A 144,179-nucleotide genomic window follows, 5' to 3' on the forward strand; every position below is an offset into this window, starting at 1 on the left:
CATATTATTATTCCCTTAAAATGATATGTTCTCTCAGTTTAAACTTTTGATCTGTGATTTGTGTTCTTTTTGTGTACTATGTTGTAAAGTAATTTGATTTGTCATTATGTATGACAAGTGTTCTATAAATTGACTTTGGTTCACTTTGAATTGTCAGACCACAGGACACATTTTTTTTGCATTTTGCTAAGCTGCATCATTTCTGAGTCCTTTTTATGCATGGTTTCTTCTTTGCATTTTTAGGTTTTAACTTGAGTTTGTGGATGAATCACAGACAGTGGTTTAGGGAAGTGTTTCTAAACCCATGCACTGATTTCCAATTCAGAAACCTGTGTGATTATAATTCAGTGTTTTCTGAATTATAGATATGTGCTGTATATGATGACATCCCCAAGTTTTTTACTAATTTAAGTTGATACATTATCTTATCTTTTTAAACCCCATCATGTCATTGGCCTTTTGACAATTAATCTTGTTCATTTTTTTTAGTATTACACTATTTTCCCAGTCTTTTGTTCCTCATGCCAATATTTTTTGGAATTACATTACATTACTACAGGACATAACAGTAAAAAAAAAAAAAAAGCCAGTACATTTGTATTACAGTAATCCCTCGCTACTTCGTGGGTTTTTTCAAGGGGCTTTTTTATTTTTTACATGTATTAGACTAGGCCTGTAGGTGACAAAATATATCATTTACAAGTATTTCTTGCGTACAGCACATGCATTGTTCATGTCCACGTCCGAGTGAAATTTACTTATGCTAAATCACAGCTTAGGAATTACTCTATTAAAGAAACTAGTAGGATATCACATGTAGTTCCAGCTGAAAAACATTATAGAATGACTGTTTAATGCAAAGGGGGGATTGTTAACAGTACATGGAGGGTTTTAAAAGTCCAAATACTTGTTAAATACATAAAAAAAAAACTTTCCTCTACTTTGCGGGGATTACTGTAATATTACTGGTCATAAATATTATGTTAATGTATGGTAAATGCCATGATAATTATATAATGGTACATGCATAAAATGACAATAGTGAGAATAAAGAACATTTGCATCATTGGCAGTGGTTAGACTTTTCCACTGAAAGAAAGTTTGAAAAAATATGGATTCCTCTTCAGATGAAAATACAATTTTTTTCAGAAAAATTTTGATTTTGTGTAAAATGCAATTAAAATAAGCATCTGTGATTTAATCTCTGTTACATCTTTAATTGCCAATTGTACTTTGTAAACTGAATTATATATATATATATATATATAAAATTAATGCCTGCAGCATCCTCCAAAATCTAGGAAAAGCAAAATTACCACTGTGTTATATAACATTTTCTTGTAATTAGGCCTAAACCTCTTAATCATTTTAAGTGTTAGGATACATGCCATGGGAGACAGACCTGGACTGCAGAATGACCAGTCATTCATAGACACTGTCTACAAAGCCATGTTATTGTGGCATGTGAAGAATGACGCCTTGCATTTTCTTCCATAAATAATTAACTTCTCAGGAAAAGGCATTGCCTTTTTGCCTTTAGGGCATACATCTCTCTAAAACATCAAAATTTGCCTTCATATAAATAAAATTCACATAAATAAAAAATCACTCATGCTGGGCAAACAACAAGAAAACACATGATGTAGCAGGTCACTAGGCTCACGTTTAGAGAATATTAGCAATTGTTAGTGAATATTTATGTGGGAACTTTGACGACTAACAGTGATTAAAGCCAAAAATATCATTATGTGTCTAATAGGACATCAATTTCAAAGCATACAGCTAACATATATATTTCTGGGGGAACTTCAAATCATTAATAGGCCCGATCACAGGCCTCTGCTGATGACAACCATGGAGCTTCCAATTGATTGGCCGTAAATGTGGAGGCAGGACGTTTTCTTCAGATTTCATTGGTTGCCTCGTGTCCTGTGAAGCGCCATTGGTTTACGTCAAGCACATAGGGGTCTCGCGATAAATTTGCTAGGTTTGCGTCAGGCTTGGGAGCGCTTTCACGCCTAATTTTTAAACCGACTGTGTGACTTTGTGAATACTTTTTGAAATTGGTTATTTTACTGCCACTTTTGAACACGGAAGCGCATCGGTCGCAGTCATGATGCGAAGTAAAGCCGACGTAGAGCGCTACATTTCTACAATGCAAAGTCTCTCTCCTTCTCAAACAGAGGTATGGCTACCGGTTCAAGTTAGTGTGATCAGTGCAATGTTAGCTAGCGATAGCGTTAGCGGAGCTATCTGGCTAGTAATGTTACATATACACATCAAAACGTTAGTAGCTGGCTGTTGACCCAATGTATCCGTACTTTCCAATATCTTAAGTTGTTTTCGCATTCTGTTCCTCATTTCAGTTTTAATGGCGTAGAATGATTAAAGCTAATGATAATTTTAGTTGGTATCACAGTGAATCGCAGCTCATGGAAAAAACGACAAAATACACAAATCTAGCGGTGAATGTTTGCTTGTCTTGCGATTCCAAATTTTGATTCACTCTTGCACTTAAATTTTTGGCCCTGTCAACTTTTGGCTGTGTTAACCGACTGGCCACAGTCGCTAGCGTTAGCGCTTCGTTCTGGAAAACGCGGCAAACAGAACATGATATTTTTACGCTAAAATTATAGCTTAATTTTGATGCTTCACTGTGTGTTAGTAGTGGTAATAGAACCTCTGTCGTTGCTATTCTGGTCTCAACACTGAATAAACTGAGCTATGTAGCTTTAAGAAGTGTAGTAAACTATTCACCCTCAAACTGATATCAGTATAAGGTAAAAATGAATTATACTAAGGGAAGCACCAGGAGCAAGAGTCCTAAATCTTCTGTAATATTAATTTTTTGTTATTCAGCTTTTAAAGGGGGGGGGGGTGGTAATAAAAAGAGAATATAAATTTGATTTTACACTGATTATTTGTTATACATTTAAATATCCTGCATTTAAACATATTCCGCATCATTGGGACATGTCCTGCTAGGTGATTTCACAACCCTTTCATACGTTCGTGGTAACCCAGATATATTCCGGTCTGGAGCCCAATCGTACATCCCCATCCTAATCATCCTTCCCCATTTTCCAGTGTGATCAGATGATGTAACTTGACGAGGACCCTCAAAGTTATTAGATGGTTAAATACGTGCCTGGGTTATTGCATATTAATATTTGTAATTAAACGCAGCAAAATTAGTAACGTTTTTTAAAAAAATAAGTGATATCTTTTAGTTAACTATAATCTCTTCTATAATGAGATTTATTGAAAACTCATCATTCCAGAACCATAAAGGAAACCTGCAACTTAAGCCTGTGGAATGATAAATGAAATTGTGTAAATGTATCATTTATAGAAAAATAAACTTAAAAGTCATTGATTATATGAAACCCAATTCAGATTATATTATTAGATGGAATTATTGTTTATCTCTTTACTAATACTTTTGTTTATATTGAATGCTGGTTTTGCAGTTAATTACATTAATGTGTACATTTTAGAAATTATTTCAATTTTCATTAACATTATTCACGATTACAGTAGCACTTAAATTACTGAATCATAATAATTCTAACATGTCTTTTATACACGAGGAAAATATTTAAGGATTCCACAAATATGCAGTGATAATTCATAAATCCTGAAACTTACAAAAATCTTTGTATGGTAAAACTGAATAGAATTAAATGTATTTTTGTTAAATATTATGTGCCTCACGTTACGTTCACAGGTTACTTACAGGTGCTTGAAATCCTTGAAAATGCTTGAATATTTCCAGGTTTGAAAAGTGCTGAACTTTTGGAGAAAGTGCTTGAAAATGCTTGAAATTGTAACTTTTTTCACAACAAAAGGCTGAATAGTTAACTTGTTAGATGGAAAAATAAAAGAAGTCGCAGGGCCTATAACGAAAACTGCTTCACAACGAAAACTGCTGGACTCGCTATCGCCAATGCATGTGGTAAAGATCATTTGACTCGGCTCACCCAGAAGTTCCTACTGTTTGGGTTCCTAAGGCTCTTTATTATACCACAGAAGATAAAATCACCATAATATTCTGGCTCACAGGGCAAAATACACACGTAGACTCATTTTTGATAGCAATGAAAGTCAACGTATAAACTGGTGACACATTATGAAACTTTGGTTTCTTTATAAATCCTTATCTTTCTGCTGTTACCAAATACTGTTAATTTTTATTATCCCTTTTATTAAAATATATAAAAGGTAAAGTTATTGAGTGTGTATTTATGTATTTGAATAAATCTGCAATTCACTACAACTGTAAGGTGCTTAAAAATGGACCTATAAATTCCATGAAAAGTGCTTGAATTTTGGCTGTGGATAAACTGTACGGACTCTGAGTTCAACTTAAAGGAATACTATGTAGTATTTCTACCTTAAAATTACAGCTTCTAAATGATTGTAATGTTCCATGGAACTGTATTAGTATTGGCTATGCTGGGTCCTCCTCTTGGTTTACTGCAATAAGCAACTTCTGAATCACGGGACGGAGAACTCTCCCAAGAAATGGGTAATGCTTAATGGCATATAGCTCACAGGTGGATGGTTGCCTGCAAGAAAAATGGAAGGTATGGACATTTTATGTCAGAGAGAGCAAGAAGGGGGAAACGAGAAAGAGAATGAGCTACTGTACAAGAGTTAAAACTGGACTGAATTTACAGAGTAGAGTGAGCTGAAACAGACACAAGTGCACAAGGACACAAGTTGGACCAGTAAGTATGTGTTGTGGTGCTAGTTTGTGATAGTTTTGTTGTCAAAAGTGTTATGAGTTTTTGAGTTACTGAGCAGTGAGACAGTGTTTGCAGCTGCTAACTTTACCTGGATTAGCTCACGTTTTTGTGTTAGACAATGATTTTAGTAAAAAGTGCTTTTCACTGGTTGTGGATTAAAGGACTGAAGTGACACTTGTGTCGGTGAAATCCAAGCTTTGAGGACAGAGTTATAGTCCAGTTTTGAGTTACTGATGAACGAGGGCGAGTGTTGGCATCTGCTTGCTTTTTCCTGATTAGTTCATTTTGTAGTATTGGAAATCGATTCTGGTAATAAGTGCTTTACTGTTGGTTGCTGTGGTATACTTTATGGTTGTAATCACATGGTCCAGTGTGTATTATGTGCGATATATGGGTTTTATCATGTAGTCAACATTATTTTATTTGATTACACACAATCTCTCAGTTTCAAAATCAACTGGAGCCCCAGAGCTGATTGCTAATTTTGTAAACATCACTTGAGAGAGGGGTGAGCCTTTGTCTGTGTGAGAGAGACAAGAAGACTGTGCGAGTCGTCTTTGAGTGAGCAAGGGAGAGAGGTGTGTGTGTGTGTATGTGAGACTTGATTTAAATTCAGCAACATGTAGGGGATGCTCAGGAGACAAAGTCAATTCTTACATTGTGTTCTTTTAACATTGTATAATTTACTGTTGCACTGATACTGACAGTTGAACACAGTATCCATAGATGTGTTGGAAATGGCCCGCTACTAACTATTTCCTACATATTGTACACACAGTACTTATCAGGGCACACTCCATGAAGCAGATGTTTACACGCATACTAGGTGCGGCTCATATTTAAAGTTAGGGCAGTTTATAAACAGACTAGATATTTCACACTGCACAAGACTACAGAGACTGGAAAAATATCACACACACTACTTGACAAGATAAGATGTAAAATATCATATGCCAATCCATTAGAGCTTCACATAGGGCCCACCACACTCTCTTCGTATCTGCAGCCACCAAAATTCCACTTGAATCCTACACCTCAAGATAAAGGTTGCTGTGGCCTTTTATGATCGTATCAGCACCCGGCTATCCTTAATGACTACGGTTACTCAATGAGCCCATCACATGAGTACCAGAATCAACCAGTGTATCACTAGCTCTTCACAGGGGTCATCAGGCAGGCACCTCCTCTCACTGGTGTTTCGCTGAATTAAGCCCACGACACCTCCAGAAGGCTCAATGCTGAAGTCTGGTGTCCCAGACCCACCCCCCTCCAAGCTAGTTTTACAGTCCTACCTTAACCATTATCAACAACCGTAAATCCACACTGGCCTCCCTGGTGACTAAGGCTGCACCTAGCCTCACTGGCACCATTAATGCATGCTCAGTGCATCTCAGTTCCATGTGAACATGCTACATCACCAACAGTCCCAATAGTATCTCTACAGTAAATTTCCCCAAGTAATCTGTGCTCTCCTTATCCACAGCCACTGACTATACCTTTGAGCTGTTTCTGATTCTCCTTCACAGCTGTCCTTAGTTTCCGGCCCCTAATGATGAACTGCACAAGCAGGGATGTGACCGATTTGACTACAAATTCTCTAACACCTATCTCCACCTTTCTTACATGTGCCAGCCACCTGCATTCTCTCACCTCAGCTGCCAAGTCTGCATATTTTTGTACCTTCTAAATAAGCATGGTGCTTGTATACAATTGTATAATTATAATAATTATACAATCTATTATCAATTATACCTTTCGAATGCTTTATTTTCTGCATCCTCAGATGGAACCATTAATTATATGAAATAGACTATCAGTTTACTTTCAGCTTAGAGCACCACGTCTGGCCTCAGTGTAGTTAATACGATGCACTCTGAGACCTGCAGCTTCTTTTCCTATGTCAACCAGCAATTTCCAGTTTTGTGCTTCACCCCATCTACCAATATCTGTAGCCTGCCCACTTTTTCGAAAACATTTCCCCTCGCGCGCAAATATAACTATTTTATTACTACAGCTACTCGTCAATGTGTTAACCTCTAGCCGTTTGCTGTCCAACAAACATGCTAAAACCCTTAGCACCTCATTATGTCTCAATGTATACTGACCCTGTTACAAGCTAATTTTACAAGCTGATGGGAAATGCTTTAAACCCTGTACATAATTCACAACTAGGGTCTTCACCTACCCACTGTCCAAAATTTGGTGACGTTGGAAGGACGTCATAAGTTGCTTCTAGCAATAACTTTAATACTACTTGCCTCCATTGCCCACAACTCTTGCCAGGAAATATTCCACTTCTCTAGATTCTCCCATAAAAGCCACTGTTCTTGTTTTGCCTATGACAATGCTGTTGTACGTCGTGCCTCCTGCTTGCGAATAAAACAAGTCATTTTGCTTCTCTCTGGTGACCTGGCCTTACTAAAAGCTTTCCATGAATCACCTGACCCAAGGCCTGCTCTTTTGTACTTTTGTACGCATTCCTTAGTTCTAATGAGCTCCTGGCTACCTGCACAGCCACTTTTGGATTCCTTTGCACATTTGAATTCCTCCATTAAACTTGAGCGGTAACTCCAGTACCCCTCTCCCATACCATGCCACACTACTTAAACACCGTGGCACCCCTAGCTATGTTCTTATGGCCTTGTTAATAACCTTTTCCATCCTCTGTGATTCAAACATCATAAACTGTCAATGGCCACTTAATACAAGGCAGTAAGCCAAACTGCAGACACCACAATTTCAACTTCCCTGGCAAACATGATCTACCAATGCTATTAACAGCCTTCACCAGTTCAGCTTTTAGTCCCACAACTTGTTCTGTATCATTTAGCACTGCACTATACCATCTAGTGATCGGCCGATTAATTGGCATTTTATTATCTAATCGGCATTGGCTGATAAATTAGCGCAAGAGGCCGATATTTACACAATGCACACAGACATTGCTGTGGGCAGCTCCGTCATTCTGGCTGTTAGAGCACCCCTTGCATCCGTGTCTTACAGACAGACATCATTAAGCCCAAGTACAGGAGTACAAGCCTCCAACCTGTAGGTGCATGCCGTCTCATCAGAGAAAACGGTATGAACTATTTTCTTTTCATCTTCACTATTTGTTACTGGCTGCTCTTTGTAACTTACACTCAATAATCTGCTTTCATAAATGACTGAGTTGATAGTTGTAACCTAGAAACCCAGTGTTATTTAGCCTCTTATTTCGCTCATTGGTCAGTGGTGCCTATTTAAAAAAAAAAAAAAAAATAAATTTCACACATTATATCCATCAGTATATCTCAAGTACTACAGGTCCAAAGTCAACAGTTAATGTACCAAATTAAAAAAAATAGTCACTGATTTTCAAGCAAAGCGCATGTGTGTTCAGCGCCTAACAGACCCAGACACTCGAGAGAGACTCAAATGGTTCTTTTTGGCAGTCACAAGCACCACAAACAATCAAGTCAATAAACATGTTTCAAAGCTTAGATGTCTTATACTAGTTACATTTCCCCCACTGAGGACATTTAAATGCAGCAGGGGTGTGGGGGAAGTTGCCTTGCTCTACAGCTAATCAGAGTGCAGCTCTGCTGCACGTCAGTCAGTTAACACGTCAGTCATTTAAAGGAACACTGTAGTCTGTGAGAAACAAGTGTAAACATCAGAAATAAACGCAGTATATCAGTACACACCATACCTAAGGGTTTTTACTGTTTGGTGAGGGGTAAATGGCCACTTGGTGAGGGACAGGAGATGTTTCTCATAGAAAGTAAAGAAAAACACTAAGATGTTGACATTAGGTCTAAACAAGATATATACACCGTATTTTTGCAGTAAAAGTAATAATATTCTTTATGGAGAGCTTGAGGTCTACAGAGACACTTGGAGAGGCCATCTGTCCACTGTCTGCTCCAGCTTGAATAATTTCAAATCAGTAGGAGGTATCAACTCCAAATTTTACCTGATGAAAGTAGACCCCTGGAGAGAGAATTTTAAAAAGAAAAAAGTAATGGGACTCATGAACTCTTCAGTTTATAGTCACATTTTTTTTTTCTTTTTCTAATATAACACAAGCGCCTACTTTTTTTTTTTCATAAGCTTTTGCCCATCACACACAAATTTCAGGACCTCTAAGTGGTTTCTTTTACAAATTTGAAGGGTTTTCTGTAAAAATAAATCATGAAACCCCTGCCTTTTAAAATTATAAATACAAAATAGGATATTCTTTTCGAAAAGTATTTGTTTGTGCAAGTATGAAGAAAAAAAGTTTGTTGCCAGATGTTCTCCTTGTTAATATGGATCAACAGCACACTGTTTAGCGTAGAGTATGGAAACCTCAAATAAAACCTAAAGGTTAAACCAATTCATTAACACACAAAATAACACATTAAACAAGTCACAATGTACTTTGGAACTGTGAAGGAGCGCTCATTATTGAGTGTTTTCTACAGTGGATTGATTGATCATGGATCACTGGAAATATCCTGACCTGATAGAGGAACACTTTGTAGTTCTATAGTTATAGACTGGAATCCAGGTAGAAAATGAAGTATTCAGAACAACAAATGGTCTGTATTCTTTAATTATAAAACTAAAAAGTGCTCATCTATTGTCTTTAGAAATCAGAGAATAGGAAGTGATTGTAGAAACAAGGAGGTGGTCATCAAAGTATGGTGCACACACAAACACGACCCAGTAACACTGCAGTGGCATGTGAGGCTCATACTTACAAATGTAAGAAAAAAAAATCCACAATATATTCAAATGATAGTGTTTGTTTGAACAAATCCCATTTCCCTTCTATCTCTCTACTCTGTGCTGCTTCACCATAATGAATATCAGATGCCAAGAGAGTCCACACTCACCACAGCTCCCTTTCCATTCCATCTCTTTACATCTGCCCACACACAGACTCATAGGCCCACAGAGCTCACACTCACAATACACTCCATCTTATTGTGCTCCACTCTCTGCTTCTCACCAAACACTGACTGAGAGATCACACTAATAAATGCTGCATATATGAAAATAACTAACTGCAAGCCTGCTGCTTTCATATGACGGGCCCCTTTAACAACGGCATCATACATTGTGAAGGATGTAAAGTTGGGTAGAGACTGAATGGACATATCTCTATACCAATACAGCGACTACTAAATTATCCCTCACAATCAGTTTGGATGAAAATTACAATAGAATGATTTGTTAGTGTCTAGTCTATGTGGTACAAACAGTTAAGATCTCATTCTCTACTCTGAGTCCCTCATCCAGAACCCACATCATTTCTCTAACGTCTGATAGGCTGTGACTGTATGGAGACAAACACTGTAAACGTGGCTGTGTGAGAGACGTCCATCTCATCTCATTTCGATTAAGGGATTAATGCCACCTGCTAAAATCATGTTTTAGGGCCACTTCAATCCAGCTCTTTTAGAGGTCTGTGCTTTTCAGTGAGTTTTCCCGGTGCGCTCATACATGTGTACTGTACAATCTAGATACGCAGATGGATCATCCCATACTCCAGTGATTTAACATTATCAAAATGTTATGTTTATCTTAATTTTAACTTCAGATAAATTTTAACTTTATCTTAATTTTAACTTGTCAAGTAGTGTGTGTGAATTTTTTTTCTTGCCCCTAGATGATGTCTCTGGCTGCAGTCTGGCTCCCCAAAAGACTGAAAAATCGTTGGTCCTTTGATTAAAAAGCTTGAGGGTCCCTGTTCTAGTCCATCAGTGGACACAGGATGCTGCTCACTGTATGCTTTTGGTTTGATATTTTGGTGGACTATTCTAAGTTCAGCATTAATACTGAGGTCTTTAAAAACTCCAGCAGCACTGCTGTCTGATCCACTTGTAACAGCAGGTTATTTTTTGTATTTGTTGCTCACTTAGGGACATTAGACAGAATATGCAATTTAAAGCCTGAGTCCTATGATAATGTGCAAAATTTTCAACCCCTTAAATTTAATTTAAGGAGGCCTATCTGAGCAGTAAGAGTTTATTTGCTCAAAAAACCCTAATTGTAGAAGAAATAAGAATCCCATTATGCCAGTGAGTGTAAAACTCTGTGTATACGTGCTGGTTTAACCCTTTCCAAGTCGAGTGAATTTAGCTAAACACAGCCTGATAGTGCAATAAAAAGCTGGTTGAGCAAATTTCAGTAACTGGTGCTGAAGGAACAGAAATAAATGAAATAAGACAGTTCTACACTGTGTAGAAGCCCAGCTGGCACTAACAGGCGTTTGTGGTTTAGCACGCCACAGCAGATTTTTCAGCAAACTGAGACTCAACACACATTTACAGGATAAAGCCATATACCTGTGAGCACAAAGTCTAGTAAAGGATTTTCTGAGAATTTTCTGTTTACAGCTTTCTTCCTCTCTTTTAACCCAAACTCGGCGCTAAACTTAAAATTGCTGTGGGCTACTGGGCTTGTCCCCCCATTTTCAGACTGTGCCATTAGCAGTCACTGAGCTCCCACAGCACCTCCTCCCTGTGGCTCTCTTAAATGCACATGAACATTTTAGCCGACTTTTAAAGACACAGAACAGAAATTTGACACACCACATTAATTAATACCGCTCTCATTTTGAGATGCCGTCCACATTTTAAATACCATGGTATTATCGTTATACCACCCAGCACTACCTAAGATATTTGCACAGTACTGCATATTCACTGCAGTCTGTCTGGAGCGATTCTGGTAAGGCGTTTTCTTCTGAGTTTTGTGTCATTTGCCTGTCTCTGTAGTCTCTCATAGAGGGACAAACTGTGCATTTGTACCTGCTTTGCAAGGGCTCCTTCAAATCTTGCCCAAAGTGTAAAGAATAGTTAACAAAAACTAACTTAATGAGTGATCACTCTGCTAATATAAACCTGTATCGTCTCCAAAGACAAAGTATACTCTTCTGAACTTTCTGTTAAACCCAATAGCAGTGCAACATCAGACATTTACACAGATAGGTACAGAACGTAATCTGTTCATATTGAAATAATTTGCCTAAATTAAGTGATTGACCAGTAACACAAATTAACACAACAAACAATTGCTACGGGGAATAGCTCAGATTAACATGTAGTATTAGGAAAAAGGACTGTTTTGTGTAATTTGGACATTTTTATTTTTATTAGGCATTTTAATTCAGTTTTAACTATAAATGAAAGGTGAGAAATTCAGTTAGACATGTCACGATTATTTAAGCTAACTATGATGATTTGCGCTGACCAAGATCATGTATTTTATTTCAATCCCAACAAACAGAATATCAATTATGTGTTTTTCTTATGTGGTGGAAGTTTTACTCTGAAAATATCAGACAGGCAGTTCTTGTGTCAAGTAACAAAAAGATTTATTAAGAGTAAGAGAGAGCGTGCGTTGTTGGATGAAACCAGCGGGCACACACACACTGAGAGAAGGTTACACACAGTTTTATCTTTTCCTGACGATGACGTAAGGACAGTGAAACAGAGCTTGCTCAATGTTCTGTAGCCTTGTTCTCCTGTCTTATCAGCTTTAGCAACCTTGTAAGCTTGATTCTGTAGCCTTGGTTGTGAGTACGCGATGTTCGTCTTGCAAGGTGCAACTGTCTGTTTAATCTGATGAATGTGAGCACATGCTGGTCACTTCTTCACGTCAAACGCCAAGGTACATTTTGCTCAGTATCAATCATAAATGAGTTTGTCATTACAATCCCCCCTATGATACTATCAAAATTTACCTTAAAACAGTCCCACTAGACATGGCTATGATAATATGGTGTAAGCGTCCTAAGTCAGCTTGTCGCTGAATTTTACTAGGCAATCGCGTGCGCTGCATTGTATATGAGTAAGCGTATTTCTACAAATTCACTATGCACATGTGAACATAAGCGAGTGTTTTATTAAACAGAAACAGGTGGTCCATCGAACAGGTCTCCCAACTCCAAGGCATCCTCTTCTGGGAGGGGCAGTGTTGCGATGTAAGTCAGCTGATTCTGCTGGGATTGACTGCTTATACGTCTGGTTACGGGAGCATTTGGCGCGTCGCATGCTGCGATTGCCAGTGCAGGAACTGGTCAGCTGGGCTCGGCAGGACAGCTTTTACCTGTGGATAGATATCAGACAAGATTGTGTATAGTTTTTTAAATTTCTATCTCCCAATCTACATTGGAGCGGGCCAGAGACTGGTTCTTTGGTCATTCTCCCTCCAGCTCCAATGGTCGTTATTGATTTGTTTGTGAGTGGCACATTTATTTCATTCCCTTTAATAACTGAGCTGCCCCACTATCTACTAAAAATTTCAATGGCTTGTTTTTTACAATTAGGGTTACCATAGGCAAATCTAAAGCGTTCTTAGTCAATTGCGTTTGATAAAGAGTTTGAGCAGTAAGCTACCAAAGTGTCGGACAGTAGGACTTGGTCCTGTAGGGGTGGTCCCACCCCAATATTGGGAGGTCTTCCAAACACTATCTCAAAAGCGCTGAGGCCTGTTTTTGGTTGAGGTCTGGTTCTCATCTGCCACAACACTAATGGTAAGCATTTGACCCAGGATAACCCTGTATCCTGGTGCATTTTGGCTAATCCATTCTTTAATGTGCCATTCATTCGTTCCACCGCCCCTGCACTGGCAGGGTGGTAGCTGCAATGTTTTCTCATGTCTATACCTAGGTGCTTGGTCAGATCAATCAGACCTCGTTGTACGAATGGGGTGCCGTTATCGCTCGAGATGCGGGTTGGAAGACCCCACCTGGGGATTATTTCTCTCAACATTTTCGTAACAGCTTGTGCGTCCTGTTTACCTGTGGGAAAAGCTTCCGTCCACTTGCTGAACATACATACGCAAACCAACATGTATTTCTTTCCCTCTGCCTGAGTCAGTTCTACAAAATCAATTTGCCAGTGCTGGAATGGTTCTGTTGCGGGCGGGTGGCCCGCTGTGGAAGTTTGCGCATGTGCTGCTTTCGCAGAGTGTTGTGCGCATATCAGACACTGAGAACAAAATTTTTGGGTTAAGTTCGTGAGGCCTGGAGCGTACCACTGCTTTCTCAAAGTGTCCACTATCCCCCCCTTTGGACATGTGGCTACGCCCATGTACAATCTTAATCAGGCCTCTCGCGTATGCTTTGGGTAGGCAGGGTTTGTTTGTTGGCGCATGCATCCAACCTTGTGGGGTCAGTGAACACTTGTCTTGTTTCCACCTCCTTATTTCAGCTGCCGTGGCTGAAGACTGGATATCTGCAAGAGATATGGTAAGGTTAGTCACAGGAGTAGCGGAGGCTTGGATGTGGGGTTTGAGTGCTGCTGCTTTCGCAGCAAGGTCTGCCTTTGCATTACCCTTGGTGATGTAATCAGTTCCCTTTTGGTGAGCCGCACACTTAACTATAGCTAATTCTTTGGGTAGTAGGATAGACTCCAGGAGTTCGGCCACTAACTGGTGATGTTTAATGTGTGTACCATTGCTAGTCAGGAATTTACGGTGTTTCCAGATTGCAGCAAAATCTGAGGCCACGCCCCAAGCATATCTGGAATCCGTGAAAACCGTCGCTGACTTACCTTCTGCGAGTTTACATGCCTCGATTAGGGCTACCAGTTCGGCGGCTTGGGCCGAATATGTGGATGGCAAGGGTTTAGCCACTAAGAACTCTGAAGCAGTCACAACCGCACATCCAACCTTATTCACGCCGTGTCGGTCTCTGGAAGCTTATCCTTCTACAAACAAAACAAGATCAGGGTTAGTGAGAGGTTCGTCTTTCAGGTCTAGTCTGGGTGTGCATGTTTCAGTCAGTACTGCCACACAGTCATGTGGTTCCCCGTCCTCGGCCGTAGGGAGCAGGTTTGCTGGATTTAGGGAGGTGCAGCGTTTTACTGTGATGTTTGGCATGTCTAGCACTGTAGTGTGATACCTCAGCCATCGCTGCGCCGACAAGTGTGAGACCTTCTGGTCCTGCAATATTCTGTGAACTGCATGTGGTACTAGGAGTGTAAGTGGAGAGTAAGCAACAATGTCCCGTGATGCTAAGACTGCTTTTTCCGCAGCTGCCACTGCTCGGAGGCAAGCTGGCAGTCCCTGTGCAACTGCATCCAATTTTGCAGAAAAATAGGCAACCGGGCATTTGTGTGGTCCGTGCTGTTGGCACAGGACAGAAGTCATATAGCCCTCTTTTTCATCCACCATCTGGTGGTAGGGTTTGTCTGGGTCGGGGACTCCTAGTACTGGAAAAGTTTGCAGTGTTTGTTTAAGGTTAGTGAATGCCTTTTCTGCCTCTGCAGTCCAGACCAGTCTGGAAGAGCTAGTTCCCTTAGTGGGTATTAAGTTTCGCAAGGGGCCCTCAGCCTGATAAGATGGTGTGTGGGTTGGGTACCTCTGGGGCTCTAGCAGAGAACTGCAGCATTTACAGCCTGCAAATCTTGAACAAAATGCCAGTTATCTCCCCCTGGTTTCTTAACTGGGAAGATAGGTGTTCTGACTGGGGAAGATGGGCATGGGATAATTACTCCTGCCTCTTTTAGTGCCTCGAGTACTGGCCTAATACCTTCCAGTGCCTCCTTCCGTAAGGGGTACTGGTTCTGTTTGGGTCTGTATGTGCTCTTTGGGGTTATCACAACGGGTTCACAATTCCTAATGAGGCCCACATCGTTTTTACCTTTTGCCCAGAGGGTATCTGGGATATCTGCTAGGTCTGTTGGCAAAACTACCTCTGGCAGCAAATGATACACTGTCCATGGTAACAATGTGACCACTCTGTGCGCATGGAACAGGTAAGGTGTGACTATTTTATATATATTTGTGCAACGGCTGTGCATGATGGGCAGTGGTCCCTCCACAGGACGCCAGTCTGTAACCTTCAACACTACTGTGTTTAACCATGTACCCACGTCCTTCCATTCCTTATGCGGAGCCTTTCCCAGCGACACATGAGGAATGGAGTCGTACACTTCAAACAGCTCAATTTGCTCCCTGTTTAGGGTGACTGTTCCGCCTGCGAGGGTATCGCCCACGTACACTGTGTTAGTCCTAATAACTTCGTTCTGCACTTCCTTAAAGAACTTTAGTTCGAATTCTTTATCTGGCCCTTCACTTATTGTGGCTGTGACATGCAGCTGATCAGGCTGCATCCACTGCATTGCTGTCCCCATATTTAAGTCTTTAGCTTCGTTTAATAGCATCGCACCTAGATTTCAATGCCCGCTCTTCAACTCCCATTCATATACATACAGAGGTTCTCCCAATCCGTACCTCACGCCCTGAAAATCAGGGTGTTCTTCTGCAAAGTCCACCGACAATCCCGTCGGGGTACTTTCCAGCTTACACTTTAGTTTACACATGAGATCTCTGGCTAGTAAGTTTACTGGGCAACACATGGAAATCAGGAAACTGTGCTGAAAATTTCTATCTCCCAATCTACATTGGAGCGGGCCAGAGACTGGTTCTTTGGTCATTCTCCCTCCAGCTCCAATGGTCGTTATTGATTTGTTTGTGAGTGGCACATTTATTTCATTCCCTTTAATAACTGAGCTGCCCCACTATCTACTAAAAATTTCAATGGCTTGTTCTTTACAATTAGGGTTACCATAGGCAAATCTAAAGCGTTCTTAGTCAATTGCGTTTGATAAAGTAAATAAGGTGATTGCACTTCCCTGTCTGATGCGTCGGTGTGTTCCCTGGTGTTCCCGTTCCCCTCCTCCGCCCGTCATTCCTCCTCGCCATCCGCTGGTGTCCAGCTGGTTGGGTATTTTGGATTCTTTGGTGGTTGTGGGCAATCGCGCGCTAAATGTCCTGGCTTATCGCAGTTGTAGCATCGATTGTGTCGCTCCATGTCAGGTCCTCCAGGCGCGTCGCGTTCTTTCTTTTTCTGATCTCTTCCTCTGCCTCTCCCACGTCCTCTACGTGTGGTCTGGGCTTGGAACTGCTGCACCATGGTTAACATGGCTTGTTCTTGGACGTCCGCCTTTTTCTTGTTCCTCTTGTTTTCTTGCTCGCGGAGTAGTGTTTCGTGGTGTCTGGCATGCTCCTCGATGATCGTCAGTGGCTGCTTTGAGTAACCCACGCAAGTGGTCTTTACGCCTGCGAGAATCTGAGGCTTCAGACCCAGCAGGAGGCTTTGGACCAGGTAAGACTCCCATGTGGAGCGGTCTGTGGTTCCGATCGCCGATGTCACTGGTTTATCTAATCCACAGCTTTCAGTGTGGACCATGGTGAGCCGAGCAACGTAGTCTGACACTGTTTCGTCGTCCTTCTGGACAAACGAGGCGATGCGGGAGGAATTGACCATTGCAGGAAAAGCTTGTTTGAGTCTCCCTTGTGCTTGAATCCGCGGACGTGTAGGGAGGCGGCTGCTTCGTCTGGTTGTCAGGGGGATGCTCCATCAGTGCTCTGGCTTCCGAATACAGCCCCTCTGGTCGGTCAGGTGCTTGGACAGGGGGTGTCGGTGCTGGTGTTGGTGCTGGGGCTGGCGCTGGTGTCGGTGCTGGTGCTGGCGGGGGCGCTGGTGTCGGTGCTGGCGGGGGCGCTGGTGTCGGTGCTGGGGCTGGCGGGGGGTTCTGGTCGGGAAGTCGCGGTGGGGCAGAGTCGAGGTCAGGGTCCACCTTCCTGGATACACACTGAGGCAATTGATTAGTAGGGACATCATTACGTACATTTCGAGTGCGGTCTTTCTCCCGCTTCTCTGCTTCCTCTTCCCAAAAGGTTAGTGTGGTTAGCATTCCCTCTCTATGTTCCTCACAGTATTTCTTATCACTCTTTAAGTTTCCCGTTGGGCCTGTTTTTATTCTACTTCTTAACGTACTCAGTAATTTAATACTCATTGAACCATGAGGGGGAAACCCGAAAAACTGCGTCCAGTAGGGCATATACTTGGTCACCTCATTGCCGTAATGTTTTCTCATATCGTGGCACAAAGCTGATGTCCAGTCCCCCTCCCTATAAATATACTTACTCTGGTGGCCACCCATTTTGTTCTCTTGACACAGTTCTACTAGCCTGTTTATTGGTCCCTTTCACGGCTCCCACAACCAAGAGAAAATCACAAGGAGGTCTGGACCTGCTTACTGTTTTCCACTCCCTCTTAGAGCGGATGAACTATTCTACCGTCGTAAAATAGCGAGATTCTCTGATCTAACTCAGTATGATTGCCATTTTCCTTCCCCTTCTACAGGGGGCTTTAGCAGAGCATACACTTTTGTTAGATATTCTCTAATCTGTCTTGTGACTTCTCTGTGAGAACAGCGTAGGGTCACTCACCACTTCTAGTTCTTCAGATGACGCACGCGCTCAGTGGTCGGCGGTCGGGTCTCTCCACAGGGTCTTCCCTTGGTTTTGCAAGGTCCCGTAGTGGTTCACCTGCTCCAGGCGAAGAGCGTCCTCAGAGCCTCTCCCTCCGCTCACTGAGGCGACGTGGTCATCCTGTTCGTGACGCCAAGTTTGTGGTGGAAGTTTTAACCTGAAAATATCAGACAGGCAGTTCTTGTGTCAAGTAACAAAAAGATTTATTAAGAGTAAGAGAGAGCGTGCGTTGTTGGATGAAACCAGCGGGCACACACACACTGAGAGAAGGTTACACACAGTTTTATCTTTTCCTGACGATGACGTAAGGACAGTGAAACAGAGCTTGCTCAATGTTCTGTAGCCTTGTTCTCCTGTCTTATCAGCTTTAGCAACCTTGTAAGCTTGGTTCTGTAGCCTTGGTTGTGAGTACACGATGTTCGTGTTGCAAGGTGCAACTGTCTGTTTAATCTGATGAATGTGAGCACATGCTGGTCACTTCTTCACGTCAAACGCCAAGGTACATTTTGCTCAGTATCAATCATAAATGAGTTTGTCATTACACTTTAAAAAAAAAAAATAAATAAAAAAAATAAAAAAGTGAGACAAATGAGTCAGTAGATTTGGGCTGTGCACGTCTCCTGCTTATACTTCTGTCTGTAGCATTGACAATTTCCCTTACTCTCTCATCAAAGGAATAAGTGACTAAATGTAATTCATCACTTCACTGTTAGGGGAATACATGTTTTATTGGCAAAACACACAAGGAGAACGAAATAATATCCAAATCTATTGTTTGAAAACTAGTTAACAAGATTTATAACAATTTAAAAGAATCTTGGGGTGGAATAGTGTTATGGGATTAGAATTTAAAGTCCAAAAATCCACGTTTTTCAAAAGTCCTGGAATTGCCCAGTCCATCAAAGTCCAAAAAAATCCTTATGGCTTCAGCAATTCATTGCACAAAAATCATTTATGTATCTCACCGGTTTGCAGGCCTGCTTCCAGCTTACCTATAGAATCACTGAGGGAATCCTCTTGTATTGATCCACGTTCATCCTATGTTGGCCTGTTGTGGGGACCCCGGTATCCTTGACCGGACACCAGGTTGGAGCTTAGTCTTTTTTTCCATCAGCCTCATTCCCCTCCTCTCGACCCTCATGGTTCCTCAAAGTTACATCCAGCTCTACAAATGGGCAGTTTAGATGAGGACCTTGGCTTCACATCATATTCTCATCCACAAAATTACCCCACTTAACACAAACACAGTTTCTTAATCTTTCTAGATTTATCTGGCTTCATTCAACAAAAGAAAAAAAAATCACTAAACACCCCTCCCATGTGGCGTTGTCACAGCTTTATTTATTTTTTGATACGCTTTATCAGAGCATGTCTTATTTAAGCAACTGTAATTATAAAAGTACACTGTGGCACATTGCGACAAGGTAGCACAACTCGTCAGAACACTCGGATTTGCTATTAAACAGTGACTGTAAAAGGTGCCAATAAAACAAACCTGAGAAATCATCTGCGGATCCACCACAGCAGTTCACTGAACTTAGGAAGACAATGGCATCAACAGATTCTTCCTGGCAGCTGGCTCTTCCGGAGGCTCTCGGGCGACTATCTTGGGCTACGTTCACACAGCTGGTAAAAATATACCAAATCTGATTTCATGACCTAATTAGATTTTTTAAACTCAGCCACACGCACACAATGGTGCTTCAGGCACAGACCAGAAGGAAATGTCCATCTGTTTCATACAAAGCACTTTAGATTTTTAAATGAAGGAATGAGACCGGACTGGTGTTTTACTGCAGCACTGTCACAAATCCTCCCTTTTCTTTATTCCAAATGAGTTCTATGTTTAAAAACAGGGTATTAAAGACTCTCTATAGATAAAATATTGAAACATGAACTGATTTTTCCTCCACAAGTCTTAAAAGAGAAGACGACGAACACAGATATAATGAATTTAATATTTCCAGGAGCCACATGTATACAGCTTCATAACGACATGAACAATATCAAACTGATATAGAACTACTGAAAAAGAATGTCTTGTTTGTTTTATTTAAAAAAAACAACAAAAAACATCTTTTTATACAAATTTCCACGTGTTTTATTTTCTCATAAATGAGACAAGAACCTGGTTTCAGGATTTTCACAGGTTTTTTGTTTCCCAGTATTTTTTACAAAATGGAAATCCTTTGACCTGGCCACTTCCACCTCCTAAACACCTCAAATTAAAATGGAAAAAAAAATGCTTTGGACTGTAGTCCATTCTCAGATTCAGTGCGATTTCTGCTGTTCCCACAACGAAATGAACAGCACATCCATGTAGGGCTGCAACAACTAATCGATTAAAATAGTTAGCAACTAATTTAATAATCGATTAGTTGGGTCTAAGTTATTATACACACAGGTACAGTTGCTACACGTGACGAACTCTGGAAGAAGGGTTTGAAAAATGGCGGAGGCGGTCACAGCAGAGGATAATGTTAGCACAAGCAGAGAGAAAAATGTACGACCCAAATCATTAAAAGTATGGGAACACTTTACATTAACGCCTTCAAGGAACAGCGTTAGGTGCAAAATGCACAGCTGATCTCTCATGGCACGGCAGCACATCACTGCATGAGCATCTGAAAAGGAAGCCTGTTGGAGCTATGTGTGAAAGAGATTAAGTATAGTAAGTTAATTCTACTTTTTCTCTCACTCAATGTTACTAGAACCTGCTAGAGTAGTTAAACATTTGTTTTCTTAGTACATTGATATTACACTCGCGTTTAGCGAACAAGCCTTAGCTTCCCCCCGAGTTTTCTCTTCCACCCTAAATGTGTCAGCTCGACCAGCAGTTCCAAAACAAACCGTAGTTTTAGTCACGCTAACGTTAGCGCCGTTAGTTTTTCTCTCACTCAATGTCACTAGAGCCTGCTAGAGTAGTTAAACAAGATAATTTTTAGTAAATTTATATCACTCTTGTATTTAGCGAGTTTTCCGTTCCACCTTAAATGTGGCGGCAGTTACATTCAGAGTTAAAAAAAAATTCAATCCAAATTTTTTTTTAAATAATATATTTAAAGCCTTTTTCAAGGTCTTTTCTGACTGGCATTGCGTGTTAGTGTTTGAGTATCACAGCCAAGTGTATATTACATTACATACACTGTGTTAAATATTGATAAATATAAAATTAATGTAACGGTTGGGTTAATTCTTCATGTAAACGCTAATTTAATAATGGTAGGTTGTGTTCCTTATACAATTACAACATTAGTTCTCTAAAATCTTAAATATCTTAACAATATCTTATCATGTGTGTTTCCCTTTTATTCTCAGCACATGGCACCATCACCCAATATCCATTTATGTAATTTCAATTTGCCTTCATTGTTGTCTGCATTTTAGGTCAGTAGTTATTAACTTAAAAAAGGTGTATGTTCATATCTACATTTTCTCTCTCACCTCAGATAGAAACAGCCCAGCATTGCTGACTATGTTTTGAAGAAGATCTGCACACCACAGCAAGCAGCTGTTCTCACTGATTGTGTCCTGAATATGCTAGTAACAGACAGGAAACCAAATTTGGTTTGTCTTCCTTTTTATCTGATTAATGATCGATTAATCGAAAAAATAATCGACAGTTTAATCGATTATCAAAATAATCATTAGTTGCAGCCCTATAGCCATTTCACGTATGACTGGGTTTCTTTACCTGCTACCGTAGTATTTCTGGCCCAGAATATACCAAGCTAGTAAACAACGGATGTTGGGCCATAGTAAATTTGATTAGGTGGGTTTTTTTATTTTTATTATTATTTTGAGAATTTGCTAATCGTTTTCAAACGTACCGTTTTAATTTAAAGATAGGACAAGGGGCAAATATCTTTAGAATACCATAATAGTGTGTGTATATTATGCTATTATGGGTGTAAAAAGAAAAAAGTTAAATCATTAATCGCAATTACCCTACTTTTCAGTGTCTTTTGGAAGTTATACACATGCATTTTAAGGAACAGGTGTACACTTTGAAACTACGAACATATCAATGAATCAGGATGCATGGTTTCCTGCAGAAAATCGGTTAGTCAGCGTGGTACCTAGGTTGACCGGGGGGGAAGCGCAGTTGTGGGCGATGTGATTCACTGGTTCTTGTTTGTGACCGGAGGGTGGTGGACAACAGGGCAACAACCTTGTAACCGTCCCCATGCATGCTCCCATTGGAAATCAAATCTCAAGAGTCATCTTTAGGTGTTATATAAATCCACTGATATTTTGTGAATAGTGTTCGGTTTGGTGTTTGGACGCTTTGAACTTTCATGATGGGCTGCACATGCTGACCTCCTTTACACACAACAGCGGGGAAACTCAGATGACACACAGCTCGCCTTAAACACTGGATTATATTTCACAATGTGTTTGTGACTGAAAAACTGAAGAATAATGTATTAACCCTCTGGAGTCTGAGGGTTTTTCAGACTTTCTGGTGTAGTCTGACATGCCTGGACATTTTTACAAATTACACCCATCTCAAGTTATTTTTTCTCAGTGTTACACATGCTTTTCTGCAGAACAATCTCTGCAACAAAAATGTTGAATCAGTAAGAGTGTCATACGTCTATATTTTGATAATTTTCCATTCCATTTTCAGAAGTGCGAGTATATTGTGAAAAACATGTTCTAAACATTTCTCAACAAGACTTTTGAGGTCAGAAATTTGTAAACACAGGTGTTGGCAACACACTGCTGATTCTATTTTTTATTAGTTGTATGTGGTTTTATTCTTGGAGCATGACAAATGTGAGGTGACACTGTTTTTCTCAGTCACTGTTCCTACATTGAATATGCATGAGATGGGTACGAAAACTCAGGTGAGAGGTCCCCCTCCCCATTGTCAAGATAATGGCCCATTACCTGTCATCACCCCACAGCTGTCAAAAGAGAAGAGACCAGAGGCAGAAGTCTTATTACAGTTTATGGGGGAAATAAAAAACAAAAATCTAAACAAACAAAAACATCTGACATAAATAAAGATAAATAGAAACTAAACATGTAAAGATAATCATACTATATGTATATTTGTGTGTGTGTGTATATATGTGAATGTTTGTATATGTGTATGTATGTATGTGTGTGTGTGAGTCAATTCTGCAAAGGATACCAAGCTCTAAAATAGTTTGTTTGATTGCATGCAAAGGTACACCTCACATTTACTTCAGTTTTCTATGATGGTGGCTGAACACAGAAAAAATAAATTGAGTAGTTGCCCTGTGAGCAGTAACAACGATTTACATAGCAGTATATATTGCAGCAGCCAATGCAAATATTTACTAACAATTCAGGTACAGTATTTACACATGACTTATGTATAGCAAAACACTACACTTACAGCAGAGGTGGAGTAGCATCATGTGTTTCTGTCCGACATGACGGTGGTTGTACATTGGACCAACGTTGTGGTTATTTGGGTGTTGGTAGAATATTTTCCACATTTCTGAAAAACAATCAATGTGAGTAGATGCCAACTGAGCAGTAATAGGATTTACATAGCACTGTACATCTATACATGCCAAGGCCACTGTAACAGTTTACTTGTATTTCAAGTACAGTGTTGACATATGGCCCATGTATCGCAAAATTCTACACTTACAGCAGTGGTGGAGTAGCATTGTGTGTTTCTGTCCTGGCTGATGCTAGTGTAGCGTATGTTGGTCATACACCGTGATACCTCTGTGAATATATATTTTATATATATATTTGTGTTTATAGCGTTGACCTTATTCAAACTCTTATAATTCTCTGATATTTGACTTAATAATATTAATTAAAGTTTATAATTGGCTTAAGCAATTAAAACGTTAATAATTAGTTTGAGAATGGATAATAATCAAGCTAAGTGAGTTCTTCAGGATTTTCAGGAATTTTAATGAACAAACTGCATACACTGTGATTTCAAATAATGAAAGTTTTATTAACAAGAAGAAAGATATTTAATTAACATAGCATAACCTTGTAATCTCATGGCATCACCGCAGGGGAAACCGATTTGACCTTAAAGGTGAGCTAGGCACTTCTAGCTTGTGACTAAGATGTTGCTAATTGAGGTTCTATTACGTATAAATTATAAAGAGACTTAATCAGGCATCAGCTCCTGGAAAAATGTAAGAATTGAGCTAGCTTACTCATTTGCCGTTTCACCAAGCCGTCGCGTCCTGCTGTTTTAACCTTCTTGTTCTGGGGTTGTTTCTCGTCGTTCCCACGTCGTGAGAGACAGGCCCGCTTGTGAAGGAGATTCCCTCCGGGTTGAGTTAGAAGCTCTCAGGCGGGGCGGCGTCGATCGAGAGTTCCCCTTTTCGGAGAATTGCAGGCGTGGCTGGTTGCTCACCGGAGTGGAGTGGCTCCTTCAGAGTGTTAGCTCGTCTCGTTGCTCGGTTTTCCAGAAGTAATGCCCTCAGAAGTCAGCTTATAACGCTAATATATCCGCTATCTACTAATCAAAGGGGTGATATCTTATCCTGGCCACGAATAAGTTTCACCTACTTTGATCACTCGTGAGATCACTTCGATGGGCGATAAACAAAAACACAATTAAAAGAAAAGAAGATATTCAAATCACTCGACGGATTAGTAAGGCTTCATACTCTAGCTAATTCAAGACGTCTCTTGTGAGCTTTGGTGAAGTCTCTAAGGTTCTTCTTTGTTTCGTTCGTCGGTGTGAAGAAGAAAGCGTCTCGCTTTGGAGAGGTTTGGAGCTTGAAGAGAGGTTCTCTGCTGATCTGTGTGTTTCGAAGTTAACTGCTGTGTGCCGAGCTGAACTGTTTTTCAAAGCCAGCGCGGTCACGCCCTCATGGGATGTGTCCTTTTTCTGATTGGGTGCGAGTTCGAGGCTCACGTGACTCTCACGAGAGAGAGAGAGAGGAGGGGGAGTTTGAATCAGCGATTCACAAAAAGAGTGGAAATTTCGCGTATCGAAATTTCTTATACATTTTAGTAACATATAACAATGAGTATCCTGGATTATTAATATCAAACATTTACATAAGATTTCATCCTGGGTACCTTGTGTTTACGTCCCAATTACAATGATACGTTAGAAGTATTAATTCTGGTGTTAATTTACTTTTCTAATCAGAGACAGAACTTCTTTTCATGGTTGACAACAGTAATACACATCATTTCATTAGAAGGTGGACGTTCATCTGAGGACACAGTGACATTAATACATATTGTTTATACACATTAATCAGAATTTGATTTCATTTCCGTTATTGTTTAGGCGACCCCGAGTGAGGCGTAGTTTCACCAGTGTCCATTTGGGGTCGCTGTTGGTCCATGCCGTTAGTCCGTTGCGGATGGTTAATGAGAGGTCAAACCGAGTTCACCCCTGCAAACCATTTGTTAATCCCTGCAAGCGATAATGACGAGACCCTTAGGCGCCACGTCATAAAAAGGGGGCAGTAAAACTCCCCTCCTTGTTTGAGGTTCCTGTTTCTTACAAGCATCATAAACTGGTTATCTTTTTTAGTTCCTGAAGAGAGAAAGGGGGTCGGGGCCATGTGTCCTGGGAAGTGTCTTTGCTGTAGATTAGGTGTGTGCGTGTGTGTGGGGGCTGCAGGGTCTTTGCACCCCTGCGGTTTGTGCCTTGGTCGCAGACGAAAGGTCCTCTTCAGAATGGAAATGTTTTAATTCATAACTTTTCATTTCTTCATCTTCAAATATATACAGCCAATTACACATTATAGCATGACACTAAGCTACACTTATGGTACAGGAGCCTCACATACTAATGTACAACATGCCATGCACACATCAGATTAGCATTAGGCTACACTTGAATGTGCCGTTTACACATAACAGTAGCATTCAGTGTATTTAAGCGTGTATGAATACATTTTCTTACATAATTATATCTTGCATGTGTTTTACATTCATTTATGCTTGTCACATACAAAGTAATACTTTTCAGTTTATTCTTTATTTTAATTTACGTGGAATTTGCAGTGTTTACACGGTAAACGCGAATGAACGCTGAAGACAGGTTTATTTAGTTTGAAAGAAAGGATTTCCAGTTTTGTTAGTGTGATCTTTGGAGTTAAAGCTGCACCCATATGAAATGGGCAGAGCCCACAAACACACAGTTCATACATCAAATGTGTGAGATATTTGAAATTAGCTCAAAATTGAAGAGTGACAGAGCTTATGTAAAAGTCCTAGGCTTTAAGCAAATATGAACTTTTGAGCTTATTTTTAAATGCTTTAGGCAGAATGCCTTCAAATAACACTCGATAATGAATAACACAGCTAAAACACTTAAAAACGTTATCATCTAATTGTGCACCCCGACTTTGTTCTCCTCCCCGTGTGTAAAAGTCTTAAGCTTTGTGCAAATATGACATTTTAATCGGGTCATTGCATAGAAATAAAGTATTTAATTCACACAATTAGGGATGCACCTATTTAGATTTTTTTTTGGGTAGACATGATAAATAATAATTAGCACCTTGGAGTAGCCGATATCGATATTAATAACCGATAACTTTCTTTTTGTATTTAAAGCAAATTCGAATTGGTTTTGCTTTAATCCAATTGTAGGACAAGCAATTTCTTCTGTATTTGTACATTTCTGCACTTATCTCATGTTTATTATTTGTAGCTATTATATATTTTTACTGGTTCTGCATGAATGGTTTCTAGAGAGGCGCTAATTAGGGCCGTCCCAAATAAAATGGGCTTCGGAGATTCGGCCAGGATATTTGTCGCATATTTGAATACTTGGAGAGTGGGGTGGTGTATGTTGTTGTCACTAAGAAAATCCGCTTCCCACCACTATTTTAATATCCCTCTCTCCAGGCTGTGCCATGGCTCAAAGCGTGGCTTTGCTCACTATGCTCTCTAACCTACTAACTAAGAGCACAGGGTATACATAATTTAACCAGTTTGAGAGGAGGTTCTCTAATTTCAGGCACAAAGCTGACAAAATTAACTGTGGCATCACCTCACTAATTTGTCACCTCGCTGAGTTTTTAGCATGTTAGGCTGTTTTATATGACTGAGTTTTAGGTTTCACCTTCACAAAAACTTTTGTTGATGAACCTGAATACAGTTAGTGTGGAGGGGACTGTTTTTTAATGCTAGAGACTGAATGTGACTGAGCGTTGCCTTTATCGAAATCACCTCTCAGCAACTGCTGTAAAAATTAAAGCTGCACTTTGGCTCCCAGCATGAAAAAAAAAAAAAGTCATGTAGTGTGAAATACCCAGTCTGTTTATAATTTTCCCCCCAATTTTCAATTGATCTGCTTCTAGAGGCGTGCAAGTGCGTCAGTATCTGCTTCATGGGGTGTATCCTGAAAAGTGTCCTCTGTACTACGTGTTGTGAGTAGTAGGCCATTTCCAACACACCTATTGTTTCAGTGCTGTCTGTAGCCGATACCGATACTGTGTTTAAGTGGCAGTATGCGTACAACATTAATTAAAATGAATAAATTAAACATAAAATCAAGCAAACATGTCTTTGGCTGGAATACTGTGTTGGAATCAAGAGCTTGGCTCTTATTTGGTTTATTTAATACATTAAACAAAGTAAAATTGACTTTTTCAGTTAACATTGGCAAATACTTCTCGGCCTCCTCTACTGTGACATCCGGAGTTTCTCAAGGATCAATTTTAGGCCCTGTTCTTTTTTCACTACACATGCTTCCCCTTGGTCAAATTATTCGTGAGCATGGTGTCTCATTTCATTCTTATGCAGATGATCTACAACTGCACTTTGAATCCCAGGAATCATCACGCTCTAGGTAGACTCAATGAGTGCATCATGGATATTAAAAATTGGATGAGTCAAAGCTTTCTTCAATTGAATGACAGTAAAACAGAGGTTATTCTATTTGGGCCCCCTTCATTAACCAATAGTCTAAAGGAAAGCCTAGGCCCCTTAAAACCTTTTCTGAAAACACGGGTTAAAAACCATGGGATCATTTTTGACTCTGATTTCAAATTTGAAAAGCAAGTAAATGCAGTAGTGAAGGGTAGCTTTTTCCAGTTAAGAACAATCTCCAGATTAAAGTAATTTCTTAATACCTCAGATCTTGAAAAACTCATTCATGCTTTTGTTACATCCAGACTGGACTACTGTAATGCACTGTACATTGGAATTGGTGAAGCATCTCTTGCGTGCTTACAGTTAGTTCAAAATAGTGCAGCCAGATTATTAACTGGTTCCAAAAAAAGAGAGCCCATCACTCCAATCTTAGCTTCTCTACATTGGCTCCCAGTGCATTACAGAGTCCAGTATAAAATGGCATTGATGGTTTTTAAAGCCTTAAATGGACTTGCACCAGCATACATTGTGGACATGCTTTGCCTGTATGTGCCCTCAAGAGCTCTAAGGTCTTCAGCTCAATCGTATCTGACTGTTTCTAGGTCTCATCTTAAAGGGGATCGTGCATTTACTGTTGCTTCACCAAGACTTTGGAATGGTCTTCCAAGTGATGTAAGAAACGCGCCGTCTATGACTTTAAATCCACGCATAAAACACACTTTTACCATCTGGCATTTGGCAGCTGTGGATCTGTGGATTAGGAGCTGTGTTAATGTATGTCTTTTGTGTTACTGTATGTTTTTGGTGGTTAGAAGGTGGAAATTTTTCTTTTGTTTATTGTGAAGCACTTTGTTTTTAAATGTGCTCTATAAATAAAATTTTACTTACTTACTAAAAAATAACTAAATATAGCTATAAAATCACTAACTTTTTGTTATACTGAGCAGCGGTTTGGACCCAGACTTGACTTCCGCAAAGTCGGTATTTCACGACTTAATAAGCAGATAGACTAGGCTAGTTGTAGAGCTACAACATGTGTCTATTATTGCAATATTGACCTAAGCCCCATGGAAGCTCATTTTGAAATTTTTGTGTGTTTTTTGGGTGTTATGTGAAACGTGACTGAAAGCTCTCTATCACTGGAGAACGGAATGTTGTTTACATTACCATGGCAACAACCTCCAGACTGACCACTTTTTTTTTTTTTTAAGTTTATTGCGATAACTAAGATTCCGATAATGGTATTTTAGCCCATATTACAACCGAAATTTTTGGCATCTTCTGTGTCTGTTTTTCACAGTATCTACATAAAATAGTTAAATTTCTCCGTGGTGAAAACCTAATTTAAAATATTAGACACAGTACACACCAACACAGATAGCTATGTAAAAACACACAGCAGGTTAAACGTAAAAGATACACTCAACCACCACAGTGCAGGAGCCCTTAGTATATAAAACACACAAAAATAGATATAGAATCATTCAACGTCTGAGTTTATTACCAAAACACATTGATGAAATGATTACAAACACTCACTCAAACTCTCTCTCCCTCGCTCTCTAAAACAAACCTGGTGCAGCACTAATTAGTGCCCCACTAGAAAACATTCATGAGGACACAGCAGTAAATCTTTGATTAAAAATATGAACTACAACTAATAAACGTAAAGATAAAATTAAAATGAACAGAAATGTACAAATATTAATGTGAATTTGCTTTAGTTACATAAAGATAAAATTGTTTATTAATATTGGTATCGGGTACTCCAAGGTGCTAATTATTGGTTATCGTCCATCGGCCCAACAATTTCAAAATTGGTACATCCCTACTTTTTAGTTTTTCAGTGCTTTATATAACATTTTCATATGTCATGATGCATAGAGTCCTCTCCTGGGTGTGTTCCCGACTTGCGCCCAATGATTCCAGGTAGGCTCTGGATCCACTGTGATCCACTGTGACCCTGAACTGGATACAGATAATGGATGATGCATAGGTCTTTTAATGAAAAGGACTAGAAAATATTAAGAGTTTATACACTCATTTTTTAAAATACAGCAGAAGTTGGTGTTGGCAGAAGCAAGTGTGTTTAGGTTGGTGAATGTTTTCATGGCACAGAGACTTTGTACAGACATAGTGCTAACTAGTTGTGTTAATGCTGATGTTTAAATTTTTTCCTCTTTGCAGAAACCTGTAAAAGGATTTTTATTTGCAAAATTGTATTTTGAGGCTAAGGAGTTTGAACTTGCTAAAAGGTAATGTTTTAAAATTTGATTGAAATGTTTTTTTCCATTTTATTTATTAAGTATTGTAATTTGCATCTTCTCTTCCTTCTGTTATGTAGACATGTATCAGCTTATTTAACAGTACAGGTTAGAGATCCAAAAGCGCACAGATTTCTTGGGCAGCTCTATGAAAGAGAAGGTGAAATTGAAAAAGCTGTTGGATGCTACAAGGTATGTGATTTTTATTTACTTATTTTACCCATCGTGTGACAATTGTGCTTTTACCCCCCCCCCCCCACATTCTATTGCCCCTCCATTTCATGTAGTTCTTCACATGTCCTGTATCTGCATTTCACCAATATTGGTTTTAAAGGGGACACACGGGGAAGAAAAAAAATTATGTTATTAATTTAGCAGTTGTCAGCTGCTTGTTATTGCTTTTAGCTATTCAAACTGAATTCTCAATTACTTCTCTCTGCTCAGCTTTGATACATAAACACTTTAGTATGAAACAATCTTATGGAAGCAAATCTGTCTCATCAGACTTTGAAATATTACCACCTTTGAATTTGTAGCACTGATTTTTATTTATTTATTTTTTATTTATTTTTTTTTTTGCACTGAAATTATGCATCTGAATATAATTGCTCTTGAATAGAAAATTGTGAATTTTCAAGAACATGTTTTCACTGTTATTATTCAAGGTTAATAAATTCAGATAAAATTCAAGCTAAAAAAAATTCAAACAATATTGATCAAGTTGATCAAATTTAGTAGACGAAATTCAGATACTAAAATACGAGTTACAAAAAAATTCTGATACCGGGACACCAAGGATGAGCAATCGATTTATTTGGATTTTCTCTTTCACTTTAAATGGTGCAGTAGTTGCATTCAGTCGCCGCTAGATGGCGAAATACGAACACAACTTCCATACCATTGAAAATAAAGAGGAAATATCCGCGGAAGGAAGCTAAACGGGTAGTTTTTCCAAGTGTCCCAAAAATCTGAAAGGCTCACTAAAGACAGTCATGTGAAAATTAGAACACTCCATGAAACCCTTTTGTCTTTTTAAACATATGGACATTTGACTTTCATTTGAACAGCACTGAGAGATGGAGCTTATACAAATAAAACTGAAGAAATTACTTATAAACATAGGTTGTATAGTGCAATTGTCTTTGGCAGAGAGGATTTGGCAAATTTTTCATGGGTGCAACCCACATACTCGGCTCTACTGCTCCTCCCACAAATTCATGTTCTTTACAAATGTGGCAGCATTGAAAAGGGAAGTTAACAGGTTATTTAACGGTATAAAGTTTATTGCCAAGAAGCAATGTTACAACAAATAAATCTACAAATACAAGTTTCTATATAAATATTTATAATATTAGAAATAACCAGACATTGTGAATATACACACCAACATTCAGTGTTTAAACAAACACAACTTTAATTAAACTTAATTTTATAAGTTAAATTTAAATTTAATTAAATTTAAAATTAAACTTAATTAAACTTAAATTTAATTAATTAAACTCTGCACTTTGGGATATTGTATTTGTACTACACCTTCTGTAAAATCAACTTCAGTTTCTTGATAATCTGACAGTTAAAAAATAAAAATGCCATAGGACATTTACTCCACAGTTCATGTTTCCACATTCTGTCATATCACATGCTCTGTTCACAGGGCCATTACAAAACATTTCCACAGTAAAATTTCTTCAGTATATCAATAGTCTGTTATATTGTGTCTTTAGTGAGTCTTTCAGACTTTTGAGACACTTTTAAAATAGAGATAATATTCGTGGTAGAAGGTTAAACGTACCCCCTCCAGGGTGTTTTCCCGCCTTGCGCCCAATGATTCCAGGTAGGCTCTGGACCCACCGCGACCCTGAATTGGATAAGTGGTTACAGATAATGAATGAATGAGGAAGTTAAACGTGTGGGTTTTCCCTTCCAGTTTCATCCTTGGTGTCCCGGATGTGTATCTGAATTTTTTGTAACTCGTATTTTGGTATCTGAATTTCATCTGTCGAATTTGAGCAACTTCGAAATATATTGTTTGAATTTTTTTGAGCTTGAATTTTTTTTTCTGAATTTATTAACATTGAATAATGACAGTGAAAACGTGTTTTTGAAAATTCACAAGTTTTATTCAAGAGCAATTATATTCAGATGCATAATTTCAGTGCAAAAGAAAATCAGTGCTACATATTCAAAGGTGGTAATATTTCAAAGTCTGATGAGACAGATTTGCTTCCATACAATCTACAGTGTATGAAATCTTTTTTAATATTGTGTAGTTTCTCTAAACGTTAACTAACTGCTAAATAAGTTTGTAGGCTGAAGCTCCAGACAGATCACTCTACTTCTAAATAACACACCAGTTATACATTCAACATGGTCCAATATGTGGTACTGGATTCCCCCTCATAATCAGAACAGTGCTTGCTCTGATTAACAACTGCAGGCTGGCCAGTGTTGCTTCATGTGATAGGTGGTTAGCCTGTCACTTGTACCATGGAGATATTGTGCTTTCCCGGTGGCTTGCATTTAAGTGAGAAACACATATATTTGTCTTAGCATTATAGATGAAGTGTCCAAAGCAGTACATAATGGTACATTGGTACACATTGTATTTTATTTTATTTATTTATTTATTTTTAATTTCTTTTAATTGCCTAGGCCATTTTCTTTACATAGATGCCAGCACTGCAACACTTTTACATGAGGCTGCTAAACTGTCAGCAGGAGATCACTAAAAAAATAATCATGAAATAATATTGAGAAAACTGTTGTGCACGTGCCACAGTACACTATAAAGGATCTAAGATCTTACTGTTCAGCTACTATTATGCTGCTTTTAGGCTATTTCAGTATTACAGTAAACCATAAAATATCTCCAGGTTTACTTTAATACTAGGCACTGAGTGTTTTTCTGAAACTGAATATACTTGTTCAAATTGGTGCTTTTATAATTAAATGAAAATTCCCTTGTCTTTCTCTTAAACACTATCACACTTAAATGTTTACTCTTAGTAGATGCAGTGAATTAAAATGTGTAAAAAAAAAATGAGTATACAGGAAAAATCCTGCATTTAATCATTGGAGGTAATCATTAGGTTGGGGGTAATAAATGGTAAATTAGTTGGTGTCATTGATCACTGTCACTCTGACCTGTCACTCCAGGTAGATCATGATGAGCTGAATCTATTTAGGTAGCCTTTTAATTTAAACATTAAGAACTCTCTTCACTGTGAGAGCCGTGGCCTGATGGTTAGAGAAGAGGACTTAAGACTGAAAGGTCATTGGTTCAATTCCCATGACGAGCAGGAAAATTAGGGCCAGTGGGAGTGAAGGAACAGCACTGTTCTCCCTCAATCCATGGCTGAACCCGCAACTGCTCCCCGTGTCTAGGGGATGACTGCCCACCACTCTGGGTGTGTTCCCTCTTATGTACGTGTGTGTTCGCTGCCACAAAAGGGTTAAATTTGGAAGAGACATTTTGTTGCATATGTTTCACACGTGAAGGGGAATGAGGAGTCTTCATACGTGTGTGAAGTTTAAAACGTTTACTTCTTCACGGGTTCACTGAAAACATAACGCAACACAGTACATGTATCATCAGCTCTGAAAACGTGGCTATACACAGCACTCTAGCAATGCAGTCACTTGTATAGGACCCCTGAGCTGTACTAAGTCTATTCTGGTGTCTGCCAGACGTAAAATATTACTCAACACACTGTCTCTCTCAAAGATTACGGCAACTCATTCGAGGCACTGATACAGGTGGTTAAAACTTCCCCTGCTGTGTTAAGCGGTGCTGGTTCCTTCAGTTGCACGTTCACGCTCACTTACAAAGTGTATATCTAACATTCGCAACTCCAATGACCCGATCATTTAGAATCAGTATTCACTACTATAATACAACTCTGCTCACCTGAAAACATAACACAGTACATGTATCATCAGCTCTGAAAACGTGGCTATGCACAGCACTCTACCAATGCAGTCGCTTGTATAGGACCCCTGAGCTGAGCTGTACTAAGCTCCTAATTGCCTGGTGATTAACCCATTCCTGTTATTTGTTCCTCGTCGAAGCATTATGCCATACTTTCTAGTGCACAGAGAAAATACAAGATAAAACAAAATACATTTTAGAAAACATACTGGGGGGTGTCTTATTTTAAACCAAACATGAATTAGTACCCCACACACATTATCATTATTTTCTGCCATGGAACAGAATAATTGAGGCATGCAGCAGATCCTAGCACCATTATGGCATGGGGTATTAAATCAGTTCCATGTTTTAAAATATACTGGGATACACAGTTGAATAAATCACCGTTTTTTTTAAGCAACACATGAAGTACATAGAAGACGTTTATATGAAATGAATCCTTGGGTCTCTGGCCACAGTCTATTTGCTGACAGATTACATGTACATGAAAAAACTCAAACCTTTTGTAGCAGGGTCTGCGACACAGACAAATACATTAACCAAGTCTAGGAATAACATTACTGTCCCTTTGCTGCTGTAACACTTAATTTCCCCACTGTAGGATTAAAGGATTATCTTATCAGAGGGTAAAGATTTTAAAGTAATCATTAATAAAAAAATAATTACTATAAACATAAATACAATATTGAATTTAATAAAAAATAGAAATATCAGAAGCTCTGAAGAATATTTACAACTAATGAACATGACTATTGTACATGGAAATATTGTATGAGATATTGGTAGATGGATTGAAATATTGCACATTATATTGTAGAATATCACAGTATTGTATTAAGTATTGTATATATTATCCAAATAAATTTACATTCTGTATTCTTAGTGTTAGTAAAGTGTCAGTGTAGGTGTGAGTGGTTTACTGGGAGTAGTACTGTTTGTAAAGTTGGTTGTAAAGTGGTTTACTGGGTGCTGGTTGTAAAGTCTAACAGCAGCAAGAAGGTAGGACCTGTCGTAACTTTTTTTCACACACTTTGGTCACTGAAGGAACTGCCAGGACAGAGTAGTCCTTCTGAATGAGTTTGTCCAGTCTCCTCCGGCCTACTGCAGAGACCACTCCATAAAAGATGGCTGATGCCACTTCTGCATCAAAAAATGGTCCTCAGGAGTGGTCCCTGCACTCTGAATAACCTCATCCTCGTGAGCAGGTACAGTCTGCTCTGTGCTTTTCTGTAAAGTGCAGTAGTGTTTTAAGAGTCCAGTTTATTGTACAGATGAACACCCAGGTACTTAAGAGGTCACCTTCTCAATGTCTGTTCACTGGATGTTCAGTGGTGAAGGGGAGTGTGTGTCTCTGGAAATCTACCACCAGCTTTGTCTTCCCCGAGTTTATCTGGAGGTGATTCTGCAGACACCAGTCCACAAACTCCTGAATCAGTTTTCTGTACAGTCATCCTCATGTGATGAAGCCAACGATCACCAAGTCAAGTAACTTTTGTAGGTGGCAGTTTGGTGATTTACAGGTGCTGGTCATAAAATAATTATATCACGAAAATGTATTTATATTTAAATAAATATTTATTTCAATAATTCCATTCAAAAAGTGAAGCTTGAATATTGTACTCATTCATTACACACAGACTGATATTTCAAGTGTTTATTATTTTTTTAATTTGATGATTATAACTGACAACCAGCAATAAGGAAAACCCCAAATTCAGTATCTCAGAAAATTAGAATATTGTGAAAAGGTTCAATATTGAAGACACCTGGTGCCGCACTCTAACTCAGCTAATTAACTCAAAACACCTGCCAAGGCCTTGAAATAGTCTCTGTCTAGTTCTGTAGGCTCCACAATCATGGGGAAGACTGCTGACTGACAGTTGTCGAAAAGACCACCACTGACACTTTACACAAGCAGAGCAAGACACAAAAGGTCATTGTAAAGAGGCTGTTCACAGAGCTGTGTCCAAGCACATTAATAGAGGGGTGAAGGGAAGGAAAACCCATTCAAAACTGTGGGGAAGATTCACAACGACTGGACTGCAGCTGGAGTCAGTGCTAAGAGAACCATCACCACACAGATGTATGTAAGACATGGGTTTCAGCGTTGCATTCCTTGTCGAGCCACTCTTGAACAAGAGACTGTCAGAAGTGTCTCACCCCTGGGCTAAAGACATAAAGAGCTGGACTGCTGCTGAGTGGTCCACAGTTATGTTCCCTGATGAAAGTAAATTTCTGGGAAATCAAGGTCCCAGATTCTGGAGGAAGAGAGGCGAGGTACAGAATCCATGTTGCTTGAGGTCCAGTGTAACGTTCCACAGTCAGTGATTGTTTGGGGCGCCATGTCATCTGCTGGTGTTGGTTCACTGTGTTTTCTGAGGTCCAAGATCAACACAGCCATCTACCAGGAAGTTTTAGAGCACTTCATGCTTCCTGCTGCTGACCAACTTTATAGAGATGCAGATTTCATTTTCCTACAGGACTTGGCACCTGCACACAGTGCCAAAGCTACCAGTAACTGGTTTAAGGACCATGGACTCCCTGTTCTTAATTGGCCAGCAAACTCCCCTGACCTTAACCCCATTGTGAACAGGAAGATGCAATACACCAGACCCAACAATGCAAAAGAGCTGACGGCCACTATCAGAGCAACCTGGGCTCTCATATAACGCCTGAGCAGTGCCACAGACTGATCTGTGCCACGCCACATTGCTGCAGCAATTCAGGTAAAAGGAGCCCCAACTGAGTATTGAGTGCTCATAAATTTCATGTCCTTTTTTGTATTGGCCTTAAGTAATCTAATTTTCTGAGATACTGAATTTGGGGTTTTCATTAGTTGTCAGTTATCATCAAATTAAAAAAGAAATAAACACTTGAAGTATATCAGTCTGTGTGTAATCAATGAGTATAATATACAAGTTTCACTTTTTGAATGGAATTACTGAAATGAAAAAGTTGATATGATATTCTAATTTTATGACCAGCACCTGTACACATGAAGTCTGCAATGTACAGGTTGCCAAGACGTCCCTGGGCTGCAAACTAACCTCTCGGACACAGAGTCCCGTTCCCTCGTGTACTGTAGTCGATTTGAGAGGTAATCCAGGACCCAGTTAAATGGGTGATGATCCACCCTGAAGGTTCCAGTTTTGTACCTTAGAAGCCAGGTTGTGTGGTTCTGAATGCACTGGAGAAATTAAAGAACGTGATCCTCAGTGTTCCCAGACCTCTTCAGGTGATCCAGAGCTCCTTGTAGGACGTAGATGATGGCGTCCTCCACCCCGATGCCAGGCTGGTAGGCAAGTTGAAGTGGATCCCTAGATAAACTAACAGCTTGTTGGTAGTGCCAGACAGAGGGGTTCCAGCAGGAATGTCTGTGTAGGATTGGAGAGGTTGGAGTTGAAAAACAGTTCATTCATCCACTTCTGGTTCCCTACCACCTTGCAGTCAGGCGTCTTGTAGCCTGAAAAAGTTTTCAGGCTTTTTCAGACTCTGCTGACATTGTTATACTGCAGCTGTTTCTCCATCTTCCTCCTGTAGCTGGCTTTCCCCCCTCTGATACTCCTCCTCAGTTCTCTCTGCATCATTTTCAGCTCATCCTTGTCACCTGCTCTAAAAGCCCCCCTTTTTTCCCCTCTCTTTCAGGAAAGCATTTATATCAGGTTTATAGCCTTTATATGAGGATGCTGTTAGCAGCTGGCTCACAGCAGAGAATAGGGCATCACATACACTGTCAGCATTAGTGGAGGGAGACATGTATGACGCTATCATGATAATGTGTGAGAATTCCCTCTGTAAATAGAAAGGTCTCATGCCAACAGTTCAATGTTCTTACAGCAGATTTGCACTTAATAGTGATGTAATGAGTGTTACACCAGCTATCATTCACATACGGGAAGTCTGCTTCCTTACCTTTTACCGCTCTTCTTTGTCCTGTCTGCCCGTATGAGCTGGAACCCGTTCAGAGAGACAAGCGTGTCTGGCGTTAGCAAAATTAGCCACGACTCTGTACACACCATAACACTACTCTAAACCGAGTCTCTGCCCATAGCCGTAAACGAAGTAAAAAGTAATGCAAGGGCCAGAGCAAACTCCACAAGCCTAATGTCCATAGTGCAAGACACGGTTAAATAAACAAATGGTCAAAACAAGTACTCAAAGAATGGGCGGTGGGGGGGGAGAGGAGTACTAAAAGTAAGAAAAGCTCGAAAGTGAGCAACAAGCTGCCACATATCCTGTGCCATGTAGCAGTCTTGCTTGAATCTGAGATTACATTGCAGATACCCGAGGTCACAACCTTTTGAACTGAAGTTTTAATTGGCTTATTTGCATTCAAAAAGGCAGCAAGTTATTTTACAGACTAAATGTATTGGCTTCCAAGAAGCAGATTTATGGGTCAGAACTGCTACAAAGGCGTGAGGCATGGTTTTTATACACATTACAGCACCCTGTTAGGCCTTAATGCAAAACCTGGGGAATCAAGTTTGCCTGTTACTGTATTAGATATAAATGGATATAAATGAACCGATTACTTATTAAATTAACTTTTTTTCCCTCATTCTGCTCAATTATTACTAGCTAATGTTATTTTTATATATATATATATATATATATATATATATATATATATATATATATATATATATATATATATATATATATATATATATATATATATATATAATTTTTTTTTTTTTTTTTGGTTTGCTGAAAACACAATGTTCTATTGCCCTGTGGAACAGTGAATTTTATTGTGCGATTTGTGCTGAATTCCCACTTTTTTATTTACTCCAACCCACCATAGGCGCTCTGTGCTAATGCACTGAAAAAGTGACTTTTCCTTTTTCATAATGTCACCTTAAAATAGGCCCTAAAAGAGTTTCTTCTGTATATATTCTATGTTTATTTTATTATTTTATGATAAATTGTTATATAATAAATATATAACTGCTAAATTAAGAGGAAAAAAGTAAAAATAAACAAATACTCAAATATAGGATTTATTTTGGCTAGCCATAAAGAGTCTTAACACTTATCAAGTAGTATTATGAAACTTAAGTGATGAGTGGTATGAGCAAGGTTGGGTTGTTCACTTTACTTCAGTGTCCTTGTTTTGTTTTTCCCTGTGATCCCTTAGCGTTCAGTAGATCTGAACCCAGCTCAGCGAGATTTGGTTCTGAAAGTGGCAGAGCTTCTGTGCAGCAAACCAGAGCTTGACAGCAGGGCAGAATTCTGGGTGGAGAAAGCAGGTAAACTTTTACCTGGTCATCCTGCTGTCTTCGACCTAAGGGTTAGTATCTAATTAATGGTTTGTAACTCACTTTCTCATATTTCACTTACATTTTGGTGTCTGCTCCACAAAGGGATCTGTTATGTGCTCCATGTCAATGATACTGCTCATTAATTATGTTCTATTTTCAGTGTGTAAAACAGATACTTTATATCTTCCAAATCCTAAAATCTATTTAGTTGAGCTGCATTCAAAGCCATTGTAAAATACACACCTGTGACAACCTGATAACATCTCTGTAGGTCCATATTAATGCACTATTATTTTGAACCCAGCCTGTAAGCTTGTGTACAGCGTATTTAAAATGGAAATTTTTAAAAAATTAATATTGAGAGGGATAACAGCTATCTGCTATAAGTCCCTTGTGAAACGTCACGTCCAGGTCCAAACCGCTGATTGGTATAGTATATTTTGATGACTTTTCAGACCGGTACCAAATCTAGCTACTTTAATTACAAACCTTAGCTACTTTATATTAGATAATCAGTAGTACAACTGGTTAGAACTATGGGACTGACCGTGAATGGGAGACGTCTCTCTCCTCAGCTCCTGTACTTCGAGGCGGACCATCCGGAGGCACGGCTCTCTTCGCAGTTCCTTGGCTGCGGGAGACATAGCTCTCTCTTCGTGAGTCATTGGCTCCCAGAGACAGAGCCGCAGCAGCATGCTCTCTCTGAGGGGGAGCACGCAGTCGGGCTGAGCTGCGAATGTAAAAACAAAGGGCCTCATTCATGAAACTTTTGTTTAAAAAAATAAAAAATAAAAAAAATAAAAAACACAAGCAAATTGCGCGTAATGTACGAAGAAATGTTCATGTTCAAAAAACTTTCCGCCAAATTTATGAATGCTGTGTAAACACCAGGGTTTTTTTTTCTTTTTTTTAGTTGAACGTGTATGTTAATAAATACCAAATGTTTGCAAATTGTGTTTGTGTGCATGTTTCTTTGCAATTAACATTCCATTACCATAATCTCTGCCCATGAATTTCAAATGACTTCATTATAAGGAAGCGCTACAGCAACGAGACTTAATCTACACAGAAGTGCAAAAGAAAGCAAATTTTCTGAGCAGAAATCAATTTTATTGAAGTTCATTCAAATCTGCACATTTTTATATTCATTCTATGTATAATTTTGCCAACTTATGGGAAAGTATAGCAAGGCATTAGATGGATTATGTTGTCTAAAAGGTGAGTTAGATTGTACCCCCCCACGCACACTGGCTTACAACACAATTTTAGAAAATATTTTTTTGTATTTATAATTATATGTAATTCTAAGCACCACTCTTTTATTTAGGTACATTATTTAAAAAAAAATTAGGGGCCCAATTTGCGCACTACTGCACGGTCTCAGAAATTACCCTGCACAATTCTGCTTAATGTAGGGAAAGCTGCACTGAAGCTAAAAGTGTTTATTCTGGACACAAGCTCCTTCTATGATTTTTGACTCATTTGATTCTCTATAGTCTCTCATAGAGGGTGTATTTGTTCCTGATTTGCAAGAGTAAATCTTTACGAAGCATGTTATAAAACATGCTATAACATGGAGGTGCACGGCAGGCTGCAAAGTAAACGCACGAGACTCAAACAATGCGATTGTATAGTTTTTGGCACGCGCACCTTCGCCAGTTACAATGTGTCAATTATAACAGCTTAAAATTCCTGAGATGCTGTGATGAGGGGTTAAAAATTAATGCTTTTAAAACTTAAAAATAGTAAAAAATGTGATCATAATTAATTACTGTGGTACATTTTTAAAGAGTAAATTACCTCCTTTTACTGCCCTCACAGTAGTTGTGATTAGACATGATTTTATAGACTATGTTGGATCTTTATTGTGATTGTGGGTGTTTTTAAAATAAAGAAAAACCATTTAGCAGCTTTAGAATTTAGAAATAATACTGCAGTGTGAAAATAATATAGTGCATGTTCATGCCTTTAAATCTGTGTGTAATGAAAATGTTATTGTTAAATGTGATGTTTATTCTTGTAGGAAAAACTACTGAGTGCGAAGGGACAGCAAGGTTGGAATCAGCTGTATGATCTGCTGCAGTCTGAGCTGCAGCTGCGTCCTTCTGATGCCCATGTTAATAGCAAGCTGGTGCAGCTCTATTGCTCAGATGGACGTTTGGAGGATGCAGCCAAACATTGTCTGTCTGTAGAAAGGGCTGGAATATTGAGACACAGCCTAGACTGGTATACAACTGCAGCCCACATGTTTCAGGTTGGTGAATAAATAAATAAATACATAATATAATTTTTTTTTAGTAAATATAGATTGTTGTATGCAGCATTTTTATAAGGGTTAATTCCATACCTCAATGAAGAATGTAAATTTGTGAATCTTTTATAGGAATATCTGGCTCAACCATGTGTATCTTCCAATGAGAAACTGTGTCGCAGGTTTCAAAAGGAGTCTTTGCTGGCTCACTGCAATGTACTAAGACTCACTCTTTCAGAAAAAGGATGCCGGGAATGTGTGGCCGCTCTTCAGATGTGAGTTATTGTTGTGGGTGGAATAAGGTTATATTTACTGAGATTTGATTGGATGGTGAAAAGTTTTAAGTGTTTTCGTGTTTCAAGACATTTTGCTGATCAGATTTTTCTCACTATTTGCTGGAACAATTTATTTTTTTTTTTTATTTTAACTGATTAAATTCCATTTTGGTCACTTTTTGTTGAACTCTTATCACTCACTAAGGCATTAGTTTAGGCATTTTTTTTCCCCCTACGTTCTTCAATGTGTGTAGGCGTTAATATTATGGACACTCACAGCACCCACAGAACTGAGCAAATGAAAATACAGCAAAACCTTGACTTATGACTTATGAGTGAATCAACTTAAGAATTTTCTGAGATAGGAGCTATCAGTCGGTGGGGCTGTGTGTTGTTGTTTTTTTTTTAGTGGAATGGTACACTGCCGAATTAAAAGCTGATTTCAACCTTATGAGACTTTGAGAAGAGAGTATTGTTGTACACAATTCTGTTGGTGCCGCTGGTGGTGGATTTGAATCACCTACAAGATACTGTTAAATTCAAACAAGAAAATTCAGATTGAGAAGCTACCTCAGTCTCTTAGAAAATGCATCTTAAGCAGTTTTTCAGTCATTCTTGTATTTTTCTCCATCATGAACAGTTTTGACAATTTATACATGTTCTTTGTGGTTTATTAAGTGAAGTGGTTTAAGCTAAACAAAGCAAAGAACAGGCTTTATTAGATTGTTTCAGAGATCCCAATGTATAAAATCACTTTCCGCCTTCCGTTAGCAGTTCAGGCAGTGACGTGACATCTGCAAATAACCTGTTGCAGAATATAAGAACATAAGATGCTTTTCTTTTTTGTCCAGATGTAGAAATTGCGTATGGAAATGAGTAACCTAAGGAAAGGGCGGCATGGTGGCGCTGCAGGTAGTGTTGCTGTCACACAGCTCCAGGGTCTTGGGGTTGTGGCTGCGAGATCCGCTCCGACTATGAGGAATTTGTTAAAGCTGTGTCTGCATGGGTGTCCTCCAGGTGCACCAATTGCCCCCGTAGTGCAAAAATGCATGTTATGTGGTGGATTGGCTACTAAAAAAAAAACGTGTCTGTATGTGTCGCCCTGCGGAGGACTGGCGCCCCCTCCAGGGTGTGTTCCAGGCTTTCGCTCAGTGATACTGGGTAGGCTCTGGACCCACCGTGAACCTGAACTGGATAACTGACACCCCCTCATTTAAAGAGCATGGAACTTGAGCAAAACTCAGTTTATTAGGAATACTTAAATGCTGGAAGTGTATTAGATCAAATTCATAACACCCCCCCACCCCCATAATTTTTTTTTTAAATATATGTGGTATGCATGCATGTATGAATGCATGTATGCATAGTGTTCCAAATTATTATGCAGGTGATATTTTTCTCAAATTGTATTATACTTTAAGTCATGCATTGTTAAAGTATGAATCAAATTTTATTGAACATATCTCTCAATGATAACAGCATTTTTTTTTTGTTTCAAAATTAAAATCTCAAAATTCACTGTTAATTAGTTAGTTATCGTTACACTTATAATGCCTTTCTAGATACCCAAGGACGCTTTACAATCCACACTGTTCAGAACACTCAATCCACACACTCTTGACCAGGAACGACCTTCCACCTGGAGGACTGCATCGGGCACTAGGGTTTCACCCAGGATAGAGCGCCACTCCATATCTGGGCGCACACACATACAGATATTCATTCAAATGCACACTTATTCACTCACACACCAGGACATTTATTAGAGAAACCAATTCACATACCCTCCATGTTGTTTGGACTGTGGGAGGAAACCGGAGACACTGGGAAAACATGGAAACTCCACCCATGTTAACATAGGACCCCTTCTTTGATATGACCTTCACAATCCTTGCATCCATTAAACTTGAGTTTTTGGAGAGTTTCTGCTTGAATTTCTTTGCAGGATGTCAGAATATCCTCCCTGAGCTGGTGTTTTGATGTGAATTGCATCCCACCCTCATAGATCTATTGCTTGAGGATACTCTAAAGGTTCTCAATAAGGTTGAGGTCAGGGGATGATGGTGACCACACAGAATTTCTTTTTATGCCCATAGCAGCCAACGACACACAGGTATTTGCAACATGGGATGGTGCATTGTCATGCATGAAGATGATTTTGTTACGTAAGGCATGGTTCTTACTTTTGTACCATGGGATCAATCAGAAAGTCTGTATACTTTGCTGAGGCCATTTTCACACCACCTTGGACCCTAAAGGGGCATACCAGCTCCCTCCCCATGATTCCGGACCAAAACATGACTCTGCCACCTCATTGTTTACGTCACAGCCTTATTGGGTCGTGGTGGCCATCCACCAACAATCCACTACTTCATCCATCTGGACCATCCAGGGTTGCATGGCATTCATCAGTAAACAAGACTGTTTGAAAATAGTCTTCAGTAGTCTGTGCCCACTGCAACTGTTTCTGCTTGTGAGCACTGGTTAGGGGTGGCTGAATAGTAGGTTTACACCTTGAGGTTAGTGGGACTCCAGAGGCAGCAGAAGCTTCAAATAACTGTTAACTCCTTTGTAATGATATTTTAGCAGCTGCTCCCTTAATCCGTTGAATTTGTCTGGCCAAAACCTTCCTTGTAATTCCTTTATCTGCACGGACCCGTCTGTGCCATGAATCAGCTACAAATCTCTTCAGAGTACGATGATCACACTTCAGTTTTCATGAAATATCTAATGTTTTCATACCTTGTCCAAGGCACTGCACTATTTGATGCTTTTTGGCAGCAAAGAGATCCTTTCTCTTTCCCATATTGCTTGAAATCTGTAGCCTGCTTAATATGGAACATCCTTCTTAAGTAGTTTTTCTTTAATTGGGCTCACCTGGCAAACTACTTATCTCAGGTTTCAGTGATCCAAAGAGCACTGGCACACAATAAAATTTACAAGGTTAATGGAAAAACAAAAAAAATCAATTTTGACACTTGAATCCAATCTGCATAAATTGGTACGCACTGTATATACACGAGTAAGTAGCTTCTCATTTGTTAAACAACCATGTTGAAAGACATCCTGTAGTCGTGGAAAAGATTATTTGTTTCAGAATGGTTGAATTACTGGCAAAAATCAAGCAGAGAAAATGAGGAGAAACTACTAAAATTTTGTGAAAATTGCTGAAACTACCAAATTGGGTTAAGAATGGTCCAAAACGCTATTTAAAAAGTGGAAGGACAGTGGGGAAGCATCTTTTGAGGAAGGAATGAATTAATCTGTTCATTCATTATCCGTAAACGCTTATTCAGTTCAGGGTCGCAGTGGGTCTAGAATCATTCCACACAAGGCAGAAGTACACCCTGGAGGGGGCGCCAGTCCTTCACAGGACAACACACACTCACATTAGCTCACACACTCACACCTACGGACACTTTTTGAGTAGCCAATCCACCTACCATGCGTTTTTGGACTGTGGGAGGTTACGGGAGCACCGGGAGGATACGGGAGCAGTCGAAGGAAACCCATGCAGACGCAAGGAAAACACACCAAACTCCTTAGAGTCAGTCACATGGAGCAGAAATCACAACCCCAGATCCCTGGAGCTGTATGACTGTGTCACTAGCTGCTGTGCCATCATGCCCCCCTGAGGAAGGAATGTGGATTGAAAAAAAAATTGAATGTTTGTGATCGGTGATCATCTAAATGGTTGAAATCAAATCATAGAAAAACAACAGCAGCACTCTGTGATAGATATTTAATAATGAAAGTAGGAGCATTTCCACATTGTGGTGGGAACTGACGGGAATGGGACTAAACAGCTGTGTGGCATTAAGAAACACACTTATCAGTGAGGATAATTGGCAAAAACAGCTTTAATTTGCTAGGAGCCCATAAAGATTGGACTTTGGAGCAATGGAAGGTGGTTATGTGGTCTGAGTCTCAAATTGTGAAATAGTGGTTCAGGTAGCAGGAGAAGACGTTTTCACACATGGATTGGCAATCCAACACAATGGGCAGCACTTTGAACACATTTTGTAAGTGGTCAGAAACGTGTAAATAACTCATGAAGGAATAAAGTTACATTAAAACAAAGCACGCCATTGTTTTTCTTGTGAAATTTCCAATAAGTCTGTGTCACATGACCCTCTTCCCATTGAAAATACAAAAGTTGGATCCAAAAGGGCCGAATTTAAAATGGCCGCCATGGTCACCACCCGTCTTGAAAAGTTCCCCCTCCCCCTCCCATATACTAATGTGCCACAAACAGGAAGTTAATATCAACCATTCCCATTTGGTTGATTATAAGGAGGCACAGATATCATCTGATTCAAAATTTCTTGTAGTAAAGTTTGGATACGCTCTGGCTTTCAAACAGTCATCTAAAGCTCATTTAAGGATTCATTGTTGCTAAGTAACTGAAATACCACCATTTACAAACAAACAATTCAGTTGCTCTCACAGATGGGGTGGGGGGTTGGTGGTAGCTAATGGGCCATTATATTATATGAATATTAGAATGTGTAGCTTTTTGGGAACATACTTTTGCAGGTAGGTGAGATTTGTAAAAATGTCAAGACATCAATTTGCCTCAGACGTGGCTGAAAGGCCTCAGAGTCTATTGTTTTTCAAGTAATTAAAGTGAGGTTTTAAGCTTATTTACAGCTTGATGGCTGCTTTGGAGAACAGCAGGAATGTGTTTTAAAAAGTTAGAGCTAGATATGTTTGTAATCATTTGTTTATATTTTAACCCATATATATGCCCATGCTTTTCAGGGCAATAATTTAAAAAAAAATAATGCACCTAAAGATGCCTGCTTCCCCAGTGTGGTGGTAATTAACTAAATCTTCAAAGATCACAGGTGTGGTGTCTGGCAGACAGTATTTAGATTTTGAGAGCTGTATTTAAAGTTTGCTTGTTTTTACTGGTGGTTCTTTTGAGACTGATCTATTCAACAAGATCAGAATTAACTTTTTGGCAACAAAAATATATATAGTGTCACCGTGGGTATAATTTCAGGCTGCGCTGGTCCTTATATCGGTGAACACAAGTCAAGTGAACTTAGCTTAACACAGCCTGACAGTGCACACAGACACGTGTTGATGATTATAAATGTTTTTGAGAGCAAATTTCAGCAACTGGTGCTGAAGGAACAGAAATGTTTGAAAATAACAGTACGTTTGTTTAAAGTAGCCAATCCAGTTGTTTAAAATAACAGTCCAGGGTTTCCCCGCAGTGCTGTAATTAGCAGAGTTGGACAGCGTTGCCCACCCCCACAACAACCATTAATTTGACTTTGATAAAACTGTTAAGCTTATTGTAAATATAATTGTTTTCAAATCTTTTTGTCTAGCTTTGACCATGCTATGCAGTCCTTAAAAACTACTGCAATGAATATGACGGATGAACTTTCAGAGGTTTTCATAGAAATGAGGGCTCATCTGTACCTTTATGCTGGCACCCTGCTGTTGAAAATGGCATTGGATAAAGAACATCAGTGGAAAGCAGTTGTTCATTTGGCAACTTTTTGTTTCCTTCTTGCTTACCAGGTAAGACTCCCCCAGGAATTGCTTTTTTAATGCTAGACATACTTTTGTGTAAGTTTTATTTTAAATCCATTATATATATTTTGTATTTTCAGGTAATTAATCCACTTTGTCAAACAGACTGATATATTTTATAATAAGTGTTTATTTCTTTTAATTTGTTGATTATAACTGACAACTAATGAAAACTCCAAATTCAGAAATAAACACTTGTCTGTTATATATATCAGTCTGTGTGTATATATGTCTGTGTGTAATGAATGAATATACAAGTTTCACTTTTTTACAAATCATATTTTTCATGATATTATAATTTTATGACCAGAATCTGTATTTTAGGGAATCTCTTAATTAGTAGTTGATGGATTAGTGGTTCATTTTTTTGGGTGTTTAAAGTTTAAATCTTTGTGTTGGGCGATGCTTAATGAAAAATATCAGTGTAGACCTAAGAATAACCTTGACATGCCACATCAATTAAAGAGTGAAACTATTTATGTAGTAATGAGAGCTGTAAAGCAGCTTCCGCCCCCTTCAAAATTCAGATGAATTAATCATTGTAAATTTTGCATATACAGTGTCACATTATAACCCCCCCCCCCCTCCCTCATGCTTGAAGAGGACTGTTTATGTAATATACATTCAAAATTTAGGGGCACACCTCATTAGTCATTGGTGGAATAGGGCAATTTTATGGAGGTATATTTGGTGCAAAACCCCTGAGCACCTGTGACAGTGAGATTTGTAGTTTGTAGAATATAGTCACACATGTATCAGTAAATTTGAAGTCACAGAGAAAATCACTTCTGGAGTTACAAACCTGTAGATTTTTATCCCTCTCCAATAAGTATAGCTTAACAGTTACACCTTTACACACTCTTCACTGCAGCTGCACAAATCCAGTTCTACACACAAGTACAAAAATATCATACACTCAGTTTTGCTCCACTTGTAGCGGTAAATATGGTACATAACACATTTGCACACTTGTATAAAACTTGCACTTTTGCAAACCAACATGAGAATCTGTGCAGTGCGAGTTACACACCTGTAGAAAGTCTCCTCAGAATATATAGATATGTATTTTAGTTTTTTGGGGGGTAATATTTCTCTTGCACAAACACAAGTCAGTGACTGCACCTGCTCCAATCTGCGGCTACGAGTCTCTAATGCTGTCTTCACTCACACGTGACTACTTCCCCGCTTTCTCACATTTGCACCAAATATCAGATGGAGCATGGTGCAGAACTAATCTGTACCTGTAGAACTGGGAGGTGGGCCCTGTTCGGGGAATAACCCTTTTGACCAATCAGAGGAGATTTGTTTGTGCGCATGTCCTTTGGCGCCAAATACAGAGGGGGGAAAAAAGGCATTAGGCATTGCTGCTGACACCTACGACAGGGTTTTAGGGCCACGGCATTGAAAAAATAAAATAAGATTCCGAGAATAAAGTCATATATTAAAATTGCAGTAATTTTGAGATATTGGATTGCTGTATTTTCACAAGCTATAAGCCATAGCCATCAACAATAAAACACGAAAATACTTGGAAGAGGTAATTTCACATGTAATGAATGTTAAACATTTTTTTTTTTCAATTTAGGCACCTAGACCAAAGGCAAAGCCTGAGAAAGGTGATCAGAGATCGCCAAAATCACTTGAGTCATTAGCTTCTTATCGTCAAAGCCAAGCAGGCCACATACTGCTGAATCTGAACAAGGAAACTGAGCACTTAATCAAAGAAGTGGTGGAGGTGTTTGGGAATCAAAGTGGGCAGGAAGGTTTGCTGGAAATGTTCTTCAGTACACAATGCCCTAGTAACCTTTCTTTCATTGGGAATGATTCTATCAGTGGCATCAGTACACATCCACCGGATATACAAGAACTTGTCAAATGGGACAGTGGTAAGTAAAGAAAGAATTATAATAAGATTGCGATCACAGCATCTCAATGCAAACATGTATGTATGTACCCTGTTTCTGGGAAGTTGGGATTTTTTAATTCAGTAACAAGAGTCTGATTTGTTAATCCTGAAACCTTTTTTTACTGACAAAAGCACAAACATTTAATATTTTGGCTGACCAAATTGATTCATAAACATTTTGGACTTAATGCCAGAAACACTCAGTGCTGGGACATGGCAGAGTAGAGGAAAATAATATAAAATATTATTAAACATATAAAAGTTAAATTTACACAGTTGTTAACAGTGCACGAAAAGGGGAATATAAATGGAGAATCCACCAAACTCATGGTAACAGATGTTGCATTCCCACGCGCGTTTCTCTCATGACTAGTTGCTTTGCAAATAATTAGAATTTTTATTATTACATAAGTTTTCTTGTATTATGCATGGAAATTGCATGATTTATTTATTACTCTTAGACAATTGTTAGTTTGTTTATTTATTTATTTATTTATTTATGTGCTGGATTTTTTTTCTCTGTGGGCACAAGCTCATTTTAGGTGGGTCCCAAAGTGAAGTAACTGTGCACTCTTTTTGAGGAATCCATGTTTCAGCTTGTTTTTTTTGAAAAACTGAGCAGCTGAAATCTTCAGTCAAGCCTGAACAGCCAAATTATTGATTTGCTGAATTAATTTATTTAATGTTTAAATTAAATTGGCAGGAAAGGATTTTTTTTTCATTGAAACAATAAACCAGTTACACTAAACAATGAAATAAATAAGTATAAAATATATCCAGGAAGTGACAAAGGAATATAGTAATGCGGGAATACATTATATAAAATTAAGATAAACTGTGTTTAGCATGTGCAATATTGCCATTTGGCAGTTAATTATTTATATATTTCTCATGCACACAAGAAATCAAACGAATGATATAAAATGAACCCAGTCTGCAGTAAAGTGTCACATATTGGAGCTAAATTGAGCTGTTTAGTGTAAAGATTAAAATATTTTCACTGTTCCCTTTGCAGTTAAACAGAAACAACATTTTTAAACAGCATTGGCATTTATACAAAAATGTCAAATTTAAACATTTAATCAGATTTGTTTGATTATTCAGTATGATGCACTGAAAAGACGTATCTGGTGAACAATTAAAAAAATACATATTTTTAAAAATAATTTCAAATCATAATTTTAACATCTGTAATTGTACTTGATAAATTGCACACAAAATTAGATGGAGACAGTTCAGTTAAATTGATAAACCAGTTAATTTGTACACCTCATTCTGGTTCATTTGTTTTGTTGTGTTTGTTTTTTTTTTTTTTTTTAGTGTTATGTTAAAGCATAATAAATATACCAACTGCATTTTTCCTTTTGATGTTTAGGTGCAGTCTTACATTGTGGAGATTTGCAGTTTTTAACTTGGCTGGGGTTGCAGTGGTCATTTATGTGTGAGAGACCACCTTTAAAAGACTGGCTGAAGCAACTCTTTCCTCGTCTCACTCTGGAGACATTCAAACTAGACACCAGCAGTCCAGAGTCTATCTGTTTGCTTGATATTGAGGTATACACCCCCCCCCTCCCTTCTGTAATATAAAATGGGTAGGATGTTATTCTGAAACTTAATGGAAAACTATGATAACATAGAAATAATCCTTGTGTGACAAAATGCATGGGGATTATTAGACATTCTGACTGATTTTATAACTGTATGACTTTCAAAACATGATGTCATTGCTCCCTGAGTTATGATTGAATTGTTTCCAATTTGCTCCACTATTTTATTTACCAAGATTCACACATTGTCTTATTGAAAATAAATTTCTTGTACAGCGTTAACATAATTTTCATGTGATTGTGAAGTCACTTATGACACACTGACGTGTGGCAGTAGACGTTTCTCCAGGATGTGTTTTCTATTGCAGTCGATGAGTAGAAGGTCATCTGTGGAATTTTCAGCCTGTGGCTCAGCAGAGTTTTTTTTGTTACAAAACTATCTTTGTCTATCACTGTTATTTCTTTTATTTTAAAATATGCATTTATTTTTAATTCAAGTAACATTCATTTTGTTGCTGATTATACATGAATACAATATGATTAATTTCGCTCAACTTTCATATTTTCACATAATATTACAAAAAGCAGCTGGCCATCATTAGTGATTTAAATTTGATGTGAGTAGCTAAGGGTAGCCAATGCAGCTCAAATAATAGGGGCGTGACATGTGCTCTTTTAGGCTGGATAAAAACCAGGCGTGCTGCAGCATTCTGGATCATCTGTAGCGGTCTCGCAGCACAGGCCGGAAGACCTGTCGGGAGGCCGTTGCAATAGTCAGAGTTTTTGCAAGTGTCCCGCTGTGAAAGCCAGACCAAGGGCAGTGAGTGATAGAATCCGATTTACACCATGTCTAGTAGTGCAGATTAATTTAACATTTTACCATGATTACGATTATTGAACAGAATATAAAGATTGTCGATTAGAAGTTCTAAATGTCTATTTCGATTCATTTTCAATTAATTGCCCAGCCCTAGATTCTCGTAAAATAATGTCAGTGTATTTTTGGGTCATTTATTAATTCACTTTTTCTACATAGAGGTGATTTTTATGCCCTGAATTTTCCACATTGAGATAGAAAGGTTTCATTTTAAATAGTATGAAAATGAGAATACTAAGACAAGTAGTTTTTTTAAGGAGATAAACCTGTGTAGTGAAGCTTTTGTTTTTGAATATACAAGCTATGTGCAAGAACATAAATTTTATTTATTCGTTAATCAATCTGTGATTTGAATGTGTGTAGTGATTGTCACTTAGCTCAGTATTGTGCTGCATATAAGACTAAGCAGTTGTTTGAACTAGCCTAGGTCTGCATCACTGTTAGGGTCTGGGTTTTTCACCATGGTAGTGTAAGTCTGCTCCTGTAGCTGCATGTCGGGGCCCGGTGCTGGCAGTGGATGTGTCACATTGGGTACTGGTTTTGGGTGTGACTTTCTAGGTGCTGGTGGACGAGGTGCTGGGCTGGGTTTGGCAGGTATGTGTGGGGTGGAGGTCCAGGTTGCTGGAGTTGCTCTGGGGCTGAGATGGCTGTGTTGAAGCAGGGGATAGAAGTGATGGAGGGCTTGGTGTCCGCTGATCTTCCTGGCTGATGGTTGGTGTAGTGGTCTAATTTAATGGGGACTGTCTGGGTTGCATCCGAGGGCCGCGTCTTTCAAATTCTTTGAGGCAAGTTCCCACATAGTCCTTGTGCAAGGGGACATGGTTGTGGAGATTATCGAAGTTCAGGTTGAGGTGGTGCACCTGGTGAACTTTGGCCGTTAATGCACATCTGCTGGAGATGTTTGCATTTATCTTGTAGGCAGTAGCAGGGTGGAGGTCTATTTGAATCTATTTTCTCCTGGTACTGGTTTGGTGTTGGGGTCGAGCTGTGGTTTAGGGTGGGTGGACTGATGCTGGGAGTAGGCGGGTCCTTTTTCAGAGTGGACATACTGGGTCAGGTTGGCTAACTGTGTGGGAAGTTTCTTGCTGACGTGAAAATGCCCATTTTAGTCATAAACAAATGCACATGGCTGTTTTCACACTGAGTGCAGAGCTCCAAGATGGTGCAGTCATGCTTTTCAGCAGCCTGAGGAGGAGTGGCTTCATTTTGTGATGAGTTTTGTGATGAGATATTTGACTTGTTTTTTTTTTTTTTAAGCATGCTTTGTGCAGATTAGCCTCGATTCTACACTAGTTCAGTATATATTCCAGTGACAGATTTTGTGAAGCTGATGGTAAATATTTTGTAAATTAGCAGAGGCATGTCAGCTTGATAGAGGAAAAAAACGGCTTGTAGTAAGGTTTGGGTGCTCTCTGCTGTTTTCAGTTATCTGAAGCTCATATGTGTGACTTTGTTGCTCCAAAGCTGTTTTTGTCTTTGCTAAATAAATAAAATATCAAAAATTACATCTAGTTTTACCAGTTTGTCTCACTGATTGTGTGGTGTGGGGGCTAATGGGTCATTATCTTTGACAGCGATTTCTTACCTGTATTTCCCCCCCGACACTGGGATTCACTGCTGTTGCACTCCTCAGTTTCTCTCCGTCTCTGCCAGTGCTTTGATGAGCAAAATCCTCCTGGACAGAGCTAAAAGTAGTCCCACTGCCTTGAAACATGACAGTCCCATTGTGGTAAATATTCACAGTTAGGAAGTTGTCCCCCTAATTCATTCTGTATGGCTTTCTTTCATTAGATATGCACCTCTTTTTGTGGTAGTGTGCACAAATAGCGCTACGCCCGGCTTCTGTACACAGGAGATTCATGATGGTGATTGACCACCTATTTGACTGGAATCTGCTGAGTTTTTCTGGTAGGTTGTGAGGGGGAGAGGCGTTCCCATGGTTACATCAGCCATAGCTCATGCTAATTTAGCAAGCTACAGAGTGTGAGCTAACTGATTTGTGATTTCAGGGGTATGCAAGAGCAGGTATTTGTGTTGGCATATGCAGATGTTACCTTTTATATTTTGTTTTAAACGTCAGGCTTACGTTCAAGCTCTCCTCCGAGTTTTAGATATTTATGCAGGAGCCTCCTCAACTAGAGTCAACTGGGGAAAGTGCAGTGGCAGGGCACTCGGCCTCCTCTTCTGTTGGGTAGTCTGCAGTGGGGCAGGGAAATCCTTGAGTATTTGGGAGTATTTTTAAGGACTGGGATGGCATTGTGGATAAATTGTTTTCCAAGTTGTCAAAGTGGAATTGGGTCCTGCTACAGCTGTCCTTCAGGGGAAGGGTACCGGCAGCCAATAACCTGATAGCGTCCATGCTGTGGCACCTCCTGACCATTTATGGAACCTCCAGATGCACTTCTTAAGGATGTAAAATAGCATATTGTAATTTATTTTTGCTCTGGGCAGCACTGGAACGCAGCTGCTACAGCGGCAAGGGGGGGGGGGGGGGGGGGGCAAGCCCTTATTTACCTGTCAAGCCGTATTAAGACTTTCTGGCTACAGGCAGTGCAGCAGCTGTTCTACGCAGAAGGGCTAACGTGGCCAGATACTGCCTGTGCACTGCTGCAGGGTGTGGAGGGCTTGGCTTATGGCAAGCATTTATTTGGGCTGCATGTGAATGAGTTGAATTTGTCAGCAATGTCATCCTTCTAACAGTCTGTTTGGAGAGCTTGGTCAACAGTGTTAAACGTGGACAGAGTTTCTTCAAAACTCTGATTTTGGATTTGTGATACATTTGACAGTGTCTCCAGAGAGTTGTAATTACCTGTATTTATGGGCTGAGGTTAGGTGACAACTGGCAGACTTCACAAAAGACCTATGCAGAGACTGATGGACAGACTGGTGAGGAATTTGCTGTGCTCCCCCCTCTGTGTGGAGAGATGGTGGGGTGTGTTGTTGAAGATCAGCTGCCCCTCCAGTCCTTATCCATCTCTGCTGGAGCTGTGGACTTTCAAGAGGTAGAAGGGGCTCTTCTGACTTTTCGAACACCGCAGCTTGCATCATTGGATGCAGCCACAGAAAACGCACTTTATGAAACCCGTGTCAAGGTATCACACAAATTCCTTGAACAACTTGGAGTGGTGGTGGTTGGCGGTGTTAGCCCCAGGCTCTATTCTACGTAGTTGCTGAAGGCCCCTGTATAAGCCCCCTATAGAAAAGTGCGAGGCTGATCTACAGTAGCAGATAGTACATGGGACTGTAGCCACAAAAATACACGTGGTATACACTTTATTTTATTTATTTATTTATTTATTTATTCTTTCTCCCCCTTTGGTGGACATGTTGAGACCCTTGAACATCTGTTTGTGTACTAGACTAACTGCTATGTTCCAGCTGACTTGATCACGATTTAGTGGGTTTGGCTAAAACCTTGTATGTGTTTGGGCCAAAGTACTCAGGCAGTGGAGAAGCTGAAGAGCTTAAAAGATTAGGCTCAAGATTGACTTTAATGACCAATTTTACCTCAAATAAATGTATCATTGTTTCTTTTATGCTCTGTTATAATAGAAATAAATTATAGTAGACTGTGTGTTTCATGACACGTTCTGTTTATCTGCCATAAAATGTACAGTATATCTTTTATTTTTATTATAACAGAGAACATAAATATTAGAAACAAGGATACATTTATTTGAGGCTGATGGAGGGCTCTGAGTTGGCAGGTCCACAATTATTAAAAATAAAACAGTTATATACATGCACAAAATATCTTGTTATTTATATTTTTTACAATGTCACAAACCAAAAAAAGGGGTTGTAATTACTGTTTTGAACCATGTGCTGGCATGTGTTTCACTTTTTTTAATTTGTTATTTGTTCATTTATTTCAGGTCTTTTTATGTGGTGTAGTGTTCACCAGTCATTGTCAGCTGCAAGAGACTGCAAAGATTTCTGCTAACCCACAATTGCTTGAGCCTAGATGCTTGCCCGTGCAGCTGATGAAACTCTTGTCCTCTGAAAAACAGAGAGAATGGTGGGATGCGGTATACAGCCTGATTCATAAAAAAGCAATGTGAGTCTGCATATGGAGTTGTCAGTATTACCCTACAACATATTTCTTAGGCAGAAATTAGTCATATACTTTCTAGATATACCTTCCATTTTAAATGCCTCTGTAATATGACTGTAAAATAATTAGGTAGTACTAATTGTTTTTGTTCCAATAGACCCAATGTGTCTGCTAAACTGCGGCTGATTGTCCAACACGGCCTGAGCACACTGCGAGCAAGAGAGAAGCATGGCCTTCAGCCTGCCCTGCTCATCTGCTGGGCTAGGCACCTCAGTGTAATGGTAAATTTTTAGCTTATTTTATTAATTTAAATAAAATAACCTGAATGGCTTCATTTTGTAATGAGTTTCTGAAGCATGTTTGGCGCTGTGAAGGACTGGCGCCCCCTCCAGCGTGTGTTCCTGCCTTGCGCCCAATGATTTTGGGTAGGGTCCGGACCCACGGCGACCCTGAACTGGATAAGCAGTTACAGACAATGAATTAATGAACTAGGAAATTGTCATTCATGAACATAAGCAAATATTTGCCAATATCTAAATTCTTCTCTTGCTACAAACATTGCTTCTAGCATAATAAGCTTTTTTATGTGTGATGTTTTAGAAATCTATTTACACATTTTTCTTGTCTTAAGAATTGGTTAAAGATGTACGTATTTACCGTAATGCAAAATATGTAACCATAAAAAGATGAAAATATGTATTTAGTGTAAGGTAACTAGGAAAATCCTCAGATTTTCTTTCTTTTGTCAAAATAGGTCTCTACTTATATTTCACTTTTTTAGACTAGCCAGATTGTGGCAGGAGGATTTTGGAATTCCTGGAGATGGAGTTAAATTTACATAATATATATGTTTTTGTGTATTTAATTTTTTGCAGGGTTATGGAATGAACTCCTACTATGACCAGAAAGAGTATGTTGGCCGTAGTGTCCACTACTGGAATGTTGTGCTTCCATTGTTGGAGAAAATTCAGAAGAGGCGCAGTATTGCTGAACCCCTGGATCCAATGTTTATGCATTTTAACAGTAAGGACATACAGGTATGGGAAATTCATGCTTTTGTATTTTGTAAGACCTAAATGTGACTGGAATAGATGAGGCAATGTTTTTTTTGTTTTGTAGGTTTCTCAAGTCAAAGAGCTTGAACATGAAGCCATGGTTGCTTTTGCCACACTACTGGACATTGAGGGCAAAACTGACCAGGCAATTTTGAAGCTTGAACAGATCAACTGCATCTCCTCCCATTGGCATCTTGCTCAGGTAATTCACTTTATTATCTAAAGCACTAGAAAACAAACAAATGTGTTAGGCATGAAGATGTGTATTTGTTAGGGGTGTCAAACAATTAATCAATAGTGATTAATTGCGTATCTGTGTAATTATTTGTTTAATTGCTCTCTACTTGACCTAAGAGATTCTTTGTAAAAGAACAATAAATTAATGCAAGAATAATTTAAACCTATATTTAATCAAAAATTGCACAAGAAAATATATCACATTTTGAGATTGAGCACTATATTATATTTTGATGAATAAAAACCTTTTGTAAATTGTATGCCAGTGGCAATTTTCCGAGAATTTTGGACAAGGTTGAACCAACAGTAGAAGGCGATTGTCTTCGGGGGCCTCAAATATAAAGGGTCTGACTCAAAATGGATCTGAAATGTGTGTGGGCAAAATCTCATGCAGAAAATTGGGATTTATTTATTTTTTAAGAAATACTAGGCATTTTTTTTTTTTTTTTAAATAAGTGAGCTTTTTAAGCGCGATTTGACCCACACTTGCACAAAAACTTTGTGGAGAGAGCAGGAAATGGTAGCATCATGTGGTAAAATAGAGAATTGTGAGTAAAATAAACTTGACACACAATGACACATTCACTCATACTGATGGAGACTTTTTGAGTTACCAATCCACCTTCCAACGTGTGCTTTAGGACAGTGAAAGGAAACCCACACAGAACACACCAAACTACTCACAGTCATTCACTACCTGCTGTGCCACCCTCAAACCTTCCTCACACATCAACTCGTAAGATTAAGAAAGGAAGTCAGGAGTAACGCAAATTTAAATTTCATAAATTAACTTTCATATGCGTGTTAAAAATACAAAGATCAATTAGAGTCGCCTCTCTGAACACTTAACTAATTTATTGCAACCCATATTTTTGGATTATGGGAAAACCTTAATTCACCAAAATACCTAATCTCTCCCAGGTATCACTTGGATATCTGATGTAGATATTAAAAATTTCGATTTACTACAGTAGTTCACAGAACAGATCTAGGATTGGCCAGATCGATACTGATAATAAGTTGATAGCTTTATAGCTTCCTTTCTAGGGACTTTTTGCAGTGCAAACTTTCTAAGGATTAGATGCTCATGCTCATGTACCAAGAAATTACAAATTACCAATTACAATCATACCAAAATGTTATGAAACCTGCCTTGAGAAAATGGATAGGGAAACTGTGGAGGATGAGTCACACGATTCCAGTATTTTACAGCCCCCCCCCCCCTCCTCCCTCCCCTTAGATTCCAGGGGGAAGAAGAGTGGGGCGGGGGTTCATGACTGGTACATAATTTAGCAATGCAAAGACCTGACCCCACTGAAATGCATGAAGTAGAAAAAAATTATGAATTTTTTTTATTTACACATGGCGCTTTTCTAAACAATTTGTTTCCAAAATAGACAGTATATTTTCCAAAGCTAATTGTGTGTAGTTACAAAGCCTAAATTGGAATACACTCTGTAATTGTAGAACTAAAGTGCTCCTGCATGGTTAGTGGAGTTGAGAATTTTCAGTCCTTGTTTCTATGGACACTTTTTAGGTTGACACCGTGTGTTTTTGGACCGTGGGCGCATATATATGCATGCATGCGCAGGTGCTGGTTATAAAATTAGAATGTTGTGAAAAGGTTCAATATTGAAGACACCTGGTGCCACACTCTGCAAGTGTTTTGAGTTAATTAGCTGATTAAAGGCCTTTTAAATGGTCTCTCCGTCTAGTTCTGTAGGCTCCACAATCATGGGCAAGACTGCTGATTGACAGTTGTCGAAAAGACCACCACTGACACCTTACACAAGCAGAGCAAGACACAAAAGGTCATTTGTAAAGACGCTGTTCACAAAGCTGTGTGTCCAAGCTCATTAATAGAGAGGTGAAGGGAAGGAAAAGTTTTGGTAGAAAAGTGTACAAGCAATAGGGTTAACTGCACCCTGGAGAGGACTGTGAAATAAAACCCATTCAAAAATGTGGGGGAGATTCACAAAGACAGGACTGCAGCTGTAGACAGTGCTTCAGGAACCACTACGCACAGACGTATGCAAGGCATGGGTTTCAGCGTCGCATACCTTGTGTCAAGCCACTCTTGAACAAGACAGTGTCAGAAGCGTCTTGCCCCTGGGCTAAAGACAAAAAGGACTGGACTGCTGCTGAGTGGTCCAAAGTTATGTTATCTGATAAAAGTAAATTTTGCATTTGCTTTGGAAATCAAGGTCCCAGAGTCTGGAGGAAGAGAGAAGAGGCACAGAATAAATGTTGCTTGAGGTCCAGTGTAAAGTTTCCACAGTCAGTGATGGTTTGGTGTGCCATGTCATCTGCTGGTGTTGGTCCACTTTGTTTTCTGAGGTCCAAGGTCAACACAGCCATCTCCCAGAAAGTTTTAGAGCACTTCATGCTTCCTGCTACTGACCAACTTTATGGAGATGCAGATTTCATTTTCCAACAGGACTTGGCTCCTGCACACAGTGGCAAAGCTACCAGTACCTGGTTTAAGGACCATGGTCTCCCTGTTCTTAATTGGCCAGCAAACTCCCCTGACCTTAACCCCATAGAAAATCTGTGGGGTATTGTGAAGAGAAAGGCGAGACCAATTTCTAAAAATCTTTTTTTTTTAATTGGTCTTAAGTAATATTCTAATTTTCTGAGATACTTAAATTGGGGCTTTCATTAGTTGTGAGTTATCATCAGATTGGTACTTTTGGCAGTGTGCTCAAGTGCCAAATCCTACTGGAAAATGAAATCAGCATCTCCATAAAGCTTGTCAGCAGAGGGAAGCTTGAAGTGCTGTAAAAATTTGGCTACACTGACTTTGGACTTTATATGACACAGTGGACCACAGCAGCAGGTGACATGGCTCCCCCCCAATCTGAAAACAAGACTTTGGACCACTGAGCAACAGTCCAGTTCTTTTTCAACTTGGCTCAGGTAAGATGCTACTGGCGTTGTCTCTGGGTCATGAATGGCTTGACACAAGGAATGTGACGGTTGTGGCCCATGTCTTGGATATATGTATGTGTGGTGGCTCTTGAAGCACTGAAGGAAGGAAGGAAGTAAAGGAAGGAAATCTTTGCAGGCGGTTTGTGTTGATTATTCTAAATTTGAGGTAATGACTTGGGGGGGATTTCATTGGCTGTAAGCCATAATCGTCAAAACACTTGAAATAGATCACTCTGTTTTTAATGAATTACTAAAATGAATTAACTTTTTGATGATATTCTAATTGCCTTGCGTCCAATGCTCTGGACCCACCGCGACCCTGAACTGGATAAGCGGTTACAGATAATGAATGATATTCTAATTTATTGAGGTGCACCTGTATGTGTGTATGTATCATTATCTATTTTAAAGCATTGTGAATGCAGCAAATACAGCCTTTTAAGAATATTGTTCAGCTGTGTTCTTTTAATGTAGTGACTATGTATTAGAAAATGTATTAATGTATTAGATAATTGCTGGATGCATATAATATTAGCTGCGAAGTATTAAAAATTGAATATGTAAATGCAAGATATGCAATGAAATGTCTGGTTAAAAATTAATAAATATACAATATTCTCCTGACTATTTCCATAAATGTTAGGAGTGAAAAATGTTTAGAAAATCTGATTTTGTATCAAACTTACTGTTAGTACACATGATTTATCACCGTTTAAGGTAGATCTGAGGGCTAAAATATGATCTGCTACACAATGTAAGGTGGAACGGCATCCTTTTCTGTATGAGACTTTTTTGTTGTAAAAACTATCATAGATGAGCATCCATTGTGAAACAACCACACTAAACGCTGTGTTTTTACAAGAGCTTAGCCTACTTTTTGACTTTAGCCAGGCCAACAATAAAACTTAATTCACTGAAACATTGTTAGTTGATGATCCCATCCCCCCACCTCTTCATTCATTCATTCATTATATGTAACCGCTTATAAAGTTCAGGGTCGCGGTGGGTCCAGAGCCTACTCAAACTCCTCACAGTCACCCGGACAGAGGCAGTATCAGTAGTGACAGAGACACTATCTGCTGCTCCACCGTGACCCCCCCCCCCCTTGACTTAAACTTAAAACACTGCTTGAAGTTCCAATAAAATAATGACATTTCTCTTCTGGTTTTATCATGCCAGTTCTGTGGCCTTGAGGCAGCTAAGGGATCTACAAACATGTGTACTATTTCAAGAGCTTTAAGGAAATACATGATGATTTGCATGAATAATCATGTTAAATGGGATTGAAGCATAAAGCAAGCTGAGTGAAACTTTCTCACAGATTAATTTGTTGAATATTTTATTTCAAGAGGTTTAAAGAAACATATGATTGCTGTAATACAGTTGGAGAGTGAATAAACATATTAACTGGGGTTAAAGCCAAAAAAAAAAACAATTATTTATTCTCTCCCGCCTTTTTTTTTATTTTTATTTTAAATGAGCTCTGGAACAGTTCTCTTCATTGTCTGTCTCTCGCTCTCTCTCTTATATATATATATAATTTTAATGCTGTTAATTGTCTTGACATGTATTCAACTGTAAATAACACAATATGCCAGAACGCTAACAACCACAGCGTTAAATAAATTCTTTGATCTAGTTCTTGCTATAACTGCAAATGTTTGATTTTGGCTTTTTTGGCAGTAAAACAAAGAGCCAGTAGCTTTGCTACATGTTCCAGTTTCTACAGGTATTATGACACCAGAAGTGGAGGCTAACAAAGAGAGCTGGATCATGAGGCTCTGACGTCTCACTAGGAGCACACACGTTTTTGTGAGATTTTAAGTGGTTTCTTTACAAAGTTACTCTTACCATGTCCTTTTTGGGTTTTTTTCTCCCCCCCAATATATGAACTACAGATCTATCAAAGACTTTCTATGGAGGCTGGAACTGGAGTTGAAGAAACTCAAGACATGTGTATGAACTTCCTCCGGCAGTTCAAAAAATACTTAATGAAGATATACCATGCCAGTCCAGATGATATAGAAAAGGTCTGATATCAAATGCTACTAAGTCATGATGATCTGTTTTTTGTGTTAATGAAATTTTAAACAATTACCCTTTATTTGAAAATCAATTTTAGTTGCCTGTTTGTATGGAAGAAGTTATGGATTTGCTCAGTGATGTCAATGAGCAGCTTGGAGAGAGTGGAGAAATTTTGGACAGAGTTAACGAAGGATGTCCTATGACCTCTAGCCCAAGATCAGTCACAGACCCAGCTATAGCCAGTTCTCAGAAATGTTCTGAATCCTCTCCAGCAAAAAGTCTCCACTCTCCCTCCAAAAGACCAGTGGTATATCATTTTAAGTAAATATGTTTTTTTAAATTGAGTTTATTTATTTATGCATCTAATACATGTCTCTCATTAACAGTTTTCTCCCAAGACCTCCCCTCATTGGTTGGAAGATCAGAAGTCACTCTTGAAGATGCTTTGTCAACAAGTTGAGGCTTTGAAGGTCAGTAATAGATTTTTAGCAGATCAGAAGTGAACAATAAAATGTAAGCTAAAGGATATTTAGACAGTGTCAAAGCGATCTACAGGTGCTGGTCATTAAAATTAGAATATCATGAAAAATTATTTCAGTCATTCCATTCAAAAAGTGAAACCTATATATTATACTCATTCATTATACACACACTGATATATTTCAAGTGTTTGTTGATGATTATAACTGACAACTAATGAAAACCCATATCGGGCGGCACGGTGGCGCAGCAGATGGTGCAGTCACATAGCTCCAGGGACCTGGAGGTTTTGGGTTCAAGTCCCGCTCCAGGTGACTGTCTGTGAGGAGTCTGGTGTGTTCTCACTGTGTCTGCGTGGGTTTCCTCCGGGCGCGATCCAAAAACACACATTGGTAGGTGGATTGGCTACTCAAGTGTCCGTAGGTGTGCGTCCATGGAACCCAGCAGTGTGCAGTGTCCGTTGGACTGTCTGCCTTGAGATGTTGCCACCAGCAGAGCCCAGATTCACCAGGATGGCCTTGGTGGTGATCTTTGGATTTTTCTTCACCTCTCTCACTATCCTCCTGGCCAGCACAGTTGTCACTTTTGGCTTCTGACCACATCTTCTGAGATTTTCCACAGTACGGAACTTGTATTTTTTAATAATACTTTGCACTGTAGCCACTGGAACTCAAACATTTTGATATGGCCATATAGCCCTTTCCTGACTTGTGAGCGGCCACAATGCACAGCCGCAGGTCCTTAGTGAGCTCCTTTATCTTGGCCATGACTGTCCACAAACTGCAGAGAGCTGCTGTTTTTCACCTGTTGAGTTGATTAAAACAGGTGTTTCCAATGAATCAGGGTAATTAGGATGCTTTAAAACAGCTTGGACTATTTGGAATGGAACTTTGGATTTTCCCATAGATTGTGACAGTTTGCAAAGGGTATGAATAATTTTGGACATGCCATTTTTGTTCAAATGTGAATAAAAGCTGAGAAATATTTTTTTCCACAATGATGCCTCTTGTACATGATTGTATTATCTCCTGGGAGATGCCTGTGACGTTTCCGGTCAAAAATAAAATTGTATTGTAAAAATGCATGTATGAATGAATGGGACTGCTAATAATAATCAGGGTGTGGGCAGTGTTTTTAGCGTCATTGGTAGAATTTTGTAAATAAATACAGGAGGTATCTTGTGAAGTTTGTTAGTGCTACTTGAGCACTCCTCTATCCCATACCAATATCCATCTTGCATTTCTATTGACACCTGCAGAATTTTATTAATATATAGATCATATCCTCAAACAAATAGCCAAAAATAACCATACCATCTATGGTGCGTACCATAGTGTGTATATGATGTACTCTTAAATTCACCCTTGGTTGTTGTGCTGTACAGAGTCATTACTAAATTGTTTCTAGGCAGAGGCTATGGTTATTACCAGTTCTATATCTCAGGGGCTTGCTGAGATGTTTTGTTTCTGGGTGCCTTGTATTATATATGACAAGGGTGTGTTAAAATGAACACTGTATTGGGTATGTGTATTTGTATCTGTGGTGTCTGAAAGTGTTATTGTGTATGTGATAGGTCTGAGAATACTTGGTTGAATGAATAAAAGTGTGTACTGCTGGGTTTTATAGATGTGCACCATCTGAGATTTTTCACATTAATATAGCATCTAAACAACTCATGTCATTGTTAAGGAGTAGTGAAGTTGAGGCACCCTGAGCAGAGAAAAATGCCACACGCGCCACTGGTTTGCTGTTCTCATAGTAGTATTTTCACCATTGGTACTGCAGGTAGTCCCGTACTGTGGACACTTGGGCCCTGCTCTCGCTAGTTTTGGCCTCTACAATGACACGGCACTGCTCACAAAGCTTTTTCTTAGCAAGTTGTCAGATTCCACTACGAAATTTTCTGGACATGGGAACAAAGAGCACATAACTACTCCTGTTCTCCCAGGACTTCTTTATTCTATGTTGGTTTGTGTCCTTTTGTGTTGGTGTTTGTGGACCTCTGGAAACTTTGGATATAGCTGTTACGGATATTATGAATTTGTTGTGAATATTATAAGCTCGGGTTCAGTGAGTCAGTGTGAATTTTTCTGCTTTAGCTGTTAGCAACTAGAAGTTAAGACAGAAGGTGGTATTGTTGTGAGATAGAGCCAAACATACAGGTATTCAGCAACACGCTTCCGCTCAGGTACATCCTAGACACTAGTGTGAACTAGAAAAATCTTGTGCACTTTTCATGCTTGGTACAATGCAGTCAGCACAGGTGGCATCCTAGGGCTGGACAGTATCAATATCAGTATATCACAATATAAACTGTTTTGCTGAGCAGTATACCTGTTCGCACAGAAAACCGGTTTTTATTTTTGTTATGAATCTTTCTTATACCGATCATGTCCGAAATGCAGCGTGGTGGTAAATTGTTTCACAGGGGACGTTTTTCGTTGTTGCACCACCTAAACACACATGGAATGGAGTGCAAATATTAGTCGAGTTGTTGATCGCCGTGAAAATGGACAGGGATAGTTCTGAACCAGAATAACTTTCGCTGAAAGAAGGAGCAGTGTCTGTTGTCTGGAGGTACTTTGGGCTAATATATATCACTTAATATGGTTAACACGTCATGCATGGGGGAGAGGGGGGAATAACGGTTTAGACAAAGTGATAATTGTGCTGCTTTGCGTTTAAAGACTTTTTTTTTTTTTTTCTTGATATCGAGCTACAATGGATTTTGTAGCTCCATATCAAGGCATTATAAATTTTGTTTTGCAGAATGAAGTTCATGACTTGAGGCACAATGCATCAGGGACTGCTGAGTTTCAATGTAATAGAGTGTATACAGGAAATTACTCTGAGACCTTTCAAGAATCCTTTCCAGCTGCACAACCATTTCATGGAGTACCGCTTACAGGTCAGTCTAAAATCCAATTAACGTTACACTTTTTTTTTTTTTTTTTAAACACACAAATGAATTTTAGTGTAAGCAGACTTTTTGATCAATGAGTGTTTGACCAGTCTTTACTAAACATGTCAAAATTGCACCTGCAATCTTTGTTCTTAGCAAGAACAACTTTTTAGCCTTTAAGCAGTCTTTGAACATTTTTCTCATCTCTATTTGATGATTGTGAACAAATATAGTAGCTGCTTACCCTGAAAATCTTGACTGCATTGGTCTTGTCACATTAAAAAAAAATGCTGAGCCATTGTGGAATCACATTTAATTTCAACAAGCTTGTGTGTTTTTTTCAGTTGTGAATTATAACTAACACATTTGTTTGACTTTATTTTACACTCAGTTGCAACAACAGGTCCCTCAGTATACTATAATCAGTCACCTGGATATAACTCTCAGTACCTTCTTCGTCCTGCTAATGTCACACCAACAAAGGTATGTTTGCTTATCAAGTTGAAACAAAATTAATTTAGTGTAGTAGTGTTCTTTGTATTTAACATGGTAAACTGTTTTCCCAAAAGGTGCAGATGCTTTAAGCACTGACATTATCATTGGGATATAAATACTTCGATCCTTGGTCATGCCGCTAGTTGTGATACTACATAAAAATGTCTGTCAGCTAAAATGACAAATCTGGGCTTTTTGTTTTATTCTCTGGTGCATTTAAAAAGTGCATCGACATTATATTAGTTGCAATTTTATTTGAAGTTTGACCTCAAGTTTCAAAGGAAGCAACCTCCTGAGGTTTGTGCAGCTTTGTGTGATTAAGGTGACTCACTGACAGGTGGAATTGGTAATAACAAAAAATTTGGAAAACCTCAGGTTAAAAAGTCACTGCTTTTATGATTTAACCTGCAACAGTTTGTGTATTTTTTTTTTATTTATTAACCATAGGCACCAGTCTATGCCATGAATCGTCTTCCTCAGCAACATATGTATGCCTACCAACAGCCAACTCAAACCCCACCGACAACGGCATGCGTATACCCACAAGACCAGGTCTTTGGTACACCCCTTAGGTTTGAATCACCTGCCACAACTTTACTCTCTCCCTACAATGAAGAATACTGCATCCATAATGTTTCCCAGTCTTCTACCAATCCAGCATTACCAGAACCTGGATATTTCACTAAGCCTCCTGTCATACCAGTGCAGTCCAATAGGAGTAGTGAAGGCAAATCGGAATTGAAGACGCTGACATCTGTTGAAACTTCTAAGGTGCCCTCTTTTGGTAGTGGGGCTGCACAGACAACTCAGCCAGGATCTGCTTTTAAGTTCAGTTCGAATTTCAAATCCAATGATGGAGACTTCACCTTTTCAACAGATGTGAAAAATAACAGTGAAAGCCTTTTGGGGCTTCTAACAGCCGATATTCCACCCAGAAATGAAGAAAATTCAGCACTAAAACTTCAGACACAAGACCATCCAACAAGCCAGAGTGTGGTTTTTACATTTGGGAGTAAAACTGCCCCAGGATTTTCGTTTAATGATGGTGCTCAGTCCAAAATCAGTATTTTTGCAAAACCTAACCCAACATTTGACTTTGCAACCCTATCCAATCCAGTGTCTCAGACAGGAAACATGGAGCATGCTGATGAGAAATGTGTGGAAAGTGATGACAGCATCCTTGTTGAGGAGGATGAGGATGGACCTCATTTTGAGCCAATTGTGCCTCTACCAGACAAGATTGATGTAAAAACAGGGGAGGAGGAGGAAGAGGAGGTGTTCTGTAATAGGGCCAAACTCTTCCGATTTGAATCTGAAACAAAAGAATGGAAAGAGAGAGGAATTGGGAGCATCAAAATTCTGAAACACAAAACATCAGGTAAATTTCGGGTGTTAATGAGGAGGGAACAAGTTCTAAAAATTTGTGCAAATCATTACATCACTACAGACATGGTTTTGAAACCAAATGCTGGATCTGATAAATCATGGGTATGGCATGCTATTGACTATGCTGATGAATTGCCAAAGAATGAACAGCTGGCTATTCGCTTTAAAACTGCAGATGAAGCAGCATTATTCAAACTTAAGTTTGTGGAAGCTCAGAGAACTATTCATCAGTCTCTGCAGCCTCAAGATCAACAAAAGGAAAATATTCCTAAGTCATCTATTCTTCAAGATTCTGGCAAAAACGTTGATCTTACATTGACACGGTTTGCAAAGAAGGATGATGAATGGTATTGCAGTGTCTGCTGTGTAAGGAATGGGCCTTCAGCTAAGGTCTGTGTTGCTTGTACCAGTCCTTATCCTTGTGATCTAGCAAAACCTGAAGCTAATCCAGCAGAGGAATTAAGAAATACCCTTGCTCTGACTCCCTCTACAGGAACATTTACTTTTGGATTTTCTGAAAATACAGCTCCGGATACCAGCTCTGATGCCAGTGTTAAGAAATTAGTTGCTCAGATACCATTTTCTTTTAAATTTGGAACACAAACACTTGCTGCACCATCTAATCAGAAAGACAAAAGTTTGGATCATTTGGAAGCTTTAGAAGATGGTTCTGTTTCGCAACAGAGTCCACATCCCTCTATTCAATTGGTGACCAGCAGCTCCTCAACAACTACACCTTCAACATTTTCATTTGCTTCTGGATTTGGTGCTCAGTTTTCTAAGAAATCTGGACAGTGGGATTGTCCCACATGTGCTGTGAGGAATGAGTCCTTTACAAGCACTTGTGTTGCATGTCAAGCCTCAAATCCCTCAAGCAAAACCATTGCTGTGGCAGAAACTGTGAAATCATCTAGGAGTCTGGGTTTCTCATTTGGATCTGGTCTTGAAAAATTTGCTAAAAAAGCAGGGCAGTGGGATTGTGACACTTGCTTGGTCAGGAATGATGCAACTGCCATAAAATGCATTTCTTGCCAGACCCCGTTCAACAGTGGAAAAAATGAAATGGCTCCTCAGAGTAGTTTGGCCCTGTTTGGTAAAAAGGAGGGACAATGGGATTGTGATACTTGTCTGGTAAGAAATGAAGGTACTTCTACTCGCTGTGTGTCATGCCAGGAACCTAATAAAAGTGCTAAAATGTCTTTGTCTGCTCCAACATCTACGTTTAGTTTTAGTTTTGGCAATAAAGATAGCCATCCTGCCAGTACTTTTCAGTTTGGCCAAAATAAGAAAGAAACAACACAAGCAACTTTTAAATTTGAGTCTTCTGCAGCCCCAATTGGAACATCATCTAGCACTTCCAATTTCTCTTTTTCTTTGCCGGTAAATACCAGCGGATTTCACTTTGGTCTTACGGAATCAGGATTAAAGACAATAGTTGGTCAAGGACCAAGCCCATCTGCATCATGTTTTCTTCAAAATATCGCTGAGCAACACGGAGAGAGAAAAAAAGATATAACCTATTGCTCCTCTGCTGAGTCTCTAAGTACAGTTTCTAAAGATGACAATCCACTTGTCACAGGAAAGTGCAACACTGTTAGTTTTGCTGACTTGGCAAAATCTTCACAAGGTGACTTTCAGTTTGGCAAGAGAGATCCCAGTTTCACAGGCTTTGCAAGAGCTGGTGAGCAGCTGTTCACTTCATTTTTGGAAGGCCAAAATGTAAACACCTCTGTTGAACAAGAAGAGGAAGATGTTTACAAAACTGAAGACAACGATGACATTCAATTTGAACCAGTGGTTAAGATGCCTGAGAAAGTTGAGCTTGTTACAGGAGAAGAGGACGAGGTATGTCTATACACAAACCGGGTTAAGCTTTTCAGATTTGATAGTGAAATTCATCAGTGGAAAGAAAGAGGTGTTGGAAACCTTAAACTTCTTAAAAATAATCAAAATGGCAGGCTTAGAGTTCTTATGAGGAGAGAGCAAGTATTGAAGGTATGTGCTAATCACTGGATCACTACCACAATGAACCTAAAGCCTCTCTCTGGGTCAGATCGAGCTTGGATGTGGCTAGCTAATGACTTTTCAGAAGGAGATGCCAAGTTGGAACAGTTGGCTGCAAAATTCAAAACACCAGAACTTGCAGAGGAGTTCAAGCTGAAGTTTGAGGAATGTCAACGACTACTTTTAGACATTCCTTTACAGACTCCTCACAAACTTGCAAATCCCAACAGAACAGCCCATCTCATAAAGAAGGCTGAGGAAATGAAATCTGGTCTTAAGGACCTCAAGTCATTCTTGACCTATGATGCAGTTAAAGGCAAGAATGAAGAAAGCATTCCCACAATTGCAGAAGATACTCCTGAGCTTGTTATAAAGCCACTGTCTGAAATCACTGGAACCACTTTAGAATGGGACAGTTATGATTTGCAAAAAAATGCCCATGATGATAGTGTAGACACATCTATATATGCCTCTCCAATGGCTAGCAGTCCATTGCCAAAAAGCTTGTTCCGTTTTGGAGAATCATCTGCTGGGTTTAGTTTCAGTTTCCAACCTGTTCTTAGTCCTTCAAAATCCCCAGCTAAGCCTAACCAGAGCAGATCTTCTGTTGGTACTGATGATGAGCAAGAAACAACCCAAGAAGACGAGAGAGATGGCCAATACTTTGAGCCAGTGGTGCCTTTACCTGATCTTGTTGAGATTTCAACTGGAGAGGAGAATGAGCAAGTAGTGTTCAGTCACAGAGCTAAATTATACCGGTATGATAAAGATCTTAGTCAGTGGAAGGAGAGGGGTATTGGGGACCTCAAAATTTTACAGAATTATGATACTAAACGCACACGGCTGGTGATGAGACGGGACCAGGTCCTCAAGTTGTGTGCAAACCACTGGATAACTTCAGAAATGAAGCTGGAGGCAATGAAAGGAGCTGAAAAGGCCTGGATTTGGAGTGCTTATGATTTTGCTGAAGGAGAAGGAAAGGTTGAACAATTAGCTGTGCGCTTTAAATGCAAGGACACAGCAAATATGTTTAAAGAATTATTTGACAAAGCCAAGGAAGCCCAAGGAAACAACATTTTCCTTGTATCTGCATCTTCTAGAGAAACACTGACCTCAGGAGAGAAAATTTGTGGAAAAGCTGCCATTGATGTGTTTGAGGAAACCACCACATTACCAATAAAACAGTGTTCTGAAAGTAGTCCTACACCTAGAGGGAAAAATGCAGTTGTCCACAGTACACAAAGCGCCTGTAAAACCGTGGTGTCTCCCCCGAAATTTGTATTTGGAACAGATTCAGTACAGAAAATATTTGGAAGCCCCCTCTCTTCAAAAGAGATGGCCCCTAACATTGCTTCAGGTTCGCAAGACAAGGAATCAAACAACACTTCTGAATCCAAAGACTTTGGGCGAAGTCCTGTGTCTGCTGTGACTCCATTCCATTTGCCAGAAAAAGGTGAGATTATTTTATATGCGCTATAATTGTTGGTAAAATTTGTGTTTTTAATTACATAAATGTAATTAAACGTGTTAACATAAATGTAATTAAAGCGTGTTAACAGAATATACCTGTGTGTAGACAAGGCCTTAGATTATGGAAAAGATGTATATCCTCTATATCATATATGTAGGTTGACCTACATATCCAAAATACAAATTCCAATAGCCAGAATTGAAAAGCAAAAAGCCTGCCTTGCATCAGTGTTGGTAGGTGGGCAAATGGCCAGAGATTATCATTCTGGTAGTGGTCTTCCTAATGTTGTCCATAAGCTCTCTTAGAACTTTGCTGTATCAGGCTGAGACCTTATTTGTCCACATGTCTTGAACAGCTGTGCCAAAGTCGTCACACTACCACAACACAGAGACAAGGTGCCTGGAAATGTCTAGGACACAGGCACCGGTGGCATTATCCTTAGGGATTGGCACTTTTAAATTTCTAACAATAGTCGTCAGTAATACAAAAGGCCCAGCATACGTGTCCTTGGAGCTTGAGTGGGGAAGGCCAAGAGCTGAGGACCACAAATCAGTTAGCGTACATAGACACTGGCTATAGTGTTGGGGGGCTCTTTGGGTTTTCTCTGTCCACACTGATCATTCTAGTTTCACTCTGGTGCCGGAGTACAGACGAGTAGATCCAAGCTACCTCCTCAGTAACAGCAGCTCAATCTGTTGTCCCAGCTGGTCCAGCTCCTTGCACCATTTCTGGAGAGCCCACTCCTCAGCAGTTTCCATGTTTAAAATCAGAAGAGTTGGAAAGAAAATATAAACAATATAATGAAATGAAAATCTGTGAGAATAGTAGACACACTGAATTAGAAACCAGTAAATAAGTTGATAAAACTAAACAAGTCAAAACTTTTTCAATATACAGTGTGGGCCATTTATATGGATACACCTTAATAAAATCGGAATGGTTGGTGATATTAACCACATCAATCCTAACCCCGCATTTTGCGGGGTAGAAACACAACTTATATAATCAGCTTTGTAAGTCTTGAATGTCTGAATGCGTCTGTGAGCTCCGTATACCGTTAGAAAGCGCAGATCCTACCGTTTCAAAAAATACCACTCTCATCGCGTTGCTGTGAAGCCTCTGGGAGTAATCCAGTTTGAAAAAACCACCTAAAAATCAAGGTGCTCCTTCAAAATTTGTATGTCATGTTTGTAATGAAATATTCTAATCATATTCACTATAATCAGAAAAGAAGACGCTGCAAAGAACAAGAAAGACAGTGTTTACTTTCAGTTTCGTTTTGACTCACATGACATTCTCATGCTGTCTCTGGGCGGAAAAATGAGTCATCAGCAAAAACATATTCCTATTATTGATTTATAGTTTTTCAATGTTTTTGTAGGTTTCACATCAAATAATGCATTAGATCAACAAATATAAACTAAAAAGCTTAAATAATTCTTTATTGTGTATGTTTATCTTTAATAGCTATATACATAGGGTGGCACATTAGTATATGGGAGGGGGGAAAACTTTTCAAGATGAGTGGTGACCATGGTGGCCATTTTGAAGTCGGCCATTTTGCATCCAACTTTAGTTTTTTCAATGAGAAGAGGTTGATTGGTTTTAATGTAACTTTATTCTTTCATGAGTTATTTACAAGTTTCTGTCTACTTATAAAATGTGTTCAAAATGCTGCCCATTGTGTTATATTGTCAATGCAACCCTCTTCTCCCACTCTTCACACACTGAGAGCAACACAGCAGGAGAAATGCTAGCACAGGCTTCCAGTTGGATTCAAAATGGCCATGGTCACCACCCATCTTGAAAAGTTTCCCCCTTCCGTATACTAATGTGCCACAAGCAGAAAGTTAATATCACCAACCATTCCCATTTTATTAAGGTGTATCCATATAAATGTCCCACCCTGTAGTTTGTTTGCTGATTATTAAGCTCGAGCTGCAGCCTTGCACAGTATGTAGCCTGCGATTTCAAGCCAAACGATTGGAAACAAATAGTAATTAAAAATTGATGTGACCCAGTGGAAAACATGTCACACTTCAAATTTTGTGAATGAGTTGCATGCATAAATGTATTAATTTGTTTAAATTATATAAAATATAAGTAAATTTGTCATTAAACGGAACACTGAAAATCTTTTGTCAAGGTTTTTTTGAAAATTATCAACTTGCAACTTTCAGTGTTTATTGAATTTTTACATTGTCCCAGCAAATGTTGTTTGTAGTAAATGACTACCAAAAATTCGTACAAACCATAAGTTACCTAATACTGTAGGCATCACTTCATTCATGTGTACTTCATTCACCACTGCACTCAAGTTAGCATATGTTTTGCCACTGGTCCAAGAATAGTGGGTGCAGTAGTTTCTGTGTCATTTATAACTATATAATTTGGGCGTTTTGGTTGATTCTACAGAGCTTTGATTTATAAAGACAGTTTCCCTTTAAAAATTAATTGGTTTCACTTAAGGGGACAATTTTTAGGTGCCTCGTTCAATATAAATGACCTAGTCCAAGTCTAAGCACTTGGCACCTCTCACCCTCCAACAATTGTTTTTTTAGGATTGGATTTTAGGCTTTTTAAAGATAACCCTATGGCTTTTTGGACGTGTACATCATCCACCCAATTTCACACTCAAGGTATTTGGGACTGCAAAACCTGTGTTTTCTTACATGTACGTCTCTGCTGTAACCATGCTCTGTGCTGACATATGTAACCCTGCTTAAAAGAAAACAACCTGCATGCTTCGAGACTCAGTTGATTCTAAACTAAGTTGGCTATTTTAAAAGAAAATAATTCTTCAGACTTGAACTGTTATACAGTCATTTAGTAGGATTTGTAACATTTGACCTGTATGTTAAACAAATTTGGTCCCAATTATATTTATTAATGTTCTTGAATAATGTTTGTAAAATCAGTGTAACTGCTGGGCATCTAGTCACTGTTACGGGTTACAAGGGTGTTCATTATACATAAATAACCATAAATGTACTGTGAACTGACTTAAATTCTACATTTATTTTTAAATATTTTAGTTGCTTCGGTTAATGGGGACTCTCTGTGTAGTTAGTTTGTACAACCCTATAATTTTGCTGTAGTGACTAATTTATATATATATATATTTCTTTTTTTGTAGTAGTAGTTTAGTTACATAATTACAAAGGTATTATGTGCTTATATTTTAAAGTGAATGTATGTGTGGAGTTCTCCCCGTATATGCTTGTTTCCTCCTGGTCGGTAGGTAGATTGGTGACATGCCCCCAAACATGTCCTGTGCATTGCTTTAATGTTATAGCTTTCGCTACCAATTCTTTTGTTTTTCCTCCACAACATATATTTCTTTATAAAAGTATGATTGATAAATGCTGCTAAATGTAATTGATGTCTAGTCACACACTCATTTGATAAATATACTGAGCAGTTCAAACTTTCTGATGTGGTTTTTAATAATCTGTGCACATGAACGTATCATTAAGACAAAAAGATTATATTGTGCTGTGAAGATTATAGGGACAGACATTATATTTCTGCTCTTTTACAAAGATGAAAATGAAGGCACTTTTACTTTTTAAACATGACCCTTTCCTGTGTAATTACATAACTACACTTCATTAAATGAATACATGTGGTTATGAAACTGTATCCCTTTCTCATCTGTAAGAATGACTAGATCCCCAGTAGTTACAGGTGTATCTCAATAAATTAGAATATCATCAAAAGGTTAACTTATTTCAGTAATTTAATTCAAAAATGAAATGCATGTATTATATAGATTCATAAGTATCAAGCTTTTATTTCTTTTAATGTTAATGATTATGGCTTATCCAAGTAAAACACAAATGTCATTATCTCAGAGAATTTGAGGATTATATGAGGCCAATTAAAAATAAATAAATACATTTTAATACATAAATGTTGTCCTACTTAGAAGTATGACAATGTATGCACTCAATACTTAATTGTGGCTCCTTTTGCATGAATTACTGCATTTAAGCAGTGTGGCATGGAGGTGTTCAGCCTGTGGCACTACTGAGGTGTTATGGAAGCTCAGGTTGCTTTAATAGTAGCCTTCACCTTGTCTGCATTGTTGGGTCTGGTAGCTCTCATCAGCCTCTTGATAATATCCCATCGATTCTCTATGGGGATTAGGTCAGGTAAATTAACTGGCCAAACGAGTGCGGTGATAGTGTGGTTATTAAACCAGGTATTGGTGCTTTTGGCAGTGTGGAAATCGTACTAGAAAATGAAATCTGCATCTCCATTAAGCTTGTCAGAAGGAAACATGAAGTGCTCTAAAATTTCCTGGTAGAAGGCTGCATTGACTTTGGATTTGGATATAATGAAGTGAACCAACACCATCAGGTGACGTGGCTCCCCAAACCAGTACTGATTGGGGAAATGTCACACTAGACCTCAAGCATCTTGGGTTATGTGCCTCTCCACTCCTCCTCCAGACTCTGGGACCTTGATTTCCAAATGAAATGCAAAATTTACTTTCATCTGAAAACAAGACTTTGGACACTGAGCAACAGGTCAGCCAATTTTCTCCTTGGCTCAGGTAAACCTTGGATGATAAATGAAATATCCTCCTCCCTAAATGCAAGGAATGAAGCATGTGCCCTTTCCATAAGTGGGTTCACTTATTTCAGTACTTTCAGACAGCTAAGAAATAAATGTACTTCCCACATTAGAAAAGCGAAAGCCGAATATCATCTAAATTTGTTTTCCAACTCTGCTTCAAATTCTGGAAGACAGTTAGGCTACTAAGAAACAAATCAGAGCTCACTCCAACCTAAATCTTGGTAAATAAAAAATAATTAATTAATTAATCTGATCAGAGAGAGCTCTGTCAAGCATTTAATAACGATTTTGTAACTGCTGGACATTTATTTGAACATACTAATGCAGAAGTCTCCCCAGATGAAATACATATGCCACCTGCTATAAACCATGGTCTCTTTCAATTGCACAGTCTCTCCTCATATGGTTGTTAAAGCCCTAAGCACTATATTAGCATGAAGACTAAGGAGAAGATGAACTTGACACCTTCCTGAAGCTGGCCTTTTTTTGTCATTTTAAAATACATTTTTAATATATTTTATGAAGCAGAATTCCCAGCATCTTGGAAAACAGCAAATGTAACCCTGCAGTTATAGAGCTTAAATTTTAGACCAATATCAAAACATTCAATATCAATACCAATATCAAAAGATTTTAGAATTGTTAGTGAATAATCAGTTGAAGATATTTCTCTGCGTAGAACTCAGTTCTGTCACTATCAGATTGGATTTAGAGGGAAGCACAGCACAATGCCGGCTACCATACTCACTTTAGACAATCTTCTAACTACCATTGATAGAATGAAACACTGCAGCCATTTTTGTTAATCTCTCTAAAGCTTTTCATAGTTGATTGTTTTCTACTATTGACTGGTTCAGCAATTACTTACTCAATAGACAGCAATGTGTGGTCCTGGTACAAAGGAAATTAGTACAGTGCAAATCACTAAGGGTGTCCTACAAGGGACAATTGTTGGACCAACATTTTTTTTAATCGATTACAAAATGCATCTATTTGCTGATGACACTATTATATATTGCACAGCTGACCACATTAATACTGCAGTGGATAAACTGCACTACTCTTTTAATGCCTTATCTGCCTTTTTAAAACGCAAACTGGTTTAAAATGCTGATAAATCTCTGCACAACCCTGAAGGGATCTGACGATGAAAGAATTAGTGAATATAAGTATCTTGGCATATGGCTGGATGATAAATGTACTTATAAAACAGCCTGTAAACAAGCTTACAGTTAAGCTGAGTCAAAAACTTGGCTTCCTGTATCAAATTAATCATGTTTTCTCACACAAGAAAAATGATTGTTGAATCAATTGCTGTCTGTGCTGGAATTATGGTGATGTGAGTTACAGACATGCATCTGCAGCTACTTTAAAACCATTGGATGCTATATATCATTCAGCCTTAAGATTCTTTACTGGTGATGCCTACAACACACATCAGTGTTATATGAAAAGGTTGGCTGGTCTTCTCTTGCTGTACACTAAGAAACACATGGGTTTCTTTGTTTTTGAAGCACTTTCTGGCCGTATGTCATCATATATCATAACAATGCTCAGTGAAAGTTCCGCAAATTACCATGCTCACTCCATTGATTGGATCACCCTTCAGGTACCAAGAGTTTTTACTGAACTGGGGAAATCTGATTTTAATTACAGCAGCGAGCTGGAATTCATTACAGGAAACACTAAAGCTCAGCTCGCTGATGTCACTGTCATTTTAATATTTGAATTTCTAACCAACATCCCAATGTTTTACTTGATTTTTTTTTAATTATTTCCTTTATTTTTCATTTTATTTTTATTACTATTATTTCTTTGGCCATGTCTAGTTATTACTTTCTGTTCCTTTTACTGCTCTTTGCCTTGAGCATAAAACAAGAGTAAACAAGAGAGGAAAAAAAGCTTATCAGATTCTTATTGTGTTTAATTTTTATAGTTATCTTATTTATTCTTTATGGTCTTAGTCTTGGGTTTAGTTTATTTAAATGTGATTTACTTGATTTTATTGTCACTTTTGTTACATTATTTCTTTTAAATTTAAAGTTCCCCGATTAAAATTCTTTAAAATACTTTTTTATATTGAAATTTATTTTTTCAATCCCTTTTAAAGCTCGGATACATTGTAAATGAGCTTTTCCCTCAATGTGAAAATAAAAGTTGATTGATTGAAGATGCTTCTGGTGTTGTGGTTGGGTCATGAGTGGCTTGACACAAGGAATTGCGACAGTTGCAGCCCGTGTCCTGTATACGTCTGTGGTGGCTCCTTGTGAATCTCCCTCAGATATTTCAATGGCCTTTTCTTGACAATTCTTTCAAGGTTGTGGTTTTCCCTGTTGCTTGTGCACCACACATTTTTCCGTCCATTAATATGCTTGGATACTGTAGGAGGGTGTCAATGACTGCTTTCTAGACATCTGTCAAGTCAGCAGTCTTCCCCATGATGGTGTAGCCTACTGAACCAGAATAAGGGACCATTTTCAAAGGCTTAGGAAATCTTTGCAGGCGTTTTGAGTTGAGTATTGTAATTTTCTGGGATAATGGCTTTTGGGTTTTAGTTTTCTTTAAGCCATAATCATCAACATTATTTCTTTTAAATGCTTGAAGTAGATCACTTTGTTTGAAATGAATCTATATAATGAGTTGCACTTTGAGTTGAATTACTGAAATAAATTACCTTTTAGGTGATGATCTAATTTATTGAGATGAACCTGTATATAATTGTTATATATTGCCCATGTGTATTTATACAGTTATCAAAGCACTTAAAGCAAAGCTAGGTAATGTTTTTACCTTTAGAATTACAGCTTGAGAGTCATTGTGGTGCTTTATTGACCTGTAATATAGAGAATTGAGCCTCTGTTTTTGCTACTTTACGTTCAGCAAACTAAGAAACTACGCAGTAGGACCCCCCTCCCACCCCCTTTGTCCAAGGAGCAAGAGTACAAAATCTCACCTAGTGCAGGACAAGCAACAAGTTCGACGAGACGAGTTTCAGCTCGACCTGCTAGGCACCTTTTTGGAAATGAGACATTCTAAAACCACAACTTGATTTTCTTGGATAACACTTCCCCCATAATTTATAAGCTGACATGGAATTAAATTTTTACACAACCCAAATTTTTTACTGCAGTATAAATAAGCCATTCATGTTATTTCTGTATAAAATAATGCAGAAAATCATTGTGGAAAAAACAGCCATCCTGGCTGAAATTTTCCTAATACTCAGTACTGGGAATATAAAATAAATAAATAAATAATGATAAAATGCATGACACTTTTTTTGCATGAGATTTGTGTATGAATATGCAGTATTGGAGACTTTTTTTTTTTTTGGTTCTAAGTGGGAATTGCATCTAAGAATGCTTTTGTAATTCTATTATCTATTATTAATATGCACTTCTCAAGGAAGGGATTTTTCTGAAAATATAATACTTAATGGTTTGAATGTGCTATGTTTTATGTTGAGGTTTTTAATTGAATGTTTTTTTTTGTTGTTTGTTTGGGTTTTTTTTTTTAGTTCCTTTCCATGCACCAAAAGTAATGACTGCTGAAGACAAGAATGACTCTGACGTTGAAATTGTGTTTGAACGACAGCCAACTAAGGAGCAGAAAGAACTAGCACGGAAGTTATTGCTACCTCCTGCATTCTTTATTTACAAAAATGCCCTAGGATATGTCAGTGATGAGACTGATGGTAAGAATTTTTATTTATGTGATCCTTACTGCATTGTTGCTGTAAGAAAATATTTCAATCTCCAAAATGGTATCATGTATAGAGGGGAAAATTCTTAAATTTTAATGTTATCTAAAATCAGTGTTGTTCATTCACTGATTCTAGCCCCGGTTTTAGTCCCAGTTCATTCATCGTGTAAATACTGCAAAATTTTGCTGAAGTTCTAAAAGGTTTGCAGATTTTCTGACCATTTTAATCAAGCAGCTCATCTTTTGCTGTTTGTTTTTCATCTAGTTCATCAGTGAAAACACTTTCGGCTGATATTTTGTACTATTCAGTCCATCAGTGACAATATGGTTTTTAAAATCAAGAAGCACTGCTGTCCAGTCTACTTGTAAATATGTAATATACAAACGCATCATCATGCCCGTGTATAAACTCTCTCATCTCTCTGAAAAACTCTCAAGGAGAAGTGGTACCCCATGGGGAAAAACATACTGGCTTTGTGTTTTTCTTTCCACGCACATCATTGCTCTCTCCCAAACAGCACCCTACTCCCTAAATAGTGCACTTTAAAGACAAAGAAGAACAACAACCACTACATAGTGTAGAGGATGTTTGCGATTCAGCCCTAGTGTTATGGTGGTGCAATTGTAGAGTGATGCAGTCATCAATGTACAAGTATAAAGGTTCGCGATATCATAGGTCTCTTTCGTGTTAGCGTGTGTTTTCTGGTACAAGTGGATCAAACAGGAGTTTTTAAATGTTCATTAACGATCCACTCTGTTGGTCCACTTTGTAGATGTGTAGAGTAGCTGCACAGTTTGTTGGTCACCCTCTAGCCCTTCTTCAATGGACATAGGACAACTTTTGAGTGCATATTTTTGGTTGGTGGACTCCAGTCCAGCAGTGACACCGAGGGCTTTAAAATCTCCTGCAGCATTGCTGTGTCTTATTTATTCATACAGGCACAACAAACAACAGTCCCACCATATCAGTGTCAATTCAGAGCTGAGAATTAGCCACCATTGAAATCATACCTGCCCAGTGCTGGTCCTGACCATTTAAGGAATAGGGTGAGAGAGCAAGCAAAGTATACAGAGCCAACAGATGGACTCCAGTCTGTAACTGTAGAACCACAAAGTGCTCCTGTGGACAGTGGAGCTGAGAGTATGGACAGTGCAGAAACAACAAAGTGGTCATAAAGTGTGACTTGCACCAATCAGCCATAAATGTCACTAGGTGGTTGAAAATATTAACACCTTAGCAAGCAATTGGGATACCATAGCAACTGCCTAGCAAAACTTATTATTTGATATGAACTTATTTGATTTGTGCAAGAATAAGCATTTAGTCTGTATGTGTTAGTAACAGTTTTCTACTGTAAATATTCAGGGCTGAGGGTTGGTGAAACCAACAGGGTTCATGGAGGTGCTAGATGACCCAATGCTTATTTATCTGTTATTATTTATGCAACTTTTACAGTAAAATAAGTCCAAACATCTTTAAAAAAAAAAAAAAAGAAGAAAAATGTACGTGTTAATATGGACGTAGACACCATTGGACCAATACAGTTCCCAGTTATCAGTGCTTGTCACTGCTTTGAGATCCAGTGCATTGACAGCTCAGTAGGTCATGTCGGAAAAGTATTAGTATTACCCAGACATCTCAAAAGATATTTTTTTTCATAATTAAGATATGATTGTAATCTAGATTGATGTGATGGTTTGTAATTAAAAATAAAATAAATTCTTGCAGTTATTCAGGGTCACGACCATGATGGGCTGTGTGTCAATAAAATAATTTTATAATTTGGACAAATTTTAATTGAAAGCCAGTGCAACACTGGTAGTACTGGGCTGGTATTTGTTTATTACAACTGGGTGAACATTCTAGGAGTTTATTAACTTTATAATTTTTTCCAGGGTTATTAGAAAAATCAGAAGGCATTGTTACTACTTTGTGTCATTTGCTACAGATTATATGACTGTTAACTGTATTGTTTCCTCTTTCGTTCTTCTTTAGTTAATTTTATTTAAATTTCTGAATCTAGGTTTCTGAAATACACTCTTTGATTTTTATATCATGCAGATGAAGATTATGAAACTGCAGTAAAAAACCTGAAGGGAAAACTCTACCCTGATTCACCTGCAGCTAGCCGGAGTAAGTTGTATTAATTAAAAAAGTGATTTTTACATCTTTACATTGTTGCATTTCATGTCAAAACTTCATACGGCAATTCTGTGAAGCTTGTAAAAATCGCTATACAAATAAATTTGATTTGTATTAATTGAGTTGTACTGAATTCATGTCATGTACAGAGTATTAAAGGAAAAATGAATGTCTGTATGCATGTTGTAATGTTTACCTTTTTATAGATCTTCTATTCTTTATATTTTATTTGTTTGTTTTTAATTAATTTAGTAATTTGTAATTTAGTAATTTGAGGAGAGAGATCGTTCCCCATTCTGGTAGTCACAAAAGAATACTTTTGGTTTTATGTAATCAAAAACATCTATAGCGATAATAATGGGAACAAAAATAGAAAATAATTCTACTGATGTTGATACACCCATTTTATTTTCAGTTTAATGCATTTCATTTATTTTAATTCACAAATGCAATACAAACAACTAGAGATGCACTGATACCACTTTTTCCCTTACAATACTTTTATGTTCAAGTATCTGCCCATACGATACGAACTTTATCTCAACTACTAGATAGGTGTCTATAAATCCATATATTTATATTGCTACCCAGTAAACAAGGAATGTCCCTGGACGTTCAAAATCCATCTTAAGTTAGTTAAGTGGTGACCAATCGATAACGTTAGTGGACGTCCAAAACGCGTTTTATACAAGTAATTTATTTCAGGACCAATTAATAACGTCTATGGACGTCCAAAAAACGTCTAATAGTCATCTTTTCAATGTCTGTGTTTGGAAGTCTTCAACTTTCATTTTCAACTTCAAGAGAACATTGATTAGACGGCAGTCATTACGTTATTTCAACGTTGAATCAACGGCTAATTGTTTACTGGGTATACTTAGATTTTTTGTTAAAGCAGTTTTTTATAGTGCTAATAAGATATAATAAGCTTGAATGAACAACATTTACTTATTAACTGCACATTAAAAATTTAAGTTTCAGAGCCATGAAAAAATAAATATTTCCACAATGCAGTAAGAAGTACAAAGAGGAAGACATAGTCTACTCTGAGTGAACAGGATTTTACACTGTCATGAGGATTTTTGTCATGAGTGTGAAATGCACTTTCCAAGGACTGCTCGTGACCTGTGCTGTTAGCATGCTTCTTTGTGGTTGCTTGAAGTATTCGGTGTTCTTTGGTAAAACTATCAAAAACTACAATATATTACATAGTGCTGGATGCACATGTCCCCAAATAATCTGTATTACCTGTTGGAGTACATAGTAAGCCACAAAACACACTGTTACAGCCTTTATTCCAACTGTGTTCTAATTTTCCGTTGCACCTTAAATGGCATAACACTGGCACGTGCGCTATTGCTGGTGTAGTTTCTGAACCATTTAAGGTGGAACGTAGCCGCAACTGTGTGCTATTATCCTAATCTTCATCTCCCGCTGCAGTGTGTAGAGACCGTGCTGACCGTTTTCTCATCCACGACTCATTATTACATGTTTTTTCTTTGCGAATCTATACAAATAGCAGGGCAAACAATAACGGCAGAGACTTGTACGTCCGCATTTATCTGTGTCTCCTAGGAAATGAGATTTGAAAATCGAAAAATCGATGGGGTTGTTTAGTGTGAAATACCCAGTCTGTTTACAATCTGCTCCAACTTAAATTCGAGCTGCATCTAGCGGCATACATGCGCATCAGTATCTGTTTCATGGGGTGTCTCCCGAAAAGTGCTCTGTGTACTACATGTAGGGAATAGTGAGTAGCGGAACCTATGGTATTGGTAGGGCTGGGCGATATGGAAAAAAAAAAATCATATCTAAATATATTTTAGCTGAATGGTGAATATACAATATATGTAGTGAAAAATAATGAACATTTTTATAAACTGAACATAGTGTAACGTTAGCTCAACCTCATCTCAGTATTCAAATGAAAATCAAATGTCCATGTATGTTTAAGACAGGTTTTTTCATTTGGGTGTCTTAACACTTCCCCAGAATTGCACATTGAAAAAAATTCAGTTGTAAAGCAAAGCTAAACCAGATGTCAGAAAAAACATTTTTATTTATCAAAATAAAGACTGTAATAAAGTGCTTTTAAGAACAGTGTAAAGGCTTTGGCTATGTGCTTCCAGTGTGGACTTCTGGGAAATAGCTCGTCTGCAGACATGCATTTTAATCTCCCAATCTTCAATAAAGCAAGATAGTCACGCTCAAATATGGCTGGCAACTGGGCAATTGGTATCGTGGGTCAAGAGTTTTAATGAGGCTTTGAGTCCTTTTGCTCTACTTTTGAGACCAGGAGCTTACCCTTTTGCTATGTAATAAACTACCGCTTTAGTAATACCACGCCACTTTGAACTTTTCATAAGGCACAACGTTAGCTATTGAAGCTTGCAATGCTGTCTGAACTGGTTTAGTGGAACTGTACTGGGATGTGAATGCTTTAGAACAATAACAGCAGCACCTCTGAGTTTAAGAGCTTTGTACAGAAGTACGTGTGAGGAGTAAAATATTAAAATATTATCAAAATGTGTGTTTTCTACATATTATGAAAACAATTTTATGTAATTTTATGTGTTATCAGTGATTATCTGTTACTATGATATACTATTTTTGAATTGATAATATTTTAGGGTTGCTATTTTTTATTTTATTTTTTTAATAGTTTATTACCATCAATTCAAAAAGTTTTTACAGCTCAAATCTGTCTTGCAGCTCAGGCCAGTGGAAGTGTGAAATATCCTGACTGTATGCTTGTCTGGGAGAAGAAACCAACACTGGAACAGGAGAGAAAAGCGAAGAGTCTTCAGCTCCCACACACTTTCTTCTGTGGTGCTGGTAGTGACACCGACACTGAGCCTGATAGAACAGAGGACTTTAAAACAGAGTTACAAAAGGTACAGCAAGCTCAGGTGAGTGGAACAAAGTAATTGTTTATAGGTGGCTTAACTGTTTCTAAAATTGGATGGCCATTTGTTTTCTTTTCTCTCTCTTCAGGACATTCTATATTTATTTGAATTTTTACAATATTCAAACTATATGTGGCATTTTATAAACTTGAACGTGTCAGGTGATAACATTTTCAGTTTTTTTTTTTAATTCAGATCCAAATAAATAAATTCAAATCCTTAAAATTCTGGTTTAAAACTTTTTATTTAGGCCATCCATGTTTGTCAGGAAAAATGAACTTCCACAGAGTGGTGGGTTTCAGTGTTTAACTAGACTAATCTGATTCTTACTGCCTTCTGACCAATTCCTTTGTACAGCACCCCTTTTATACTTTACACAATACCAAGTGAAATCTTTGGATTATTAATACCATAACACCAGAGAGGGAGTGGTTTGTTTATTATTTTAATAAAGCAACTGGACCTCCATTACATAAAGAACTGATTTTACCAGTCAGAGCTCTGACCAGTTGGCTGCTTGCGTTCCTTTTGCTCACCTGTATACATCATCTAAGTGAACACTTCAAGGTAGGCCTTAGGGCTCAGAGCAGGAATTGGGATGGGGTGGGAGTTCTTTGATTGGTTAATGCTGTATTGAATCACTCTCCTGCCACAATTTTTATTCTAAGCCTTCCTTGAAGTGGGCACTTTGAAGATGTTTATTTTTGATGCTCCAAAGCAGTGTGTTTTTTCACTATATATCAACACTTTTGAAAATAGATTTTTGGGAAGTCCATGTTTAGGGTTAATTTAAACAAAAACAGATGAATGGCAGACTTCTCTCACATTATTGTCGCTGGGTTTGTGCTGAACATTAGCATGTGTAACTTTTTTAGGTAGGTGAAATTTGTTCAAATATCAAGGCATATCAGATCACCTCAGACATGGCTGAAAAGCCTCAGGCTCCAGGGGGTAAACGATATGCAACTTCTTTAACGAGAGCGTTTACATGCTTTTTCAAATCAAATGTTACATGTTTACACACTTGTGTTTCAGAGTGAGATAAACCAGAAGGTTCTTTTGTCTGAAGACAATCTTCCCCAGAACAGTCACCTTAGCACAGAAACAAACAAGACTTCCTTAGACCAAATTGCCAAAGATGATGATGGCTCCCCTATTGATCTTTCTACTAAAAACCATGAAGCAGAAGCACAAACTGACTTGAACACTGGCCAAGGTAAATTGTTTTTCATTTCTGGGTCTAAAATCCTATGAGTAATGTAAGGATTTTTTAAAACTTTGTTTATAGTATGTACAAACACTAGTATGGCTGTCTGTGTAGCATCTGTGAATGCTTCACAACAATAATGATTTTTCGTCCACTATAGATGTTGCTCCTGCTATGGGATTTGGGTCTGTAATTGGATTTACATTTGCAGATTTGGCAAAGAACTCTGGTGAATTTGCCTTTGGTAGAAAAGGTAGGCAATAGAATCATTTTGATTTCAGAAATATGTAATGCAATGTTTTATGTATTTATTTATTTGTTTATCTGATAAGTTTGCTCCCAGTATGTTCATTGTAGGATTTTTTAAAATGAATTTTCATGTAAAAACAAATTGCATTGCTATATATGGCAATTTAAAATAGATTTTGTAGCATATAATTGTGTTGTAATTTGCCAAAAACTATATGGTAGGTATCTTAACAATACAAAGTGTGGATTCTCTCAATACTGAATGTATATGTTTATGTAGATTCTAACTTTTCCTGGGCTAATGCTGGAGCAGCAGTCTTCAGTAGTGGCACAACAACCCAAAATGAGGATGAAGATGAAGAGGGCAGTGATGATTCTAACAATGCAGAAATCCATTTTGAGCCTATTGTTTCTCTTCCAGAGGTATTTTTTGTTTTGTTTGTTTTTTCCCCAGTCAATTTGGTATTGATGGACTCCAGAATTGTTTTAAATCTGTGGGGGTGTGACTGAAGCCTAAAATTCCCCAAAAAATCTGACAACAGATGATGAGCGTTGTTGGTCAATTCTGGTATCATAACAGCAGAGATCTAATTTTTCTGCCAATAATTACCCTTTCAGGTTGAGGTGAAGTCTGGTGAGGAGGATGAGGAGATCATCTTCAAAGAGAGGACAAAGCTTTATAGATGGGACCGTAATTTGAACCAGTGGAAGGAACGTGGTGTTGGTGACATAAAGATCCTTTTCCACCCTGTAAAAAAATATTTCCGGGTGCTTATGAGGCGTGAGCAGGTTTTGAAAGTGTGTGCCAACCACACCATCACCAAGGCTATGGAGCTGAAACCAATGAACACTTCTGCCAATGCATTGGTTTGGACAGCTAATGACTATGCAGGTAAACCAACCAAAATTAAGAAATTAAAACATTTTTAAAATAACGTCAGTCATTTCTTAAGAGTATTTTGCGATTTGGAGGTGGCGCTATTGGTGGTAGTGCTGTCACGCAACCCCAGGGTCGGACTGGGACATATATATTCATATATTTATCGCTGGATTTTTCTCCATTTCCACAATATTTCTCAATTGCTCTTATGATTGGGCATTTTATATATATATATATATATATATACACACACACACACACACAAATGTGTTTAACCAGTCATGCTTAAATTAAAGGTTTGATTTATGTTCATTAAAAAATTTGATCTCTTGCGTTTTGCCCATGTGTTTATATTGGGTGTATGTATTTATGTTTTCCTTATTTATTACCTAACAGAAGGTGATGCAAAGGTGGAGCAGCTGGCTGCCAAGTTCAAAACTCCGGAACTTGCGGAGAACTTCAAGAAAGCCTTCGTGAAATGTCAAAATTCCATGAGTCAAGCAGATGTTGGCCAGACTTCCAGAATCACAGAACTTTCTAGACTGACTAATCCCTTGGTTTTCTTCATTGTTGCTGATGATGATGGTGTTATTGGCAAGATCACCATGGAACTTTTTGCTCATATTGTTCCTAAAACTGCTGAAAACTTCAGAGTTTTGTGCACTGGACAGAAAGGCTTTGGCTACCTTAATTCGGTTTTTCACAGAATAATTCCAGAGTTCATGTGTCAGGTAAGAATTTTTATAATTGTTATATTAATATAATCTCTAATATCTAATTACATTTTTAAAGCAGGTTACTTTGTTTTTTTTAAGTATGTAATATTTTAGTTGATAAAAATTTAAATTGAAGGTAGTTCAGTAGTCTAAGTTTCTTTAAGCCATATTCAGATGGGACTAGTTTTATGTGAGGAGCTGGGATCATTTCATTTTACTACGTGATGTTGGTAATATTTATGGTGGATTCACATTGGATAAGACATTCACAGGACAACACACACTCTCATACTTTTTTTGAGTCGCCAATCCACCTACCAACATGTGATTTTTGGACTGTGGGAGGAAACCAGAGCACCTGGAGGAAACCCACGTGGACACAGGGAGAACACACCAAACACCTCACAGACAGTCACCCGGAGCGGGAATCGAACCCACAACCTTCAGGTCCCTGGAGCTGTGTGACTGCGACACTACCTTCTGCACCACCGTGCCACCCAACATTTATAAACATCATTTATATTTATTTTTATGTGGGAACCTGAAATTTAGTTTTACGTGTAGTTCTAGTGTAGTTTTGCGTATTATGCCTATGTTGAGAATGAGGAGTGTTGAATTGAGGTGTTGGTTGAAGATGTTGAGAATGAATTAGTCGCGCGTGTGAAGAGAGTAAGGTTAGAGATGGAAAAGTTTACAGATTTTTCTTGGTCGCGGCTTGGTTACTCCGTCAGTGGGAGCAAACACACATTATAGAAAATGTTATCACCCTCAATTTTCCATAAACTATCATTTATCTTTTCCTTTTAGCTTTGCGGCTGCAACAACAAAATTTGATATGTACATTCCCACTTAGCTTCAAGAGCCATTCTTTGAGGTTTATACACCATTATCCATTGGCCTGGCACTAAACCATGTCCCCCCTGAGGTGGCTCTTCCCATGCATCATGAACTTGACGTTCTGCTCATTGAACCGCACTGCTAAGAGCTTCATGGTATTCAATCAGAGCGTCAGCTTTGCGCAAATCAATAGTTCCTCCTAGTGACATTGGTCATCCAGTAATCACCTCAAATGGACTCAAGCTAGTTTCCTTGTTATGAGTAGCATGGATGCTACAAAGTACTTCTGGAAGTGCTTCAGGCCATGGAATGTATTCCTGATGCATCTTTGACAAGCGTTCCTTGATGACACGGTTCATTCTTTCTGTCTGCCCTGAGGCATGAGGACGGTAAGGACAGTGAAGTGCCCAACGGATATTCAGCATTCTGCTTACTTCACTACATACCGTGCCTGTGCTTGACCTTTTTTCACTGGCGTTCCTTCAGCGATTATAAAACCCCGCTGTTTCCACAGTTGACTAAAGTCATGGACGACACCGAAACCATAGCGGGAATCGGTGTAAATGTTGGCAGTATGGTTTTTTGCCAGTTTACATGCTTCAATCAGCGCTTTTAATTCAGCTTGTTGAGCTGATGTTCCTGGTGGCATTTGACCTTTTGCCAGGATATCCACTTCGCGTCAGTGAAAAAGATTGAAGTCAGCATTTTGCAAAGGAATTTTTGATGTGCTGGTCCAATTCAAGCGTTGTCACAACTTCGCACTCATTGTTGTCAGCTTGTCCAGGCGTCATCAAAGTGAAAGGGTTGGACACACTGGCCCTTTCGATGATAATGCGGGGTGCTTCCAAGACTGCTAAGCAATTTCCCAATCTACTTGCCGTTACGTGAGTGGCTCTGCTCATTGTCAACAAAGCATGAAGAGCATGAGGGCATTTCACTGTTAGCTTTTGATCAAGCACCAGTCCAACCACCATTTTTACTGCCAAATAAACTGCTTGGACGTCTCTCAAACATGGCCCAAAACCCAGAGCTACATGGTCAAATTTTGCTGAGTAATGGCCCACTGGACGTTGCTCACCACCATGATCTTGTGGCAATACCGCTGTCATGAAAGCCACTCTTTTCATTGATAAACAGAGTGAATGGCCTCTTGATGTTAGGGATGCCCATTGCAGGTGCTTCACACAGGGATTTCTTCAGCACTTTAAATGCTAATTGTGCCTTGTCATTGAGGACAATTCTCTCCTTTGGATAAGGATTCTCTTGAAGGACTATTTCAAACAGTGGTTGAGCTAATTCAGTGTAGGCATCCACCCATGCATGGCTATAATTGCAAAGGCCTAAAAATGATTTCAGCTCATGGATAGTTTTCGGCTCTGGTGTTTCATGGATTGCTTTGTGTTTGCTCTTTGCCCTTGTGAAATTTTCTGTCCCAGATTTCTGCATAAGTTGGGCTTTTTCCTGACTGGCTTTGTGGCCTTTGCTGCCCAAGTAGTTGAGAAGGGCTTTAACGTCAGCTTCATGCTCACGAAGCAATCAAAATACGAACCGGATTCCAAAACAGCTGGGACACTTAAAAAAAAAAATTGTGAATAAAAATTGAATGCAGTGATGTGGAGATGGCAAATGTCAATATTTTATTCGTATCAAAGGTTTAATCTGAGTAAATGTAACATTTTAAAGAAAAAATGTTGATTCAAAATTTGTGTCAACAAATCCCAAAAAGTTGGGACAAGTAGCAATAAGTGGCTTGAAAAAGGTAATTGAGCATATAACGAAAAGCTGGAAGACTAATCAACACTAATTAGGTCAATTGACAACATGATTGGGTATAAAAAGAGCTTCTCAAAGTGTCAGTGTCTCTCTGAAGCCAAGATGGTAAGAGGATCACCAATTCCACCATTGTTGCGCAGAAAGATGGTGCAGCAATACCAGAATGATGTTACCCAGCGTAAAATAGCAAAGATTTTTAAGTTATCATCATCAACCGTGCATAACATCATCAAAAGGTTCAGAGAATCTGGAACAATTGCTGTGCGTAAGGGTCAAGGCCATAAAACTCTACTGGATGCTCGTGATCTCCGTGCCCTTAAACGTCACTGCACCTCAAACAGGAATGCCACTGTCAAGGAAGTAACAGAATGGGCTCAGGAATACTTCCAGAAAGCATTGTCAGTGAACACAATACACCGTGCATTCCGCCGTTGCCAGCTGAAACTACAGTGCAAAGATGAAGCCATTTCTAAGCAAGCTCCACAAGCTCAGATGTTTGCACTGGGCCCAGGGGTCTTTTAAAATGGAGTGTGGCGAAATAGAAGACTGCTTTGTGGTCAGATAAGTCACGATTTGAAGTTCTTTATGGAACACTGGGGCGCCATGTCATCCAGACCAGAGAGGACAAGGATAACCCAAGTTGTTATTGCTGCTCCGTTCAGAAGCCTGCATCACAGATGGTATGGGGTTGCATGAGTGCTTGTGGCATGGGCAGCTTGCATGTCTGGAAAGGCACCATTAATGCAGAGAACTATGTTCAGGTTCTAGAACAACATCTGAAATGGCCAGCCTGCAGTCCTGATCTTTCACCTATAGAGAACATTTGGCGCATCATAAAGAGGAAGGTGTGACAGAGAAGGCCCAAGACGATTGAACGGTTAGAGGCCTGTATTAGACATGAATGGGAGAGCATTCCTATTTCTAAACTTGAGAAACTGGTCTCCTCTGTCACCAGATGTCTGTTGAGTGTTGTAAGAAAAGGGGGGATGCCACACAGTGGTGAAAAATGGCCTTGTCCCAACTTTTTGGGGATTTGTTGACGCCATGAAATTTTGAAACAACATATGTTTCCCTTAAAATGATACATTCTCTCAGTTTAAGCTTTTGATCTGTGATTTGTGTTCTGTTCTGAATATAATATTAGATGTTGGCACGTCCACATCATTGCATTCAATTTTTATTCACAATTTGTTTAGTGTCCCAACTGCTTTTTTGGAATCCGGTTTGTATCATCCACAAATGGGATAAAAACTGATGTTATGTTGGCATGTCTGAGGATCTTAAATGTGTTCACAGAGCTTGGTGGTACAAAGTTGAGCTGTTGTGAAGACCTTGTAGAAGTCTTGTCCAGGTGTAGTGTTGACCATCGACAGAGAAATCTAGCCATGGTTGTGACTCCTTGGCAAGTGGGACTGATCAATAGCTGTTGGCTATATCGATGACCGAAAACCACCGATGTTCAGGCATCAAATTGTTGAAGATTGTCAAAGGATCGGCCACAAGAGGTGTTCGATTTTCAGTGCATTTGTTGGCTTCACGATAATCAATCGTTAGCTGCCAGTTTACATTAGCTTTCCGCACTTTGGGTTTTTGTATTAGGACCCCTCGAGCTTCAAGCTTTTCAATGATGGTTTTGATACCAACTATTGGATCTCTGTTAATTGGGTATTGTCTGGTGCAAGGTGGTGCTGTTCCAGTCAGATGAACTGCAGACATGTCCAAAAGCCCACAATAATTTTTATCTGTGGACCAAATTTAATGCTTTGGGAGATCATTTTTCTGTAGGCTTCTCAAATGCCAGGTGACCTTGCCTTCTTCAATACACAGAGTTGAGTTCAATTGCAGCAATACATCCAAGCTCAGTAGGCAATAAATTCCACCTACCCAAATGCCACAATAGGCTGGGTCTTTTTAATGCTCAAATTTCCACCACCAGTTGCCGTAGCTTTAATGCAGTCATTGGTTAGGTTGAGTTATTTAGCAATTGCTGTAGTGATTATTTTTTTTTCAGGGCCAGTATCTAGAAGGAAGTTGATGTCATGATTGCACACACACAAGCCCTCTGCATTTTATTGTAAGGCTGCAGAGGTGGATCATCTAGTTTACCCGAATTGCTGAATTTATCAGGGTTTGCCTCTGCTCTGGAGACAGTTGTTTGACCTTTCCAATAAGGTCATCAAGTCCTGAATCATCAGGAGTTGTGTTTTGTTGATCCTTGAACTCCTTCCTACATTCTCTTTCCCAGTGTCCTTGTTTTCCACAGTAAAGACCACAATAAAGTTTCCGAATTATTTTCCCTTTCTTGTTGGAAAAATCACCATTTTCTCGATTGTCTCCTTGTTCTCGTGATTTCCCTTTACTTCTATGGAACTGCTTTGCAGTTCTAGGTAGTGAAATAAAAAACAGAGCAATATCAATAAACACAAAAACTTAAATAAAATACAAAATTTCAGTGCACTTAACAGACACAAGCAGATAGCAGCATCAATGTTTTTGAGAAACATTCATAAAAAAAATAACACTCTTACTGAAGACAATAGCACACAGATGTTTGTTTTTCGTTTCAATTAACTAATGAGCCATTATTTAGGCACCGAACAGTGTGTACATTTGTGTCTGCAAAATATAAGTAAAATAATAACAAATTTGAGAATAAAAAATATATATTATCTAAGTGCGCTTAACAGAATTTATTCTTTATTTATTATTTATTTATTTATATTCCTGAGGAGAAAAAAAAGTTTTTAAACCCTGTCCAAGTTAAGAGCAGCAAGTTGTAGGAAACAGTTCCCAGTCTTGATGAAATGGCCATATTACTAAAAGAATATTCTTTTATAAAGCACCTCTCTTTTTAAGTCACTCAGTAGTCCCAGCCTAGAAGCAGCAAGTTGTAATGCACGAAACAAAGTTTCTCTGCATTTTCTCCAGTGAGCCTGTTCCTTTTCTTCTCATAAAGGGTCCCAATTTCACTAAAAATTCTCTCACTGGGAACAGAGCAGGGTGCAGGACAGAGATATTTTCTTGCCAGTGGTGCAAGAAGGTTTAGGGGAGTTCTGCTCTGTTTCCACCATTCCAGTGAGATCAGACTTTCTGTCAATCACTGACTCCCGGAGGTAACGGTTAAGTTCATCAGAGATGTTCACACTGTCCTCCTTAGGAGGACTGTGAGTCCCAAAAATGTTTGCGAACATTTGGTCAACAAGACCAGAGGGTTTCTTCTCCTCCACCCAAATTTGTTTGGACTCTGATCCTTGATCTTCAGTGGTCACTTTTTTGTCAGAATCACAGGTAACAGCTCGTTCCTCTTTTAGCCATTGTTTTGCCTTATCCAGTGTGTCCTCTGCTGCAAAGGCATGGCCCTTATATCGAGGATCCAGCAGTGCTGCCAACACCAAATATTTGGTCTCTTCAATCTTAGAAACTCTCTTCTCCAAGCTCTGCAACATTGTCTGACAATGTGTTTTGATTCCCCTAGAAGTGGGACCCTCTGCCTGAAGCGGCATGTTCAGCACTGCAATGCTTGGGATGATGCAGGAGATGGAGGCTTTTGCTTTGCTCATCTCAAGAGTCACTTTTTGATAGGGCCCAGTGTCTCAAACAAATTTGAGACAATATCCCATTGTTCTGCGGAGGGACTTGGAAACTTCCCATGTTCTCCTGCATATACACTTGTGGCATGCCGCTGCTCCAGCATCCTCTGCAACATGTGAAGAGTGGAGTTTCAGCGGGTGGGAACAGCTTGAATGATTCCATGCTGGGAGAGGCCAAGGTCTTCTTGAATGGCCATAAGACGCTGTTTTGCTAGCGCAGAGTGGCTGAAGTGTGCTGCACATGTCTTGCTGATAACGTCACCCACTGCTCTCTGACTATTGATGCCCTCATTTACCACAAGCTGCAGTATGTGTGCACTGCAGCTGAGGTCCGGTATCTCTGCTAGCCTCATACATCTGATCATGTTTGCACCACTGTCTCTGAGCACAAGCACCACTCTCTCTAGGTCAATATCCCAATCACCCATCATGATGATAGCTCACAGAGCTATCTGTTAGCTCACAGCTCACAGAGATCGTCCCCAGTATGGGAGCCAAACATGGCCTTGACATTTAGGACAATGTTTCCTTTCCCAGTTGTTGTCCATGACATGATGTTAGACCACTGATTCCGTTTCTCCTGACCAACAGTCTGTAGTGAAAGACAAATAGGGGCCAGCATTATCAGGTGCACACTGTCCAACATCTGTGTGTGGTAGTACTTCTCACTTTTGAAGTTGTATTTTGGTTCCACTACAGCCATCAATCGTCTAAAGCCCACATCTGATACCAACTGTGAAGGGTTGGTGGTCTGTGGCAATCATTTATAATCATAATAATCAGTTATTAAGGTGTCGATTCTTTTTGACCTGGGATCTGTTTTATCCATTTCCTTTGTGCATCAAATAGCTGTGTTACAGTGGGCTGAAGTAGGTTTGTTCCAAAAGACAAGTCATGTCATAAATATATCATTCCATACACATTACAGTTGAATATACATGGTTATCTTTGCCATAAAAAAATCACCTTGATCACAGTTATGTGATGAGTGGATATTATGCCCCTCCAATATTTAAGACAACTGAGCTGTTAAGTAGCTAAATAACGCTGGGTTTCTAGGTTACAACTATCAACTCAGTCGTTTATGATGCAGATTATTGAGTGTATGTTACAAAGAGGAGCCAGTAACAAATAGTGAGAGCTGAAGAAGAGAAAATGATTCTTACTTTTTTCTCTGATGAGATGGCTACAGGTTGGAGGCTTGTACTCCTGTACGTCTGCGTTCACTGATGTCTGTCTGTAAGATGACAAAATGGACGCAAGGGGCGTTCTAACAGCCAGAATGACGGAGCTTCCCACAGCATTGCCTGTGTGCATTGTGTAAATATCGGCCGATGCTTATTATATAAAAATGCCATAAATCTGCCGATTAATCTGGCGATCGATCACTAGTTGCAGGTCAACTAAGTTTGAGAGCACTAATTCTCACTTCTTAAGCCATCTAAATATCACGTGCTCATTGTACAACATCTCCAAACCTTCTGGTTCGTTTACCCCATCCTGCGTGTTTTGTTTTCAGGGCAACAGCAATATCTGGTCTAAAGCCACTGATAAATCCACTCCTAAGGGGAGGGGCAGTGACTTCATCCAGAGAGTCTGACTCAGTGTTGATACCAGCATGCTCTAACCATATTTGTTTCAATCTTTCTTCATAGTCTCTGACTGTTTCATTGGCATTCTGTGTACATTCTGCAATTTTGTTCCAGTCGATTTCTTCTGGTTTTAGGGCTATCAGAAAGAGTCTGATGAATTCCCATCCAGCACAACAATCCTCCGTGGTTTATACAACATGATTCACTTGATCAGACAATTCTCTTCACTATTTGTCTTTCAATAGGACAGACAAGATCATCACAACATCAAAAAGATTGAATATGATAAATATTATTTAGGCATTTTAATTCATCTCATGCTTTCCTTGGGCTTCTATAAATATTTGGCAGTGTTTTTGACAACTTGTCAATCAAATCAGGAGTGGGAGGTTCATGATAATACCCGGTTTCATAACAAGCTTTCTTTCGACTTTGAACTTGTTTTGCCTCGGATGACGAACCTCCTCCAGCATCTTCATCGGCCTAGTCAGGTTGAGGATTTGTTTGTGGTTGAGTACCACTTTCATCACTTTGAACTGTGACCTTTTCACGCTTTATCTTGATTGGAAGTAGTATTTTAACTTTAACATCAGGTTTGGCTGATGCTGTGTGAGAACTGGGAATTGGATCCTCCTCAAATGATTCTGAATCATTTTCAGTGTCAGTTGATTCATCATCTGAATTTGAATCACTTTCAACATCAGCAACAAAAGCCATCTCAGCTGTTAGTTCCCGATGCTCAAGAGGTTGCTGCCTCAGCTTGTTTAAGTTATTTAAATTGATATGATGTTTTCTGATGCATCGTTTTTGCTCCGTCCTTTGAGGGTCATTCCTGAGCACTGAGCATGTCAGGCATTTTGGATGCAGCAGTCACCAGGTTAGCTTAGGTAGGTGTTACTCAAAATAAACGAGGCTGTGAATTTGTTACAACACCATTTTATCAGTCGGACCTTTATAGAAATGTGAGAAAAATCTATTTCCCAGAGATGCCCTGTTCCTTTATCAGGTATAGATTACTGGGTTGATAAAATGTTCAGGTGCTTGGTTTTAGAAATGTTCAAAAACGTAAATGTTGTTGCTTTCTGGTAAACGAGTTGCTTTACTGTTATACTCAACACATTGCTTCAGTGTTGTAGATTTGTATGAACAGAAAATAACAGGCTTCCCATAAACACACTGTCAGCAACTAACAAGTTAAAGTAGTTTATATTTTATGTGTTATTATTGTAAACAAAGACATTGATATGAACCAAAACTTCTCCAGACCTTCCAATAACAAGGGTATGTATTTTGGGCTTTCCTGTTTTTGAAATGCCAGGAAACCCTCTATGACAATGGCTATGTGGCTAATGGCTGTCCGGCTAAACTAGACTTAAAAGTCTTTGTTCTTGTTACTGCTTGTTTTACAGTAAGTAAATGGCTCCAGAATATTTCCCGAAATGGGAGTGCAAACTAAATTTAAAAAGTCCTGAAATTAGTCTATTTGGACATGATTAAACTATTGCGATATTCCAGTAATAATTGCTTTACCCCAGCTCCTTAGGTAAAACTAATCTCATCTGAATGGGGCTTTGATCAGACAATCCTTTGATAAGGATTTTGATGTGCAAATATTTGAAACAGAACTACATTTGCTGTGTAAACTGCATATTTATGTGATAGTTTACTACATATGCTTGTTAGTGTTTTAAATGATAGGCAAAGTGCACATGGGTACAAGAACAAATAAATTTTACACCACTTATTACACCACTTTACTTATGTTATAATTTTTCCATATTTGTTTACATTTAGGGTGGCGATATTACCAACAGTGATGGCACTGGTGGGAAGTCCATCTATGGTGACAAGTTTGAAGATGAAAACTTTGATATAAAGCACACAGGACCAGGCCTCCTGTCCATGGCCAATCGAGGCAGAGACACCAACAACTCTCAGTTTTTCATCACACTCAAGAAAGCTGAGCATTTAGACTTTAAACATGTTGCATTTGGTTTTGTTAAAGAAGGCATGGATGTTGTGAAACAAATGGGTGAGCTTGGTTCTAAAAGTGGCAAACCACAGAAAACATTAACAATTGTTGAGTGTGGACAACTGTAATTCTTTTATTCAAGCATACTTCCTGAAGTTCCGAAATAGTTTGTCTTAATGGGTTTTTTTTTGTGTTTTTCATATTTGACAATTTTGAATCCCTCCAACAGGCATGTGCCAGAGGGATGACAAAAGTAGACTAATCCTGAAGCAGCTTTACCTCATTTGCTGTGCAGTGTTAGTGCATTTTTAGAAAAATGCATGATATTTGATTAGTGTAACAGGAATGATATGTGTTTTATTGGATTCCTTTTTGTTAACAGGTTACATTCGTATAGGTAGTTAAGGCAGCTTTTTTGTGTTGGAAATTTTATACATGCCTACCTTTTCACTACCACTGTTCTGCAGAGTAAAATCGCAACTACTTTTATGTAGTGTTTCCTTCTGCATAGGTTCTGATAAATGTTTTGTGTAATCAAGTCTTTGTTAAAAATGAATAAATAAATTGAGTGTTCCTAAAGAGAACTCCTGTTGTCTTAAATAGTACCTTTTTGTGGGTTTATATTCTGTATAATTATTTCTCATATCTCAAGTTTTTCTCATTTTACTCAAATTAAAAATGTAATATTTACATTTTTGTAAACATTACATTTTCTTTTCCCACATTAAATTTAACTTTCCATAATAGTTAATTATTACGGTAGCTAGTCACATTTTAATGATGTTGGGCTTGAAAGGTATGATTAAGTATTTGAAGATAAATTAAAATTAGAATATCATGAAAAAGTTGATTTTATTTCAGTAATTCTATTCAAAAAGTGAAACTTGTACTCATTCATTACACACACACTATATTTGTTTATTTCTTTTAATTTGATGATTATAACTCGCAACTAATGAAAACCCCAAATTCAGTATCTCAGAAAATTTGAATATTAAGACCAATACAAAAAAGGATTTTTAGAAACACTGGCCAACTGAAAAGTATGAACATGAAAATATGAGGATATAGAGCACTCAATACTTAGTTGGGGCTTCTTTTGCCTGAATTACTGCAGCAATGAGGCTTTGACGACCTGATTACCAATGTGCCCAGAGGGCTTTTCTGATTTTGTGTATAGCGTACCTCCATGTCAAAACTCTGGAGAGCCATTAGCCAGGAGGCGTTGGTCACGACGCCCTCTCTAATTCGTTGGCTGTACAGGAAAGTGACTGGTTGGTGGTGTATTTCAATTATCACGTTTTGATTACCTAGGTAGTTGGAGAAATGTTTGACTGCCTACACCATTGCTAGTAGTGCTTTTTCACAGTTACTGTATTTGTGTGCACAGTTTATTTATTTTTAAATTTTTAAAAAAATTTTTGCTTAAGATATGACACATTTGTCTTGATCATGCAGTTGACACAGACCTGAGCTGAGGCTGTATTCAGAGAATCCCACCTCTAAGTACAATTCTTTGTTACAGCCAGGGTATGCTAGGCATGGGGCCGTGCAGAGTTGTAGGGCTTGTGCAGAGTTGCTTTAATTGTAGGGCTTGCATGGCTTTTTCCTGGACTTCGCCCCAGGTGAATAGGGTGTCCGTTTTAAGAAGGTCGTATAGCGGACGAGCTAAATCTATGTAGTTTTCAATGAACTGGCAAGAGAAGTTACATACTCCTAAGAAGCTGCACAGTTCTTTATGGTTTGTTGGTGCTGCAAGTCCTGCACTCGACTCACTTGTGGTTCTATACCATCATTGCTCACCGTAAACCCAACATAATTTACCTGGTTCTGGCTATAATTTTAGTGGTTCTGCACCACTGACGTTTGCAGAGGAATATTTTTGCACCTGCTGATGTAAGCTGGCCTAGAATGTGATCAATCTCCTCTGTTTGCCTGTAGGGAATGGTTGCACATGAGGAGGTCATCTATGTATATCAGGGTACCTCGTTCACAGGCATCGGTACAGGCCTTGTTTAAGAAAATATTATATTCTGCCGGCAAGTTAGCATACCCAAAGAGGCACAGAGTGAACGTGTACTTTCGGTTTGCGAAGGTGAAAACTACTTTTTGTTGGTCTTCTGTTTGTACTGGAATTGTCCAGAATCCAGAATCTACGTAAATGGTGGAGAAGTATTTAGCGTTTCGCATGGCGGGGAGCTCTTACTCTAATTGCGTCATTGACCACCGGGACAGGGGAACCTGTTGATTAAGTTTCTGATAACTAATATTTAGACGCCATTTGCCATTGGGCTGAATGATGGCCTTTCCAAGCAGGTCATCAATGATTTCCTGTACCGGTCCATATGAGGCTAAAGAGAATTTGTATTGATAAATGAATGTCGGGGGTGCACATGGGCGAGTGGGAATGCATACCAAATGAATGGTAGTGAGACCACAGTCCACGGAGTCCTTTGCAAAAGACTTCTGATATTTACTGAGCACACCATGGAGTTTCTTGCGTTCCTCCCAAACTAAAATGAAAGGTGTTTCAGTTTCATTGTCCAACCCCTGTATATATATGTGTATGTATATGTATGTGTGTGTGTGTGTGTGTATATATATATATATATATATATATATATATATATATATATATATATACACACACACACACATACATATCTGTGCTTATACATTTATATTATAATGATATTACTTGGTGTTATAACGTTTTATATTGCAAAAGCATGGTTCAGAATCCTTGTATCCTTGTATCCCACGCCCAGAGCATGAAAGAGACCTCAGACCTCTGACCCGCAAAGTGGTGACAAAAGCTTCAGGAACAGCGACAGAGAAGAAGTCCACATACTCCCTCAGAACGATCTTCTGAGAAAAGACCCAAGAGAGACCTGCGTGGACGTGTATGTCACCAGGAGACATATCAGCATTGACTGAAAATTAACGGAGACCTTCAGAACGCCACCAGCTCCAATGGAGTGGTCGCCGTATCTAAGACCGTGTCTCTGGCCAAATGGGCCTTTGCTGCAATGCTACAAGGCCTGTGTCTACAATGCTCCAGAAAGCCCGCACCAGAAAAACAGAGACTCGAATCTAGGAGGCAGCCAGGGTTCTTAATGGAATGGCTTAACATCAACACCATCAATATGAACTAAGAAATTTGATAAACGAGAAAGTGATGTCTTTGTTCCAACTAATAAAACTTTGGTCTTGTCTGCATTTAGTTTGAGGAAATTGTTCTGTAACCAGATGTTCAACTCCATAATGCATGTACTCAAACCGGGAAAGAGATAGCGATGGAAGAAATACTGATGTAGATTTGGATATTGTCAGCAAAGCAGTGGAATTTTAAATTTATGTTTTTGGATGATCTGACAGAGAGGAGAAATATAAGTAATAAAAAGCTAAGTACCAAGGACAGATCCTTGAGGAAAACCACAATCTACCGGGGCCAAATAAGATTTATGAGAACCAGTAGTAACGTACTGATGTCTCTCGGCATGGTATAAATGAAACCACTGAAGAGCAAGGCCAGAAACAAAAAACAGCAGTAAGTAATTCAAAACTTTAACCACAGCAGACTCTGTACTGTGTACTGTGCAAAAACCAGATTGAAAGGGTTCATATAGGTTATTTGAGAATAGAAAATCATGCAGGCGTGTGGCTACAATCCTTTCCATGATTTGGAGAGAAAGGGGAGATTAGAAATAGCTCTGTACAGTGGCCCCTCACTACTTTGCGGTTCGCCTTTTCGCAGACTCGCTGTTTCGCAAATTTTCAGTAAATATTAATGTAATGTAATTAATGCATATAATTAATATGCGTATTTACTCAGTGGTTGAATACACACCAAAAACAAATGTAGGACTTACGCAGCGGTCACTTGAAGTGCTACTTGCCGACGAGAGATTGTAAACAACACATGGTGACCAACCAGAGAATGCTACCCCTCTCCGCTCTTACATTTCACGTTAGCATCGGACTGTTGTGTGTGCGTAGTTTTAAAACTTACAACTACTAAAGTAATGTATAAATATATAAATAAATAATAGCATACCTACTTCGCAGATTTTCACTTTTCGGTGGTCCTGGAACGTAACACCCGCGATAAGTGAGGGATCACTGTAGTTGGATAAACACAGAGTCTAAGCCAGGGTTTCTTCAGTATAGGGGTAATAGCGGCTGTTTTAATGAGGGTGGAACAGTACCTAATGAAAAGCAAAGATTTATCAAATGAGTTATAAATGGAAAGCTATCAGAGCCAGCAGATTTTAGAATAGCTGTAGGGGCTAGGTCTAAATGTGAGGTGCAGGAAGTTGATTTAGAGATGACCTCAGTAACAGTGGAAGAATCCACAGGGCAAAAGACAGAGAGATGGTGCAGTCCATCTCTCCTAAAAAGTAAAATTGTCAATAAAGTTTGGTCCATTTGACCTGCAGCTTTTCTGTAGCCAACTGTTTAATGCAAGTAACCTTGAGAAACATATTAGTGCTTCCTGCAAGTAGAGGTCCACCAATGAATGATTGTATGTTGAGCTTGCTGAATGTGTTAGAGGTCATTAAAGTCTCTTTTTAAAACTTCAGACTCCTGCTTGACAGTGTCATTCTTTCCAGTGTGTACAACAATCCTCTTCATAGTCATGTACTCAGACAGTGCAGCTGGAAGATTTGCAGTAAGTTCAGGCACTGTAACGTTTGGCTCACATCACACTATGAGTTTTGGGTTTGTTACACCATCTCCAATGAGCAGGGTGTCTGCTGTAGGTTTGCTGGGGTGCTGTGACCAGCTGACACTTCTGGCACTTTGTGTTGTGTTCACTGTGTTTGTGATTCTAACTAAGGGCATGAAGTGGTTCAAATCTGTTTTTCAGCTGAAGTGAGTAAGACCAATATTCTGGTCTGGTTCTGTGCTGTGGTCCCCAAGCAGCAGAGCAATTAAGACCACAACTGGGTGCGCTTAACCTTATGTGGTAGCACTACTTTGCAATGTGATGCATGTCCAAGTTTTCCTCCCTTGACACAATACAGCTGCATTTGTTACTGTAAGCACTTGGAATGGGCCTCTCCATTTTGCTTCAAGTTGAATTATCACAAGATTTCCTGGAATTTTTGGATGTTCCCACTGGAAGGCTCAGTCCAAGCTTACAATACATTAAGAAGGCACCTGAGGTAAGATTTGCGTCTGCTTGTCTTCCTGGTGGAGACATGGCATGTCCTGTAAAAAATTTTATATGGGCTCAAACTGATCTTGCATGTAGGTGCGGCTCTGATACTACAGATTACAGCAGGTAGCACATCCACCCAAGAAACCTTTCCATTTGATTTGCAACATTCTCATTACTTCCTGTAACACTTTCCCCATTAAGTGTGTTCCTTGATCAGACTCTATGTCTCAAATGTCAGCTAGTCACCATGCCAATGCAATGGGTGAAAGCCTGTTCTCCGTCTGTCTTGTCTTCTTATTACTAAGGTCATCAATGCTTCACTTAGCTGAGGAATGGTCCTGGCTTGTTTGAAGCTGGCAGCTTCAACTCCAGTTCTCAAAAAGCCTGGCTTAGATCCTGAGAATCTCACTAATCACTCTTAATCTTTAATCGCCCATTTTTATTTTTATTTTTCTCACTAAACTGCTGGAGTTGCTCAGGTAAGACAACACACTGAATCTTGTGATCTGTTTGAAGTCTTCCTGTCAGGCTTTAGGAGGAATCACAGCACGGAGACTTCTCTTGTTAGGGTAGATAATGATTTGTCAGCTGACCAGGGACTGCTGAGTCTTCTTGTTCTATTTGACAATAATGCAGCTTTTGATAGTGTGCCATAGACTCTTATAGCTTGACTCATATATATGATTGGCATAATGGCATGCTTTTTGTAACATGGTGTCCCCCAGTGCTCATTGGGCATCGTGGGTTGCATTTTCATTGTTTTGCTGATGATATATACATTAATACAAAACCTTCCCACAGTTTTCCACCTACTGCCTTGTTGATTTGTTTAACGGATGTTAAGAATTGGATGATGGAGAACTTCCTGAGCTCATATAATAGAAAGTCTGAGGTCATGCAAGCTTTTTTTTTTTTTTTTTTTTTTTTTTTTTAAAAAACATATTAAAACTCAAAAGGTGAGTTAAAATAGCATATGGATGAAAGTTTTCTTTTTTTTAAACCTTATATTTTGTGTGTCTTATATAGAGCATAAAAACCTAATATAAACAGCAGTAGAAACAATAAGTAGTAACTAAAAATAGTAATCCATCCATCCATCCATTACCTGTAACCACTTATCCAATTCAGGGTCACGGTGGGTCCAGAGCCTACCTGGAATCATCGGGCGCAAGGCGGGAATACACCCTGGAGGGGGCACCAGTCCTTCACACGGCAACACAGACACACACACATGCACCCGGAGGAAACCTACGCGGAGACAGTCAACTCCTCACAGACAGTCATCCGGAGTGGGAATCGAACCCACAACCTCCAGATCCCTGGAGCTGTGTGACTGCGACACTACCTGCTGCGCCACAAAATTCTGTTTAATCAGCAATGGTCCGCCCAGAAAACACTGTGTAAAACACTAGTGGACCTCCAACTTTGTCCTCAGTGGGTCAACAGTGGTCCACCGTCTCCTTGCTCTCGGGGACAGTCCCAAAACACACGTTGGTAGGTGGATTAGCAACTCAAAAGTGTCCATAGGGGTGTGTGTGTCGCCCCGTGAAGGACTGGTGCCCCCTCCAGGGTGTGTGCCTTGCGCCCATATATTGCAGTGTTTTATTTATTTATTTTATTTTATTTATACACCAGCCCCCCTAGCTCTTTTATCAAAACCTCTCACTTAAGATTTTCAATTTTCATATTATAAACCAGGAAGTACATTTTCCCCACTGATCATCACTTGTGTTTGTACTGTGCAGTGTAGTTTGTAGACGGAAGTGGTGGTAGACTATAGGAATCAATCATGTTTTCAAAGGACAAAGATTTCTAATGTAAAAGAAGTTGTATCCCACAAACAATAATTTGCATGTACCGTTCAAGAGCTATTAAAGACAGAAAACCATATATGCAGATCAGTGGCGGATGCTGGTCTTTCAAGGAGGGGAAGCTCAGTTGCGGCCTACTTCGTTAATTGTGTCGGTTTATTTATACGTAAATTCTACCGTCCGTTCCTTTTCAAGAAAATAATCTGTGACCCTGTCGTACCAACAAGGCATCTTTTCCAGGGACTTGACTAGTGTCCTCTGAATGGCCAGCAGGGCTAGGCTGCTTAAACAGCTTTGGCCCATGTGAGGTGTGTCCACCTGTTAGTGCTTTGTGATGGTGGAGGGGCTCAGGAGCACCCGCTGGACAGAAACTGCGATAGAAGTCAATCTCTAAACACAAGCAGCTACAAAAAACCCCACCAGAAATAGAAGCTTGATTTGTCGCTAGTCGTTTTTAACAAAGAAAATGCTGCTAAGAGGTTTAAGAAAGTCTCCGGTTCAACTCAGAACAGAATGAAAATGTAATGCTCCCACGGATCTCTCCACCAAAGGATCGCTGATTCGCTCACTTCGCTGTCAATCAAAAAGGGATTCAGCCTCAGACAGATCATCCAATCATCATGCAGAAGCTGAGCGTCCGGGCCAGCGGAGGCCAGTCCACTGCCCCATAAACCCCCAGAGACGCTGAGTGTCTGATGGGCGAGACAAAGCCCAGCATTTATCCAATGTCTCGTCTTGTTTCGCTTCGCTTTGCTATTGAACTCTGTGGACGCTAAAGCACTGTGAAGCAGCGGGAATGATTGAGAGGAAAGCCGATTCTTTACTAGTGATAAGAAGCTGATTCTGAACAAAGTTGAGCGTATATATAAAAAAAATATAGTGCATATTTATTCAATGACATGTACACAAAACATTATATATTTGATCACTTATTTTTTGACATTTTAGGGGAAGCTGAGCTTCCCTTGCAGTCTTAGACCAATCGCCTCTGATGCAGATATGAAACCAGCTTTACCAGATAAATGTTTTCTAGATAGCTAAAAGAAACTTTGACATATTTATTGGCCATCTTGTGCAGTACTTAAAAGGTTTCTGCATTCTTTTCATTCCTACTTTTGTTTGACGTTAAGGACTAGGGCAATTGGGACGGTAAACCTGTTGCTCATGTTTCCCAAATCTATTAAACAATTCACTATAATCTTTATTTACATTTACACAATGATTGAAATATATTTTCTGACATACCAGATCATGATAGAGCTGTCATAGTCATCACTCATTTATTAAACTTCATAATGGTTACATATACTTTGTGTTTTTCACAGTGTAACATAAACAAAGATGCTCTATGCTTGTTTTGAGGTATGTTCCATATGGTGGCCTCATTGTGTTAATTTAAATCTCTGTGTACATGCCAGACACACTGGGATTAAGGATAACTTTTTTGGATTAACTCTATAATCTAAGCCTCATGGCTTTGCTTACAAAGCTGCGCATTACTCCCGGTGTGGACTGGTTGAATCCTCTGTTTTTCACTATTTTTTGCCCAAGATTACATTGTAGTGCCCGTGTGGTTTTGTAGCCTAGTGTGTATCTCAGGTTTGTTCATTTTTCATTTGTTCATGAATTCATGACGTACATGTGATTCTATCTTATTTGGCGTTCCTGTAAGACGTAAAGGTCATTTCAACAGGGAAGTACATCTGCCATACCATGTAAGTATGATTTCTTTGCTGGGAATAGTTGTTATAGACCAGTTATAGACAGTATATTCCTGCCTGACATTTGGGAAATCACAATTATAGTGTTCTTGGATTGGATTGGCATCACTGTAGCCATTAGATCACTTTAAAATTAGCTATCTGCTCTTCATCCAGCTACCACTGCAGGCCTTTTCTGTTAGCGTAGTACCTAGTGCTGTACAATGTTAAACATTTCATAGTACCAACTTTTATGGAATGTGGGAAAAAAAATCTTCTATTCAACATTTAAAGCTATGTCTTTGTTTTGGTTTAAAAGATTTGTATTTTATTTATATTTGTATATATATATATATATATATATATATATATAATGTATTTGTACATTTATATATTTATAAATGTGTTTGTCAATGATATATGGAGGTGAGAAACCAGTAGGAGCTATGTAATTATATTAAGTCTTTTCTCTTGCTTTCAAGCCTTACAGCAAGAGAAGGCAATCCAGATTTAATGTATAGCTCAAAATGATGGGTACTATAACTGTCACTTTTAAGAAATCAGAGCGCAGAGCAATAAATATTGTCCAAGGATCCGATGTTGTAGGTGAACATTGCATGTATAAAATCTCACCATAATGCAGGCTGAAAAAATGCTGCATGAATGTAGTAAAATTAAACTTGGAGTTCTTGTGTAAATTAAAAAATAATTGAAGCTAATGTCTTAAAGCGTTTCCACACATGGCCATTTTCCAAGCCCAGTTTCTTGTTGTATATATTCAATACAGTACGATTTGGATTTACTGGACTACAGTATATACTTTGCCTGCTATACATTTGTCCTGTTATCATCGCCTAAATGGGCTGTGTTTTCCCATACTTGACACTGGTTTCTTTGTAGAGAGGCAAGCTTTTGATGTCAGTGTGTGGTAAGGTCAGCAGTTGGCCAGAAAAAAATAAGTGAACAGAGTAATTTCTACAAATTATTATTTACTACTACTATGAATTTATGGCTCAGATCAACTTAATATCTTATATAAGGCAAGGCAAGTTTATTTATAGAGCACCTTTCATACAAGAGCAATTCACAGTGCTATACAGAAAAAAACAGTTAAATTAAAAGCAAGAATAAAAATCATAAAAGTCCATTAAAACAATTACAATTGTGCAATAAAAGGAAATAAATAAACAGAGTAAACGAAAACATAAGAATGATTAAAATAATTTAAAAAATTATGCAATAAAAGAAAAGAACTAAAGTGCCATTACAGAATAACAAGTGCAGAGTATTTTAAACTGTAGCTGCTCAAACAGGAATGTTTTAAGTCTTGATTTAAAAGTGTCTAAAGTTGGGGCTCTTTTAATATTCTCAGTGAGCTGAGAATTTTTTTATATATACTCTATTGTAGCGTGTGGCTTGGCATAAAGAAGATTTATTAAACTGGATATCACAGTTTAAATTTAAAATGTATTTATATTTACTATAGAAACACACAACTTAAAACACAACATAAAATGCCCATTTCATACTAGTCACTTGGTTTTCATCACATATCCTCAAACCTGGTATTAAAATAATCTGTTGAGTCTCAAAGTCAATAATTATCAAAAAAAATGTTGAGTTTTTTGTATCTTTTGGCTGGAGTACATCAGTCAGTCAGTGCGGTACTGGTTGTCTTTTAACTGCTTCTTGAAATTTATTGTGGTTTTTCAAATTGTGATGAAATTTAAAAACTCAGCGTCAACCTGAAACAGAATATTAGCTACATTTCCATGAATATTTTGTAAATAATTCAAAGTATTTGAAATACTTTCAAAAATGATGCTTGATTTACCATTTAAATAGGCTGAAGCTATGGTCACTTGTGGCATAAATTGAAAATAACTGCCTCCTAACCCGTAGGCTCATAGTTTAAATCCCAGGCTGGGATACAGATGACAGAAAAATGTGATCATGAATGCTAAGGGGAACATGTACACAGAGACTATTACAAGTAAAGCTGCAGGATATATTATTTTTGCATCATCACGATGTGCGCATCTCTGTGTGGACCAAGCTGGCCCTACATATCTGTCATTTTTTGTCTTGCTGAGAAACGGTAAAGAAAGACAGTCTCAGACAGAGCAGGCAAGGCAAATAAGGGAGAGGGGGAATGGGGGAAATGCAGACAGAAGCAGAGAGGAGCTGAGAGAGGGGCGTGCACACAGTGCCTGTCTGAAAGAAGGGGAGGAAAGCCCACACACAACACTGATGGAGAGAGAGTGATAGAGAGAGATGTGAGCACACAGTGTGTGTCTGATGGAGAGAGAAACTAACTAACTTTGGGCACACTGACATTGCAAACACAGTGCTGAAGCTGCGATGCCTAACAGCTAAGACCACATGTGCTTTTTAATTAAATAATTGTATACAGCTAAACTGTTAACATTTTTTGCTGCTTGACACAAAAGGAAAATTCTCACGATTCTCATTCTCCACTACAGAGCAGATAATATCTGCCCAGTATTATTTATTTGCATCCTTGAGCTGTGCAATGTATAGCTGCTCTTAAATTTTTATTGTTTTGTTTTAATAAAGTTTACTCAGATATATTTCAAAATCTTAAAAGGTGATTGAATTTATGCTTGATTCCTTATTGATATGCAAGTTAGCGCTTGACCTAGAATGCAGATGGACAGGAGTTTGAATCCTATTTGGTGCAATTAAATTTATGTGCTGAATTGAAGATTTTCAATGCACATTGTCACATCTTATGAATTTCACAAGTGTAAGCAAATCAGAGGAAGTTTCAGTTAAAGAAAAATGTGTTGCAATGAAAAACATGGTGCTCAGTTGTGCCATGTTGTGCTTGCCTCTCCCCCCACCAATAGATTTATTATTATTATTACTATATAGTTTTGGGCAAAATATGGATAGTAGCATGTTGTTGAATACAGCAAAAATCCTGATGAAAATGATGATGATTGAGTCTATGACACCTTGTTCACTAGTGAGGGTAGTCTGTTCCAACAAGGTTATGGATTGTAAAAAATAAATAAATTTATTAATGAAATGATGGCAAACCACAATATCACATTTAGTGCAAGGGTGTTTAGTGAAATGTGGGATAGTATCAATTAAAATAGTGAAATGATATTTTTCTGTGAAAAATGAAAAGAACAAAATGTAATAATAATTTAAAATATATATTCACAAAATATATACAGGGGATAAAAGAAAGTTACCTTTATATTTTCCTTGAAATATACAGATATATACTCCCAAATTTCTTCTGCAAAGGGAGACAACCACAGTCACAACATTGTCACAACTTCCCAGAAAGTTTTCAGAGAACTTTGTCACAACCTTCTGAGGAATTTGATTTCAAGGTTGTGACAACGTATTGACAACCAAAAAGACAATGTTGTGGGCACCAAAAAAATACGTTGTCACAACGTTGTTGGGCCACTTTTGTTTTTCCTCCTCATCAGTTCCATATGTAATCCTGCCCCCTTGTTATCTGTTGACATATAACAACAGATCCTGACATTATGAATTCAACTTTGCACCTTGTAATATTGTATTACACCTTCTGTAATATCAATTCTAGATTCTTGATAATCTAACAATTAAAAAATAAAAATGCCATAGGACATTTACTCCACAGTTCATGTTTCCACATATTCATCATGTCACTTGTTATATTCACAGGGCCATGACAAAAATTCCACAGTAAAATGTCTTCATCTTCAGGTATCAATAGTCTGTTATATTGTGTCTTTAGTGAGCCTTTCAGATTTCTGCGACACTTTAAAAATAAAGAGATAATATCCGCGGAAAGAAGTTAAACATAGTTTTTCCATGGTATGGAAGTCGTGTTCTTATTTATCTAGCGGCGACAGAATGTAACTACTGCACCATTTAAGGTGAAAGAGAAAATCAAAAATAATCGATTTCTCATTCTTGGTGTCCCGGATGTGTATCTGAATTTTTTGTAACTCGTATTTTGGTATCTGAATTTCGTCTACCGAATCAACTACAAAATATATTGTTTTAATTTTTTTAAGCTTGAATTTTTTTATCTGAATGTATTAACCTTGAATAATAACAGTTCTTGAAAATTCACAAGTTCAATTTAAGAGCAATTACATTCAGATGCATAATTGCAAAGCAAAATATTCTGAGGTGGAAATCTGAAGACTTAAACTCAAAAGCAACAAAATTCAGATGCATAGTTTCAGTGCTACAAATTCAAAGGTGGTAATATTTCAAAGTCTGATGAGACAGATTTGCTTCCATATGTGCCAGCCTTTTTATGCCATTGGACCGCTTGCTGTCTGGGAGCTGACCTTTCAAGGGGCCCCAGCTAGCAAGGTAGATCTGGGCCGATTCTGGCTCAGGCTCGGCACTGTCGGTTGGCTGCTGTCTCGGCGTGTATTTGGCCCAAGTCCGGCTGCACATTTGCACTCTTGGCTAGCTGAGGCTCGGTGTGAATGCGGCACGCTGCATCTTGCCCAATTGCGGCTGCACGTTGGCACTGCCGGCTGGCGAGGCGATTGCCATTTACACTACACTGATCAGATCATTTTCTTAAATACTGCGTATTAATCGTATGTGGCCCACATCTAAAAATAAAAGAAAATACTGGTAACTGTCTGGAAAACGATGTAATAAATGTTAAATAAAATAATCATTATTTTAACTTGTTAAATGCCATACAGTTATAGCTCTGTATTGTAATATTTTAGAATATTGATGTAATGACTGGGACAAGAACGACAGAAATGATTATGATAAATAGGGTTAATAAGGAGACAGTGCCATGCTGAAGGGAGGAGATTGTTATTTAAGTTTTTGAAGACGACAGATTTAAAATGAATGAAATCTGAATTAGAAAACGGAAGGTGGCAGAACCGCTGTAAAAACACAGAAGACGGATGAAGATTTGCGCTCTCTTCTGTGACCGCGGCGCGCGAGCAGCTCTCACCGGCCTCAGGGAACAGCTTCATCCCGTAAGTATTTCAATTTAACCTTATATTTTCGGATACATAAGTATTTTGGTATCGCCCAAATGTAGTTAACATCGTTAATGTTACGTACGTTATTCTACAAACTGCTTTACGTTACATACATAATATGGAACCTTTTTTTTTTTCCAAATATAGCTAACCTGTCTAACTCTAGCTAGCTCTTTTTTTCCTCTGACATAGAAAACATTTAAATCACATGACAATCGCTCATACATGAGTTATTATAATTTGAGTAATTATGTGGTTTGATGGCGTATTTTACAAGACGATGTGAGCATTTTTGTGTTTTTTTTTTTTTGTCACACAGAACCGCATACCTCAGTATAAGAAATAAAACTGCTTAAACACATTAAGGTACTAGCTAAGTAGGCTAAAATAGATTCTCAGTCTCAGGGCTGGTTTTTGGTGTAGCATAATGTTTTAAATATATAATTCCACATACACTAATTCTTTGTTAGGGAGTAGCACTGATTTAGGCTAGTGATTAATGGGTTGAAGGAGGTTATATTGAAAACGATAGAAGCCTATTTACTGAGAGAAAATAAACAAAATCATGTGAAGTAGTTTATTTTTGGAGCTGTGAAGTTAGTTAAATTTTTCAAAATTAACTAAGAACATGAACTAACCCAGCTAGCAAAATTGTATCGGCCCACACTCGGGCCGAATCACGTACGCCGGAACAAAAACACTCGGCCTCATGCCGGCACGCGGAGTCGGCATTGTCTCGGCCGTGATGTGCGGCCGTAGAATGGGCCGATAGTTCTGGCCCGAGTCTGGGAAACTCTCGGCCCAGACTTGGCCGAATGTTGTTGCTGAGGCGCGGCTCAAATGACTCGGCCCTAGTCCGGCAAGCCATAACTAAATCGCGATAACCGGACCACGGCCGAGTTTGAGCCAGAAGCACGCCATTAGTGCCAGACTCGGCCCAGATCTGGCTCATTAGCGGTTTTAAAAGTTTATTTCTATACGCCGCACGCACACACACACCCCTCCCTTCCCTTCCCTCAGAAAAGGTTCAGAATCAGGTTTATGGTGAAATTATTGCTTTATTAAATAACTTATACTCAGAAAAAAAGAAAAAGGTACATTATTGGTCACTAAAAGGTACAAGTGTTTAAAAGTCCAGTTTTGTTACTTAAAGGTACATTGCATTCTCTTGACACCTTTGTAGTATTTCACTATAGAAATGTCATATAACAAAAAACATAATAAAAGTCCTGGAGATGAATCTACAATTATAATATAATTATGTTCCCTAATTAAATGTAGAAATATGTACAATTGAGGGTACCACCACAATGACAACATATGAAAACCTTTAAACAATGGAAACATACAGCAATTGCAATGTATACAAATAGTACATAAAATCAATACATAGAAAATATATTTGTAACTGGCATTGAAATTTGAAATTGGCAGTGTCATGATTTCCTAAATCCAATTAACATTCAAATGCTGTTTAAAAAAAAAAAAACAACAAAAAAAAATTGGTTTTACACCCTAAGAACTGCCATTTAAATTCAGACTTTTCTTTAAAAATATACTATGCTAAGGCCATATAACAATAGTACAGATTTGACACTTATTCATGGCACACATCAGTTTGATCAACAGTTTGCAAGCCTCTGCTATGTTGTCACGCTTTGTCAATACCTCACTGCCCTCAACAATGATGGAAATATCAGTCGTATCCTCATCTCTGGCAGCCTGGATCACAGGGATCTTCAGGATGTGCAGTGTAGTGAAAGAACGCTCAAGTGTAGTCACCTCAGTTGTACTCCTTGTTGAATTCCAGCTCTATAATTAAACATAGACATTAAGTACATTTTCTGTTCTCTTCAATATATTTTCTTTAAAAATATTTAACGAAAAACTGTAAATTGCTTATGCATGCAAATTCATTAACTACAGAACATTAAATGTAAAAGATTATAAGGTTATAGTACAAACGGTTATACAAACGATTATGCTCCAAATGAGGCTAAAGATCTCATCTAAATAACTTAAATTAACCTCCTATCTGCTTTTCTCCCTGCTCACCTGCATTTTTCACTGCCTCACTAATTTTCTTACTGCAGTCCATCTTTACATAATTACATAAAGAAAATGAATTAGTTCATGTTCATAGTTAATTTTGAAAAATGTAACTAACTTCACAGCTCCAAAAATAAACTACTTCACATGCTTTTGTTTATTTTTTTTCTCTCAGTAAATAGGCGTCTATCACTTTCAATATAACCCCCTTCAACCCATTAATTACTAGCCCAAAATCACTGCTACTCCCTAACAAAAGGATTAGTGTATGTGGAATTATATTTTTAAAACATTTTTTTATTTTATTTTATTTCTTATACTGAGGTGTGCGGTTCTGTGTGACATAAAAGCCCACAAAATGCCCACATCATCTTGTAAAATACACCATCAAACCACATAATTCAGAGGAAAAAAAAGAGCTAGCTAGAATTAAACAGGTTAGCTAAAGTTTGTCATTTGAAAAAAAAAAAAGGTTCAATATTACGTATGTAACGTATAGCAGTTCATAGAATAATGTACATAACATTAACGATGTTAACTACATTTGGGTGATACCAGAATACATATGTATCCAAAAAATACAAGGTTAATTTGAAATAATTATGGGATGAAGCTGTTCCCTGAGGCCGATGAGAGCTGCCCACATGTCGTGGTCACAGAAAAGAGCACAAATCTTCATCGTCATCGTCTTTTGTTTTTACAGTGGTTCGCTTCTGCCACCTTCCGTTTTCTCATTCAGAGTTTATTCATTTTAAAGCTGTCATTCCCAGTCCAGTCGTCTTCAAAAACTTAAATAACAATTTCCTCCCTTCAGCATGGCACTGTCTCCTTATTAATCCTATTTGTCATAATAATTTCTGTCGTTCGTGTCCCAGTCATTACATTAATATTCTAAAATATTACAGAGCTTACCTATAACTGTATGGCATTTAACAAGTATGATTCTATTTATATAAAATTTTTTACATCGTTTTCCAGACAGTTACCAGTATTTTTTTATTTTATTTTAAATGTGGGCCACATACGATTAATACGCAGTATTTAATAAAATGCTCTGATCAGTGTAGTGTGCTAACTGCAATGGCAATCGCCTCGCCAGCCGGAATTGGGCCACATGCAGGGTGCCTCATTCACTTCAAGACATCAGCCCGCCGACTGTGCAAACGTGCAGACGGAATTGGGCCAGATACAGGGTGCCGCATTCAAGCTGAGACATCAGCCAACTGACAGTGCCAAAGTGCAGCCGGAACTGGGTCACATGCATGGTGCATGCGCTGCACTGAGTCACACACAGACAGAGAGTACACTTTAATGAATCTACGTGCACAGCAGTGGGACAGGAAAAAAGCTTGTGCATCGATCTTTTTACACGAGTATTGATACCAGCGTATCATTGATATTATTGCTACTTGGATCGATCCACCCACCGCTAGCTAGCACCTTACTCCATTTCTCTCCTGGCATTCCTCCAACCACCACAAGGGTAGGCTCCTCCTCTGACCGAGCGATCTTCGCGCTTAAGTGTTTCACAATTCCCGCCTCTCTAGTGCTTCTCATTGGCCTGTTTCAACTTGGTCTGTTTCATGTGCTAACGCCGATGGCTGTCTGACAATGGCCACACATTGGAACTGTGGGAGGTGCTAACGACTGATTGGCCGATGGCACACCTGCTGGTGAAATTTAAAGAAATGATACACTCTACAGCATTGCTTCCCTAGTGTTATGAGGATTCAATTGTGACAAATGGGAGAAAGTCATAGAATTGTGATTGTATGCTTTAAGTACAACAGTGCTGCCATGCTGTTTTTTTTGAGAGTTGCCTATTTCAAAACAATGACTCAGTTATTAATTTGGTAAAATAAATATATGAATAAAAAAGTTAAAATAACAGCATATACCTCTTTCATTCATTCATTCATTCATTCATTCATTCATTTTCTGTAACCGCTTACCCAATTTAGGGTTGTGGTAGGTCTGGAGCCTACCCAGAATCACTAGGCGCAAGGTGGGAACACACCCTGGAGGGGGCTACCTCTTGTTTTCCACACTGAAAATAGTGCACAATAAAATTTATTTAATTCCTTTCCCATCTCTACAAGTCCCCTACCTGTGTGCCATCTATGCCAGGTCAGCAAAGTGGCCTTGATTTTTCAGTATCTTAGAGGGTTGCCACTCCTTGGGATGTGATTTTGTAAATGTTGAAAGGTTGAGCTTGTCATCGGCCGGCAGTGTCTTGTCAATCATATCAGCAAGAGTATGCATGGTTCATCGGTACCATCAGCCCCTTTTTTCTCCACATCATCTCCTCCATCTCCTGCGACAATCTCCATCACCAATTGGCTTTTCTGAATCCATTTCTGTATAGGTCATTTCTCATACATGCTGCTTTTCCCCATATAAAATTGTTTATTTCATACATCAATTGTTGTAGCAAAACAATATAAGTATGCGATTAAGAGTCTGGGCGGCCCGGTGGCACAGCAGGTAGTGTCACAGTCACACAGCTCCAGGGACCTGGAGGTTGTAGGTTCGAGTCCCGCTCCCGGTGACTGTGAGGAGTTTGGTATGTCTCCATGGTGTGTTACTGCCTTGCGCCCAGTGATTCCAGGTCGGCTCCGGACCCACTGCAACCCTGAATAGGATAAGCGGTTTCAGACTATGAATGAATAAATGAATTCAGAGTCTGTTTAAAGTGTGTGTTGACAGCCTCAAAGTCAGCCTTCTAGTAGGTTTTACTTCATGATGTTTTGCAGTCTGTTCATTCAGAAGACACTATAGTGTTGTAAACAATTTGTATTTATTACATTGTCACTGAATACGACATGCACTTTAGAATTTTTGATATACCAAGTGTCAAAGATATTGGTGAATATTTCAGAGATGGCTGAATATGTATGGGGACATCCATGTCAATCCACAGTGTGGTTAAACTCAAAATATTAGTGGGACTGACAATGTGCAATATATATTTTTTCTTGATGCTGAGGGCTGCAGTATCTGTAGCCAAGAGAATGTGGATGTGAATTGAAATTACGTTATACATCTTGGGTAAGAATGCAATGCTGTCTACTCAGGATGGTGTAATGGGGCTCAGTATACTCTAGCCAACAAAATCCAATGTTCTCAACAATTGAGACTAGCTTTGTTATCCAAGGCATTGAATTCTGTTATCATATAATACACATATAACTTAGATATGATTTCTCCTGGCGCAGTAGTGTCAGGTTTCTATTTTTGGTCCAGTTCTCCCAGTTTCATGTGCAGTGCAATCTGAGGGATTGAATATCATCATCATATAAAATTGGTGTCAAGATGTACCCAGTATTTTTCCAGATTTTCTAAATAGTTTCACAATATTAGATGTCGTAAATAATAAAAGTCCTAAATTATTTGCAATCTTGAATTTACCATTTTTCTATTTGTACTATTTGACAGTCCTCATTAAGTATGGAATAAAGTGAGGAGCAGTGACCTATTTAGGCTTGCAAAGTCTGAGACTTTGAATGCTTCTTGTCTTTACATTTGGAGTGTTTCAGCTATCAAATAAAAAATTTGTTTGTATTTGCAAAACACAATTATGTTGGTTAGTGAAACATTAGAATTTTTTTCTGTTAAATAACTGTTAAGTAGAATTTACAAAATTGCAGGTTTATTAATGCATTTTACAAAATGCCTCAACATTTATGAAAATAGAATTTGTATGACAATCAAGAATTCACAATTGTCTTTGTAATATATCATAATGAGCGTTGCAACATGATAGTTTACCCATATTGAGTTAATAAAAAGAAAAGCAACATACTAGACCACAAAAATCAAGCTGTGAAAGATATATGGGACATTTATAAATGCATCTTGGAAAAACTGGGCAATGCAAATACAATAGCAGTTTTTCATGATCCAGAAAGTGAAAGTATGTGTACACTGCCTGCTAGTTACACATCTGACTTTAGCCTAAGAATCAGCAAAGCCTATAGATTTTATTTTTTTTAATTTGGCTAATATTAGCTGGACCAAATATCTGTACCCCATCAGTACATTTGCATGAGATTCACTGACCACTATTATTTCAATGACTAATGGCCAAGACTTTTTAACAATTTCTAGAGATAATGGATTACAGCTTTTGGACTGGGAAGGGTGTGTGTGCCTCTGTATATGTATTATCTTTTATTAGATTGCAGTTTGTACATCCATTAATATCAATCTACATGGATATTTTCTCTCTTTCTCTGCAGATCAGACTACAGCTCTATGTCATCTGCAAGAAGTAAGTATTACTCACATTATGCACATTAATTTCATAATGAACATTGTCATTGTATTTAATTTATTAAAAAAATATGCAGACTTATATAATAATGTGGAGAATAGTAGGCCACGCTTTACTAGTTTTAACATGGGTAATGTTGGTAAGTAAATATTTACTTCTTTTATAAAACTGTAGTCAATATGAAATACAATAAAATACACAAATGTTTCATTAATAAACATATTTATTTAATTAACTAATATTCACAATAAAATATTTTCCCAAAATATTAAAGTCTATAAAATATTATAGTCCATTAATGGCAAGCACTGTTGCTGAGCAACATGAGGGTGACGCATTGCCACTCCATTGAACAAAATATGGTCATGTATATCCACTTATTTACAGGATTGTTTATATTAATCTGGACAGATATGGTATATGATTTGAACTAGTGTTCAATCATGTTTGTACTTCTTTTAGCTGGTGGCCTGGAAAGGTTTGGCTCTGATAATGGGTATTTTGTTAACTCGGTGCAAGCATTTTGTTCCATTATTTCCGCTCTCTGTAGTTAGGGTACCAGTACAACTGCAGTGATGATTCACTTCAGTGACCAGTTACAGCCATAAATTCCCTTGCCTCCAACCCTGCATCAGAAAGTTTCTTCACTGTAGTACTTAACAAAAAAAGATTTGTGTATACAGTTTCAATGCCAGCTAATTAAAAAATAAAATTAACAAACGCTAGCCTACATACTGATTTTCATATTTTTACAGTTGCAATATGACTAAATTGCTTAGTCAAAGAATATGTTCTTTGACTAGCTCTCTGTAATTATCATATATCTTCGGTAAGGACCATCTTCTTCGGATGGAGATAAAAGACTGGTAGATTCAGAGGAAGAAGGGAGAGATATTTCTCCAAGAGGCATCAGAAGACAACGTCCCCAGACTGCTTTTACATGTATCCATGTCGACTTTCTCTTACTCTCTTGTTCTGTTATTTTTTTTGTCATCTCATTAAAGGTCAAAGCGGCATATTTTAATCCATTCTCACCCATACAAACTACACATGATTCAGGCTTCAGTTGCCGGTTTCCTTCTTTGGCTCTCCATCCTAGATGCAACTGCACATCAAACCAGACTTTGTTGACAAGCTCTACTGGTGTGTTTGTGTTGGGTGCCTCGAAGTGCTTGATTTTAACGAAATCTTTAACTGTTATAGCACGATGGTTTGTTGACTTGTCTTGACATTCTCTGCAAAGCTTTCTCACTACTCCAATGAAAATTTTGTTATAGGTGGTAAACACTGAGCCATTTAGGACAGACTAAGGGGCGGGTCGTTGATATATTTGTTCAGTTGCTCAAGTAAGCCAAGCTGCTAAAACCATACCATGCACATTTTCCATGCTTCACTGTAGCGTAAAACTGACAAAATATTTGGTTCAATTCAGTTTTGGTGGCTTTTTTAAAATCAACAATAACATTTTTCTCAGTACATCAGGTCTGGAAACAGCAAACAGTCCACATTGTCTGCTTAATTGTGCCTTCTTCATTTCATAATATTTTTAACTCTTCTATGTCATTGTCATTAAGCTCAGGGTGTATTTTTTCATTCTTATCAGTTCTGTCCATTTCTTCACACCATTCCTCCACTGTTAACCCACACAATATATCAAATTTATATGTATAGCACTTTTTACAACTCCTGTTGTCACAAAGCAGCTTCACAGAATTCCAGTAAAGACAAAGTTTTGACATGAAATGTGAAAATGTAAAGAACGTAAAAAAAATCCCCCAGGTGATCAAGCCAGGGTGACAATGGCAATGAAATACTCACTCAGAGCTAAGGAAGAAACCTTTGGAACAACCAAGGTTCACAATGGGGGAAAATATCCTCCTCTATTCAATCTACTGGTAATAATAGTGCAAACTTCAGTGTCTGCAGCTAGTCCAAGGCAAGTGGTTGTGGCTGGAGTATGGGCAGGTAGTCTGAAGTGTGGAGCAGGAGCTTGACAGTCAATTATCCATCAGTGTCCAGCCGGACAGGTGGACGAAGGGCTGGAATTAGTTTTGGGTATATGTAAAAAAAAAAATGTGAAGATTTCCAGAGTGTGGCTAATGACATCAGCAGATCTGACTATAACAGCTTAACTGAAAGTTGAGAACCAGAAGGACATACAGACATGGGAGCCTCCTGAAACATTTGCATCCCTCCATTGTTGACAAACCTGAGTGATCATGTGTAAGTGGCGGGATGACAGCACCAGTGACTCAGTTTACTATAATTCCCTGTGTCCATAGACCCCTGGATCTGCTTCCTTTATTTAAGGGGGAGCATTAACTACAAAAATCTAAACTGAACAAATGAGTTTTCATACTAGATTTGAAGATTACAAATGTGTCTGAGTCCCGAACATTTTCTGGAAGATAATTCCAAATTTGGGGAGCTTTATAACAAAACTCTCTGCCCCTAGCTGAGGCCTTCTGAATTCTGGGAACTAATAAAAAGCCAGTACTCTGTGATCTACGCAACATCCAGCCTTTCATGTCTTTTACACAGTCTCTATTTTCTTTAGTCTGTGTTTGTCATCAGGCTTGGCTGATATGTACAACTCTGTGTCATCTGTGTAACAGTGGAATTTAATGTCATGGTTCCTTATTACTGTGCCTTACAATAACCGATAACTTGTATAGTGTTGTAGCATCCCAGTTGAAAAGATGGTCTCTCAAACTGATGGTTCACAATCCTTTATTATAATACCTTGCGTGTAAACACATGTTAAGAGCTACAAATATACAGAACAAAAATACCATTAGTAACTCAAACAGTATGCTGCCTTTAACCTTTTCCTTATTAATTTTCCATGAATGAATTCTGTACTTTAAATTATTACAACCTTTTATCCTTGACAATCTTTACCTTGAGTGCTGCTATCATGCATTTATCATAAATAATTAACTCTTTAACATTGTTTTCTATTATTTCTGTACCATTAAATAAACAAAATATGCCATGGTCAAACATTCACTTTACATAACAACAATTAAACTTACAAACATCTGTATCGCTACTCATGACTTATTTACATGAGCATTTACATGGTGGGCGCGAACTTAACTACAACACTTAACAACATGTATGCTCCGTGAAATATAACTAAATATGCAATCCCCCCAAAACGTAAGTACCGACCTTGCAGTTCGTTTTTAGCTCTGACAAAGTTGCTTCCTTGGTCACACCTTATTTCACTGACTGCTCCTCTTATGGCTATAAAACAGCGGAGTGCATTGATGTTGTCTAACAGTTCTCTGTGAATTGCTCTGCAACAAAGGCATGTAAAAATAAGTCCATAACGTTTGTGCACTTTGCGAGCTTGTTTGGTTAGAAAAGGACCAAAACAGTCCATTCCACAAAATGTGAACGGTGGAGATGGCTCTAAGCGCTGTTTTGGGAAATCAGACATTTTCTGTTCCTCTGTGCCTCTTCTTGAGCCTGCAACATTTTACACATTGGTGTATAAATTTTGCCACGTCTTGATGCATGGAATCCTAATTCTGTTAGATCTGATCTCTTTGATTGTCAGTCCTTTCCCTTGGTGTTGCACTTTGCTGTGATAATGGGCAATGATTAGTTGAGTGACATGGTGACCCTTGGGAACTAATACTGGATGATTCAGTGTGGAGGAGAATGAAGCATTTTGGAGCCTTCCTCCCACCTTAAGGAGTCCATCACTATCAAGAAAAGTGTCCATTTGAAACAGTTTACTTTTGAGAGGAAGTGCCTTTCCATGTTTGAGCAACTTTATCTCCTCTGCATATTGATTTGCTTGTATGTCCTTTAGAATAACACACTGTGCATTTTGTCTTTACTGTACTGTGGCCTGTTGTTTTATATTTCTTGGCACAGCAAATCAATCGAGCTATGGCTTGAATGGCTTTGTACCATGAGGAAAACTTTGTCAACTTGTCTGATAAACTTTTCTGCTCCATTCCGAGTGTGTTTAGTGCATGTACCTTTTTAACCTCTAGATCTCCGAGTGGCACATTCATGTCAATCTCTGCAGCTGTAGGGATTTCTTTGTTCCACAGAAACTGTGGCCCCTGGAACCAGTTTGATGTCATGAGTTCACTTGCACTTGAACCATATCCGCTGGATTTTGCTCAGAAGAAACATATCTCCACTGCTGGGGGGCACTGTTGAGCCTTATCTTTTGAACTCTATTGGAGACAAATGTGTGAAAACGACATGCTTTGTTATTGATGTAGCCTAAAACGACCATAGAGTCCATCCAGAAATACTCATCAATCTGTGTCAATCCAAGCTCATCCTTTAATATGATGCTTGCAGTAATGGAGGCAACAGCAGCTGTCAGTTCGAGTCTTGGTACTGTTATTACTTTAATGGGAGCAACTATGGCCTTAGCTGTAACTAAAGTACAATGCACTTTCTCATCTTTGCTTACATGTCTTAAATAAGAACATTGACAATAACCATACAAGCTTGCATCAGAAAAATTATGCAATTCTGTTTTTACTATTTGGCCAAAGTCTTTAGGAACATAACAGCGTGGTATTGCGATTTTCTCCAAGTTCTTTAAATCGTCTTTCCAGTTATCCCATGCTGGCTTTAGTTCACTAGGAAGGGGATCATCCCAACTTGTGCCTTGTTTGCATGTCTCTTGAAGCACTCTTTTGCCTGTGAGTACAAAGAGGGAGATGAATCCCAATGGGTCATAAAGAGTTGCAACCATAGACAGGATGCCCCTCCTTGTAGCAGGTTGGTCGTTGGGGAGAAAGCGAAACCTGAGTGTGTCTGAGTCTATGTGCCAATGAATGCCTAGTGCTCTTTCAAACTTCGAGTCATTAAATGCTAGGTCACATGCTTGCTGTGGGGAGGCACGTTCGGATGGTGGAATGCTTTCTAAAACTGTTCTGTCATTACTTACAAACTTGTGCAGTCTGAGGCCGCCTGAGCAAGCTGAATATCTTCCTTGATGCTTGCAGTGCTTGTTACACCATCGTCCACATAGAAATCCTTCATTATGAACTGAGATGCAAGAGGAAACTGTGTCTCATTTTCTTTCACCAGATGTTTTAATCCACAATTGGCACACCCTGGTGAGGATGTGGCGCCGAACAGGTGAACTTTCATTCAAAACTCCTGAGGCTCAGTGTCCAGGTTGTCATCTTTCCACCATAAAAATCTTAAATAGTCTTTATCAGCTTCATACACATGAAATTGGTGGAACATTTTTTCAATGTCACATAACAAAGCAACTTGATGTCGTGAATCACTGAATCTAAGTAGAACGCCATTTAGATTGTTCAACAAATCGGACCCTGAAAGCAAATTGTCATTGAGACTGTTACCTTTGTATTTTGCTGAGGCATCGAAAACCACTCTGAGTTTGTCTGGTTTTTGGGAATGATCTCGTGGTGGGGAATATACCACTTTTCTCCTTCCTTTGCTTCATTGTGCACTTCCTCAGCCTCACCCTTCTCTGTGACTTCACTCATGAACTTGACATATTGCTCCTTGTACCTTTGGTTTTTCATGATTGTTTTTGAGGCTTTGTAGTCGTACAGTAGCCATTTGCTTATTATCTGGTAAGAGGGGTCTCTCTTTAAATGGAAGTGGCATTTCATAATGTCCTTCATTGTTTTTGTAAATGCCTTCCTTCAGTGTATTCAGATAGAGAATGTCATCTTGAGACACTGATCTGTTATCCTTGTTATCATCCTTAAAGTCATACTCGAGAACCTTGACTGCATCAGCTGGATGTGGGGCCTACAATACTCCAGCCCAGTGCTTTGAGGACTGCATAGGCTTCATTCTCTCCTCCTAAGATTACCTGTTGTGGAGCTAATGCATTGGAGCAATTGTAGCCAATTAAAAGCCCAACTTCACATTCTAGCTGTGGAGGAATCTCATTCACTATTGCCTTAAGACGATTGCCTTGCCGTTTCACTTTAAGACCTGAGACACGTTCACTTGGCACAACAGTATCTTTACCCAGCATTGTAGAGAGCCTTAAATTGGAGTAGACTTCGCCTTAAGATTATTAGACACATCTTGGCTGACGAACACTGTGTCACTTTGGGTGTCTAAGAGTGCATAAACAAGCCTTTCTTTACCTGGTTGTTGCTCTGAAGAAACCCATACTGGTACGATCATGGACGTGCTTACACATTGTTCACTGGTTTCTGCATTGAGAGACAGGGTAGTTGCAGCCTGTTCTGAGTCTATCTGAATTGGGTTTGTGGCTAATTTAACATTGTCATAGTTGAAGTCATGCAGACAGGTAGGGTGTTTTTTCTTACACATTTCACATAAAAGTCTGTAACGACAGTCGTTTGCGCTGTGTCTGGGTTTGAGACAGCCGTAACAAAGCCTTTTGTCCGTTATGTATTTCCTTCTTTCCACAAGTGATTTGTCTTTGAACTGGGGACAACTGTGAAGTTTGTGACTGCTGTCTTGACAGAGTGGGCAAGGCAATTTAACGTTTGACCTTGGTTTTGTGGTTTCCATCTCTGCTACCACCTACGTTTGGAGAACACTGGAGGTGAGCCTTTTTTCCTTCTGGTGACCTTTACTAGTGATTTTGGTGAAGTCTGTAGAATGGAGAGCCTGAAATGATGTGATTGGATTGCACAAGATCTCTGCTTCAGAAGACAAGAAGTCAGCAAAGTCCTTTAAACTTGGAAACCTTCCACTTTCTTTTATGCTCTGAGTAGCTTGACGATTCCACCATGCTGCTGCCCAGGTTGGTAATTTTTCAACAAGTTTTTGGTTCTCTTCATAATCGTTGAGAATGTTTAAGCCTTCTATGTGGGGCATAGCTTCATGACATGTCTGAATGAAATCAGCAAATGCTCTAAATCCCATAGAGTCATTTGTTTGTATCTTTGGCCATTTTGAAAGTCTTTCTCTGAAAGCTTTCTGTATAACAAATGGGTGTCCATACCTTTGGTTGAGGCGTTCCCAAGCATCCTTGTATGCATCACTGTCATTTCTGTAGAAGATGCCATCAAGCATTAATTGAGCTGAACCTCCTACATATTTCTTTAAGTAGTGCAGCTTGTCCGCAGGTGAGATGTTCTTTTTATCGACAAGTTCTGTAAATGAAGCTTTCCACTCGATGAACTGTATTGGGTCACCTGTAAACATGGAGGGCTCTGGCAATGACAGCCTATTCATTGCAACACTGTCCTGTAATGCTTGAGCTAAGTAAAGAACGTCTGCTTGAGGAAGTGAGTTAGACACAATGTTACTGTTAGAGACTTGAAGGGGAGCAGAAACTGTGGGGGCCATCTGAGCTGCTCTGCTACAGTCAACATGAGCGCTGCTCTCACTCTTTATCTCCTGATCATAAGTTATTAGCCTAGCTCTTGCGGCCTTTAACTCCCTTTCAGCCTTTAGTCTCTCTAACTCATGTTTTTGAGATTCAAACTCTCTTCTCTGGCTTTCCTCTAGAAGTTGAATCTTTTCCCTTTGTTTTTCTTCTTCTAATTTCACCTCATACTCTGCTTCCTTGGCTGCCAATTCAGCAGCAGCCTCTACTCTCTTTATGACTACTACTGACCTTGCAGAGCTTGAATTACTGACAGATGAGTGTTTACTTGCATGTGTGACCGATGAACTGTAGATGGATTGAGCATAGTCTGGTTCAAGAAGCTCACGTAGGCGTGTCTTAACTTTGTCGCTGTCATAGTCATCAATGCCTGAGAGTCTTTCAAGTGAAACTATAGATAATGTCCTTTGTGACTGCTTCACATGCATCTATAAAAGTGGTGATGGTTTACAATCCTTTATTATAATGACTTGCTTGTAAACACATTGTAAGAGCTACAAATATACAGAACAAAATACCATTAGTATCTCAAACAGTATGCTGCCTTTAACCTTTTTCCTTATTAATTTTCCATGAATGAATTCTGTACTTTAAATTATTACAACATTTTATCCTTGACAATCTTTACCTTGAGTGCTGCTATCATGCTTTTATCATATATAATTAACTCTTTAACATTGTTTTCTATTATTTCTGTACCATTAAATAAACAAAATATGCCATGGTCAAACATTCACTTTACATAACAATTAAACTTAAAAACATCTGTATCGCTACTCGTGACTTATTTACATGAGCATTTACATGGTGGGCGCGAACGTAACTACAACACTTAAAAATATGTATGCTCCGTGAAATATAACTAAATATGCAATCCCCCCAAAACGTAAATACCGACCTTGTTCCCTCATCAACCAGGTGCTAAAGAACCATTAGCGATGCAGAATTACTCCCTAACAATCCCGTTTTCCAACCTTAACCGTGGAGCACACCTTCTCTCTGCACCCCTGAGTTCGCAGTGCTGGCGCGTTTTTTTACAGTCAATCTACGACCTTGTTCTTGTATGCCCTTTCAAAATAAAAGCATCAGCCGCGTCACTGCTGTAGCGAAATAATAAACATTTATGATCCAATTTACAATAAAGAAAATACCAAAATATCAGGTCAGTTACAAGTGTAAAAAATAATGATCCTAAAATTTTATTTAAAAGTTCAAATTTTTAATATAATGCAAAATAGTTCACTACAAATGTTATAAACAGTGGTATATTAATATGGAATGCAGATGTAATGGCTTCAAATGTGGCTCAGCCAATCAGATTTTAGGACTGGAACTGTTTTATAAGTTGTTTGGCTCCTTTTAATCATAATAGTAGTAAATACATGTGTACACATTTATAAAATGAAGGCAAACATATATCAATGAGGAGTATTATTTTCTTTGAAGATTTTTATAAGGATTGTCCATTACAAATTAAATGGTTCTGTAGTGACACCTTAAAACATGTGTAGTGGAAATAGCATGCACACGTTGCGGTGGCATAAGCACTACATAGCGGAGTCAATGATAATTAATTACTATTTGATTAATAATTAATTATTTAATTCATTTTGATAAACTCCATGTTTGGGAGTCATTAAATAATATGTAGTGTCTTTACCTGTCCTATTTTAACTTGGACAAGTAGGCCATCGTCACATATTATACAGCAGAATTAATTATTATTAATGAATGAATTATGCTCATTGACCCGCCGTAGGTTCTTGACTCTGAAATTGAAGAACCTACTAGAACTAGAAGTAATAATTATGTACAAGAAAGGTGCACAAACAAACAAATAACCAAGGATTGGTTTTATTACAACTGGTTTATTAATAGTAATATCAAATAATGAATATTGATTATACATTCATATAATGAAATGGATTACAGCGATATATGAGGGAACTTCTCTATGATAATTACCCTAAATTCTAAAAAGGCCATTGTTCATCCCAGCAAGCATTCAGCACCAACCTCCTGAGCAACGAAAGAAATGAAACCATGTGACCTTACGTATCCGTGGAGATGGACTGGAGATAGCTGGGAATATGTCGCTGATGCGCAGTGCTTTCCGGCATGACTTCCTGGAGAATTGCAGACGTGGGCGTTCCTTTTCTCCCCCTTTTCAGACACAGCGACCCCTCATCGCTGATCTGCCGCCTTGTGACAGACAGTCTAAGCAGGTCTCTCCTGGGCCTCATCTCAGAAGGTCATTCTGAGGGTGCGTGTGGCCGCCTTCTTTGTTGCCAGTCCGGAAGCTTTGTCGTCCTTTTTAGGGTCAGCGGTTTCCTTCATGCTCTGGGTGTGGCATTGAATTTTTGCTAGAGTTAAACTATAGCTTTTCTTAATCTATAGTTTTCTATCTGGACCATGCTTGAGGGCCCCAAGACTGTGTAAGAAAGCCATGAGTCAGGAGCCTGCAGAGTCATTTCATAACCGGAATCATTTTCATCTTTAGCCTTGAAAAAGGCTAAAAGAGAAAAAGTGTAAAGTGAAGGTGTGGGGAAAGAAGAAACCCCAAGTGTCTGAAGCCTTGAAGTTCCGAAAAAGAGGCTTTCAGTTGGCGCCACTGGCTTTTTAATCAGGATTTAGAAAGTCCGCCTTTAATTTCGGATTGGATAAGATTGGAGGCTCTCTTGCTCCTGATTGGCTGTTTCCTGTACCTTGGTAGTGACATCACACAAAATGTATGACCCTTGACAAGACAAAGGCTTGAAGACCATCCCTTTTCAATGAAATGTCCCAGGATTCTGAATCATACTTTACAATATTAAAGATTATATGTTATCACAAAATAATATCATTAAGACAACCGTGTTTTACATAATTATTAACCAACTGCACACATAGTATGTGGCTACCTTGGTTCTACATAAATTCATAAAAAACAAAAATGATTTTAAACACGTAAATTAATCCCACCCATTTTGATTATTCAAATGGAATTAATTTCAAACAGTTGTGCACATGTGTAACTTCAAATTGTTTTAAACCAATGGGAATTAAGGTTTAATTCTATAGTTTGAGAAGTTCTTCATTAATCAGTTTTATACTAAGCATAAACTGATCCTCAGAAATGTCTCCCAAAAGATTCTTCTCTTGACCCTGTGTCCTTGGGTCATAAAAAAGGTCCCTAGAGAATGGTTTAGGAGCCTGCTCTGTGTTATCTGGAATTCGCATCTGGGCTTGTGTGGCTTGGAGATGTCTCTGAAAACTAGCAACACTCGAGTATTTAAAATCACATCTCAGAAAGTGAGAAAGAAAATTTCTTATTAGAAATTAATACACATTCATCATATCACACTATACAGGTTAAGCATGTGTTATGCATTGCTTTTCAGTGTACTGGGCAAAAAAAAAAAACCCTCTGTTTTTATAAACACTGTTCCCTGAAGAAGAGGAATGATGTACAACACAAGCTGAATGGGATATTACGCCCCTTTCATATCTGGCTGAAGACGCCTCTAATCACGCCTGTAAGGCAGATGACGCATAGTGATGAGGGTAGGTGGGCCCACCTCTGGACGTTAGCGTCTCTCCTCAGTTCAAGATGCTGATCTTCACAGAGCTAATAGTGAAGCAGGGCAGCCTGTGTTGTACCTCGATCCTCTTCTTCAGGGAACAGTGTTTATATGCATAACCTTATATTTCTTGAGGCACGCAAAAATGTTTAAGTTATTTGAGTATCCTACATGATGTTCAAGGCACCTTTAGTTTTTAGAGTAGATTGATGATGAGTTTTCTCAAGCCACATCTTCCAAAGGGAAAACAATAAAATATGATGAGGCATATCTCAAAGCAAGCTCATAACAATCACTCAAGAGATGTGAGGATTAAATGTCATTTTTTGCAGTGCAAATGTGCAGGTTTTAGGCTTTTTTATGTGTTTATATACAGTGGTTATATGCATAACCTTACGTTCCCTGTCAGTTGATTCACTTGGTGCAACACAAGTTGTATGGGACCTAAATTCACGCCCCGAGAAACAGACATCGAACCAAAAAAGCAGCCTAATGCATGTTAGACCCTAAAGAAAGGACAGCATGAACTACAGAAGGGGCCAGCACATCCAGGTGATAGAAATGAACAAATGTATGAGGTGATGCCCAGCTAGCAGCAGCACAGATGTCTCCAATGGGGACACCCTTAAAAAGGGCCCAGGATGTAGTTATACCTCTTGAATGAGCCCTCACCCCCTTTGGCAAATCCATACCTTTGCTGCTGTAAGCTATAGAAATAGCTTCTAAAACCCAGTGAGAGAGATGTTATTTAGAAAAGGCCCTGCCACGAACTGGGTTGGCAAAACAGACAAAAAGCTGATTATACCAGCTGAGTACAATTAATGTATGTACGCAGTGCTCACATGAGGCAGAGCATGTGTCTGCCCCTGCATGTTTCTGCCCCTCAGAGAGTGTTTAACTCAAAAGCCAGTGAGCTATAAGACATAGGCAGCACCTTTGGCACATATGCTGCATTAGGACACAGAGTCACCTTGGTGCACCCTGGTGCAAACTGTGTACAAGAAGGGTGCAATAACAGTGCGTGGAGGTCACCCACCCGTTTTGCAGATGCTAAAGCTAGGAGTAGAGCAGTTTTATATGAAACAAACTTGATGTCCACAGACTCCAGCGACTCAAAGGGCACATAGTGCACCAAGTAGGTTCCAGGGAGGAACAGCGGGCCTAGATACAGGCTTTAGGCATCTCATCCCCTTCATGGTTAGGGGATGTGCTCCTGGTGACAACCCACCAAAGCCCTCATGACAGCCTATATATATAGCCTATATAACACTTTTATTGAGAAAACACATGATATTACAATAACATGAGAATTTACTTGCATTTGCTTTTATATTTTTAACTTAACTGGGAGAAAAAAAAAACACATTTTAGAACTTGATTGATGGGGAGATCTCATTTTAAACATATCCTTGACATGATTGAATAGTGCACCAATTTGTACAAAGCCAGCTTTATTTAAACAGATCTAACTGGCTTTTCATATTCCGTCCATTTGAACCAGATTTTAAAGAAGATATCTCACTGTACTTTTAGAGAGAATGACAGTTTTTCATTTGTGTAGATCTCTTGTACAACATTTATCCAGTCTTCAGTTGTTGGTGATTCAGGTTTGAGCCATTTCCTCGTGAGCGCTTTTTTACTTGCTGCCAGTAAGATGTACAACAGTTTTTTATCATTCAGATTCAGATTGTCCCACGATACATTACCAAGAAACATGTTTTCAAATGTTAAAGGAAAGACAAATGAAAAGACAATCTGTATATGATCATGAATTTGAGACCAATATTGGCGGGTGACTTGACAGTCCCAAAAATATGGAAATGGTTTGCCCCTTCGCCCCCATATCTCCAACAAGTATCACCCATTCCCTGATACCTTTTCTGAACCGGAGTAATAAAGTACCTCGTTATGCTTTTCCAACAAAATTCATGCCAAACATTTGATCTCGTTATTTCCCACTGTATCTCACATATGTGATCCCAACTTTCCTCTGTAATTGTCAGGTTACCTTCTTTTTCCCACTTCCTTTTAACATAGTGCTCTCTTTTTTACATGTCAGGATGCTGTTGTACAATTTGGAAATTATTTTATTGTGCACTTCTGTTTTTGTTATTTTTATAAATGTTTCCACAAATCCTAGGTCTTTTAAATTCACTTTTAGATCCTGATTAAAATAATTTCTGACCTGTAGATATCTAAAGAAGTCATCTGAGCTTAAATCATATTTTCTTTTCAAAGTTTCAAAACTTTGGAGTGACCCTTTATGGACAAATGAATAGTAATTAGTTAGGTCTTTTTTAATCCATTTGTTGAATCTAACGTCATATTGATTTGGGGTAATGTCTGAATCGTATGCACACCACCTCAAAACTTTAGAGGCATTTTCCAAACCACAAATTCTAATTGCCTCATTCCACGCAGATATCATTACCTGTGTTATGGGTTCATTTGCCAAATGTAATTTATTCTGCAATTTTGTGTCAGCTATTAAGGCTTTAATAGGTATTGCTTTAAAAGTTGTCCCCTCCACGTCTTTTCAACCAGCCGTGTAATCTGGACAGCACAAACATATTAATGGTCTCAGTTGAGCTGCACAAAAATATTCTCTTAAACATGGAAGGCCTCGACCTCCTTTACCTTTCTTTAATTGTAATGTTTTATATTTGATTCTAGCTTTTTTCCCTTTCCAAATGTATTTTGACAACAGCCTATCCCATTCAACAAATTGCTTTTGGGGTATGGGAATTGGTAAAGATTGAAATAAAAACAACATTCGGGGAAGAATATTTAGTCTTATTGATTCAATCCTAGAGTGTAGGTCTAAAAAAGATATGGCATTCCATCTTTGTATGTCTGATTTTATGGATACATTTAGGGGACCATAGTTAGCATCAAACATTTTAGTGAAGTCACTGTGTATTACCACCCCTAGATAAATTATATTGTCTGCTTCCCATTTCTATTTGTAACAATCCTTGATTTCAATTGGAGGATCATAATTTAGAGTTAGCACCTGTGTTTTGTTTACGTTAACCTTATATCCAGAAAAGGAGCTGTATTCTGATAGTAAATTCATGATTTTAGGAAGAGTCCGTGTAGGGTTAGATATAATTAATAGTAGGTCGTCTGCAAAAAGTGCCAATTTTTGTTCCCCTCCTGTCATCCTTATTCCAGTTATATCATGCCTCTGTCTAATCCATTGGCTTAATGGTTCTATAAACAAGGTGAAGAGGAGTGGCGAAATGCAACAACCCTGTCGTGTCCCCCTTTCCAATGTGAATGATTCAGTGAGGTCTCCGTTAATTTTGATTTTAGCTGTCAGTCTGTTGTATAAACCTGAAATAATGTCGATAATGGATTTATCAAAACCAAAACTCTCAAGCACTTTATATAAGAAGGACCACCTCACAGAATCAAAAGCTTTTTCCGCATCCAAGCTTAACATTAGGGTCTCTAATTTTTGTTTATCCACAAGCCTCATTATATGTAAAACTTTCCTAATATTATCTTGAGTCTGTCTATGTTTTATGAAGCTTGTGCGATCATTATGTATTAAGTCAGGCAGGATTGTTTCTAGTCTAATGGAGGTGAACAATTTATAATCAATATTTAATACACTAATGGGGCGATAATTACTTCATTTTAGTTGATCCTTTCCTTCTTTTGGAATGATAGAGATTATTGCTTCCCTCCATGAGGGAGGGACAATTTTTTTCCATTACCCAATTAAATGTTTTCAGCAAAGTAGGAGTTAAATAATCTTGCATTATTTTGTACCATTCTGGGCCAAATCCATCTGCCCCTGCTACTTTTCCTCCCTTTAATCTTTTAATTGCTGAATGTATTTCTTTTTTAGTTATTTTGGATAGTAGCATTATGTTTTGTTCCTCTGTCACCATTGGTAGTTCTAATTCAGACAGGAATGTATTAATATCATGATTGTTATCTACCTGTGCTTGAGAGTATAGTGTCTTATAATAATTCTGAAAGCATTGTTGAATCCTCCACTGATCTGTTTCTATTTGACCATTCAAAGGATTCTTTATTTTGTGTATAGTCCTTTCCGCTTGTTGTTTTCTAAGCTTATACGAAAGACGTTTTAGTGATTTCCCCCTACTTCACAGTGTTGTTGTTTGGTAAAAAACATATTTTTCTGTATGTCCATCGTGTGTAAGTCATTTATTTCTTTTTTAAATTTTATTATATCAGATTTGATCTCGTCTTTCAGAGTCCTAGAATGTTGCCGTTGCAGATCTAACAATTTATTTTCTAATTTCTGAAGTTTTTGCCCATTCGCTTTTTTCAGGAAGGAGGAAATACTAATTATTTTCCCTCTAATCACTGCCTTCAGTCCGTCCCAAAGTATTCCTGGTGTCGCCTCTTCATTATCATTAAACTCTAAATAATTCTCTATCTCTTTTTTCAAATTCTCTTTAATATTTGGATAATTTAGAATATTTGAGTTCAACCTCCATAGGGTAGATCTAAATTTCTTGTTTAAACACACCTCAACATAAACCGGGTTGTGATCTGAAATAATACATGGACCTATTTCACAATTATTGAGTCTAAATAACTCATTCTTAAACATAAAGATATAATCTAATCTAGAGTAAACGTTGTGTGGATATGAGAAGTGAGTGTATTCTTTATCTGTTGGATGAAAATCTCTCCGTACCTCCACTAAACCTAAATCATCTATTAGATGTGTCATCCTTTTTCCAATATCTCTCACATCTCCTTTTCCCTTAGAAGAATCCAATTTAGCATTTAATGTGATATTGAAGTCACCACCACATGTAAAAATTCCTTGACTCCTTGTTGATGCTAATTCTAAAATATGTTTATACACAGACCAATCACTGCCTGGAGGAATGTAAACGCTTAGGAGACTGATCATATTACTATCAATCTTAACTGTTATCATTATATATCTACCTTCTTTGTCTTTATATTCCAAAATATGTTCATAATTTAGAGCTCCCAATAACAAAATCGCCACCCCCCTTCGCCTCCCCGAACTGTGGGAAGAATAAAAGACATGTTTAAAGCCCAGCCTGTTCAATTTTGCGTATTCATTATTAGCTAAATGTGTTTCCTGCATTAAAACAATTTGGGCCTTATCTTTTTTAAATTTGGATAAGGCTTTCCACCTTTTCACTGGATTATGTAAGCCATTAATGTTTATAGATATCAGTTTCATTAATCTACTGTTCATCTAAATTATAGACACTGTATTTATTGTACACCGTTTTATAGTCTCCCCAGTCACATTAGTAAACACTGAACACAAACCATATAAATAAATGAACTTACAAAAAGAACAACTGAGGTATTAACTTCCAGGGTAGGGGTCTCGTGTATAGACCCTGAAAGGCAACTTCTTCATCATACAGTGAAGGGAGCCTATAAGGGCTGTGGCCTTACTGTTGAAAATGCCCGTTAGAAACCTTTTCTATTTATTCATTTTAATCCCTAAACCAATTATATTTGTCATAAGTACCAAAAACAGACTGGGTAAACCTCAATTTCCAGAAGATGTAGGTGCTATTCTCTTGAAAGTTCTAAGTTTTTCTTTGTATCTGGGTTTCTGCCTCTTGTCCGCTGCGCTGTTCCCTGGTCCTCTGCCCACCTTGGTCCAGGTCACCTGCTTTAGCTTTTCCAGAGTTGTCTCTGGCGATTTAACGACCTTTACCGCATAGCCTCTGCTAGACATGTCTTCCGTGGCTTCAAACACCGAATTGCAGATTTTTGTTTCATCGGTGTATATCACCCTCAGCCGAGCGGGAAAGAGGGTCTAAAAAGGGATCTGCTGTTCTTTCAGAATCCCGCACACTTCTGCGTTTTTTTAGAATTGGGCGGGGGGAGGGGGGGGGGTAGTCATGATCCAGATTCACTTGATTGCCGTTCCAAGAAAATCCTCTTTTCTGCCATGCCTTGCAAAGCAGAAGTTCTTTGGTTTTGAAGCTGAGGAATTTCACAATAATGGATTTCAGGGGAGTTCGCTTCTGCCACCTTCCATTTTCTCATTCAGAGTTCATTCATTTTAAAGCTGTCGTTCCAGTCCAGTCGTCTTCAAAAACTTCAATAAAAACTCCTCCCTTCAGCATGACACTGTCTCTGTCATGACATAACAGAAAGCTGACAGTCGCGGAACACAGTAAACAGTCTCTTTAATGTCGTTATCCAAAGGAGTAATCACAAGGCAGGCAAAGTTCAAAAACAGGAGCAAACAGTACCTCAGAGGATGGACAAAAACCGTAGTCAAAAACAGGCTGAGTTCGAAAACCAGAGAATGCAAACAATACCAACAGGGACAAGACAGGAGACGTAAATCAGGAATACAGGCAGGAAGTAGGCAACAGGAGACCGTCAGACAAAGTACAATGGAACGCGTTGTATGCATGGGAGAACCAAAGCAATACTCGGCAGGGAACAGTTCTCAGAGTGAGGTATATATAGGGAGACAAACAGGTGTGTGTAATTAGAATTCTGGTGAGGGAGACCGGCGGGTAGTCATGTGACTGACAGGTGCATTCTGGGAATTTGAGTCCTGAGATGTAGGCGTGACAGTCTCCATATTAACCCTATTTACCATAATCATTTCTGTCGTTCGTGTCTCAGTCATGACATTACTTTTCTAAAATATTACAATATTAAAAAGCTTACCTATAACTATATGGCACTTAACAAGTTAAAATAATGATTATTATTATTTAACATTTTTTAACTCGTTTTCCAGACAGTTACCAGTATTGTCATTTATTTTCAGATGTGGACCACATAAGATTAATATGAAGTACTTAATAAAATGCTCCGATCAGTGTAGTGTGCTAACTCACCTCGCCAACCGACAGTGCCAATTTGCAGCCAGAACTGGGCCAGATACAGGGTGCTGCATTCACGCCTAACCTCAGCTAGCCAACAGTGCCAACATGCAGCCAGAACTGGGCCAGATGTAGGGTGTTGTAGCCATGCTGAATCGGCAACCAGCTGACAGTGCAGCCAGAATTGGGCCAGATACAGGGTGTTGTAGCCATGCTGAATCGGCAACCAGCCGACAGTGCAGCCAGAATTGGGCCAGATACAGGGTGCCGCATTCACACCAAGATGGCAGCCAGCCGAGAGTGCCAACGTGCAGCTGGAACTGGGCCAGATGCAGGGTGCCGCATTCACGCCAAGATGGCAGCCAGCCGAGAGTGCCAACGTGCAGCCGGAACTGGGCCAGATGCAGGGTGCTGCTTTCACACTGAGATGGCAGCCAGCCAACAGTGCTGAGCCTGAGCCAGAATCGGCCCAGATCTATCTTGCTAGCTGGGATAGTTTCGATGGCCAACAGGGGGCTACCAGAATTAGGGACAGGTTCCCCTGGCACACCCTCTCCAGTGTTGGCAAGATAAGAACTACTGGAGGAAATGGATAGAGAAGAGTGTTGGGCCATGAGTGTGCCAGCACATCCACTCCCAGGTGTGCATTGTGGTCCGTTAGAGAGAAAAACAGAGGACAATGTGCATTTGCTCTGGATGCAAAGAGATCTACGTTGGCCTTGCAAAACCTATCCCATATCTGCATCACCACCAGGGGACACACTCTCCATTCACGTGCTGAGGGGCCCCTTCTGGAGAGGAGGTCTGCCCCCAGGTTCACATGACCTGGCATATGTGTCGCCCTGAGTAACAGAAGGTGTCGGCTGCTCCACAACAGAAGGGACTGGGACAGCTTGTAACACTTTGTCTGTGCAAACCTCCCCTTTAGGGCAAGGAATTTGAGAAGCTCCAGGCCTAGAGGTTACGTGGTGAGTAGTAAGCCGCTAGCAGTTAGCATTCCGGACACATACTCTGGAGTAGGCTACACTAAAGGCTAGTTTATTTAGCTACTACACGTATCATACAAAGCCAGGTCACACGGCTGCTACCCCAGCAGTACATACATAAAAGAAAGGGCAGCGGGGAGCTTCTTAATAGTGTTACTGGATTCAATAGAGTCTACACTAAGATGGAGGAGTGCAGCCTAATGCTGATATACCACATTAGGACATGTTTTCTTTTTCTTTTTAACACTTAAACTTGATGAACAAACATTAATAAATGGGAACAAATGCACAGACCCTTATCTCTACCTATAGCATTATGGGACTAAAAGTTAATTTTGTCAGTATGATAAGGGTGGGTCCACCTAGACGATGACCAACCTAGGGAACCCATCTAAGCCTAAAGTTGTATAAACTAAAGGTGTCAGGGACAAATTCATAGTCAGTCAGTGGGTTTTGTGCAAGGTGTAGGCTGTTAGGTGTCATGACTGAGTCGGTTAAGGTCAACTCAGTATTGGCAGAGTCATAGTATGTCTTGTGATGTTGCAGAATGAGTCAAAAATGTCACTTAATGACTCACCTAATGACCGTATGACACGGTAGCCCAGGAAAGAAAGTTCACTGAGGCAAAACTGACATTTGTTTAGTTTAAGCGACAGGCCAGCTGACTGGAGTCGGGTTAGGACTATTCTCAGGTCTTTCAGATGCTGATCAACTGTTGGGGAAGCCATGACCACGTCATCAAGATACACCACGCAAATCTTATAAGTGAGGCCAGCAAGAACTGTGTTTATCAGCCATTGGAATGTGGCTGGGGAGTTACTGAGACAGAAAGAAAGCACCTTGAACTGATATAAACTTTGATGCGAAATGAAAGCAGTCTTGGATCTTGAACTCTCCTGAACTGCCACCTACCAATATCCTCGTGCTAGATCGATAGTATAAAGAAATTTTCCTCGGGCCAAGAAATCCAGAGATTCGTCAATCCTTGGGAGGGGATAAGAGTCTCTTACCGTGAGCTGGTTAAGTCCCCTTTAGTCGACACAGAATCTCGGTTCCCCACAAGGCGTTCTCACAATAACCACCGGGGCAGCCCATGGATTGAAGGAAGGCTCAATGATGTCCTCCTCAAGCATCTTCCGTATTTGGTCCTCAATAATTTTTTTCTTTGCTGGTGATGTGCAGTAAGGTGGGAAGCGGATGGGCCTAGCATCTCCTGTGTTAATGACGTGTTCGGTTAACGATGTGTGACCAAGATGACCATCAAAAAGATCATAAAACTGCTCCAATAGTTCTCTTAGCTTCACCTTTTGTTCTGGACTCAGTGCGGCTCTCTCCACCTTGTCACTGAGAGTGGGAGCTGCAGTTTCGAGACCCATTATGCAGTCATTTAGGTCAGCTGAGCCGCATGTGTCATCGGAATCTGGGGTCAAGTTCATCACTAAACGTTACAGTCCTGGATGGGATATGAATACTCAGTGAGGCATGTTGCATAATGTCCATTCCCAAAATCATTGGTGAGGACAAATGGGGAATAATAACAAACCTGTGGTAGAACCGCTTGCCTTGAAAACCTATTGAGAGCCATACTATTCCTGACGGTTCACAGCCTGCACTGTCAGCTAACTGTAAAGGTGGACCAGCCCATGTTTGAGTTTTGGGGTTGCTTTGGCTGTTGGGTGGTACCAGGTCGGCCCGCACGGCTGAGAGATAGGCGCCTGTGTCTAAAGTGGCAGGAATTGCTTCCCCTATAAGGTTGACTCTAGTTTTAAAAGGAGTGTTCCAGAAAGCTCCTGAAGTGATGTCTTCCACATGTCCTAAATATGGCTGGTTCTCTACTTTTAGTTAAAGCTGTCATAGTCAGATCTGCCGGAGTCATTAGCCACACTCTGGAAATTGACTGTCGAGATCCTCCTCCACGCTTCAGATCAGCTGCGCACGCTCCAGCAACCACCAAGTGCCTTGTAGCTGCCCCTACACTGAAGTTCTCACGGACTACTAACTATTATTACCAGTAGATTGACCAGAGGAGGATGGGTCACCCCTTGTGAGCCTTGGTTCCTCCCAAGGTTTCTTCCTCAGCTGGGGGAGTTTTTCCTTGCCACTGTCGCCCCTGGCTTGCTCACTTGAGGGTTTTACATTTTGTAGTGGATGTTGGTCATACACCCCGATACATATACATATAATTTTATAATTTGTTTTATAGCCTTGACCTTATTCAAACTCCTCCAACCTCTGATATTTGACTTAATGATATTAATTAAGATTTATAATTGGTTTAAGCAATTAAAACATTAATAATTAGTTTGAGAATGAATAATAATCATGCTAAATGAGTTCTTCAGGATTTTCAGAAATTCTAATGAATAAATTGCAAACACTGTGACTTCAAATAATGAGAGTTTTATTAATAAAAAGAAGATATTTAGTTAACATAGCACAACCTTGTAATCTCACGGTGTCCGGCAGGGGGAACTGATTTTGACCTTAAGGTGAGCTAGGCACTTCTAACTTGTGACTAAATTGTTGCTAACTAAGGTTAATAAATGGTAAATTATAAAGAGGGTTTGTTTGGACATCAGCTACTGAAAAGGTGTTAAATACGCTAGCTTACTCGTTCGCCGTTTCACCGAGCCGTCGCGTCCTGTTGTTTAATCTCCGTGTCCCGGGGTGTTCTCGTCGTTCCCACGTGGTGAGAAGCAGGCCCGCTTATGGAGGATCTCTTTACAGTCGATTTGAAGACCCTCGATTCCGAGCTGAGCTGCGTTGATCGAGATTTCCCTTCTTCGGTTTTTCACAGGCGTGGCTGGTTTTCCACCGTAGTGGAAAGGCTTTTTCAGAGTATTAGCTAGTCTCGTTGTTCAGCTTTCCAGGATTGATGTCTTCAGGAATCAGCTTATAACGTTAATATATCTGTTATCGATTACTCAAACGGTTGATACCTTACTTTGGCCACAAATAAGTTTCACCCGCCTTGATCATTCGTGAGATCACACTTCGATAGGTAATAAACATAAACAAGATTAAAGGAAAAGAAAGATATTCAAATTACTCGACGTATTAGTAAAACTTCATACTCTTAGCTAATTTCGAGACGTCTCTCGTAAGCTTTTCTGAAGTCTGAGAGGTTTTTCTTTGTTTGTTGTCGGCGTCCTCTCTTTTTCAGTTCCTTTCGTGGTCCGTTACTTCTGCAGAGTCCTCGCGACTCTTCAAACTTCGAACTCAATTGCTTTGGGCTACTCTGCCTTTTCAAGGCTGGCGCGGTCACGCTCTAACGGGAGGCGTCCTCTTTCTGATTGGACACAAATCCAGGCTCACGTGACTCTCGCGAGGGAGAGAGAGAGTAGGAGGGTGTTTGAATCTGTGATTCCTACATAAGGAATATGAGTTTCTCGTATCAAAATTCTTATACCTGTTATCAACATATAACAATGAGTACATTGGACTATTAATATCAGACATTTACATAAGGTCCCATCTTGAGTACATTGTTCAAGTCCAATTCGTGATTATACGCTGAAAAATAAAACATTAATCCATTTTCTCTCATTCAGAGACAAAACTGATCTTTGTAATGGAAACAATCGGCATTATACATCATTTCATTAGGAGATCGGCATTCATCTGAGGGTACAGAAAGTGACATTAATACATTCGTTTATATACAAATAATTCAGAGATCGACTATTTTCGCTATTGTCTTGCGGCGACTCCGAGCGAGGTGTAGTTCCGCCAGTGTCCATTTGGTGTCGTTGTTAATCCGTGTTTCGGTTGGTGATTCACGGGAGTTCACTCGAGGTCACTTTGGTTTGAACATCTGTTGATCCCCGTGAAAGATAAGGGATATTGAGGCGCCACTTTGTCATAGGCGGCCGTAAAAGCTCTCTTCTTTGTTTGAAGTTCCTGTCTCTCTAAAAGCATCATAAAAGTTATCTCGAGTTCCTGAAGAGGTTAGGGGATCCAGATGCCATATGTTACGTTAAAGGGTTCTTTGATGCTCTTAGCTTATGAGTGTGCGTGTGTGGGGGCTTTGCACCCGTTGTTCAAACAGTCCTGTGGAATGTTGACTTCGGGACCAGACGAAAGTCCTGGTCAGAGTGAGAAAGGTTTAATTTAAAACCTTTCATTTCATTATTCCTTCATTGTCCAATATTCATATTTGGTCCGTACTCCACTACATTCCCCCCTTTCTTTTCAGCTTTATGGTTCTGCAGGGAGCATGGAGCTGAGAAGAAACTTTGCTGTGGAGGAAGGTGAGATCAGCAAGCATATTCAAACACATTTCCAGAGCTGATGTATTCCTATTAGTGTATGGGTGCATATGGAATGTGTATGTTTGCAGGCTGAAGGGATCCTAATTATTTAGGGGCAGGTCTTGTTCAAACGCAACCTCGAGAGCTGATTCTTCGACATGGCCTTCGGCTTCATATCTAAAACTTGGGGGTTCACCTCTCTGGGCTCTCTTATGTCTAACGAATTTGACCATTTTATTAGACCAAGTTTCTAACCTGCTCTGGAGGGCTCGAGTGCGTTTGAAATAGAACCAAGCTATACCAAAGGTCAAAAAAATATCCTAATCCTACCAGGGTAACTAGTAAGGTGTCCGGGGTGGACCATGCATAGGTGACAGGCTGAACTGGCCATAGGGGTTGAGACGATAGTTCTCTAAGAGTGTTATCTATGGGGGTTAGGTCAATGACTTGGGTTCCCTCATATTCTAGGCGAGTTAGTGTTTTAGTATCTAGCTCGATGGTGTGTTTAGAGAAGAACTCTGAGATTTCTATATCGCTCTCATATTGGTCAGGGTTTAGGTGATACAGGGCCAGGTCTCCTACATGTAAGATTGCGTTTACGGGGACGTCTACCCAGAAGGTTTGGCTAGGAAGGAGTACCCTTTCTGAGGTGTCATGTTGATCATAGGTTAGTAGGGCCTCTCTAAAGGGGGTGTTAACCAACCAACGATTTCCAACAATTTCAGCTTGAGTACTGGTTACCAAACGTCGGGGCGTGACGACTACCGGGCATTGAGTATTACTCATCATAGGCTTAAGGCCACAGATCCCATTTGCGCTGTCACGAATGAAAGGTTTGCTAGGGCACAAGTAGTGAATGTCTTTAGTGAGTGTGCACATAAGCAAATTGGGTACCAGATATAGGTCAGGGTTATCGTCTTGGTATGCTACAAGAGATGTTGTTTTCACACGAACGTAGGCAGAATCTTGCCAGAAACCAACGTTGACAACATCTTTCAAACGGTATATGTTTTCAGGCGCCATTATGGGAAGGTTAATAATGAATGCTAATTCTCGGTCTTGAGGATTAACATAAATTGGGATGGCGCTACCTAAGGTATAGGCTAGGTGGGCCTGGAGATCAGTAACTACTTCTCGAGTTGCTGTGGATAAAATCTCCTGTACTAAGGATAGGGGCACCAGGTAGGGAGGGATTCTCCCCATGGCTAGGCTATCTACAGAGGAGCTGATTTCTTGTAGCATATCAGACAATAACATATTCACAAGCTGGATGTGGGCAAGGTCAAGTTGTACTACTGAGAGCATGGAGTTAACCGTCTGGAGCGTTTTGTTCAAAGCGACACTGTGAGCGTTGAGCACTACGACGGTGCCACGTAGGGTTTGCCCAATGGTTTGCAGGTGCTGCTGCTGTTTGTCTAATTGGGTTTTAATGTTCGGAATTTCCGCTTGCAATTCCCCTACTTGACGTTTAACAGTGGCTACATTGACGGCATTGACGGCGGACGTTCCAAGACTCAGTAGTGATCCCACAGTTGCAGCTGCCATTAACAATCCGCCTATGAAGCGTTTAGGTCGTTTATTAAAACCATTTAGTTCTGATTGCGTTACGGTAAACTTTTGTAACTGGCGGAGCATGTGAGTTACGTCGGCTTCAGCATGGCTGATAGCTTCCTCAGTCCATCTAACTCCATTCCGGCCAGTCTGCAGCGTGGTTATCGGTAGGTTTTTGCTACACGCTTCGGCGGGATTCAACCGTATAAATACTCTCTGGGTATGGAGGCGGCAATTAGTGATTAGCAGTCCCGGCTGGTCTTTCAGTATTATTCCTGAGTCAGGACCTGGTTCAATCACTTCAGGGAGCACGGCGGTTCCTAGGGAGCCGACGATCAGGAGAATGAGCAGCGGGGCCATCCTACCGGAAGAGATGCTCATGGTTAGATTTAGGGTATTTATGGCGAGTCGTTTAGACAAATTATAAAATTTTTCACGGTACCCCCCTTTTGATAAAATTTTCCTAGGGTAAGCACTCTATAATAATTGACGATGAGGGACTAGGGTCTTGCACCCTGAGTGTCCTCAGTCTGGTTAGAAGCTCGTTGCCTGTTAAAGAGTGAGAGAAAAAGGGAAAAGGGATAGGAGAACTAAGGTGTGAGTAGAAGGTTATAGTTGTTTGTTAACTAACACCCTTCCTGCCTTTGGTTCTGCCGTTTATGATCTAACACAAGCGTTAGTATCCCCTACAAGTCCCATGGGGGTTGTGTGTGGTCGGATTTGGTTGCGGTGGACCCATTTGAATTCAGTACTGCCCCGAGCTTTGTTTATTTTGATCCTGTAAACAACGGGGGACAGTTTGTCTGTTATCTTGTAGGGACCGGACCATCGGGGTAGGAATTTGCGGGCCAAATTCCCCCCTGTTTTTCGCGACCTTCCAACAGGTTGGACAAAGATGTAGTACCATACCTTGTCCCCTATTTGGAGTTCATCGTGGGATGCTTTGTGATCGTAGTACGCTTTGCGACCTTCTGCACTTCTTTCCAGTTTCTGCTGGGCAAAGGCGAAAGTAGCTTTGAGGTGTTTCTGCAGGTCCTCCATATACTGATGAGTGGTGTAGGCTACGGCTATGCTAGCTTCACCTGGCTGATATAACAGATGTAGAGGCAGAGTCATTTGTCTCCCTGTCATCAACTCAAAGGGTGAGACCCCGACCGCGTCGTGTGGGGTCGCCCGTATGGCCATCAGTACGAGGGGGAGTTTGACATCCCAGTCTCGTTGGTTTGCTGCTACGTACTTTTTCAGTATGCTAACAACAGTTCGGTTGGCTCGCTCTACCTGACCTGAGCTTTGAGGATGGTAGCTAATGTGAAGGCTGGCTTTTACTCCTAAGAGTTGCCAGAGCTGCTGCATGACCTCAGCTGTGAAATGTGTCCCTCTGTCAGAGTCGACACGGCTGGGTAGGCCAAACCGTGAGAAGACATGGTTCATCAGTAAGTATGCAGTGGTTAGTGCTGTGTCATTCGGTGCGGGGAGGCATTCTACCCATTTAGTGAATGCACACGTGACTGTGAGGAAGTACTTGTTACCTCTTACTGTTCGAGTGAGTGGTCCAACCCAGTCTATCTGGAGGTTTGACCAAGGGAAGGATACTCCTTTCTTTTGCAAGGGGGCTCTATGAAGAGGATTCGAGGGTTGAAATTGGCAACATACCAGACAGCCTTTAATGTAGTCAGCCACATCTTTTACCATGTGGGGCCAATATGCCACCTGCTTGAGCGCATGGTGTGTTGCTTTGACCCCTTTGTGTCCCGCAGATGGGGAGTCATGGGCGTGCATCAGCATCACCCCCCTGTGGCACTGAGGAACCACGAACGTAGGTGAAGTGTGCGAGTCAGTGGCATGAACTAGCAAGCCTTTGACGACTTGGAGGGACACTTTGGCGCCGTATAGGTCTTTAAGGCCTGGTATGGTGTCAAGATCTTGTGCTGCGATGGGATTAGTAGATGGGTCAGAGACATGGCTAAGCATTTTAGAAATGGATGGGTCTCGAGCTTGGAGAGTAACTAAGTCAGCGTCCGAAAAAGCAGGGTTAATAGAGACAATGGTAGTTTTGGCATTGTCAGGCGACGCCTTCGTTACTGTTCGAGACTGTGTGACAGCTAGGACTTCGATGTCGGGTGGGTTTGGAAAATGGGAGGGATCGAATGTCCACAATGTGCCTTCGCGGGCCCCTTGCTTGGCTAAGCTATCTGCTTGATCATTGAATTCTTTGTCATTTCCCGGGACTCGGGAGTGACCTTTCACTTTCTTCCAGTAGATCTGCAGGTCATGCGTGTCTACCAAGTGTTCGCATGCCGCGAAAAGCTCTTTGTGTTTAACTGGCTTTTTGTTTGACGTGGTGTAGTTGTTGGTTTTCCACAGTCTCAAGTGGCATGTGAAGCTTAGGCGTGCGTAGTTGGAGTCTGTGCAGATCACCAACGTTTTTACGCTTTTCTGGACTGCAGACTGGATTGTGATGAGAATTCCTGCTATTTCAGCATATTGGGAGGACTGAGCACCCAATTTGAAACTTAGGGGTTCGTGAGGCCATCCGTTTATTCCGATAATACCCACCCCTGCCGTCAGGGTGTGTTCTCGGCGGAACGAACAACCATCTACATATGCAGTGACAAGGTCTTTGCATGTGTTAGGATCAAAATAGTGGTGGTTAGCCACGGTAGGTAAGAGGGTTTCTAGAGTTTGTGGCACTTGGGAAGGCATGTCTCCTTCGCAACGCCTGCAGGAAGCGAGGCCTGTGCCTAGGGGGCTCTTGTAGTTTTGCGCGTAACGCACCTCTAAGTCAAAGCTTTGGAGAGCCATTAGCCATGATGCTACTCGAGCGTTAGTTA

At 39.1% G+C, this 144,179-nt stretch overlaps 1 protein-coding gene across 3 annotated transcripts; it reads left to right on the plus strand.

Moving 5' to 3' along the window:
• Positions 1-1,999: 1,999 nt before the first annotated feature.
• Positions 2,000-97,418, plus strand: ranbp2 (RAN binding protein 2). 3 transcript variants are annotated; one of them, XM_066686454.1, is made up of 29 exons: positions 2,000-2,185; positions 29,988-30,055; positions 30,145-30,256; positions 39,133-39,285; positions 41,280-41,510; positions 41,640-41,782; positions 47,122-47,317; positions 48,915-49,215; positions 50,611-50,789; positions 55,535-55,716; positions 55,871-55,994; positions 56,589-56,750; positions 56,833-56,970; positions 61,832-61,963; positions 62,056-62,265; positions 62,345-62,428; positions 65,208-65,346; positions 65,732-65,823; positions 66,283-70,678; positions 73,258-73,335; positions 78,795-78,971; positions 81,042-81,113; positions 83,835-84,031; positions 85,064-85,244; positions 85,396-85,488; positions 85,765-85,907; positions 86,103-86,376; positions 86,761-87,095; positions 96,667-97,418. In XM_066686454.1, the coding sequence occupies exons 1-29, from the start codon at positions 2,114-2,116 to the stop codon at positions 96,970-96,972; spliced, it is 8,970 nt and encodes a 2,989-aa protein (XP_066542551.1). In that variant the 5' UTR covers positions 2,000-2,113; the 3' UTR covers positions 96,973-97,418. The 3 variants fall into 3 exon arrangements, with proteins under 3 accessions (XP_066542551.1, XP_066542548.1, XP_066542549.1); XM_066686451.1 differs by lacking the exon at positions 73,258-73,335; XM_066686452.1 differs by lacking the exon at positions 73,258-73,335 and having other exon boundaries at positions 83,835-84,016.
• Positions 97,419-144,179: the final 46,761 nt, after the last annotated feature.

Source organism: Hoplias malabaricus, chromosome 12, assembly GCF_029633855.1.
Source record: "Hoplias malabaricus isolate fHopMal1 chromosome 12, fHopMal1.hap1, whole genome shotgun sequence".
NCBI classification, from domain to species: Eukaryota; Metazoa; Chordata; class Actinopteri; order Characiformes; family Erythrinidae; genus Hoplias; species Hoplias malabaricus.

Excerpts from the sequence above, each read along its gene's own strand:
- ranbp2 (XM_066686454.1), top strand. The coding sequence starts at position 2,114 with ATGATGCGAAGTAAAGCCGACGTAGAGCGCTACATTTCTACAATGCAA. Across the intron at positions 2,186-29,987 it reads TCTCTCCTTCTCAAACAGAG|AAACCTGTAAAAGGATTTTT; the intron begins GTATGGCTACCG and ends TCCTCTTTGCAG. Across the intron at positions 81,114-83,834 it reads TTCACCTGCAGCTAGCCGGA|CTCAGGCCAGTGGAAGTGTG; the intron begins GTAAGTTGTATT and ends TCTGTCTTGCAG.